Source organism: Tetrao urogallus, assembly GCF_951394365.1.
Source record: "Tetrao urogallus genome assembly, chromosome: 2".
NCBI classification, from domain to species: Eukaryota; Metazoa; Chordata; class Aves; order Galliformes; family Phasianidae; genus Tetrao; species Tetrao urogallus.
The window spans coordinates 23,111,972-23,239,808 of record NC_136814.1 but is presented as its reverse complement, the minus strand read 5'-3'; the positions used below and the strand labels follow the sequence as shown (position 1 = coordinate 23,239,808).

Sequence of the window (127,837 nt, the reverse complement as noted above, 5' to 3'; positions counted from 1 at the left end):
CAGAGGTGATCTCTTTAGAGGAAGCAAAAGCATCATGACTGGCACCACAAGTGACTGCCTCACACCTGCTGAGCTCACAAGGTCTCAAATGTTGAAGCAATAAACTGCCAAACAGCATAAAAGAACCCCAAATGTTTACTCATGCAGGAAAAGATAGACAAACAGCAACTAATTAATGACTCATTCTCATTTATATATTTGTTTCTGCAGACTCCTTAAAGCCTATCAACTGTAGGTTGTGTATAGGAGTATACTAAACTTTACACAAAGTACAAGCAAATCACAGTGTAATCCATCATTTTCACTATGTTGGCAACAACTTTATTAACCCAGCGAAACAGATTGCTCATGGCATCATTTCTTTTCTTTTTTCCTTCTTTTTTTTTTAAAGTACAAGACATGTTTACACTGCTGTTTTGTACTGAGGTACAAGTTCCAAGCTGTCAGCTTTTAGGCTTCATATTAAAATAATATATATGACTGACTCAGGCTTACTTAATAAATCTTTCTATCTCAGAATAAGTTTTCTTTAGTATTCTGATTCAACTCAAGATTTCACCTGCTGGTTGAAGGATCTTGTATCATTATCCCGTGGGAGGAAGGAGATTAACAGCTGATATTCTGGAGGAGGAAAGGGAAAATGATCATGATTCATTTTGTACCCTTTTTTAAAATGGCTTGGTGTTAGTTACTATTTTCAAGTGCTTCATTACAGCAACAAGGGAGCTTCCATCTATTTGTGCTTGATGGCTTATTGGCTTCATGCATAAAATCAAAGCCAAAAGTAAAAGGAAGAGGGAATAGAGCTGTCCTAGTACAGAACCCAGACTCCCCTCTTCCTGGATGACGAAGTCCCCATGTCACAGACTACAGTGTAATGATTTGGAGGGTAGATCTTGAGCTGTAGAAAACTGTCTAGAGGAGATGAAAATGCAACAAAGCACAACAAATTCTAATTGCAAAGGCTTCAGCTTTTTGGATTTTTTCCCAACCGGGCAATATTTTAACACTCACAATCCATTATCATTAAGTGATTGAGTGAATAGTGTTCTCCATATAAGCCCTCACACTTTATTTTTTTGCCCCACTGACATGATGCTTCCTAAAAGCCAGAGAAAAGTTATGTCCTAGCTCATTTAAAACTACAGTCAAAGAACAAAACAGCTAGCTATTTAGCTATGGGATCATAGATAATTCTGAATATTTATGTGTGTAACTTTGGTTGGAGAATGATTGGAGATGGCATCAGACCTACTTCATAGGAGAGTTTCACTAAACTTGCCACCACATTGTCATCACAGTTAACTGCACAATCTCTAGCAGAGCTGGAAAATTTGATTTGGATTAGAAAAAACAGTGGCAGCTGTGGAAGAGCACTGTATAGAGGATGTATTTTATTCATCAATTTCATCACAACACACAGCACATAAGGAAAGCAAATGCTAGGGAAGACTGAAGATGAATTCCACACCTAAGCTGCCAGCAAAGAGGAAGTGCCCCTAAACACAAATTCAGGGTTCTCCTCAAATGTCCAAACATCATCCCCTTTTCTCCTTGCACTCAGCAATACACCATCCCCTATGCTGCATCCTTTGACCATGAATGATAATTTCTCCTTCCCTGAGCCTCCAACAACTTGTAATATATATTTCCAGTGTATTAAAAATATCTAATCTAGGAACTGCTGTGCTTAGTAATGCTTAGTGAAGTTTTTTTTATAGTCCATAGTGCAAAGTGTACTTACAACCAGTGGATATGCATTGTCTTCTTCCAAAAAGCTCAGAAGATTCAACTGACTGTGATTCTCTCTATTTCAAGTGAGTGCTTTTCTCTACCATTTTACCAGTGGACTAAAGCCCAGATTCACACATCTCACAGAAAGCATTCTGGTTCTTGTACTGAATTACCATCTTGTAATAAAGAATCCCATTTTGAAAACGTATCTCTGCTGCTAACTGAGGCATCTGCTGAAATTCGGTTCCACATCAAGATTACTTTTGGTTACTGCAGAAAGTGGCTAAACAAATCTAGAATCAATTTTAATGCTAATTTATTTAAATTAATTGGATAGCCATGCATACTAATTGTGTTTTCATTTTTCTCTCAGATATTTTTGGTGAATGGTGAAAGGAGGGAAAACATCTGTTCCAGGTGAATGACATATATAAAAACCATCAACAGGAGTATTATACAAAGGCTGTCTGAGCCACTAATATTACTCTGCAAGTGGTGTCTCATCCATGTTAATAGACTAAGCTTAAAAACAGTAAGAAAGCCTTTGTTTTTCAATAGTTATGCTAATCAAGGTTAGATATACATAATTGGATACAGAAAATAAGCTGAGAGCATAGATTCTGAATGTGTCTAGAGGAGGGACACAAAAACGATACAAGTGGTGGAATACTTCTCCTATGAGGACAGGCTGAGAGAGCTGGGGCGGTTCAGCCTGGAGAAGAGAGAGCTGTGAGGTGATCTGATAGTGGTCTTCCAATATCTAAATGGCAGCTACAGGAAAGAAAGGACAGACTCTTTAGCAGGGTCTGTTGTGATAGAACAAGGGGAAGTGTCTTCCAGATTAAGGAGTGGAGATTTAGGTTAGATACAAGGAAAAAGTCTTTTACACTGAGGATGATGAGGTACTGGAACAGGTTGCCCAGAGAGGATGTGGATGCCCTGTCCCTGGAGACTTTCAAGGTGAGGCTGGATTAGGCTCTGAGCAACCTGATGGAGCTGTGCATAGCAGGGGAGCTGAACTAGATGACTTTCCTTTCGATCCTATGATTATATGAAAACCAAATGGATTAAAGATAGGAAATTCTAAAGTGTCACTTTATAAGATAAAGGCCAACCTGCACATTCAGCTCTCTTGGTGCACTGGTTTCAGTGTAATTAGAGATTTCTACAGCATAGCTGTGATCAGAACCTGGTCCATTCTGGTCAAGAATTAACTTATATCCTCTGATATATCTCAGCTTTAAAAGAAGTTTTATCTTTCTTCAGTATCTGAAATTATCCAAGAACTGGGTGTATTAAGTGACACAGACTCAATGAATATTTTCCAGAAGCGAACATTATAGTAAAAAAGAGACCAAAGGATATAAGGCATAATATTTGGAAAAGAGCTATTTTTAAAAACTGTGCAAGCTAGTCAGGATGATTAAGTATTTAAATGATTTATAAAGTGAAATGTTTTGTTTTCTAAGCAAAAGTTCATTAAGCCCACTCACTAGAGATGTATGTTTACCACCATCCTTTAAAAAAATTAAGGGTGCCCAACCATTTGGGTTTTTCTTGCATACTTTAGGTAGGAGTCATAGTTTAGGAGGGCTGCTTTATACTTGCTGCTATTTCCTACAACTGCTATACTGTTAAAAGGAGAGAGTATGCACAGCAAACAAGACTAATCAGCAAGCAAAGCACTTTCATTAGACAAGCACTCTTTTATATCAATCTAATTACTCTCACAAAGCTTTGCTTTTTATTCTGGCTTCCACTGCTGCTACTAGATCAGATCTGAAGCTGGCACAATGGATACAGGAATATATGTAGAGTTAATTACAAGCACTGGAGAGCAGCCAAGAAGATAGACTGCTATGAAACATTTACTTACATTCCGGAGGTCATACAAACAACGTTAATGGGATTCCCAGCATCAAGACCGCGTGAAAATGAAAAGGGGGAACCTCCCTTAGGAATATAGAAATGTAAGCTAAAAATGGAAAGTCAGACAAAAGAGAAAGAAGATTTAAGACTTATTAATGCAAGGAACTGAGCTGTAATGAAATCTTTTTTTACTGATATGCAAAGAGTAGATTTTTAAGGTCTAGCTTGCCAGTTTGCAATGTTAAAACACAGGAAAAGTGTGCTGCCAACAGGTGAGCCTCCTTCCTCCAGTTTTCTGGCTTTGTGACAAGTGTTTGGGCAGCAAATAGTGAACATCAGGCAGAGTCATTCCAGTCTTCCTTCCTTACTCCTTTCACATTGGTTTGATGTTTTAAAAAGTGCAGTCAGGATCCAAAAATGGATAGTTTTGGATTGCCTTTAAAGGAACTTGTCTGTTAAATCCCTCATTTTGCTACAGTTAAGCTGCTGGCAACTGAGATGCTGGCTGTATTTCCCCAAGTCATGGGAGACTACATGTCCCCCAGAATGATGGACTGACTGCCGCAGACGTGAAGAGGGTTAAGATTCCCAGGTGCTGTTCTCTCAAAAGGGAGGACAGCATAAATTCCTGTCCCCATCTCCAGAGGCTAGGAGAACAATTTTGAAGTGAATCTCTTTGCTAATCCCACTTACACTGCATTTTTGTTTGTATCCCAAGAATATCTCGGAGTGCAAAGTTCTGTTAGCATTCAACTCAACTGTACAATGCACGTCAGGAGTGCACATACTGTACTAATGGGCAGCATGTCCTCAGGATCAGACTACAGCAATTCAAAAATAAATTCCCCCAAAACGCATGCTGCAGAAATCAAATACTCTAGTAATAATGGCTTTATGTTAGAGATCATCATGCAGTATTTTTTAATGTCAACAAAACCTGAGAAGATTAATTAGCTCATTTGAGCCACTCTAAAAAGGACTCAATTGGAACCTAAAAATGTTGTGTTGTATCTTCGTAACTTTTTCCACTTTTTTTTTTGACAGTTTCTCCACCATCAACATCTCATCTGCAAATAAATATTTCTTTCATAACCTCTCAATACTCATCATGTTGCTTCTGCAGTGCTATGAGAAGAGATGGATCTGTCAGCCTCAGTCAGTGTTCAAATCTAATCTCAGCCAGTGTTTTCTAGTCCATCTTTTCATAAAGGTGCTGTCAAAGGCATGTTTGTTCTGTAGAAATCGCCACCACAGCTTCTAAAAATCAAATCATTTATCCATAGATTCACTTTTGCACTTTTAGAAGTGTAACTTTTACACTTCTGAATTCCTTTGCCATACCCTGGTCAACAAGTATCCAACAAAGATTATTCAAATGAGTAGAGAATAGTGGAACGTTACATTAAAAAAAAGGGACATGTCTATAGCACAAATCAATGTCTGATTCCATAATTCTGTATGGAGAATTTAGAAAAATATGTTTAAGTACTACAGAACATGAAATTACTCTCAAAGTTCCTTTTTGAAGAATAAGTGTGGATAATCTGTTTTGTACAGGTAGAGAGAAAGAGGTCACACTTTGGGGAATATGACCACTGAGGATAAGGAAAAGGCTGAGGTCCTCAATGCCTTCTTTACATCTGTCTTTAATAGTCCGGTCAGTTATCTTCAGGGCTCTTTACGCCCTGATCTGGAAGTCTGGAGCAGTATGCAGAACACACCCCAGTGATTCAGGTGGAGGCAGTTAGAGAGTTGCTCCTCCATCTGGACTGTCACAAGTCCATGGGAGCAGATGGGCTCTACCCTAGGATACTGAGGGAACTGGCAGAGGTGACTGCCAAGCCGCTTTCCACCATCTATCAGTGCTCCTGGTTATCTGGAGATGTCCCAGTGGGTTGGAGATTTGCCAACGTAACTTCCATCTACAAGAAGGGCTGTAAGGAGGATCTGGGGAACTACAGGCCTGTCAGCCTGACCTCGGTACCAGTGAAAGTTACGGGGCAAATCATCTTGGGTGAGATCACACGGCATGTGTGTGGCATCTGGCGGATCAGGCCCAGCCAGTATGGGTTCACAAAAGGCAGGTCATGCTTGGCCAACCTCATCTCCTACAGCTGAGTGACCAGACTGGTAGAAGAGAAAAAGGCTGTTGATGTATTCTATCTAGACTTCAAGAAAGCCTTTGACATGGTCTCTCACAGGTTTCTTCTGGGGAAACTGGTTGCCCGTGTCCTGGACAGGTATACCCTTCCTTTGATAAGGAACTGGCTACAGGGCTGTGCCCAGTGGATAGTAGTTAATGGAGTTAAGTCCAGGTGACAACTTGTTACAAGTGGTGTCCCCAAGGTGCTGGGGCCTATCTTGTTTAACATCTTTATTGATAACCTAGACAAGGGGATTGAGTGTACCCTCAGTAAGTTTGCAGATGACACCAAGTTGAAAGGTAGTGTCAATCTGCCTGAATGTAGGGAAGTCCTGCAGAGGGATCTGGATAAACTGGATTGGGCTGAGGTGAATGGGATGAGGTTCAACAAGGCCAATTGCAAGGTCCTGCACTTTGGCCACAATAACCTCATGGAATACTACAGGCTTGGGGCTATGTAGCTGGATGACTGTGAAGAGGAAAGGGACCTGGCAGCGTTGATCGATGCTCATGAGCTGACAGTGTGCCCAGGTGGCCAAGAAGGCACCATTTGATTCTTCAAAGTAAAAGCATGCATCACAAAACAACATATCCACTTGTACTCCAGGTGGAATATATTTCCTCATGTTCAGTAAAATATTGATGAGGAGATGATAGTTTGCACTTTCCCTTTTCAGGTGTGTTTGCTTTATCGCTCTTTTCCATGAAATCATAATTTCTGCTTAGGATGCAATTACCATTCGGCTAATTCTGTCTGTGCTTTAGTTTCAATTAAACTAAAGTTAAGAAGATTACTTCAGTGTTGCTCTGGATATTGGAGCTCTTCTTGTTGCTGTTTTTTCCCTCAAGTCTCCACGAGGAATCAACAACTTCTGGGAAGATCTTTGCTTTCAATTCTCACTTATGTTTTCTAAATTTTTAAATTCATTAAAAAAAAAAAAAAATCTAGTCCTGTTAGCTGTAAAGAAAAGCTTTATAGTGCAATCCAAGAGTGTTGGTTCAGTTCGTGAGCCAGAAAATAAAATATAAAAAGAAGCCAAATATTCAATAAGAAAATAAATTCTCCTTATTGAAATTTAATTGGGAAATGGGGCAAAGAAGAAAGAGAAGGGACCAAAAGTTAAGCTGTGAATTCTTGTGGTTGACAGCTCGATTTTATCCAACCCACACGCTGACACAGCCCGGATAGAGCATTTGCAAACAGTGCTTGCAAAGCAAGCTCCGTACATTTTATGTGCAACCCACAGTGCTCTCTCTACCTGCACAAAACTCAGAAGATGGCCAGATGCCCTTTCAACAAAACCAAGCACCCGAGTGGAAATATACAGAAACCATACCTTCTTCCGATACCAAAGTAAAGTAGCAAAGATTTTTGCTGTTTCCAAACTGCTGCATGAATTTGAGATGAGCTAAATTCTCTTGTGTGAAAGCTAGCAGCAGCTGGCAATTGTGGTGGCTTCTTAGGAGCTTCACAGCTCCGCATCCAATATCCCAAAGTGACATAAAAGCATGGTTGTGCTTCGGTTCAAATAATTAAGCATTCAGAAGCTGTTCATGTGCTCTGCAACACATTAACACCATTGACTTCAATAAAGTTGCTGCTGCTTTCATATGTGAAGGATCTAAATCTGGCACATAACCTTAAAAACTCTGAATCTTTCATATTTCAGCCAGTGTTACTTTAAGCCTGTCTTGCTCACGTCCTGTAGCCACAAAGTATATCCATCCTGTACTATGCTTTCCAATCAGACTTACATATGAGTGGGATGCAACTGTATCCTGAATGCAGGCCTCCAACAGAAATGTACAGACTATTAAAAGCATTCCTTCCAATTTTAAACAGGATTCTGCCAAAACACTCAAATAGAGACGGTCAGCAGACTGCACAGTGGTTGCCATGATGAAGTGAGACACCAGCTTAAGCTCTGTCTGCACCACAAATTTAACCACACTGGTAGCTGCTTGGTGGTATAGCCTATTAATCTGGGCTCATCTCTGTATAATTCATCCTAAAACATATTTGCTCCCATCAACAGAGAATCTCAATGTGGCTCTAAGGAAGCACGTGAGTGGGTGTGTGCTGTTCACAGATGTGATGCTATAGGGCTTCAGGAATGTGACTGAAGAGCTTGCTGATGGTTGTTTATCTACTAATTTAACACCAGTTTTTTAAAAGTGAAAAAAATGGAAAGACTGGCTCTCAGCACTGCTCTGCAAACTGAGGCAAGATGGGTTTGTCTTCAAATACCTGGATGATTTACTTTTGGAATTACATCCCTGGATACTACCCTCTCCTTTCTCTTGCAACTCTGACACAAAATCAGTAAAACAACATGAAAGCCCAATGGTAATTAAAACTTTCCATCACACTGCACTGACACTATCAAGACGTGGGTGGATTTACTGACACAGTAGTGGAAGTCTGAAATCAGCATTGGTTCCATTCTTTAGAGATGCAGTGCTTCTGGCACTCGGACAGAAACACCCACAAGTCTTGAGAGAATATGATAGTTGACCTAAAATATTTATATACACTAGGTTATTCAAACAGTTTTAAAGATATTTCTGAGAGAGCGCCTTATTTCAGTTTGATCTCTGGCTCTGTGCTCAAGAAACATCTTGCACTTCACTGAGAATTTTTTGGGAATCTAGATTATATCCCAGTTCTGAATGCTTGGCCAAGGAGATGTAAGTCTCTGCCAGCAGAAATATACACTGCAAGACAGGCTGCCTCAGTGTATTTTACCAGTATTCCACCACATATTGGACTGATTTGAAACAACAAATTGCAACTGCATTCTTCTACAAAGTAAACTCAGATCAGACACATTTCACAATGAACTGCTTCAGATAGATTTGAATATATATGGAAATTTTTGTAATGCAATCTTTGCAAGGAGGGAAGCAATAATGCACCCAAATATTAAAGAATAAATAATCTTTACATATCAAGCATTGCACAGATTGTCATTCATTCCCAAGTGGATTTATCTTTCTTTGCAAGAATTTCTCTAGATAGAAGCACAGAAGTTTTGAGTTTTCTCAAACCTCAAAAAAAAAACAAAACAAAACAAAAAAAAATCTACAAAATACACTGATCTTTTCGGCATTAGAAATGAACCAAATTTCTGCCATGAAATAGAAATGGAAGCTAACAGTTTTTAAGTATTTAAAGGGAAGAAAATAATAAAGGGAACATAGGATATCAGAGCAGTCTTAATAGCATTAAGCAAGCCTTAAAATTAAGGGACAAAAAAAAAGCTGTTAATTGACTATTGAGAAAAAGTAGCTAAGCAAATTACATGTGGAGGTAGCCAAGGAAAATGGCACCAGTCATCTAGGGTTGTTAGAACTGACTGATGTGGAGCAGAAGAAAAGCTTTTTCAGGATGGAGCCTTCAATGTTAGAAACAGAAAACAAATCGAAATGGTTGCAGACCTACATTAAAAATTCAGCATTCACTATCACAATAACTGTAGACACATGGCCAGTCTATACTAAATACATTTGTTCTGCAGAGGCATCTGCTGTAGGCCCTTTCTCTCCTGGTCTGAGTGAAGAAATTCTCCAGCTTACATCTCAATTCCCCATCTCATGTTTTAGCTTTCATCATGTATTTGTTGCAGAGTCTCAGCTCCTACGGTAAGTGGGCTAGGGGATGAGTTAGGTTAAAGCAGCTGAATTCAGCCCTGGTGCTCATGGTCACGCAGGAAGACTGGATCATCTGGCTTCAACATCAAAGCAGTAATCCCAGGGCTGGGTTTGTGTCCTGAGCAATGGGTCACCCTTCCTCTGAGGCCGTCCAAAAATAGCAGTGATGTCAGATCAATAGTTGACTGTCGTTTTCCAAGTAACATGGGTTTTTTTAAACAGCATTTTCGAGTTTTTCTAAAGACTATTCATTTCTTCTTGACAAGCAGCAAACACACAAACTATCTCATCCATAAGTAAAAAGGTTTTGCAGAGGAAGGCTCAGTTTCTAGATGCCAGCTGCCCTTATGGCACAATCTCACTGCTTCCAGACCCAGCCGCACAAGACAATCTTTCAGTGTTTGTTCCCAGGTGTGTGGTAACTGAGACACTCCTCTTCCATTTGCCACACTGCTGATGTCATTAAAGCAGAACTTGAACGCTATTCCCAGACAACACCTCCTCTTGGAATTAGGGCTTGGATGGATCACAATGCCTCACTCTGAAGTGAGGAAGCATGCAAACAAGAGGAGTAACGGTTGTTTATGTGGGTGGATAGTGATAGGACAAGGGGGAATGGTTTTAAACTGAAACAGGTGAGGTTTTGATTAGATATTAGGAGGAAACTTTTCACACAGAGGGTGGTGATGCACTGGAACAGGTTGCCCAAGGAGGTTGTGGATGCCCCATCCCTGGAGGCATTCAAGGAGGCCAGGCTGGATGTGGCTCTGGGCAGCCTGGTCTGGTGGTTGGTAACTCTGCACACAGCAGAGGGGTTGAAACTGGATGATTGTTGTGGTCCTTTTCAACCCAGGCCATTCTATGATTCTAGGAAAGTCTCACCAGAAAATCAGTTCCAGTGCTCAAGCCCTGCAGCCATCACTTCCAATCACTTCTCTAATGATTCACTCTGCAAACATCTCCAACCTTGCTAGCCATTACTATGACCTTTTCCCCCCATGTAATTGATCTTACATCCATCCAGGCAATATCTATCCCAGAAATACACTTCTTGATAAAATCTTCTCATGCACCATACATCCAGTCCACTAAAAACAATAATTAAAAAAGGCAATGCAAAAATATGAAAATTATAAATACTGTAACTTCCTGTCTCCTAGTACTAAAATAAGCTATGAACAAACAGCGCAGAATGTTTTGTTTTTTTTTTCCCCAAGCGTTCCCAGAATGCCTGTCATATTCTCTGGTGATGTGGTCTTGAATTATTTTAGACTATAAAACTTCCCTACTGTTTACCCCCACTGCTTTCTCAGCACTAAGTACAATCAAAGGTACGATGAGAATACACACATGCATACTTTCCTTCCTGCTCCCTCATCCAGGGACAGTTCTACAATCTGGTAAAAATTCCCCCCCATCTCACAGCATGAGTATCTCTCCTGGTAACTTAGCAATTAATGTAATCTCTTTGTTGTTCCTATTGCTAAAATGTTTACCAAACTTCAAAACTAAGACTAACTAATTTAGATTATAGCAGAGTGCCACCTAGTGCCAAGCAGGTTTGAAGTCAAAAAGCACGCTCTTATCTGATAAATTCTTGAACAAAAATTGATTCTTCAGATACATTTGCATTATATTATATGTCTCTGAGTGGGTGCAAGGAAAGTATATAAAATAACAGAGGGGAAAATTATAAAACAGCCTGAACTAATTGCATTATTTGTAAAGCTGGCAAAACTCTGCCATTACCTAAGCCTTGCAGTTCTAGGTGAGTCCCTAAAGAGGTCATTACATGTGCTCAGGACTTCAGCACAGAACAAGATAGACACAAATGGAAGAAAATACTCTCAAATTACTCAAGAAATGCCCAAGGATAGAAGAGAAAGAATAGCCATGTTTACTTCAACTTTTGTTTTACATGACTTTTCTTTTTCTTCCACCAGGAAGAAAATCCAAATTCCTTACTGAAATGGTCATGTCACATACGGCAAAGAATATCTTTTTTATTTCAGGTGAAAGGCATATATCAAGCCCAGAAAACACAAACTGAAAACCTTACATGCCCCACAGCTCCCTAAAAAGAAATATGAAGTGGAAACTCTGTTTCTGGGCTCTGAAAAGGGCCTTGGGCATGAACACAGGTTACCGACAGAAAAGTTCACACTTTTTTACTGATTTTACTGATGCTGTGAGGAAGATTTTGGGCTGGCAGAGGATGAGATTATTCCTTGACAGTGCAAACAGAGATTAATCATTTCCTACTATAAAGGAATGATGTTTCCCATGCTGTAGACGTTCTTCTCTGAGACCAACAAAGGATATCAACACACCAAAGAAGGGTGTTTTGTAAAAGATTGTTAAGAAAATGATACCCAGCCTATAGAAATCTCACTCTTGTCTCTCAGTGAGAGCTATGAGTAGTTACTAACAACTGGCTCACACAGATCGTCAGGGTGGAGCACAGATATTCCCAGCAAAACATGATCTGAGACTAAGTCTACTTGCAGCTTGGTGCCGTTCTCTTCCTTGGGTGTGTTTCAGAGAAAGCTGAGATTAATTGCCATTTATTATGAAAAACACAACTTATCTTTTTGCCAGTATTACTGGGCAGAGTGAATCAAGAAATGATTCAATGAATATAGTTTTTGATTTCCTTCTCATCCTCTTCAGTGCTTGCAGACTGCAGCAAAGCCACAAAACACTACTTTCACTATTTGTATTTGGAACCTGGTATTATTATTCAGAAGCACAGACTGAAGCATAGAAGTTATCAAATTCTTCCATATTGGAAGAAAAATAATGCTTCTTAACAGCTTCATAACTGTTTCAAATTATGGCAAACACATCTTTGCCATGGGAGAACTTTGCACAATTCACTGGTTTCTTTTTCTTTACTTGTTTTGGTAACAGCAGGGTTAGAGAGACATGAAACCTTTGTAGGTGCAGCAGTTTGAAAGCTCTGCCTGACATGCAGCTACTACATTAGCAAAAGTAATCTGAACAACTTCCTCCATGTTACAACAACAAGTCATCAGCTCTGACTCAAAAGTCTCATCTTTAGGGATGAGAGCTGTCACTCTGCTGAGGCTGTGCTTATTCACAACCATGGGTGCCACAACAGAAGAATTTGCTGTAGCCCATGAGGGCAACAGCAGATAGGGTGTGGAGATGCTTCTGTAGGATTGGCCCCTCAGGAAGACCACTCTGAAGTATAAAGTTGCTCCCACCAAGCACGTTCTCTCTCTGCAAAGTGTGGGATGGGTGGCTCTGGGTAATATGAATGCTGCACAGCTTTCCCCAGCTGCATACTGTATGCTGCCCAAATACTGCCAGTAAGAGAGAATGCCCTGGGTTTCAAACCTCAATAAAGCCTAAAATAATTAAGTGTGGGATGGGTGGCTCTGGGTAATATGAATGCTGCACACCTTTCCCCAGCTGCATACTGTATGCTGCCCAAATACTGCCAGTAAGAGAGAGTGCCCTGGGTTTCAAACCTCAATAAAGCCTAAAATAATTAACAAGAAAAAATTGAAGCTCTCTCCCCACTTACAAAACTCCCAGACAGAGGCAAGGGAAAATGCTACTGTCCCTCAGAGTTGACATTTTACTGAGAAGGTTTTCTCATGCTATGTAGAATTGAACCTACTTTAGCTCAAGCATGATGTACTCTATGCAATCTTTAATCAATCAAGTTCCTGCCTACATGTTGTTTTTCATGGAGAAATTTCTTGATTTAATCAAATAAGTAATAACACCACATCACACATTTCCATATGTAATAAATGCACATTATTAAATCTTCACTTCTATACAAAATTCTGGCAGGGCAGCCCACCTCAGTTTTTCAGAAGCAAAATTTCCTCATTCTATGCACAGGAAAACTGAGACATGGGGGTAGAGCCTTTTGGCAACAGCTTCCCCACTGAATTAGTACAAGATCAACCCCCTGCCCAGGACTTGGGTTTAGAAGTCAGATCACCATCGGGAAACTACTGTATCAAGCCCCAGAGACCTCCAAACCAAATCCAACAAACGATAGGATCTGTCTTACAAAACCACTCAGACAAAATAAAGGGGCTGATTCTGAATGATCCTCGTGATTCCTAGCTCTGGAATCCTCTTTTGGTTACTGCATTTGAACTGTTCAGACTGAAACACAATGCTCAGCTGCAAAATATTTTCTTTTTTGGCAGCTCACAATCTTGTTCCAAAGGCACATGTGAAATACATTCCTGGGTAATCTTGGAGTGAAGTGGGCCAGATGGTAGCAGTCAGATGTGACCCAGTTCTTCTTAAGCTCTCATATTTTCAAAGATGCGTTCTGAAAAAATTCATGCATCTCTCCCACAGCAGATACGTTTCATACAGCTTTTGAGGCAGCTCAAGCACACACAGACCCTCACCAGCTGCCTGTGTCCTGGAGATAAAGGAGCTGTGCACGTGTGTAAATTAACAAGTTATCCCATTGCGATTTTTATTCTGCTTCCTGAAGGAGAGCAAATCGCGAGGATATCAGGCAGCCTCCTGGTTTAAGGAGGGTAAGGGAGTGGAAATACTTTCTTGAGGCTTCACTGAAAGGAAACAGATAAAAGAAGAAAGGGAGTGGAAATGGGTTCTAGTTGTTGTATCCGCTGGAGTGGAAGGAATGGCTTTCAAAATGGCCATAGAATATTTCCATTTAAGATTTAGTCGTCTTCTTCTGAGAAAGACTTCAAAACACAGAATTCCTGTTCAAAAATACATGAACAAAGCACTTCTTCCAGAAGGTTCATTTTTGGTTCTTATTTTTTTCTCATGTATTTGGCACTGACATCAGAATAACATCCCTAGTGTGTCAACGTTTCAACATTCAGTATCATGGTGCTCAGAGTCATGCCACGTATCTAACTAATGCTGCAAAGCCTATCAAAGTACGAAGCATAGCAAAGAAAAGCCCCACCAGGCTGGGTGGCCACTGAAGCCAACCAGCTGGATGGCTCCTGATCCTCCACTTTTTGGCACTCCCCACCCACCTCACAATAGTCAGGTTTTGTACTTAATAGGGAACAAAGCGTCACAGAGAAAAAGGATGGATAGCCCATACAAACCAGCTCCAGTACCCTGCAGAAGCACAAACCTCCCTACATGAAGAGAAGCATGACCTGTGGAGTGGAAGCTGGCACAAACAGCCATCGCTTTGTAAAGATGCATAATATACAAAGAAAGATTCAGACTAATACAAATGCTTGGTTCAACATTGTGGCTTATCAGATTGACTAGTAAGAGACCTTTGGGACCAGGGGGTATACGTGCTGGTTGTTCTATTGCTCCTGATGTTGGCAGTTTCTAACATCATAGGTACTTACTGTCATATGGTTGTCAAAGTTTGTTAAGAACACAAAAGAAAACCATTTGCAGGATTTCAGGATAAAGCTTTTCTTATTTTCACTGTCACAAAATAAAGGACAGGACCCAAACTATTTTGTGAATGTCATCTGTCCTTCAGTTTCTCAGAGCAGATGCTTGCAACACAGAGGTTGAGCTGGAGAGAAGTGATTGTTCACCAGCCAATGAGGCGATAATACCCATCCCAGTGCTGTAGGCTGCCTATGGAGATCCTTCCAAGAAAGTGAATTTCTTAAAATCTGAGCCTTATAGACCAACTCCATAAAAATACAACTTGCTAATTAAGAAAAAGTAATTAAATGTTCTTCAAAGACAAAATCCTATTTCCACAAGCTCACAGTCTACTCTGGAGAAAACAAGAAAGATGTATCTTTTTTGGCCTATGCCCAGACTAGATTATCCTGATGATTGATACCGTTCACTTTGTGTCCAAAGTTTTGGCAGAGAGATTAAATAATCTGTTTCTACCTGCAGCAAATGCAAATACCAGATGTTCTGTAAGTGAACGGGGGAAGTAAAAATAAACAACATGAAAAATGCATCCAGGGAGGGATATATTTTTGGAAAACTTATTCTATGTTGAGAAGCGACTGTGCAGCACTGTTTAATTTCATTCTTAACAGAAACCTACATGGAGCCAACTTAGATAATCACAGCTGTTACAAAGGCATTGTAAATTAATAGAAATATTTTGTGAAAAAGAAAAGGGAGTAATCTACAAAAAATACTCAAAATGTCTTCATAAGAATTCATGCAAAGCAATAGGATTTCCCCAAGCTACAGTCCATTTCCAACATGAGAAATAAACCAGTCTCACTGCACATCATCCTGTCCTCACTGGGTCTACAACTTCACAGATCAAAGTTGGGAGACAGGAGCATATTTCCACCCAGGAAAATTTTTAGCCATCAGTGAGAAAGGTAAAAACTCTGACATCCAGCTCCAGTTTATTTTGAAAGGGGGTTCAGAGATGAGTAAGGGAAACTATAGCAGAGCTAGAAAAACAGGACATACATTGCCACAAAACAAAATATTCCAGGGTCTTGCATGGAGATCTCCACACTTTCAGATTAGCGACCAAATATTTTACTTCTTCAGCAGGGAAAGAAGGTATAGCCTTTATAACAGAGGCTCTCCTGAGTCAAGTTGGAGGACAAACTCAAAAACTTGAATATGCAATTACTCAATGCAATTCCTTAGTGGCAATGTGTTTCCTTTAAGGACATAAGTTAACTAAATCAATTTCTCTCTGCTAAGGAAAGTGCTTATACAGAGGCACAGAATATTGGATGGGATGGAGATATTTAGAATTGCTTTGACTGAAAAGCAAAATAATAATATCCAAGTCTTCTCTCATCACAGTGGATGAAGATGGCATGATTTCTGATGAGAGCTTGTTTTAATGGAACAGCATCCTCAGATGAATACAAGTATTAGAAAACAAGACTTATAAACAAATCCTATGAGCACTATCAAGAGTAAGCTTAAGTCTGACATAGAAGAGGAACACGGAAAAAGACTGGTTGAGAAAATCAGTGAAGAAAAAGCTTCAGAAACATTTTGTAACCGGGTTTGACAATCATTGTGCAACATAATTCCCATTCCATTTTCTCTACTAGAATATCAAAGATTCCTACAAAACGGCAAATTCTTGCAGCTTACAGAATGAGAAATGCTAAACTACCATTTAGTCCACAAAATGCTATAGTGGTGACTGCATCCCTTTACTTAGCAAAGTTGGGTGGTCCGTCCATATGAAATTGCCTCTCTACGGCTTTCTCCCTCATTTCAGCTTGCAAGCTATGAAGAAAAATATCGTCATTTCCTTGAATACATTCATTCCTGAACAAACTCAGATATCTGAACAATTATTTGGAGACCATTTATCTGTCATAGTCAAGAAAATTCAATGACACAATCCCATACTTCTGTTATTTGTGCCTGTCATATGAGAACATATTTCCTTTCCATAAATAACTTCCAGAATCACCATTCCATTTCAAATCTTAACTTTGTATCCCTGAGATTTCTTACATGAATGTCGGCTAATGTTTCCTTAAAATTTGCTTCTTCTGAAATTGCTTTCATACAGTAAATTTTGCCAGGCTCTCCACAGAAAGAAACACAAGGTGAAAGTATGTGTGAACACATATGCCTGAATAAACTCTAATGAATATTTACTTGGAAATCTCTGTTAAGGCAACGTAGGGCAGACATTTATCTATTCATTCATTTAAACTGCAGCAGGAAGACCAGACACCAAATATTTCATAAGAAATATTCAACATGCTCATGATAAGGAGATTAGTGATTTGGGGATTTTCGGTGGTGGTTTTTTGGCCTTTTTCCACCATCCCTCAAATCAATGCAAACAAACAAACAAACGAATAAATAAAAATAACAAGTTTCCATGGAGCATTACAGATCAAGAAGCAAAAAAATTACCATTATCTTCATATACGGACATGGTTTAGCACATGAGAGGTAAGGAAAAACAAGTATTGGTATTGTTCAGCCAAAGGAAGTGCTGCAGACAACTCTATCATGTCTACACACTTATGTGCCTGTATTACATTTGTCTTATTTGTGGTTACTGTTTAGAATTGGCTTCTTCTCACCACTGTGGATCGGTAACTGCGCAACCTCACTACTTCAGTGTTTCAGCAAACCTTTATCAATCAGAGGAGAAAATAATGGTGAAGCTTATTTTAATTTTAATTTTTTCAAATTGAACTCTGCCCTCAAAATGAATACAAAGTGAAATTTCTTGAGAACTTCCCAGAATAAACTTTGCGGAGGGCCTTTGAAAATTTAAAGGAACAATGGAAACCAAACAAATCAGGTTAAGGATAACAAAATAGTTTCATGCTGGGCTGATCAAAAACTTGCCTGTTCTTTTGCACATGTGATTTTAATTCCCTCAATTTCTTGCAGATTTCATTAAATACGTATTTTACAGAGATACAGCATAATGGATGTGCAAAAACTTGTGTGCAGAGAACCCCCACACCAAGCTCCCAACTTCTTACAGATGTACCTACTCAAAAACTTAGGAGTCAATCCCCATGATTTTCAGTTAGACAAGTCTCTAGAAACATTGTGAATTCTGCAAGAAGTTGGACTGCAAAGTAAACCATTTATGGCAGTTCTCCCCATCTACAGCCCTCCCCCTTCCATGCACAAATTCTTCCTGCTCTCCGTTGTAGGGTTATGATTTATTCCCACAGGATGATCCTCAGGAGATAGCACATGCAAGAAAGAAATATTATAGTTGGCAATAATTCAGAGCCCAAAACGGGATACAACCCACAGTTTCCCTAAGTCTTTCCTTACAACAGAGCTAAAACAGAATGTCTTTCATACTATCTGTGACATTAAAATCTGTGACCTTGGTCAAACTCCAGAGAGAACTGGAGAGACACAGGAACTTGCTCTGCAGTCAAACCTGTGGCAGACCTTGTGGCAATGCTTTCTTTTGCCCATTTCCAGCCAGTTTTGCTCAAAATTGTGACAAATTAGGGGAAAAAAAAAAAAAAAAAAAAAAGGAAAAATTAATGCAGTAAATGAGAGTAAGAGTAAATTCCGAGTACAAAAATTTCTTCCCCTGTCCTCTTTGAAATTCACGGATCTTGATATCTGTGTGCTGCTGCTAAGATGAAAACACTCTGGGAGGAAATAATCCAAGTCAGTGAAACTGTTCCAAGAACATCACCAGCACTGACAATGATGATGTAGTGCTCTCATTAACCAGAAACTTTGACAGACCTCCATAACCTACTGTGGGGCAGAATGCAGCCCACAGCAACCTTTGGCCGGTTTGCTAAGTATATGGACTTACATCCATACACAAGCAATATCATTTAATCCTTGAATCTATCAAAATTCTCCAATATAAGCTGAGGTTAACGTGGGTGTACACATAGTCCTGACTAAGTGTGGGATGGACACCTACCCCGACAACTCTGTCCTAGGTAGGTTTTTCAGCAGTTTAAAATGTCTCACATTTTCCACCCAGGTGGCAGAAACACCACAAGACTACTTACCCTTCACAATTTAGGATATAAGCAATGTTAATGCATGACAGCTTTTGATGCAAGAGACTCAGCTTCACACAATACACTCCAACCAGCACTTAAGTTTTCGTTTGCTAAACTTGGGGCAAATAGGAGTTCTGTTTATGCTACAGATGCTTCACATTAAACATTCACAACAAAGATCCCATTAGCATTAACAGTATTGGGTATATGCATGTGCACAAGATTTTGATTGTTCTCTCTAGTCTTAATTCTGCAGTGCCCAAGCCTTCAAGGAAAAGTCCAACTAATGCAAAGTGGAAAACAACATTTTCCATTGAAACTCTACCTGCAGGGGAGTAATTTAAAACAGTGAGCCCAGCAGGGATGCAGCTCGCAATCACCCTGGTGCCAGAAGAAACAATGGGAGCTTAGCATACACTTACCTTCTCTGCATGCTACATAGCTCAGTTTTCTTCTTTTCTCACTGTCATATAGAAAACTGTTTGTGTGCTCAGTTCTACTTTTCCTGAGCTCAGGGTCAGTCTCCAGGCCTCCTTAATGCAACAATAACACTATGTTTTCTCATCTCTTTTTATCTCGGTCTCAAAGTTCCCAACTCTACTTCATCATCCACACAGTACCAGACAAAGGCTTTTGCTTAAAACACTAGGAATTAATTCCATACCACTTCCATAGTAGTTGGCCTTTGAAGTAGCACCCTCATCAGATGTAGACAGCTTAGGACATCCCCTCCTCTATAATTTTACTGAATATAGTTAAAGGCATATGAATGGACATAAGAGAGGCTAAAGGAAAAAACTTATTCCCAGAACAAGGATTTGATGGACATGTACTGGGGGAGTAGGGGGGAAGGCGGGAATGTTTGAACACTGACTAGAATAACAAGATGGCCTATTTAAAGGGGAATTAAGTTCTGAAACACCATCATAAGCAAATGTTCGCTCTTGCTTTCAGACTGGAAGTCCAATGATGTGTGTCGGATGAGAGCAGGCTGTGTGATGGGAGATTCAGAGCATGTTTGATAAACTAGCAGTGCACAACAGAAGCATCAGATTGATGAAACATTTCTCAATGTGGAATTCGATATCTCAAGAGCTATCTCGAGCACCTCATAAAAAGTATGTTCTAGAAAGAGTAACTTTAATGCACTTCATAAAAAAAAAAGTAGGGATAACGACTATAATCCAGACAGCCTTTACTAAGTTAAATAATAGTGTTTTAGGCAGCAATCCCAATGAACAAACAAAGCACACTGCTTGTCAGAAAGCAAACTCTGAGGGGGTTTTTTGCTTACCTGGTAAAATGCCTCGAGATTGCGAGTTACCTCTTCTGAAGCATTAACCTCTAGAAGATATGTCAGGAACTTCACCTCATCCATCCCAATGACGGTGTGCATCCAGACCCACAGGGAGCCATGGGGCCTGTCCTGCAGCACTGAGATGGGAAATGCTGTTCCACCATTTCAATTCCTCCCCATCCCTCTCACCTCACATCCTGCTGGGAATGCTTCCCCTTCCCTACACTCCTAAACCTCCTTAAGAGCTCATGCTTCCCTGCAGCATAAAGGCAGTAACCTATCCTTCTCTTTCAAGCATTAAAAAAATGTCCCTGGGAAGTCTTCTCTGTTTGATGCTTGTATATACACACAAATACATCACTGTATACATTAAACAGTTTACAATGCGTATGCTGCTCCGATTCCTGATTGTACAATCCCACTGTAGGCAGGTTTTCATTCTCAGTTGATTAAAGTATTAGTACATAGACCATCTGTGAGAAATAAGGATTAGGCAATGGGCTTGGACTTGTTCAGAAGGAAAGCAAACAAGCAGCACAAGTCTCACACAAGTAAAATCCATCTCGTGTAATATTAATCCTTTTGTTGCCAGGAATCAACAATTCATTGGCAGCAGAAAGGAGAACTTTTTTCTTTGGCTCAGTTTAGCTTAAATTTCACGAGGGCTTACTACTTTTTTTTGGTCCCAATTCAGCTAAAATACCGCACTGAACTGAAGGAACTATAAAGGAGTATAACTTACAGAGTCTACACTTCAGATAGGGTCTTGTTATCAGTGTCATAAAACGTAATTTTTGCTCCACATTTTCAAAGAAAACTAAAGCCACAATCTATGCATTCTAGAGATGATTAAATAAAGCCAAGAGGCTGGAACTTAACACACATCATATACAAGAACTTGTTATTTATAATGAGAATTATAGGAAGATCAAATGTAAGAAATGCTTGGTTCCCCATCACCCATCTACACCTGTAGTCTATTCCTTACCTACTCTGGAGCTTTCATGGAAGGAAAACAAAAAGCCCCATAATATATCATCATATTGTATCGCTTTATATGCAAAACTCTGTTAATATCACCTCACATGAGATACATCTGAATATGGATGCATATCATAAAGATGCATATGCTGGACATTTCCTAACATTCTGTTATTTAATTATGCAACCTAAACAAACATTTTAATGTAGAGTTCAAAGTTTCAGTCATGCTCAACGACAACAGTTTTAATGTCTTAAGTGCAGCCTCCACTCTGAAGTCTAGCTTCACGTGACAAAGACCATCACCATTACAAGTTGCCTGAGCTGGCAGCAGAAGATGCTGTCCCACAGCAGCAGGCACCTGAAGCCATATCCTGCTTCCATCGTGCGAAAGGCTGCTTCCCACCTAACTGAGCAGCCCAGGAAAAGCAGCAAAACCTTGTGCTGAATTTGGACAGAAAGGGAGTAGAGCCAGGAAGAGCATGCTATTGCACAGCTGCCCATACTCCAGTGGTACGTGATGTTGTGGGTGTGCTGGAAACAGCATAACATGATCTTAAGGCACCTGCTTGTTCAGTTTAGAACAGCTACGTAATCTGATGGAAAAGAAGAGTCACTGAGATTTCCAGTCAAACTCAAGATGTGGCACTGATGTTTTTTAGTTAGTTTGTTTGCTTTTAAGCAAGGATAAACATAATGTATTTGGCTATCTTGGAGGTTTCTTTCTCTTCTCCACTTCATCCTCCTTTTGCAAATGACAGGAACCAGCTGCAAGCAATACGATTCAAAGCCTTATAAAAGACAAAGAATCATTCACAAGGAATATATTAAGAAACTGAAGCATATTGTGACCCTTGATAGGACAAGGGGAAAATGGTTTAAACTAAACTGAAAGAGGGGACATTCAGATTGGATATAATGAAACAGGCTTTTTTTACAGTAAGGGTGGTGAGGCAATGGCACTGGTTGCTCAGGAAGGATCTGGATGCTCCATCCCTGGAGACATTCGATTGAGTTGTAGGTGCACCTGTTCACTGCAAAGGAGTTGGATCAGGTGGCCTTTAAGGGCCCCTTCCAAATGATTCTATGACCTTCTTCATCTGCAACTGGATGGAGACCATCAGCAATGTGGAAGCATCATGATATTTAACGCATTATTTCACAAATAGCCCTGTACTTTTCACATGACTTGCAGAAGCACGTAGAACCCAGGAAGGTAAGCCTGCAATACATACCAGGACTGATACTTACTTACCTGTAATCCCACAGTGCCTATCAAAACATTTGAAAAGTAAGAATGAGCAATATTTAGTAGTGTCAGCCGATGCTCCTGATGCTTATTTTTAGAAAGTCATCAAGAAAGCACAAAATAAATGAGGTCCTTTTCCTTGTCTTCTAAAACAATACACACAGACATCACAAATGTGACCACAACATGCACACTGCATACAGAAGGAGCCAGGACAGATATGAAAAATACACTGCAATATATTCTTTTGATTGCTTTATTTTTTTTTAATCTTCAAAATTTTCTGCCTTCAGACAGGAATGCATGATAGATAGAAATGGCTCAAACATCTTCACATGAAACACTCTTAATTCATTCACAATTATTTTTCTAAAACATCTACTGTTACATAATCCCACCCATTTCCATCCATTATCACAGATTTAATTATTTGTTAAACAGTAGTTGCCAGCAATTGAAAGCTGTAAGGCTTTTTGCATATTAGTAGAGTCTTCTGAACTACAAACACAAGAATATCACAACTATATAACTCTCATTTTACATGGCAACCCCAGGTGACAGATGTTCCAAATGAAATGTCTTGCTTACATGGAGTTCATAAAAATGACAGAGAGCTCTGTGCCTCATTAGCTCTAAAATCCTTTTTCCTTTACTAGGATAATTTTCTAAACCTATGCCATACTCCTCCTTTGGAACCATACAGTCTGATAAGCTGATCTTTATCTTCCATTGCTGCTTTTTGGCAAATCTGCAAGTCAGGCAAACTAGAGCTCTCCAGTAAAACACTATGTACAGAGCACAGTTTAAACAGATGGGTTGCTTGGAATCCATTTGTCCCTCCATCCGAAGGGAACTACTTTGAGGTTTTCTGGAACTGTTGTAAACAAGAGGATATATTTTTTAATATATATATATGTGTGTATATATATATTTATATATTTTATATATAAATGTTCTAAATGTCCTTTGGGAGTCCATTTATTTTTTATCTTTCCAAATGATGACTAAATACCTGATCTGTAGCATTTCTCCTGAGAAGATACTAGTAAGGGAATGACAGTTTTGATGCACTTTGGAATGGCACAATCACGTAAACGCTTGCACAATTAAGACTTATGAACTCATCCAAAGTATCTAAACATGATATTCTAACTAAGAACTAAAATACCAGCACAATGCAGCAAGTTAAAAAAGAAAATTCTATGTAATCAAAATATAAACAAGTACATAGGAAATGGATATCTGTCAGTAAAACTATATCTTTTTAAAGTAGGAAACGTATGCACTTAAGAAAAAATTGTAGCTATCTGACAAACTTCATTAAAAAAAAAAAAAAGTTACTTTCCAAATGCATAACAAATGCCAAGATATCCCGTAACTGGCCAGGTATAGCCACATGAGAGCTGCATGGCTTAGAGCAACCTGGGGATAGAGAGGTGGTGGGGAAGTAGGGGTGGGAAAAAACAAAGTCACAAAATATATCAGCAAGTCTGAAAACAAAAACAAAAAAAATATCACATCATCTAAATTGCTGTATGCTTCTATCACCATTGCTAAAGGAACAGGAGAAGAGAAGAGAAGAGAAGAGAAGAGAAGAGAAGAGAAGAGAAGAGAAGAGAAGAGAAGAGAAGAGAAGAGAAGAGAAGAGAAGAGAAGAGAAGAGAAGAGAAGAGAAGAGAAGAGAAGAGAAGAGAAGAGAAGAGAAGAGAAGAGAAGAGAAGAGAAGAGAAGAGAAGAGAAGAGAAGAGAAAAAAGAAGAAAGAAGAAAGAAGAAAGAAGAAAGAAGAAAGAAGAAAGAAGAAAGAAGAAAGAAGAAAGAAGAAAGAAAAAAGAAAAAGATTGCAGTTTAATGATTCCTAGAGTTACCTCTAAAAATTAAGAAAAAAATTACCGACTTAATATACTAATCCCAAGCACCAATTTAATAATTTAAGTTAACTGTATTTTTCTCCTACTACGGATGGAGCAAGTTCTGCTTGAAGGCTTAAAGCTTAACTCTGGAGCCCATCTGACTTGTGTTCTTGTTGCACATTCTCTGCCATTCACATCGAAGTCACTGTAAAGACTCTCTAGGCAATTCTTTGAAGAGACAATTGGATCCTACTGTTTAAATCAACTTTCAGATCATGAAAAGTGAAACACACCAGTATTTGGTTAGTCTGTTATTAAGTAGCCTAAAAAAATGGAACAGCTGACACCATTCCTCAATAGGATTTGCCTTAGAACTAGCAGCACCCAGGGCAGACCAACTGTGAGCATGTCCAGACTCCACTAGGAATTAGTAGTGTTAGAAAATTGCATATGTGTTAGATCAAGAAGGCATTGCCATACACATGGCATCATTACATTGTTTTTCCTCTATTTTTCTCACTAAGAAAAAACAAAGGAAAACAGCCCTACCAAGAGATTTTTGGTTTTTGTTTGTCTTCGCACCTAGAAAAAGCAGCACAGTAACTCCTCAGCTGGAATTGCTCAGTGCTTCCCATCAGCTTAGCTCTTTCAGAAAGCCCTTTCACATAGGTAAGGTGGTCTATCTCAGCTAATTCTTAGAGCTAACCTTTTTTTCCAGTATATATTTCATGCCACTTCCTAACAGCAATTTCAGAACTACAATGGATCTATGATAATGTCCACTACTAACTTTGACCAGATCTTGATACAAACCATCGAAGCCAGGCCCTTGGGATGGTTCCACATATTGAACTGAAGCTCAGACTAAAAATCTCACCAAAACTCAAAAAGCTGGAGTGGTCATGAATCTCAGCTACTTTTGCCTATTTGAACCCTCATCCTGTAATGAAAGCACGCACACCAAGGGACAATAACAACCGTCTGAGCTGGGAGCATTATGACTCTGGCGAGTTCTCCTGCTGCTCCTCAGTGACCGTGGACTCACTGTGCTCCTCACTCGTCTCATTGGAGGGCTCCTCGTAGCCTGGCTCGGCGGGGTCCAGGCTGCTCCCATCACTTTGCTCCTCGCTCTGTTCCTCACTGGCCTCTGCAGACTGCTCCAAGTTGCTCTCCAGGGAGGCCGGAGAGCTGCCAGTTACATTTTCAATTTGGTTCATTTCGTTAAAAGGCTGCGGGAGGGGAGCAGGAGACTGTACAGCATTCTCACTGGCAGAAATGGGCACTTTGGTTGCACCGATGTCTACAACAATGTCATTTTGTGGTAGAGTTACCTTCTCCACAAGTTTCCATTGGATAATACTCATGTCTTTCCCTCCAGTTGAGATCAAGTGACTATCGCTATGGGTAAAGCTGACATTTGTCACATGACTACTGTGAGCACTGTATTTGTGACTCGGAGCCTATTAAAATAAGCAGGAAAGAAGAATCACACATTTCATTACAAGAACACAGGATACTGAAATCTAAAGTTAATATTGTTCAGATATTCTGAACAATCTATTGCTTAGATTTCCCATACAATAAATCTTCTCTTCTTAATGTTTACAACTCAGGAAAAATTTAGAACATCATTTGAAAGGTAATGTACACCAAACTAGGATACTAGGAAAAACTTCTCTGAAAGAGTGGTCAGGCACTAACACAGGCTGCCCAGGGAGGTAGTGGAGTCACCCTCCCTGGAAATGTTCGAGAAACATGTAGATGAGGCACCTAGAGACAAGGTTTAGTGGACATATTGGTGATAGGTTGATGATTGGATTAGATGACCTTAGAGGTCTTCTCCAACCATAATGTTTCTATGAATTAAGGCCTTTGAACAGAATGAATCAAGCTTCTGCTCCAGAACTTAAGGATAACTATGGCTACTTCAGTATATATATATAAATAAATTCACGTTATAAAAATCTTAATCTTATGAACCAACTGTTACATTAATGGATAAAAGTATGCTTTCATCTCTAGTGCTGTTCTCACAGATTTGGTTGCCAGTTTCCAAAACACTCAGACTAAAAGCAGGTGTCTGGCAAGGAAATCATCATGTAGTGCAAACATACACATAAGATCAGACTGGTCTAGACTTACCTTTGGCTTGGAACAGGGATACTGAAAGAGATGGACCTTACAAAAATCATCAGCAACTGCTATCACTTTTCGATTATGGGATCTGACAAGAGCATTTATGTCTGTCCCATCTGATCCTTCAGGCCATACTCCTAGGAGAAAGGAGTGCAGATATTTGGATAGCAGATATTTATCAAACAAAATCTATACAGCTGTGACAGACAAGCATAACAAAAGAAAAACAAGAAATTCAATTGGAAAATGGAGCAGGTGTTGAATTAAATGTTGTAGTCATTGTCAGCCTAATGCTGTTCTCCCACAGTCCCTTCTACCCTCAGGCCCTCAGCCCTGGCCCAGATAGTCTCTTGGGCTTGATATATTTCCTGGTGAAAAGCTGTCTTCCCTAACGCTGATTTTAAGATTAAGTTTGTTGCTTAGACTAGCAACTCTTAAATTATCACAGACTTACACACAAGCATTTAAAAAGCAAGACTGCTGCTGAAGTATGGAACAAGGCAAAGTACTGTACATTATTCAGAGGTTTTTTGTGTTGTTGTTGCAATTTTTAATGTTTGCATGATTCAACAGAGACGACTGATGATACTTTATACAGAAACCCAGACTGCAAATTTCATAGATGAAAGTGCTGTCAACTGCTTAAGTACAATTCAATATGCTTTTAAGTAAAAAAATAAGACATTGATATGTCTAGACAAAAGAATAACAACACTGCTTGGATGAAAAGCAGTTGGATGAACAATTTGGGAAGGGGAGAGTCTGTAGTTTGAACAAAAACGAAGACCTCAGAGATTATCATAAGAAAACTGGTGATTGACACCTGTGAGAAAAACTGAAAGAAAATTAAGCAAGGTGTTGTAAAATAGAAATTTATGCCAATGGTGGCAGATTTTGTAGGTGAGAGTAATTTTTTTTGATTAACCTGAGAGTTACGAAGATTTTTTCCCTTCAATTTTTTTCCACCTCAAGAAGGATTTTGTGTCTGATTTACTGAAAGAGATATCCGCTCTAAGATTTGAAAAAACCTTCCTTATAATCACTGGCTTTGGTGGAATAAAAAGCACATGCTGCTAACTACCTTATACAGCAAAAACCTCAGACATAGCACTACCTTATCTTTTCAAACTCCTACATTTTCTTCTTTTTAAGAAAAATGGCAAAAAAACATCTAACTTTAAAGCTGTTTTCCCCCTCCCAGTTCTTCAGTGGGTTGAGTGAGAACTTCATTTTCTCTGACCAATAACAAAGGCAGCTTATCATATTCAATGCAGTGCCAATAAACTACATGGCATATTATTCACTAAAGGCATGAAATGGTGCAGAAGGTATTCAGAAATATTTTAATACTCTTGCACCAATGAATTAAATCTGAAAAATATATTAAACAATTTCCAAGTAGCTCAAAATGAATTAATTTTAACTTTTTCCTGCATTCCTTATATAAAATACTGTCATCAGATGGGAGGAATAAATGAACTTAAAGCCATTTTCCTGAAGTTTCAGCTAGCACCTAAGGCAGGCAGTGCTAAATAGCTACGCTATTTCCTCTTCTTTTTAATTTAAGATTAAAAAGACTAATATTCAAGATTGCGTCTCTTATTAAAGATTTTTTTTTGTGTTCAAAAATTCCTTCAGCATTTATAAACGCCAGACAATCTTTTAATATAATAAAGTACGGTTCACTTTCAGTGCAGCTGGAAAGCATGGAAAGCTAAGGCATTAAAGTGACCAAGTTCTGAGTTTCTGAGAGCTTTAAAATAAGAAAAAAAAACAATACTGAAATAATAGGACTTCAACAGCTGTACTTCAACTTTAATAAATTCTGCTGGTCAGGAGTAAGCCTCTCAGAAGAATCTGCTCAGAGGGAAGTGTGGAAAATGTGCAGTAAACAAGGAAGCAACTTCAAGTGCTCAGGGTGCAGACTGAGGATACCACTAAGCCACTACAGTAGCATTGAGAGCCAAAAGGGAGCGATGCTATTCTCATCCCCACTGTGTGCTTCCATCTTCTTTAGTCTGCCAACAACAGTGCAATGCCTGTGCCTACAGACACCATCCACAGAGCTGAATCTGTAAAACACATGCTCCTGAAAGCCTAAATCCCATAAACTCAGCCCTCTCTTCTGAACATCAAAGTGAGCAGCGCCCAGGTTTTTTTGGATCCCTGAGCCAGCTCACTCTGGTGTCAAAGCCAACAGCAAATATCTGCACTGTCTGATTTAATGGGAAAATTATTGCCTTTGTCTGGGACCAAGCCACAATTATATGATTCTGAAAGTGGTGTCAAACCACCAGACAATACAAAATTAAAGCATGATGAATCCTGTCTAGCAAGTTTAAATACGTAGGTTGCTCTGAAAGTAATACCTCCTACTTATCTCCATGGAAATTACAACAGATACAAAGAGCATAATAACACTATTTGATAGAGCAAATTCTTGGCTATAAAACACTCATTTTTAATACAGTCACTGCCATGAGCTATGTATTTTTACCAGTGATGAACAAGAACCTGCATGATCCAATGTTGCTGTCATCACTGATGAAAAGCACCACCCATTGCCTCACTGTGCTCATTTATATCCAGTGTTTGGTCTCCATAAATGTTCAGCAAGCATTGATAAATGTCGGTGAGTACCATTTACTCTGCATGGAAGGATTCAATTCCAAACCTTTGCTTCATACGCACTTCCATGTCAGACTCTTTTGGGAAAATGCTTAGATCAGCTGCTCCCTTTATTTTTTCTCTCTTATACCACCAAGTGACATAACTCTATCACTAGCAACGAAGCCATCTTCTTCTGCCCCTGAATTTTTGCTAGATAAAAGTACTCCAAATAAAACAAAAAGTGGCTTCAGATCTCAGGCTATGCCAGCAAGAGCAGTCAGTTCATTTGCGTTACAAAGTGCTTTCACTGCTCCTGGAGAAAGGTCATATTAGCACAGAACAGAGAGCTTTGATTTTGACATTATTGTTTTCTGAATCTTCTGATATTCCACTTCAAAAATGCATTTGTGTTATGTTATTATTTCAGTTGTAGCTCCACAGCAGCAAAATAAGGAAATGACTACTATGAACTGATAGCTTTAATCAGCTTGGGCTTACATGTACAGAGCATCAAGAGGAAACAGCCATCCAATCTAAATTTCACAGACAAAATGAATAAAAACATGCACATAGACAATCTGGTACACATTTATCTGGATAATGGAAGCCAATATTTTTTATTAAAACTGCATTAAGCAACTGCATTCAGCTCCAGAAAGAGCAAATGCCTGTTTATCTTTGATACCTACTCTCAAGTTCTGAATATCTAAAAAATACTTGTGCAGTTTATCTACCAGTCAGAATCCTTCCCTGATCCCTTTATTCACTTTGCTCTGCCTCAGATCTTTGGAACTCAGAGACATGAGGCTGGTTATAAAGCCTCCAGATTCCTTCCATCTAATATCTACACCGTGCAACAGCATTAGTGTTAGCCCCCCAAAAACCTGAAAACTTTTGATTAGTTGCTAACTAATCTTTTGACTAGCTGCTCACTAAGCAACTGACAATCTAAAAATATAAATGATAGCTATCAGAAGCTAAAACAAAGCACTTAAGTTACGTGATTTTTTTTCTACCCTGTATAAACTGATATTCAGAAATGAACTCCTAGCAGTTGAGAAGAAAAGATCTGTAAACCTAACCTTCCCTTCTAAAGAAACTGCTGATTTGCCTGCTTTTGGTGTTTCCTACAATGTGAGCAACTGAGGGAGGTATCTGATTAGTGGTAGAAGCAAAACATTCAGCATCCTGCTCACACAAATTGGATCGAGTAGTACTTTCCAACCTGACACAGAGGAGCAACTTGTTTAAGGTCAACAGAGATGCCATCAGCAGGAGCTGCTTGGACTAGTTGCATACAGTCCCAAACTAGATTATTAACGTATCTGTCAGCTGTGAAATTATTATTTTTTACATTTTAGAAATAAATCATTAGCTGTACAATCTTTTACTTTCTAAGCAGTATTACTCTTAAAAACCAGTGTCTATTATTCATTTTTTACAACAGCTATCAAGGTGCTGTCATGACTGTAAGTCATGAACTATCTTACACTTGCATAGTCTCCTATCCCAAATCAACATATGAAAAGAGCAATCTACCTGTACCATAAGAACACTTAAAAATACCAGCTTTTTAGTTCAAACTTCCCAAAGATGGTAGTCTAAAATGACAGCAGAAAAATCAAATACTACGCTTCAAGATTTAATAGATATCAATTACAATTACACTGTGCAGTATCCAGTGGTCTGTATCACAGACTAGTGCAATAGTCAGTCTCTTTGGGCTGTCCTCTCCATCCCAGAAAGAAATCACAAAAGCATCAAGTAGCTTAAAAGCAAATTAAATGGTGCTTACCAAACACTTGAAAGCCTAGCACACAAGTGTATGTCGTCCAATCTATATCCTTACAGTCAGAACGATTCCTGATTAACTTGCAGCCACTTGGAATGTCCCCTGTAATAAAAGTGAAATAAGAGTTACAGCATATACCCTCACATTTATACAGGTGCTCTTTAAAGATGCTAAAATTAATAGAAACAGTAACAAAACAAATCTTAAGACCAACTTGGAATTGCACTGTAGAGGCAAAGATACACCAGTACCTTCTAGACCTGATGCTTTGCCCAGTATCTAAGAGCTACATTTAATTTTCATTTTCATTTTCAGATTAGCATACCTCAAATGCACTTGTAGTTTGAGTCCACTGCTACTGTAGAATAGCCTACAAAATGTTTTGATGCAATAAATGCTTTCATGTAATAGCTGAATGACTCCTTCCTACCAGCTTGATGAGCATACTAAAAATCAGTCAACCATTCAGGAAACTCTGCTTTTAAAGCAGTGAGAAACTACTGCCAGAGACTACTTGGACTTGCAACTACTTGGACAGCTTTTCAACTAGATATAGAAAGGAAAGATTGCTTCCCAACAAAATGTCTCTTTCAATAAGCCAGCCCAAAGTCAATGGGTCACAGCTCTTTGCTTTCCTGTGCAGGCAGTTACAACCACCAACACTTCCTTTTGCTACAGTCAGGCACTGTGCTATCCAGATTTGAAGCTTAAGCAGTGACAAGCAAAAGGAACATGTCAACATATCAGATATTTAAACTTCTGGCTCTTCTTGTCTATGCAGCAACAGAACTGTAGTCCTTTTTTTCCTTGCTAAAACTATATGAACATTACAAAAAAATAGTGTAGGCTGATATACACTAAACATGTTGAACTTGTGGCCTAAAAACTATATATTAAATTCATATTTTCACATATAAAAATGACAAATGCAAAAACAAGATAATCATTAATTCATTAACGTAGTATTATTGCTGTTCTCAGTTCTCAGCATCACCAGTCAAAGTTAACAAACAAACAACTCAACAGAGGCACAGACCTGCTGATTTTATCCCTCCAAAATAACCAGTACTGTTGACACAAATTAGACAACTATATATATTATTTTCAATCTATGGAGATTTGAGCCAACATCAAAACGTAGCGCCACTTGTTCTGTAAATTCTAAGCTGTTAACTTGATTTATGACCTTGTAAAGAAGTAAGCTATATTTGGCATTGCCATTAGGTAACACACAGCTCTGAATAACATCAAGATATCAGGTTACAAGAGTTCAAATTAGTCAGCGAGCATTTTGCAAAGACTCAAACACATTCTTCTAAATATTGTGATAGTTAATGCATGTTTTTGTTTCCAGAACATTTCACGTCATACTTACAGTATAGTATTTCATAGTCTCCTGAGTTTGACATTATATGCTTGTTGTCTGGGGACCAATCAAGGTGTGTAATATAGCTGGAATGTCCCTAAGGAAGAATGCATTAACATAACATGAAGCACACATTTTAAATAAAATAGCAGCAGAAGTTGCAACCACGGATGGGACAGCTAGCAGGAAAAAAGCACCTCCCCACCCACATCCAGCTACTTGCACTCCTTTAAAGGCTGCTTACTGCCCAGAGCCACACTCACTAGGAGCCAAACACACACAGTTGGGCACCCTGCCTCCCCACGGCATGGCGGATTCCTCACGGGTAAACACTGTCGTCCCGCCCGGACCACAGCATGATTTACTCCGAGAAGGTACACTGCTAAAATACTGATGAGCTCACATTTGTACTTTGTACTGCATTAAGAAAGTATAGACCGTGACTAATTCAGAAAGACAAGTTAACTTGCAAGGGATCACTTTTGGATCTCATCAGAACACTTCATTTCATTATCCATTCAAAATAATTTCAAATACATGCATCCATATTGAGAGCATTTCACTCTTTACTTATCTTAAAAACTTAGGACACTTTGATCAATAACCACCACGTTAAACTGCAAGATAAGGAAGCATTACAAGAAAACCCCTACAATCTTTATGAAAGCTTCTGCAATGTCTTACACGGCACATATACTAATTAATACCAACTTCAAATGGAATCCTCCTATGCTACATAGGTCACCCTGCCTAATAAAAACACCTTTGCCTGATTGCAGTTACCAATAAGACATCAAGCACTAAATACCCACCTTTGGTGCTGCAGGAGAAACTGAATGTGTCTGGGTAGAATATTTTACTTAAGCATTAGGTATTTTTGCTGACAGTAGTAATACTAAGAATAAAGATAAGAGAGTCTCCAGAGAAGCTGCATATTTGCAAAGGGTAAATTTTTTGTTGTTGTTGTTGTAGAAAAGACATTCCTGTCACTCTTCTTGTACTTTCCTATTTCTTCTTTCTGGTCTTCTCTCCAAGGCAAGACTGCTTATTTTCCCTTCCCCAACCACCTGCTAGACAACAGCATGCCACCTCCATGACAGACAGCTGCCCATTCTCCTTCCTTACTCCTCAGGAAGACATTGGCCCTCAGCTTCCTCAAGGTCCCATGGCACTGCAGCACTGCCTGTTCCTGAGCATCCCACAGGGCCACACTGGAGCATGGACTGGTCCAGCTGCCATGTCAACCTCTTTTTCAGCATGGCATAAGAGATACTGAGCGCTTCAAGGGTTATGTGTGAAAATATAACCTGATCTGTCTGTCACTAGGTCTTCTGTGAGAGGGTCTAAAAACACTTAGGAGAAAAGCTATCCTGAAAGATTTATTTCAGAATCACAGAATCACAGAATCACCCGCGTTGGAAGGGACCTCAAGGATCATGTAGCTCCAACCCCCCTGCCTAGCAGGGCCACCAAACATACACATTTAGACCAGGTTGCCCAGGACCCCGTCCAACCTGGCCTTGAACACGTCCAAGGACGGGGCATCCACAACCTCCCTGGGCAACCCGTTCCAGGGCCTAACCACTCTCCTTGTAAAGAACTTCCCCCTAACGTCCAACCTAAATCTTCCCTCCTTCAACTTGGATCCATTTCCCCTAGTCCTGCTATTGTCAGCCCTTTTGAAGAGTTTACTCCCCTCCTGGGTGTAGGTTCCCTTCAGGTATTGATAGGCTGCAATGAGGTTGCCCCGCAGCCTTCTCTTCTCCAGGCTGAACAAGCCCAACTCCCTCAGCCTGTCCTCATAGGGGAGGTGCTCCAGCCCCCTGATCATCTTAGTCGCCCTCCTCTGGACCCTTTCCAAAATCTCCATGTCTTTCTTGTACTGAGGGCTCCACACCTGGACACAGTACTCCAGATGGGGCCTCACAAGAGCTGAGTAGAGAGGGACAATCACCTCCCTGTCCCTGCTGACCACCCCTCTCCTGATGGAGCCCAGGATCCCATTTGCCTTTCGAGCTGCCAGAGCGCATTGCTGGCTCATGTTAAGTCTCTCATCCATCAGGACCCCTAGGTCCTTCTCTGCCGAGCTGCTCTCAAGGACCACTCCTCCCAGCCTGTACAGGTGCCTGGGGTTCTTCCGGCCCAAATGCAAAACCTTGCACTTTGCCGTGTTGAACCTCATTAGGTTCACCCGAGCCCAGCTTTCCAGCCTGTCGAGGTCCCTCTGAATGGCATCCCTTCCTTCCACTGTATCAACCGCACCACTCAGCTTGGTGTCGTCAGCAAACTTGCTGAGGGTGCACTCAATTCTCTCATCGATGTCATTAATAAAGATGTTAAAGAGCACCATTTATGAACTAATTTTCATGTATTGACATAACTACATTGCAGTCATGGGTAGGATATATTGTATCAACAGGCAAACTTGGCATTTTGACAAAAAAATGAATGCAGTACTGGCTAGGATTCCTTTCCCCCCCTCTTATTTTCCAAGCCTTCAAATTTGCAAGCTAACTCCAAGATGGAAAAGAATTGGTCAGTCATTTACTAAATCCTGCCAGACATTTGGCAGCTGTTAAAATTCCTAGGGGTGGTGGGAAGAGAACAATGTAATTGGCTAGGGGGCTCCATGATGGAAAATCCCTTTGAGCAAGCGATCCCCGCATGATAACTATTTTTTAAGAAGAATAATCCAAATTTTTATTAAAAACCTTCTTCAGTAGCTGCTACCAATAAAGTAATGCTTTACTCTCTTCTGTACCTTTACATATGATGACCATAATCACTCACATTATCTCTGGCTAGCAAAGTAACTTGACCACATGGAAAATCAATCCTTCATTGGAAATGTTTGTCTGTTTCAGACTTCAGTGGTTTAAGAGTCAAAATGCCCACAGCCTACAGGATGGGCATTTATTCAGGCTAAGCTTAGTGCATCAGACACATGGCTGCTCGCACAGCTTTCAGCTCACAGCCCTCTTGGTAAACGCAGAGTACTTTCTCCTCCTTTGCTAACAGATAGCTCTGCTGTAAGGCAAACAGAAACGGCTGTGGCTAGCCTTGAGCTGCTGAGACATAGGAAATTCATAACTTAGCCCATACTTCCACATTGCTGTCTGCATAGCTGGAGCCCTTGAAAAACAGCTGCACAAGCCAAAGCGGTCATTTCAGCTAATCTGGAATTCCTTCTGATCACAGCCATGGCCACGGCTCACTGCAGAGGCACACTACAGGCCACAGCCATGCCTCTGCAGGAGCCCCAGAAAGCCTCACTGTGACTGAAAGGGGATTTAAACATAACACTGGGAGTATAGCCCTTATACACAAACTGATGCTGGTTCAGTAGATAAAATCCTTCTGAAAGTATTCAAACTATGTTTTCAAGTTGGAAGAAACAACCAGAAATTGCCTAGCAGGAGGACTGAGTCATACTACTTGGAGGTCACTCGGTGAGGCTACTGGATGACAGAGGAATGCCAGAAGGATGCAGTGCCAGTACCCAAGCCCTTGCCAGGACTGCCCCAGGTCCCAAGCACTCCTGGGTGCCACCCTGCTTCACAACAATCTGGTTTTGGCCCTCTGGCACAGGGGTGGATGAAACCCAACCGGTATCCCTACAATACAGTTGGTCAGCTTGCAGGCTGCTGCTATCTGCTTGGGCTGGAAGGGTCAGAGCAGCTCAGCCCCAACAGAAAGCAGGCTGCTAATTTTGGCCTCTACGTGCAGTTGCTCAGGCTGAAAAAGAACAGTTAACAGAAATCAGCACTGAAACATGAATTCTTGATCATGCCTAAGTATAACAATGCTTGTTTTTCCCACCTCAGTTTTTACAGCCCACATTATGTGCCCTCAGCCAAGGCACACAGATGTATGAAAAGAAGGTGCATATCTGAAAAAGTCTTGGGGTGCATGAGGACGAAAAGGATAGGGAAGGAGAGAAACACTTTCCAGCGGGGTGTTACTTTGGCACAGCTTCAACATCCTCAGTCACTGAAAACTGGTAGTTGATCAATATTCCTAGCTGATTTTGAATTATAAGGCCACTTATTAACACATTTGTTGCTGAAATAAAGCGGCATTATCAGCAAACTAATTGTTCTCTGAAATATTCTCCTACAACAAAAGGACAAGGAGCCTGAACACCAGTTGATACTGGTTTAAATTACAATATGCTCTCTGGAAAGCAACACATAAGATATAAAGAAATAAATGATTTCATATTTCTTCAAAGAACTTGGACAACTTGATGGACATTTTGCAAGCTAAGTATGTATTTTAAGATTAGAGGTCCTTGAGTGATTTTATCTTTTGTACCTAAAAAATAGGTGATGAACTGAAATGCTGTGTTGGGGTAGAGCTGGCTGTCACTACCCTGGCTCATCCCACATCACTCCCAAGGAGTCCCCAGCATGCCCAGTCCTCAAACAGTGTGGACTGGGTGGTGTGAGTTGTCCTCAGAAGAATGGCCTGAAAACTGGAAATCTCTCAAAGATACCACATGTGGTACTAAAGGACTCGCCAACAATCAGCCGTTTCCCACCCACAATAGGTTTCACTGTGAATGTTGTATCAAAGATCACCAGCATAACATATTACAAAGCATAGTTTAGGCTTATGGTCCTCTCACCCCCACTTTCAAATTAAGTAAACAGCTTGAGAAGGTCCTTTATTTTTAAAACTAGAGAAATCCAGCTGATTATAAACACATGAGAAGTGTTTTGAGCAGGGGATGCATTCTTTAAAAAACAAAAGCCACATTTGATATGTGAACCTAGTTTTATGATATCATTTACAAGTTCCACTGAGGATCAGATGCTCATTATGTAAATATTCCCAATAAACTAGAGAGAGGGCTGAACTAAAACCATGGTGTTAGACATCTTAAAAAGAAAAGGAAAAATGTCTTTTTTGAAACCAATCTTTTTAGCACTGGGACATCACGTAAACACAAGAACTAAAATAAACTTCATTACTTGCACAACATTTGCAATTATTTATCCTGGGCCAGAAATTTATTGGTATTATTCCAAATGTTAAAATAAAAAATTCAGCTGAAAATAGTGCTTATATGCAGTCTCCAAAATTATATATTCTAATGAAATTGCATCATCTAACACTACGTTGGTCCAAGAAGTACTTTATCAGTAGGAATATGCAAGAACCATGACATCAAGCAGTGTGGTGTGCTTGACATACTGGAGGGACCAAGGCTCAAGAGGTGGGCCATGCAATCAGCTTGTCTTTGTGGCCCTGCTTTGGTCCCGCTCCAACAGCCCCACATCCTTGTGCTGGGGGCCCCAGACACAGGATGTAGTACTACAGGCAAGGTCTCACAAAGGCAGAATAGAGGGCGTACAAACACCTCCCTGACTTGCTGGGCATACAGCTTTTGATACAGCCCAGAGCATGGCTGGCTTTCTGGGCTGAAAATGCTCTGTTCATATTGAGTTTTTCATCAACTGACACTCCCAAGTCCTTCTCCTCAGGGCTGCCCTCAACACATTCTCTGTCCAGCCTATACTGGTGCTTGGGATTGCCCCAATCTAGGTGTGAGACCTTGCACGTGGCCCTGTTGAACCAACACAATCCACGTTGACAGAGCTGGGGTTGTTCAGCCTGGAGAAGAGAAGACTCTAGAGAGACCTTCCAGTACCTAAAGTGGGCCTAAAGGAAAGCTAAGGGGGGACTTTTTACCAGGGAGTGCAGTTACAGGACAAAGAGTAATAGCCGTAAACTAAAAGAGGGTAGGATTACAATGGGTAATGGCAGTAAACTAAAATAGGGAAGGTTTAGATTAGATATTAGAAAGAAATGTTTACTCAGAGGGTAGTGAGGCACTGGAACAGATTACCCAGAGAAGCTGTGGATGTCCCATCTCTGACCCCACAAAGGTCACATTGCAGGGGGCTTTGAGCAATCTGATCTAGTGGGAAGTGTCTCTACCCGGGGCACATGGGTTGGAACTAGATGGTCTTTAAAGTCCCTTCCAACCCAAGTCATTCTATGATTCTTTGAAAAAATAACTCCAAAGTGCAATGTTTTCCCAGCATCTAAATAAAAGACATTTCTGCATCTTACTGTTATTTTCCTATTTCAAAGAACAGTTAATAGCTGAAAAACTGTTCATATTTGATGCAAAGGTGTTCACCTGAAAACTAACAGTTGCAGTACATATTAAATGAAGTTTAAAATTAACTAAGTGCTAAAAAAGACATAAAAATGATAATCAAAATTAAAAGTAGAAAAACATCAATCTAGAGATTTACTTTCTGTTCCACTGCTTAACAACTACTATCACATCAAAATACAAAAAGAACTGATTATATTTGCCCCAAAACTTACAGTGCATTTTCCATGTCTGCTATACTTTCTTCCATTTTCTGTTACTATGTAGAGGTAAATAAAGTTGTCATGGGACCCAACTGCAAGTAAGGTGCCATCTACAACAGAAAATTAAAATATTTAATAGAAACTAACAGAACTTTTGTTTTTCAAATTTTAATGATTTCAGATTTATCACTAAGACAATTGTCTCAATTAAGCTATTCCTTGGTATTTAAGGTTACTTAACTGTTTTCTTTATACTGGTTTTCAGTCAGTATGCTTTTATTTTGAGAGTATGTTTTTTGTGCAAAGTCTTTCACCTCTGCTCTTTTAAATTAAAGTCCAATGGATAAAGTACAAATAAGTACAAATCCTCAGATTGCACTACATTTATGGAAATTGTTGACAGCAGGTCAGTTTTCTGTATTACTAAAAGTGCAGAACAGTATTTATTCCAAATTTATAGGATTTTTTTTTTGTGGGAGGGGGGAGCGGATTGCACATAAATCAGCACTAAATAAGATCTAAATAGCAAGCGGATCATTCAGTCATTGTAAGTAGTTTTTTAACCAGTGTTATCTCCATTTGAAAAAAAAAAAAAAAGGTTAATGTGGTCAAGATTGCTTTGAGTCACAATTAAATACCTCTGTAGTGTCGATGAACAACAGTGATTTGAAATAAATTACTGTGCTTGGCAGAAGTGGCAGCAGCAAAGGAGCATTTTACTCACTGACACTGCATATTATCCAAAAGCAAACAAGAAGCAGATTTATGAGATTCTTCTTCTACTCAGTTTTAACAGAGAATTCCTCTGCTGATCTGTCATGCCACCTCCAAGGGAAGAGTACTGTTTTGGAGTACGTGTAATCACGTAGTACATATTTAACAAACAGCTCTGAGTTTCAGACAGACCTAAACGTAGTTTTATGGCTTTGTATTACTAAACTTGAAAAATTAACTAAGAAGGTTATTAAAATATTATTTAAATCCCAAGCTATTTACAGCCTGAGTAGACTGTGGAATAGTAGAATGCTGATATGTAGCTTTTTCTCTTCTGTTAACATGCCAACAATTTTAAATGAAAATTCTTAATTTCTCTGGGAACAAAGCTGACAGAACAGATGAACGTGAAAGAAAGGCTGGGAAAGGAGACTGCAATGTCTGCAGGTGCAAAGCTCTGAGATTTAGTATACAAAAAACAAATACAAAATCAAATATACAGATATTATTAGTCATGTATTATTGTGATTATTATTCAGATATTAAGCATCCTAATGCAGGTTTTTTTTTTTCAAAGCTCTGTTTTTTTCAGTGACTGGAGAGTAGTTGAACACAGCTTAAGAGAACAAACATCCCATTTATCAGAAACTAATCACACAATTATTCTGAATGCACAAGTCTCCCTACCTACTGAATAGCGCATCACTGAGAGCTGCTCATTGCCATCAGTGTGTATTGAGACCAGATCCCTTGTTTCTGCATCCAGAACAAACCACCTAGAGAGAGAAGGAATCCAGTGAGTATCATGTCCACTAAAAAAAAAAGAACAACAACAAAAAAAGCAGCAAGCAAAAGAACAATAACATTGCCTTTCTTCATCTTGTCATGCTAGCCCTCAAGGGCAGCACAGCAAACATCTGTTTTTAATAGAATGCTTTTCTGGTTCACAGAACAATTTTCACTGAAAAATATATAACATTTTAAATGCAGCTGAATTTCTTTTTCCCTCCCTTAAACATTGCAGTAATCACCAAAATGTCTCGTGGCCAATAAACATGCCACCGTATAGAAAATGTGTTGGCACCTTAACACCTTGAAGCTACAGCTGAATTTTGAATCTACCACTAATACTCCATTTTGAAGAATGGCTTGGATATAAAATCTGATCCTTCAATTTGTATGAAGCAAAGGTGAAAAACAACAACAAACATAGTAGAATGAGGAGAGACTGGAAAACACTTCCACTTTCATCCCGTACATGACACCTATTCTTATTGTTATTGTTTGTTATTTAACAGTAACTTCTATATGCAGTATTAGTTGTATGGAACATCGAAAAAGTTCATAGATGCCCAAAAACCACTGACAGCGAAATGAATACGATCAGCAGAACCAGAGCCTTTCACGACATTATCTAGCTCCTAATAACAGCAGCAAATTTTTGCTAGAGAAAGACAACAAAAGTTAAATATACTTATATACACATGCACACATGCATGTCATGAAAACAGAAGATGACAACATCGTTAAATAGATAAAAGATGTTAACACAATATAATTTCTGTGTTTAGAAAATCTCAGCACTGTTCACACGATGGCTAAGTTTATGTAACCAGCATCAAACAGCAAGCTCAGAGTGTGGGTATGACAGCAAACTCAAGGGAACAAGCATACTGCAAAAACTAGGACTGTCTACTTGAAAACCAACATATACAGCCTAAAATAAGCCCTGACTAACAGATGCACACATGGCTGCTTTCTATGGATGGAGGTGAGGTTCCAGCTCATGCTGATCCAGAGTCCAGCTGCTTGGCATCTGGAAAGCTGCCTGGTTCTGATGGTTTAAAAACAGCTTGTGGTTAGAGAACCACGTGACAGAAAGAAATTGAACAACATGTACATGAAAAAAAGCCCCACATGGCACAGACTGCTGAGCAGTCTGTGTGCAAGGCAGATGGAACCAGTAGAAAACAGCTCATATGTTCTCAATGGACAGCAGCAGAAACCACACTCAGCGCTTCTCAGTACTGCAAGCCAAAATGCAGTCTCTTGATTTCTTCCAATCTATATACTGAAGCTTTCCAAGTTATCTAAATGCAACAGAAGTATCAAGTTGCTATTCAGTTCAAACACTGCCCCTTTGTCCTTGTCAAATATTTCAGTAAAATGTTATTTTTTTTTTTATACCTGACTGATAACTGAGATAGGGTACAGATAATGAAAAACAAATTTAATAAACAATAAAAACAAATAAACAAATCCGGTATGGGGAAAAAGAGAACAAGAGAGTGTGCTTATACCATATAGATTACTTTGATTAAAAAATTACAACAAAAATTTTGCTGCGATAGCAAAACTACTTTACAATTACACAGGATCACAGAACAGAGAAAAACACACATGGCGACATCACTGACTTGCCAGCATCTGTTTTTCAAGCAACACCAGAAGCTGGTCTGAAGCCACTGCACCACTGCCCCATTCTGGCTTCTTTTTTTCCCTGCACTCAGCACAGTGTCCAGGCTCCTTACTGCTCTACATCTTTTGTGTATGGGCAGGAAAACAGGAGGCAGGAAGACCTCTTCCTCTACCAGAAAACTTTGGTGCTATATGATAAAAATCTGTCTATCTGGCAAGATGCCAGAAAATGATGTCTATTTATTTCTTCCGAGCAGCAGTTATGGTGTCTGGTATTAAAACCTAATTATGAACCCAACAATAAGCAAAAGCTTCCTTCTTTCATACAACAGCTGGGTGCCCCTTCCCATGCCATGCTGTGCAGTGCTTCTGCTGGCCAGCTGCATCCCAAAATATCCAATGAAGACAGTAGTGCTCCTGCATTAGGGACATGGCTCATTCTGACACTGAGGCTGGCTCTTTAGGGAGCTCCTCTGAGGTTCTTACCTGAAGTTGGTAACCTTCCTGTCAATGTTTCTTCTGGAACATGAAATATTTTCAAAGGTTGGAAAAACATGCAACATACAGAAAGCACAGAAGTTGTATTGGGTAGTATGAAACACAAGACAAAACTTCTGCAGGTCTTAAGAGTGCATACTGAGTTTCACTGCACATTAAAATATAGCATTTTGAGACACTAGTCTTTCTCTAAAGTTTTTCCTGAACAAAAGATGTTAATAGCAGACCATGGAAACAGTCAGCCATGGAAACAGCACCATGACATTCTGATGTTAATGTAGGAAAGTAAGTGCTGGTCACATCTATTTCAGCTGTTTCTTTCTACCTCTGCAATCTGGAATCAAACGTGTTCCCTTCAATCACACAAGCTCTCCCAAAGCCGTGGCAAGCCTAGCAATAAGCCAGCAAGAAAACATGTTTCCATGAAAAGTAGTTTAGCAGCTACAATATTTTATTGGCATGCCTCATACATGCCACATATCATCCACAGCTCTGTCCACCTTCAGACTGCATTTTGAGAGAAGATCTTCCTCCCAACACAGAGGTATACAACATGCAAATGGTAGCAGACCCTGGAAATGCTGCATCCAGCTGCCAAGTGAACTCTCCTGACTTTAGATACACAGATCAGATGAAATAATGCTGCAAGATAGTAGTTCTCCTTCTGATTTGTATCCATTTTTGTTCCATTGTTATTGCAAGCAACATGCTTAACTTGTGAATTAACATAAACAAGACTGAGTTATCATTATTTTCATCTGTTTTTTTTGTCACCCTATTCCTTTCTTTGCCTTCTTATTTTAATAGACAACCTTTCTGAAAAATAGATTATTTATTTAGAAACAAAATCCCTATAGACAACTCTTTTGGGAAGTGACTTTTAATGACTCACTAACATTTACCAGTGGCAATTTTCATCTGTGAACACACAATTTTTCTGATAAAATCACCAGGGAAACAGTATTCCAAAGTTATATTTTTGCACTAGTGCTTGAAATTGCCACAAAAATAAAAATGAATGTTAAACTGAAAAGTGTTCAGCGTGTTGACTGTAAAAATCAACAAACCAATCTCATGACTATGTTCACAGGGACATCTGGGCTTCATTCCACAACAAATGCTGAACTGGTCTGTGTTTGACTGATCTACCTCTTTGGAGCTCTGGCTTGTTCCGGCCTTGACCTCCAGCCTTCAGTTTTCTTAATAATGTTAGTAATTTTTACATTAATCTTGCTAGTCTATTTCTTCTGTAGTGCTTTTGAGTAGTTGTATCAATAGCCCTCAAAATATTCTACATTATTAGTCACAGGAAGGTCTGCTTTCCTGAAAATGGTACCACTGACAGCATGGCAAAATTATCTGTATGGTGCTTTGGAGAAAACTCACTTTTCTGGAAAGATTTTCCATTGCCAGACCTTTTGGCTTCTTCAGGTCTGTACTTCCAGCAAACAGCGGCATCAACAAAATGATATTAGTTCTCTCCAAACCAGGCTTAGTCACTGACAACTGAAGACCAAACATTCAGCAGGTATTTAAAGAAGGGAACAAAACCTGCAGCAGATCATTTGCAGATAGTCCCAACAGGGAAAATGATACTGAAATACTCATCATGAGAAGTGGTATGTGAAAGCTACTCCAGAAACATGATGTGTTCATCTGATAACAATGTCGTGAAACTACAGACAAGAATGGGAAGAGACAGAAAATTCAGTTTTCTTCAGGTATCACAAGTTCAGCCATAAAATTCAACCTTGTCAGTGCTCCATTCCTAATCCTTGCCTCACTGACCTCTGTACTAGAAACAAAGCAGAACTAGAGCTGCAATAATACACCAAAGTTTGGGTTTATTGAATCGTAAACAAATTAGACTCATTTAACATTTGCTTTATGCCTTTTGGGTTGCAAATTGAGTAAGTTATTAAATGACTAGTTATAGGCCTGACTCTCCTCTTTTACAAATCAAAATTTATCATGCAACCCCATTCCTCTGGGAAATGACTCCCCTAGACTGCATTATCTGGCACAGAAAGCACCGTGTGATGCCACGGTTAGTCTGTAAATCTTAAGCTGTTTTGTTTATCTTGATTCACAACTCCCTCTATTTCTCATCCACTTGTACACTTACCAGGCCCCCACTTCAATTCAGTTCAATTTGTGTTTCTAACCTATCCCTAATCATGTAATTTCAGAACAAAAGAAATAGAAAAGCAAAAATGTAACTGCTTAATTGTAAGAACTTAGTAAACAAAGTTGTTTACTTAGTTGATGGAACTTAGTAAAAAAAACAAAAATGAAAACACTAACAACCAACCAATCAAAAAACTCCCCCCAAAAAACCAAACCCGTCTGCATAAACTTAACCAATACAGTATAAGTGGGTTGTCTCCAGTAATTTAAATAACATGAATTTAAACTGAAAAGCGCTGAATTGAAAAGGTGATGTTAAATGCTGCAGGGAAAAAAAAAACAAACACAAAACACAACAAAAGCAGCCAAGAGCAAAAACACCAGACTGAATGCTCTGAACTGCTCAATCTGCCTTGACTGGGCTTTGATGTAATTTCTAAAATGCCTGGTAGCTACCAAGCAATGTGGCTTGATTTTCTTTTTCCTTATCTTAAGTTTTATTATTCCAATACCTTCTGCTCTGTTTAATGAAAGTTGAAACACTTAATCAGTTTAATGCTATAATTAGAAAGAGATGAAAACATTGAAAGGCACAGCATGGAAATCAAATGTACAAGAACTAAATAAGATTTTTCTTAGGAAGGTACACTAGATTTCCTAGTCTGATTTTGTACCTAATGCATTTACTGCAGATTGTATCATCAACTTGGATAAGGACCACACTGAAAAATATTTAACATGCAGATTTTCCCAGGAAAGTTAAAGGTTGTTGCATATGCTCAGCAGTTTTTCAAACCAAATTTTGAATGGCTTTTAGGCATGTTGTTAGGTATAAAAAAAAATTACAGGAGGCAGATTAAACAAAAAATAATTTTCTTACATTTGTTGCTTTACTAACATATGAGTAAGAAATAGAACAAAAATGTCAGTAGATTTCCTAGCTGCTCCTCTAACCTTTCTAATGCTATGAATATCCTGTTTTTTTCTCTTGGTTGATACTTGTTAGAACTCCACCACATTGGACTCCTTTCAAGGGAGATGATACTGAGCCAAAGAGAATTTGGATATGAACTGAGACAATTTTTTTCCACCACAAAAAGATGCCTGAGTTAAAGGTCCTGGCTTGTGTTTTGACAGTTTTGAAATAAGCAACGGTTTTGGGATGAATACGAACAGCTCAACAGCACTTCACTGCAGAAATGTGCAATGCTAACATTTGCCTTACACAAAAAAAAAAAAATCAGAATACAAGCCTGATCATTTGACACTCCAGGTCAATCTAAGAGGTTGCAAGTGTGTTTGATTTGGAAAGGAGAAATGATCTGTACTTACCAACTGATGTTACATATACAATTAAAATATATATGGTGTTTCATGAAGTCAGAATGCTCATGAAACCTCCCAGCACCAAAAAAAAGCCCAAAAAAAACCCCAACCAAAACAATAAAACCAAACAAGAGCTGGTTCTTTCATGGAAAAGTAGTTCAAAAAAATAGAAAAGAAACAACTGCCTAACAGTCAAATAATCCTTCTTTCTCACCTGCATCCTGTACAAAAGATCTGCCTCATCTCCCATCTTTTTAGAGTAGTTAAATCCATGCAGAAGAATAAAAATCAAAAAATACATATATTCTGATGGTTTGATACTACAACTCTCGTAAATCTCCTTTAAACTTCTGATCATCACAACTCAGCCAATGCCTGCTTACCGTCCTGAGTGCGTTCCTATTGCAACCACCGCTCCGCTGGGATGGAAGTCGGCACAGTGGCCCGGTTCCTAAGTAGGGAGGCACAGACATGTAATTTGCCCACCTGCTCTGTACTCCCAAAAAGCCTTGAAAATCAAAGATGATCTGACAGAGTGAAAAACTACTTGACAGACAGACTTTCTTTTAATGGATCATTGATATACTACGTGACCTTCTCACAAGTAAAAAGCTAAACTTCTTCATAAAAAGATGCTTTCACCTAGATAGTAGGACAGAATTAATCAAAATATGATCTGAACAATGACTGTAAGGATGAACTTCTAAAGCCAAACCTTTTACATCTGCACTGTAGTCTTTATAGATGGTTTGAATAATTGGGAAGAAAACTTCCCAATTGAACTGCAACAAGCAGAAAGCACTTGGAGTTTCATTCTGATCTGGAATGAAATTACTAGAATGGCTTTGGACAACACTAACCAAATTACAGCATATACAACATCTGAAGAACCTTGTCAAGCTTATCAAAAGCTTCTGAATGGCTCTCCAGTGCCTCAGTTACAAGATTTTTGCTTCTTTCAATCACATGGGACAAGATGTTTCAGAAAATGAATGCCTTTTGTTTTTTTTCCAGCTTTATATTTAGTGTTGAAGGGTTGACATACATCTAGCAGCCTGGTCCATTCCAGTGTGTGGTCCACAGAGTTCCACATACAAACTTGCCTATCTTGAGCACAGGTTAAAAATAAGTCTTTGAAAGGATGTGATGCCAGTCCCCAGAGTTCATCTGTATGTCCCTAGAAAGAACACATTTGATTTGATAAAGTATAAAATAAAAAGTCTCAGATCAACGTACAATCAGGGAAACTTCTACAGTTTTAGGGTAATAATTCAAGAAATCATTTTGCTCACCTGTACTTCTACTAGGAAACCATCATTAAATGTTCCACGTAAAACAAAGTTTCGTGAAGTACCCACTAAAAATTGATCTGCTTTTCCTTCTGCTACTGCTCTTATTGTTCCATACTGATCAGGAACCTAGGAAGAGAAACATTTGTAAAGCCACATCACATATCTTAATGCGCACTTACTTCTGAAGGCCATAAATAATGCACAATGGTACCGGAACAGCAATTCTCCTAGTAAGAAGGAAAAATCTAATCACATATGCACTAGGCAAGGACTTGACCTCAAACTTACCTCATTTATCTGTTCATTAGATACAACAGGACCTCAATCCAAAACAACTGGAATTATTCCAATTTAATAGGTCTCAGTAGAAAAAAAAAACACTGAAGTTGCACTGATTTTTAAGCATCAGATGCAGCAAATAAATGCACTCTACATTCTTACAACTCATAAGGATGGGAACAATATTTATAGTCACTGTCTTCTTTTCAAAAACACATTTTGAAAATTAAGAAGAATCTTGTAGCCCACAGTAAATGTTTCCTGATTCTTAACGCTTCCTGATTAACCTTACGTAAACATTCATATGCCATACGTCAGCAATGACTCCATGTTTTACTGAGCTTGTTTATTGCAACCTTGAACTCTCAGTGCTTTATTTTACAGTGGGCATTTGTGGGTTGTTTTTTGTGCGCTTTTTTCTTCCTAAATGTGTTTGCTTTAGAAAACATGCTTACTTTAATATTAGCCTCATAGGATAGAAAATAATTACAATTGTTCAGAAAGCTGTGTGATAGGGTTCTGGTTATATTTGTCCAAATAAATAAATAAATAAATAAATAAAATAAAAAGCTTTAACTTAATATATTAACAAAAAGAAAACAAAGATTGATATGAATAGTGCTTTGTTTAAGTCTAAGGGTTGTACAGGATAACTCAACAATTACACTCAGACATGTTTTCAAACGGTCAGTAGTGGACTTGGGACAGTAACAAACTCTTTTCCTTAACATTCATGTGTAGTTCCATCAGAATCTTGCTATAAATAGACACTAGTAATGTTGAGTAAACCACTGCTAGAAAAACTGAGAATAAACTACTTCAAGAGGTCATCTATTGTAAGGAAAAAACCCCACTATTTTTGAATCCGTGATGTACATTTTTTTCCAGTTTATCCTTATCACTGCCATACAGACAAATCACAGACAGACATTTTCAATAAATATCTGTTTTTTAGATGAAGTCAAGAGAAGTACCTCAACACAACTAATTTCTGCAGAGTATCCATACTTATCCTACTCATTATTCTTCTAATGTAAAAAGCTCAACAAAGAACTCAAATCCTGATAACACTGCCTTTATCCAGACAGGCAAACTTTAGAAAAACACAGGCAATACTAAAGCAAATACTCAAAAATAGGATGAACAAAAGAAACAATGGAAGAGCTGAAGATATAGCTCTCGTGGGCTAATTTCTAGGCTGAAAATTGATATGCTTTTTATTACAAAACATAATCTTCCACTTAAAAAGATAGCAACCAGAAGGTATGCTGTCATCCTAACTGTGGATACTCTAAGGAATAGGGGAATGCTCAGGATTGCTGATCATACCTTGTTAATACAACTTCCTTGTCACTCTTGCCTTCTTACCTCAATTTCCCTTTCGGGATTCAAGTCATGATCCCACAGAATGATCTTTCGGTCTTTCCCACCTCCTGTTAGCAGCATCCCATTCCTCATTTGACAGAGGGTAAATACACTGCCATCGTGAGCTTTGATTTGTCTGCTTATCTGATATACTCCTACATGCACAAAAAGAAAATAATACAAAACACCACTCGTTTTGTCAACTGAGGATTACAAGAAACTGCATTTTGGCTTAAGAGTAAAGAAACAGTGCGCAATCAATAATTGCATTTGGATTGTCAGGCTATTAGCACTGCATCGTACTGCAAACACAAGGTGGTAGTGTTTTCTTACAGGATAAGAAGATGAAATAAAAGCGTGTCTTCCTGAATAGAAATGTTTTGTAATTGCTCTAAAACTTGTGAAGACAAGCATAATTATTTGCTAAATACTCTAAATTTCCCGCTATCCTAGGGAACGCAGTTTTTCCTGATGCAAGAAAAACTCCCAAAGTATTGAAAAATATTTGCAGTGCAATTATTAGCAAAGAATTATTTTATTAAAAGAAACTCAAAGACTTGTCTACAGTCTTGTGGGAATGAAAATGAGGAAAAAAAGCAAATTATTTATAGCAAAGTTTCCAGGATGTGTGATCCTAATATCTGATGCTTGATGTTGCCTTACTTAAAAATAGTAAACTAGCATTTGGCAACTATCAATATAATAGTCTACTCAGAGTAAAACACTAGAAAGAACAAGAGGAATGGAAAAATTAAATGAAAAACAGCATTAAAGGAAATCTCTTGCATTCTAATTGGGTGTTTATTTGAAAAGAACTGCTGTAGGAAAGTATATCTTAACAAGGGAAGATTTTGGGGCTTTGAAGATTTGCACATATGCAAGTAGTAAACACAGAAACCCTGAAACATCACCCACATAAATGCCAACATAATTCATCTGACTCTGGCTACAGCTGAAGTCTGTTCAAGTCAGCATGCTCTTATGCTGTGAAAAAGCGTTTGAGATCAAGTCTGGTTACCAATTTGATGTGATGAACTAACTAAAATATCTCATACTCGATTAAACTGATGTAAATAAATGTTGTATTTGATAACTTTTCGGATTATATATGGAAAATGTTATTTTGCACAAAATGAACCTCAAAATTAAACATCAGATAACTTGTTAAATTACTTTTTCATTGCATTTTTTTTGAAAGACAAGAAAAGGTCTACCTACAGAAGCAGACTTACCTTTAAATATTTGCTTTTTACATGAATGTTTTCCTGGCATACCAATTTAAATCAGAGTGTTTGAAATAGCTGCCAAGTAAAATGAATTATCCTTGAATTTATAAGTTACCTTAGGGCTCAACTGTTCCAGGTCTGCATATGTTGGATAACAAATACTTTTTCTTTCGTTTCTAAAAACCTTTTGTCTTAAAGAGTAACTTTAACCCATGTTTCAAATAAAATGGGTTTAAAACTATCCTTTACAGCCAAGACTTGAGTGCTGTCTTAATCAGACACTCCTATTTGCATAACTGCTGGATTACATTTTCCCTTCATACACAAGTCCTCTTAACAGTATCCCCTGGACTAAGTATGATATAACATAAGTCTTAGGAAACAAATGCAGCCTGCAGAATCCTCAAACCGAATCCATGGCCTCATTCAGACCACAGGATGAAAGGAAATATGATTAACTGCACAGTTGTAAAATGGAAAACATTTAGATAAAGTTTAGTTTTCTTTCACTTTGGGCAAAGAGAAACTCCAGATTGTTATTAAGTCATCAAATTCATGAGACGTGGAGTTCAGCATGACTTGTTACTAATAGCCAGGTTTTTCTTCCTATTTTGTTTCTAATGCAATTCTTTATATTTGTCTTCTACAGACTGTCTAATCTGTGATTAACTGTGAACGTATCCTACCTTTAGGTCCTTTTCCTGGAGTAGATTCTACAGTAGTTTTGCCCCATATAAGTATTATCCCACCTGAGTCTCCAGTGAGCACATCACCATTTCCCAAAAAAGCCAAACACTGAACAAATTTGGGCTTTTCATATTTCTGAAACAAAATAAGCAAGAGAAAGGGATAATTGCTTGTACTCTACATACTTAGAATAATGTATCCACACCCATACAATCCTGAATATACATAAATAGAATTTAACCTTTTTGTTGTTTGTTTACCACTCTGCTCAATCTATATGAGGTGACAACAAAACAAATTTGAAGAAAGCATGAGCAGACGATTCTATTGATTTTAAACTGACCTGATATCAAGACATTCTTACCCCAAATATCCCTTGCTTCCTTGATAACGAATTGCCACTCCAAGTCCAAAAAAATATATGAGATTTGCCACACGTTATTATGGTATTTGCATCAGTTGGATGGAATTCTACAGCGAGCACAACTTCATTTGTAGTCTGAAATAAACCAAATAATATTTATTCAGATGTTCTATTCTACTTTTACTAGAAACTCATGTAAAATCCCAGGTTTCAGAACAAAGATAGGAGGAGCTACACAGGTTGTTCTATATATGAAAGAATCTGTAAATTCCCTCTTAAACTGGTTGGCTGAATGACTGCACAAATCCTTTTCGTATCATCTATTCATACTTGTTTTTTAGCTTGTTGTTTTTTAAAATCAAATCTCAGTAAAAAAGTCTGTGCTTTATATTCACTTTCCAAATCACAAGAACTTTGCTTTTTAGCATAGCTAAGAATTTTGCCATGGGAACTGAGTGAAATACAAAAACACGTTTTTGTATTGAACACTGTTTAGTTTCTGCACAGACTTTTCTGAGTAACAAAACTATGATAGAAATAACTCAGGTAACCGTAGCATACCAGGATTATATACATTATTCTCTTTCTGAAATTCTATAAAAATTCCTTTGCATTCTTTCTCTCTCCATAAAAGAGAGTCAAAAAGAAGCCTGCTCAATTCAAAGCTCTGAAACATGCTGTACATCCTTTGTAGTTTTACTGGTCGCATATACTTCTACTGAATAATTAACACCTCAGCGAATATTATATCCCTACCAATGAATTTTACAAACAAACTGACTGGTCATTTTTCTGACTTATAAAGTAAACTCTACAAACCTTAACTTGAGGTAATTTTCTGGAGGTAATTGTTCTGCATAACACTTATATAAATTCATTTATGCCCTTTTACTTCTATGGTATTTAAGCACGTGCCTTAAAAGAGTATACTTAAGTGTTGCTGAATCAGCACCCAGGCAAGAACTGTAGCTTGGCCTCATCCCACTCCAATATTTTTGGCTCACTTGAGGAGAACAATCTTCTTAAATTTAATTTGTTGTTTATGAATGCATTTAGCTCAAGGGAGGAAACTCTCTGCTCACACTGAACCCAGCTGTTGGTGAGGTGCTCAAGACATTCTAAGATAAAGTCCTAAACATGAATAACTGAAGCTGTCACGGCTGATTTGTTTGCTAGCCAGTTCTGAAGCACTAAGGACTGAAGGGTAAAGGTAAAAGTAGTCAGAACGCAATATCAATAAAACGGGAAAGGAAATCTACAGAATGTGCCGAATAGCTTGATATTAAATATCTGCAAGGAATTAAAATAAAAACAAAGGCTGACGTTTAATTACATTAACTCTTATAGAACAGTGCATAGTTACTATCGGTACACATGATTTAGGGAAAATGGGCCCCCAAGTCCTGATTTTTGAATTTGCAGGTTTGTAATCACATAGAAATGTTTGCTTATAGAGTATTTCACACACTGATTCATGACTAAAATAAATTTAAAAAAAAAACAAACCAAAACTCAGTTCCACATCTATATTTATCTGTTTGCTTGTTGCAAGCAAGATGTCTTAAAACAGGGAGTTCAGCAAGTTGTTATTGGATTGGGTGTTGCCAGTGGAATCAGCTTTACACCAAAACTTCTCATCAACCAGAAATTCAGCAGCTCACAAGGGAATCAGGAAAGCAGAACAAATGGCAATCTACAGAAGTGTATCTACCCAACAAATCTATGTCTGCAACCTAATTCAGAGAAAAATGAAAATAAAACATACATATATTTTAATATAAAGAATTATACACTGAATCATCACTTCAGGTCCTTCAAAGTTCCCAGGAACTATTATTACTTTTTAATTAAGAAAAGACTAGAGGAGTGCTTTATTTAGATTAGCCCTTGGATAAGAGTAAAATTTAATTATGTGTTCCAATATTCAAAACTCTTCCCATGTACAAGTTAAGAACACATTTCTTTTGTGCCCTTATAAAACCCAGCAGTATTCTAATTAAGATCAAATTTGTGTCTCACAAAATTATTGTATTTTTGAGAATAAAAGCATTTGTACTTTAGAATAGGCATCTGTGTTATATTTACCTTTATTTCTGCTACTTTTGATTTTTTCTGCCAATCCCATACAGTGAGCATATGTTCATTAGAGTCATCAATTACACACAAATGAGTACCAGAATCCTAAAAGAAAACAGCAAAGAATTATCAAACCATATTCAGAAACAAGGCACAGCAGTTACATTTAAAAAACACAGGAGTAGAAATATAAATAAAGCAAGTCCTTTGTAAGGAATTATATGATAGTATATCTGGTATCTCCTTTTTGCTTACAGGTAAGAAATATTTTTCCATAATCTCACAACAAATCATCATGTTTCAAAATATATTCTAGGAAAGCTTTAGAGTATCTTGCCAAATCTTTCCCTCCCCGTTCTTCTTTTTTTAAATTTTCTAAATAAATATATATAATTATCATTCTAGTAGCATAAATGTTTCTCCCTTTTTCTACTATGCAAACACATTGTTTTTCCTCAAGTCTCAGAAAAACACACAGTTCCAATGTGGTTTTCTTTCTTAACGGTGACCATCACACACACAACTTTGCAGTATGCACCTCATCTTTTTCCTCACAGAGCATTAAGTACTGACCAGCTTCGTTATGTAGTTGGTAAAACTGAATGAAGCAAAGTAACACTTTCAAAACAAAATGGTGATTACAGAAGCAGAAAAATGTCACATCTACAGTGTTAAATAACTGAAGCGGCTCATACTTGCACTAGCCAGCTGCTTCAAGCACATGTGTAGAAAGATTTGGAGGATGCCTTGTTTATTTTAAAGTTGATTAGTGCAGTTCAGACCACGTTCTCTAACAAATTATAAAACAAAGGTGGCTGAAATTTTTATTCCCCAATACTAATGCTATCATGAGCAGTACTACGCAAACACATTCCAATTAAGTGGAAAAAACCCTTGAGAGAGCATTGGCAACACAGACTGCTTTTGTGTGGGTTAGTGGGATTATGTGATAAAAACGGTGCTCTAGGTACTTCACATTCACTTTTTCAGTTTAATAAAAGCTAACATTCCAAATTCCTTAGATTATTGGGTTTTTATTTTTTATTTTTCTTCTTCTTTTAATTGAATGGTGGCACATGCATTTATTTGCCTTAAAGTTAAAAGGTTCCTGGTTTGTTACAGTGATAGGAATTAGAAATTACAGTTTTCTTCTTACATAATTTTATGTTATACCTTACTTATAAAATAGGCTGGGTTTTTTTTTATATTTCATAACAGACAAAGACATAACTAACTGAGCAATGTTTTGATGTTTGGTGAAATAGCAGCAAGAGAGCATAAGCATTTATTTTTCAACAGGTGTCTGAAGATGCTCAAAACTCAACCGGTCCTCCACAGTCCTACACAGCCTGCCTTGGATGAGGCAATCACGAGAGGTCTCTTACCACCTACTCTGTTCTGTAATTCTGTGTAAGCAAAATACAGCTGGGTTTGGGTTTTTTTGTGTTGGTGATTTTTTTTTTTTTTTTTTTGTCTTTTTTTTTTTTGTGTGTGTGTTTGTTTGTTTTGTTTTTAAACAACAATTCTCTGCTGCTGCAAGAATAGCAGTGTGGATTTTCAGGAGGTTGATACCTCCTAGTGATTTGGTAAAAACGCGAAGGCAGCTTAAGGATTAAAATACATGTATTGTACACAAAAAAAAAACCTCAGCAGCAAATTGGAAATGAGAATTTTATCAGTGACAAACAACACAACACATTTTCATTTCTTACTATTCTGATAAATTTTGTGGGCACAGTAACAACACTTATAAGATTTGTATTATTCTATGTAAAATTACGAAGCACAAATTGATTTTTTTTTTTTTTTTTTTAATTTCCTGTTCATGGATAAAATCCTATTACAGCAGTGCAAGCAGCCAAGCTACCCTTTCCATCAGAGCCCACTAAAACATGTCCATGAAGCTCAGTAACATGCTTGTTTTTAACATCCAAACAAATAAAAGCTCCGTCTTGTCCCACCCCAACCACCAAGCCCAGTGCAGGTTTCAATTTCCAGCCAAGGTATTTCTGTGCCTCCTATTTATTCACAGAGCTTGTTTGTTGCCACAACTCTACAACTGCAATTTCTGTTTTTCACCTCGCTCGTCAGCTGTTTTTATAGAGTACACTGAGACTTTACTAACACGCTTTTAATACCAAAGCAGGTCAGCAAGGCAATCACATTCAGAAGGGTCAGACAAATCAGTTATATACCCCAATAGCAGCATCTGTCTTACCGCTTTTGAAAAATCCAAGCACCCAACTCCACGCTCGAAAGTCCCCAGGCCGATAACCTGCAGTGTCACCAGGCTCACTGAGTCCCACACTCTAACATGGGGCTGCAAGGGCTGTGCAAAAGCAATGGGACAAACAGTGTCATCGACAGCAAAAGCATCCAATGAAGCCATCAGGTTATGACATGCTATCCAAGCAGCAAACTGGGGTGAAATGCAGATGAGTTGTGTCATTGCTGCTGTTGGACTGTGTCTTGAACCTCAAGAGGCAAGAATTGAGACAGCTTCTGCCCACTGCGTGGGAGCTACAGATATCATGTGGGCATTTGGTACTTGTGAACATAAATCTGCAGTTTAAACCATTGAACAAATAATGGAAGAGCCATCTTGAATTTCAAACCCCAGACTTAAACACCTTGCACAACTGAAAACATATTTTTTATAACATATTTTTTAAAATATAAAAGTATGCAGAAAATAATATTAAAAAACACAACCCTAGTTGTACTGAGTCACCTAATTATAACCAATCACTCAAGGAAAACCTCCAAAGGTATATTTCATCTAACTACTACCCCAAAACAGGTTAGCTTCATAAATGCAAAACAATTACAAATTAAGTAGGAATTGGCTTAGGGACAGCATTCACCATAAAAAAAAACAAACCAAAACAGAAAAAACCACATAGTTAAGCAAAAGTTCAGTGGAAATTACAACAAATTACAACAATATCTATACAATGCCCACAGAGATTTCTAAAAAAAAAAAAAAAAAGAAAAAAGATGTTGAACATTTGAGTAAGGGATGTACTTAATGTGTTTCTATGTTTCAAGGCATCTGTGTTATTTTCTTTATAACCTTTGTGAAGATAATCTCATTATTCAACTTAGCTCACCACGGACAAGAACTTTTAACTATGCTTGTCCTTCACTGAGCAAGCTTTCTAGCAAAGCTTGACGCACTTTCAACAGATTCCCAAAGTTGGTTTCCCTTCCCATGAAGCCTTATGAGCACATGGACCCACCGAACCGGGGTTTATTTTCCTCTGGGAGAAGAGTCACTGAAAGAGATGTAACAAGTGATGTAGCCTTACAAATCAATTACAAGGCTCACAGTTGCTTGCAGGATTAAATATGAATTTTCCATGTCACAGATTGAAGACTATGAGCCTCTACTCTTTTTGATGTATGGCTGAGTGCCTATGTGGTAATACCTATCACTAGAAATATATACTGTTAACCTTGGAAATAGCAAAATATCTCACTAAATGCAGTGCATAAGAAAAACTGCAAACAGAAGGTGATCATGAAATTAAAAAGAAAAACAAAACAATTTTCCCTGATTTTCAAAACAAGACACTACTGCTCAACAGCTCTATTACTTACCCTTCCATCTTTATCCACTCCAGCTAACTGTCCTGTTGCAATTCTAATTTTGTCTGGATGAACTGCAAGACTAAGACAGACAGAAATATGACTTGCTTTTGCTGTCATCAGCCTTCAGAACTGAGAGGTTTTTTTCTTTTTTTCTCTTTTTTTTTTTAATTTTTACTTTTCAACAGAAGCCCATGAAGTCATTTGTGATCCTAGATCCCACTTTTAATGAGACAGCTTGAAAATTTTCTTTGTCAGACTATTTTGTCACATATAATACTGCAAAATCCTGTGTTAATCAGGCTTTTGTAATGGCTGCTGGCATACAACCAGGAGTGCCACAAGAGCCACCTCCACATGTGCTCAGAGAAATAAATCTCAGGTTTGCACTATACTGGGAGTCTACTGTAACAAAATACACATTGTCTCATGTTGAACTTCCTAGATATAGTTACTTGCCATTTTTATAAGCACTACAGCATACTTCATATGCCCAAAGCTTTGGATAGCACAGGTTTGTGCTATCCAAAAAACAGCTAGGAGGATGGTCAAGGGTACGTGCACCCAGGAGTTAAGGACTACTGTCTCTAACGAAAATCTCCAATGTGGTACACTCTCAGCGTAAGTCAAAATCTGCTTTTGCTTTGAAGGTAATGTAAAAAAAAACAACAAAAACAAACAGATACAATAATTTCCAAGTCCACATCCTCTTACTCCTGCTTATTTTTTTACTAGCCTTGTCATTTGCTTCCTCTGTAAAATTACGAAGGTGAGGAAACTAAGACAACAGGCAAGATGGAACAGTAGGTAGGGGAATTAATAAGTCAGGACGATAGACACCAAAATGTTTAAAATTCAGTCTAAGTTTCTGAAAGAATGTAAATAACACAAGTCTGGTGGCATTCTTCCCACAGGAAGCAATTACAGTTATGAAAGCAGGCTAGAAGAAAAGAGGTTTAGACAGCAACTCCTTTCTTCCACTCAGGTATAGTAAGGATATACCATTCAAATCAAAGCTCTCTACTACTTTTCAGACTAATGTTGTGAAGTGACCAACTAACTACATTTGCATCAACAACGACATTGGCTTCAATTTTCCTGCTTTTATGTTTTGTTTGCAAGTGTCTTTCTCTTACCTCAGATGGTCTAAATACTTGGATGGGGCACTATTCAAAAATGAGAAAATTATCATCTGTCTTCCATTTGATTTTCTAATTCTCCCTAAGTCTACAAATTGCCATATTGCCTTTAGCTGCTTGATCTAAAAATTTGGTTGATGTCAGTTTATAATTCTTGGAGTATGTATTTAGAACAACTTATTCAGATACTCCATCTCTAATCTGGCACTTCTAGAGTGTCTGCATATCTGGTTTTAAATTTAAGCCAGAAACACTAAGCTAGTGTGGAGTACTCTAGCTCTGTTCATTTGTATGGTGTTCACTACAGTGAAATCTACTGAGACAAATGAAACAAAAGAATAACTACAATTGCGATGATATTAATGAGATCACAGATACAGTAAAAGAATTAAAATAACGCCTTACTGAATTATGACACACATACACACAAATGTTTTATACTAACCATTTAACGCAGTCTGTATGACCCAGGTAGTGTCGTTGAGTTCTCTCTTCATAATTAAATAGTACCACAACTGATGCTATGAAATATACAATTTCTCCGGTAGGAAGGAGGTAAACATTGGCTCTACAATCTCTTCCACGGTACCCATATCTATATGCATATTTTTTAAGTCAAGGTTTTATAATCATTGTATATCACATTAAAATAAGAAACAACAACCGTAGAAAGGATGTTTCCTGGGGATCTCTCATGTCACAAAGTGCCATTTTTGTTTTCCTCTGAAACTACAGCACAATTTTAGTAACAGTTTAAAAATATATTAAAATAAAAAAATAATATTAAAATAAAAAAATATATTAAAAAGAATCAAGACTTCAGAAAAGCGATCACTGTTAAAAAGTGATAATCATTGCTGTGAAAATGTAAGGCACTGGGGTAAAACAAATGTAACTGTGTCACCTTACAGAAATTCTCAATGTGAATTTTCATGAAGTAGCAGCAGGATGTCACCATCCAGGCTTAACACCTTTAACAGCAGTAGAGTTGGGCACCTCCATGCTGGGGACCAGTGTGTTGGCTCTGTTTGGCTTTTCAAAACAAGCATGTGAAAATTCCTTCAGAAAAATGCAAACTTTGGCACAGCAGCTGCCAAGTTCAGGAAATAGTGTTTTAGAATGCTTTAGAGTATTTTTAAAGCAAATAAATCTTAAAAGGAACTGATAGTGAAAAAAAAATAGTCTACCCAAAACAACCCAATATACATAAAACGGATGATTTTTCTAAAAAGCCTGAATTACTTCCCTGCCCCTACAACATTCAGTTTTTAAGCTCTACAATCCAGACTTGGTTAGCCACGATCAAATTTTACTACAACTTGTTATTACTTTGAAACTGGTGCAACTTTCTCCATTTAGACTATTAATGTGGTGGTCTACTTGTTTTTCAAGTCCCACAGTCATTAAGCACTATTAAAATCATCACTCAGACTGCAGTAGTAGCTCTGAGATCTTAATTGTAAAAAACAAACAAACAAAAAACCATCAAACTTTCCTGTTATGTCCTGCACAACACACAAGACAGAGGTTCCCAATTCAGCACCAATACATCTGCAACAAGAAAGAAAAAACATGCAACTTTAGCTGAAGGATACCAAGCTCTTGGATAATCAGAAAGAAAGGACAAAGTCAAAGACCAACATGGAGAAATTTGAATGGCTCAAGCTAGCCGTCTCTTATTAAAAGCAGGCATAGTAGGCCAAATTTTGGAGCATCTAAACTAGTATCTCCCCACTTGACAGCCTGGCCTCTGTTATTCTCGGACAAGGGCTACCTTTCTACCAAAAATACCACCACACCCCTCTTGATGTCACCCTCCACTCCCAAAAAAACCCCTGCATGCTACCAGTAAATGAAGTTATTTCCTCTTATGTAGTCTCATTAAACTACAGTAATACTATGCCACTAGAACACTAGCAAAATTAAACAAAATCATTAAATACTGTAACTAAACCATGGTTTGAAGAGGGATAATGCGTTCAGTCTTCAATTAAGTGCCTTAAGATCAAGGAAACGGAAACAGATTCCCATATTGTAGAATAATACAGTGACTTTGAAGATGAAATTATTCACTGTTTTCTTTAACAAATGATATCAGGAGAAATACTGATGTAACAGAATGGTGAGATGAGAAGAAAGGATGCTTCTAATTCTTCTTTATCACCATTTAACTTCTCACCAATTTTTCCACCTTTAAATATCAGTGGAACAAAAAGAAACTCTAGAATGGCCCTTTACAAAAGCAAAACAAAACAAAGTGAACTTTCAGAAATGATGGGCTATAAGCCAATGAAAATATTATTTCTATACAGAAACACAGAGAACACTAGTCTAAATGCCATCTCAAAGAAGAAAGGCAGATTGTGTTCATCTCCTGAATATAGCAAGGACTGCAATGGCAAGGATTTATTGAGACTGACATCTTTGAACATTCATCCTTTTGTAGCAGTTTAACATGCAAAGCTATGGCTAAATATTTTGGCATCCACTACTGAGCTTCAGTATTCACCAATGCTGCAAAAATAAAAAAATTGTTTTCTCAGCCCATTCCTTTCCTTCAATCCCTGTACAAATTACAGTACCAAACAGTGGCAGCATTTTTAAGGGCATGCAAAGCCATAACCTGTTTTGCGAGACAAATTTTTACTTTCCTCAAAACAAGAAGTGTTGCTGCTCCACAGAACGTTTTCCCGTCACCAAACTCTCAGAACAAAGTAGCAGAGATGCATTAATATAATAATTGCCCTTTCTCTACAGAAAAACAAACAAACAAACAAACAAAAATAACAAAAAAAGCCACAAATTTGATGCTTAACTTATACTAAATTTCAATGTTTATCTTTCAGTGAGGCTGATGTTCCAACCAGGGAAATTCAGAGGTAACCATCTTAATATTGTGAAGGCTTCTCACCAATCACAAGAACTGTTTTGCCATAAAAAATGACGTACTACACAGATTTTATTGTTTTTTTGTTTGTTTGTTTTGAAGTGGATAAGAACAGTCATGGCCCCATGAAGTGATCTCATTGAACAATAGAATTTAATAGCATTGTTACTGCTGACTTGAATTATTCTTACAAAGAAAAGCACCAGTGCTAAAAATAAGCTTACAAAAAAGAGTCAGAAATTCCCTCCAGGAACTGAGTAACTTTACACTGGGAGAAGGAAGTTGAAAAGTCACTGTCACTCATTAGTAACACTAATGGTGATCTCAGCAGCTACTATAGCAGCCCATTCTCCTATTATTAGGAATTCCAGAGGTTCCTTAAACAATTCTGAATTGAAGCAAGACTGTATCATAAAGCAGGGATGTCCAAACTAAATTAAAATGAAATCACTCAAGAAGCAGACACACTCAAGAGCTCAGATTTCCCCATGAACTACTTTATCCTGCCAAGTCACTTAGTTCTTTTCCAAGTGACAGGGCAGGGCAAAGAACAGCAGGGTGTTTTCTACTGAACCTATAGTTCTGGCAATCATTTGTTGAAAATATTCCTACTCCCCAAAACAACAACAAGCAAACACCAAAAGCCCTACCCTACCTCAAAACTTTTTCCCTCTCTTCTTGCCTGGAAGATGTTTATTCCCACAGTTCATCATTTAGCCTGTAAATGGCATGCTGCAGAAAGGTAATATCAAAGGCAAGCCTGATTGTAAACAACCATCCAGAAGGTAATTGCTAGAGAAATAAAAGGTGTTCAAAACAAAGCATACAGATTGAACTACCGAACACTTGATTGCAAATCAAATGTTTCAGTTGCAAAAAATTGGCATCACTAAAATACCCGGTGAATCACTGTCCCATGTATTGTTCATAAAGTTCACAGGCTTCAGTCTGCAATTATATTTGGATTTTATGGCTGGCTTGCAGACTTATCAGCCTTTGCATGACTACAAGATTTGCAGCTATAACTTTGTGCCTCAAGAACCGAATGCCAATTTTGTTCAACGTCATACAAATCAATATTATTGCTTCAAAAACTTCCCAGCTTTCTCCTCATTGTTTTCTTCAGCATCATATCTAAAAGATATTCTACAAACAGAAACATACCAGTCTCATTTAGGACTATATTTTCTTAAACAGATTATAAAAACATGTGGGCATTTTGTTTACACAAGATATATTTCACTTTAATTAGCCCTCAGCACAGAACTGGTTTAACCTGAAATTGAGGTCCTTGGACACTGAATAAGCATTTCCACACTGGGATTTGCACATACTTAGCTGATGGTATGATTTCATGATCAGCTTTCACCAGTCCAAACTTCTTGCTGCTGCTGAAAAAGTACGTCGGACCTTCCTCCAGTGTGCTGGTTGTGCTCCTTGTGTGTTTATGGAACAAATCAAATTAATGAGTTGATCCAGCTGAAAGTTAACTCCACAAAAAAGATTGCATTTCAGCCAGATCAGCAACTGACTCAATTCATTCCATGGTCATATTAGTGCCAGCATCAGCACTGAGGAGCGGTGACACTAGGAAAGGCAGGGCACCACAGCTTCGTAAAGACTGAGTAAGAGCTCAGTTTTCTTTATGATCAGACTAGTAAACCCAAATTCCTCCTTTATTTTCTAAGCTTTTACAATCTTTCTGCAAAGTTGAATGGACTCTAGCTCCACAATTTCTCTTCATAACTGAGTATCCAGTATCATTAGCTTCCCCCAATAAAAGCAGGAAAATAATAGGGAAATCATCTTTCCTAAAATGACTAAGAAAGGATAGTTAAAAAAGATACATGTCTTAGTTGCTATGGGATATGCTGAGAGAGCTTCTCTCTGTACGCATCTCCTGATATATGACAGTGCGTCATCAATATTTCTAAAAAACTTATTGCTTTCAGCAAGATCAGAAGGATCAAGCTTCAGATTATTACATCAACTGAAGTGCTGTCTAGACATGTTCTTTTACAGAAGGACTAAAAAGCTTAATTATACAATCAAAACTTGTTAGAAGATTCTGTAGAGATGGGAAGGCATGAAAGAAGGCCCAAATGTGTGCAGAAGCATTTGCTATGAGCTCCAGATTTACTAAGCCTGAAGAATTGTTGTCAGCCACATAGCTACTCATCTCCTCAGAAAAAAATTATTTACATAAAGTACACCGCTCTCCCCAATAAATGAATCCCTTCAATTCAGAGTTGAAACAAAATTAGTGCAAAAAACTTTGGGCAGATGGTTACTGCAATCGTTTCCCATAGATAGAAGCTATGAGAAATCTTGGATCTTATTCAAGAGCTTCTGTTGATCTAAAATCTCCAGTTACGTACACAAAATAAAAAATAACTGTGTTCCTGATTACAGTCTATCTTATAGAGAATATAGGGGAGGAATTTTGAAACTCTCCAAAGGCAATATTCTTCCTAAAAATAAACTGCACTTGGTTTCAACAGTAAAAAAAAGTAAAGGTTTTCTGTTTCTGCAACTTAAAAATGTATTATAAACTACTGACAAACTGCTTTAACTGTTTTGCTATTGCTTTTTTGTTTGCTTGTTTTTAAATATCTTCCTCCCTTGAAGACAAGGCTACATAATGAAGAAGAAAGACAAGGCAAGACAAGAAAATCAAACAAGCTACCAAGAAATAGCTACTGATATCAAGGATACACCCACTCCAGTTTTAACTTTTCAGGAGGCAGCTCAGTCCTAATATCATCATAGTTTTCTACATCAGAAGGAATGAACATTGTGATTGGTCGACCCCGCATGAACATCTTGATATATTCTCCCTCTGTGGAAACAAACAAACAAAATCATATTAATCACATGGCAAGTTTACACATGAAAGGAGCACAAATGAAAGTAGTAGTAAGCAGAGGGATGCAAAAACGATTCTGATACAACTATTTTTGAGAAGTGAGCTTGGTAAAGGCTTGGAACAACAAACACACACAACACAGGCACAGTAAGTGCTAGTTGAATTTACATAACTTTCTGAACGGACAGCATGTAACATTTTAGACATGCAAATTAAAGAGCTAAGATAAATTTTATATCTAAATCAAGATGCAAAATTTAATAAATAAATAATCATGGAATCACTGAAGGATATGATCCTTCGGGCTGAAGTAGACCTCAGAAGGTCTTTAAGTCTGTCTTCTGGCTCAAAGCTGGATCTCCCAGAGCAGAGAAGGCACAGCCCTGCTGGGCACCTGGCTGCCTTCTCACACTCCCAGGGCCTTTTCTGCAGAGCTGCTCTTTCAGCCTCTTCATCCCCAGCCTGCATCCCTGCTGTAGTTATTCCTTTACATGAGCAGGACTTGGCATTTGTTCTTGCAGTTCCATGAGCTGCTTGCAGGCCTACCACCCCTCCAGACTACCTAGTAGTAAATGAGATTAGATCCAACGAGGGTTTTCCTTCTACTATTAATAAAATAGCAATTTTCTAACTTTAAAAAAAAATTAAAAAATTCCTACAAATAAAACTTTCAAAGACTTATTAAGGTCTTTACACTCTACATGTGCAGCAAAAACAGCAGTGTAACAATTAAATCAGGCCTCAAACTCACAAGAATAACTGCCAATACCTCCAACTCCGCTGACACAGGAATTGCATTTCAAAATATACTGATTAAGGGGGACTCAAGTATTTCACAACTTTTGCATCAATTGAATGCTTTTTAAAAATCACACTTCCTTCGATCGCTTCTTTGGTGATTAGTATCCACTGTTAATGTTAATTTCACAAACCTAAAGTAATATAATACTTTGTTAAGAAGTTTTTTTGTTTTTTGTTTTTGTTTTTTTGTTTTTTTTAAGTAAAATTTGAAAACCATAGCAGAGAGAACTCAAGAGTTCCCCAAGTGTAGATGGCTGATTAAGACTGAATTAGAATAGCTATGGATTTGTAATATAATCCGAAGAACCCTCCAATCACATTTGATGTGACTAATATCAAGTTATAAAAGTAAAAATCTCAGGACAATTGCTTTTATATTACTTTCAAAAAATAAAGATGAGACAAACTTTCTATAAATGCCCTGGTAATGCTTACCAGTATTTCCTGAATTAAGTTGCAAGATTATTATCCAGATTGCATAAATGTGAAATCTGTGTTTTGCACCTAAAACATATCTATATCTAAACATATCTACAAATCAAAATTATGAGAAACTGAGCTTTATTCCCACTGAATTATATTTTAATAGCTCACTCCAAACTTGGAGATCTATAAAAGCAAGAGAAAGCAGATGCAAAGACTGACAAACAGTTGTGAGCCACATCAGAAACATATTCACCAACCTCAAAGCCAGTGTCCTCGTCCTCTCTGAATTTGAATTATCTACACCATTTAGATTACAGAGACATGATCTATCTGATAAGAAACAACTCACTTCTATCTTACAGCCAGAATAAAATGACAGGGAAAAATTTGCTACTATTTTAATCCACTAAGTACGCAAAGCAGTCTTGGACAGAAAAATACACTCCAAGTATTTCTTTCATTCTAACTGAAAACTCTTAACTAGGTCAATGAATCTATGCATCTCAACACTTTCTCTCACATGCAATATTCACCCTGAAGATTTCACAATACTGAAGGCTTAATTTGTCAGAAAGATGTTTTGTTTTTTTTTTTTTTGTTCTTGGCAGTTGACTGATCAAACAGCAGTTTGATTTCCTGATGTTTTTACAGTTTTAAAAAAGTTTTTTTTCTTATTTTTCTAAGTCAACTGTCTGAGGAAGCAGATCCCAATTTATCAAATATACTGAGTTCTCAGCCTTACAAGATACGATTAATGTGACTCATTTTCTACTTCTAGTGTGCTGAAAACAACCTTTTGAGACCATAACTGATTTTACTTGAGTCTTGAGTCTCTCTTAATCCTGTTAGTATTTATGTTTGCTCTGCCCTGGAGGCAAGAGATGAGAATTTTCCTGTTATAGTCCAAATACGACTGAAAGCCAGCACACAAGCTGAGAAAATTCTTCCTGCACAAAAACTGCTAATAACGGAGTAGTGTAAAATTAGCATATGCATAAAGGTTTTTCCTTACTTTGGATATTAATACAATGAAAGTAGAGCCATTTAAGTATCAAAGGAATCAATACAAAGAAGATGAAAAACATTTGTCCCACTTCTTTCCAAGAACAAATACAAATTCTTTGAACAAGACCTCTGTGAGTCTGTCCATTGACAACAGTAGAAAAATTGCCTCAGATCAAATAACAAAGAACAAAGGAAATCACTTCCCAGTAGCTAGACTAAAAACAATAGTTATTTTGAATGTACACTGCTCAAGTACATTGCTGAGAAAAGCAAAAGATCTGTGTTATCACTGGTTTGACACAAATGTTTAGATAATTATTCTAAGTACGCCTCATTTTTCCACCAAAGTATTTTTACAGTATATACTTTGTAAAAAAAGCAGTACTGATCAACACAGAGAATAAGTTATCAATAACGGTCTACCTATTGAAGTCTGGTGCTTGTGCTCTTAAATGGCAACACTGTGTTTTAAGAAAGATCGTTCATTTCACAAGTCAAATCATTAATTTAATGCCAGGTTTGGCACTCCTGGTTCCATACAGTCAGTGCAAAATCATTCCACAAATTCAGCTTTCAATTTCCCATTACTGCTTAGAATGGCAGAGACAAGTTGCAACGGAGATGCATATGGATGGAGGTAGCTGCACCTGTTGGACCCTACAGACAAGGAACTTCAAGTGGAATTTAGTCAAGTCTTTGGCCTCTGAAGTCTGGGGAAAAGCCTGTCTGCAGGGCTGTCAGATACAAGCTAGCTCTCTGAACTGCCCTATAAAAGAAAGAACATTTTTGGCTCTTATTAGCTAGCTGTGTGTATTCAAGATCATCTTTGAACATACACATTTAACACACTTGTCAGAGAGACACAAAATGGGTATGACTTGATTAAGCCTCTCTCCACAGAAGGGGGGGGGCGCGTAAGAAAAGCAGGCAGACAAAACCCATTGAAAGGTTTTTGTCCAAAGCTGTAAATTTCCTTTCCTCAGAATAACCTGTGGGGCAGATATAATATTAATGTAAAAATCTTTTGAAATACTAGAGAGGAACGGCAGCATATCAACAAAACCATTCTTCAGAGAAACTAATTGCCTAAGGCCAAATTTTTGTAAATGCAAGTTAAGAAAACCAGGAATTTAACTCTTTCTTATCACACTGGCTCAAGTGCATATTCAAGAGCGCCAGACAATCTGCTTATTTTCTGCTTTCTCAGTTTCCAGTTACAAAGCAGTATGTAACTTTTTTTTTTCCTTCACTTTTTGGAACTAAAGATTCTTTCCTATTTATCTCATAACAGAAATATGGATAAATGGGTATTAGGAGGAAAGAAAGAAATTTTAAAGAACTTGGAGGCGAAAAAAAAAAACAAAAAACCAGAAATCCTTGTCAATTCTGTGTCTAGTAGTATGCAAACAGCAGATATCAAAGAAAAAAATCTCTGCTCCTCATGAAGAGATGTTCAGACTCCAACATCCGCTGCACAGAAGCATTTTGAGGGCAAGGGGAGCAGGAGGGGAGACTTCTAAAATCCTCTGCACTCAAAAAATGATTCTCCGGCATTTGCTGTCCTAGCAGTGCTTCCAAATATGGGTCACATCCACCAAAGAGCACAGCTCCAAACCTGCAGTCAGCACACCCAGGTGCTGTGTAACTGAAGAGCTCAAGCTCAGAGCTGCTGCAGAAGGCAGCGTCACGCAGCCGTATTGCTGCGGCTCTGAAGGCCAGCTCTTGTCTGGGAACAGCTGGAGCTGCTTTTGTGCGGCTTTGAGCTTCAATCCACAGCCCTTGCCAGACTTGCTTGGCTGTGCAATAATTCACCTCTAGAGCCTCAGCTATGTCTTTGCACAAGTGCCAGGGGACATCGGACCAATACTCCCAGTTTTGTGCGCAGGATCAGCTCAGGCTTATGAACCTCACATGGGAGCCCTCCAGCTGTGCTGAACCATGCAATCTCCACGCAGAGCTCTGCAGGATCCCCAGAGGTCTCTGGCTGAGTTAATAATTTCCCCAGAGATGCAAAAATACATGATCCAACACACATCCTGCTATTTGACTGTCCTCTTGCATGATAAAATTTCAGTCTGGCTCCACACAGCCATAAAATTTGCCTTTTATGAACACTGGTGTCTATAACTGCCTGACATACTACAGAGGAGAGCCTACCAGAGTTTTGAGGCATTATTTCAACCCCCCCCCCCCCCCCCCAAGGTTGTGTATGTCTGTTAGAATTACTTCCAACACACAATGGGATTGCATTTATGTTTTCATAATAAGAGGTTCAACCTTTGTGTGATGAAGTAGCATGTTAGAGTCCTTTTAGTTACCATCTCATTTTGGCAAACAACCTTACAGGCTTTTATAGCTAAAACATCGCTAACAACTCCTGCACATATGATCTTGCACTTTGAATAATTTAATTTTATCTCCTCCTGCTCCAGACTTCAGGAACATCTAGGTCTTCCTGTATTAAATCTCCAGCTTCCACTCTATCGGTTTGGTCACTCAGCTTCACGTCATCAGTGAAATTTCCTGTGCTAAGTTCATTAGTGTAAACACTAAGCCAAATAGGTCCCAGCAGACTGAAAGCAGACATTAGCAAGCAGAGTATCTGCTCTCCTGAGGGTTCTCTGAAAGTTTACGGCCTGCTAAAAAGAGAAGAATAAGTCTGTTGGTGAAACAAGGTGCTGCTATAGAGAGGGACCCAGGAAGCCTGCCTGATCTGCAAGCAAACAAATGCATCTTGCTGACTGCCAAGGAACTACTGGTTCATGCTGCTCCAAGAATCTAGGACGAAACTTAACTAGAGAACTGTGGACAAACAGAATGCAAGGACCAAGGAAATTCTGCAAAATCTCCTTATATCAAAACAAGATTCCCATTAATACAGACAAACTTTTAATCAGGTCTTGTGGAAAATGAGAACGCTGCACAAAGGAAACAGTAAAATTCCACTTCATACAAAGCTGATTAATTCACTCTTGGAAGACAGTTTAAAACCCAGGAATTCATGGAAAAAGCTGGAAGGTAACAAGTGAAAAATATTGCAGGTGAAAACACATCAGAAATATATGGCAATACAACCCTCTGAAGGGCTGAAATCAGTGCTTACACGAAACTAGCACAGGAAGCCTCATGCGGTCACACTTAAGCAATTCATTACTTTGTGAATCATATTCTCAGGGGAATACGGATGGTTTCCAGGCAAAAATGAGGAAAACAAGTAGGAACTGAAAACAGCAGAAAAAAAGATCAAAGAAATATTTATAGAGAAGAGAGGTTCAGGAGACATGAAAGCTACTGCTTATATCCTTCTGAAATTTGAAGACAGTGATGTAGCTAAACCAAGATCCTGACTTCCAAAAAAAACAAGCCTCCATATGAAATTGTCCAGGAGCACACAGTGGTTTCCTAGAAGCACGTGAGAAGACCTAATTGTCTCTTACTGATTTCTACAAGACCACAGGAAATGTTAAAATGCATTTTGTATCACTATTCATCACACCTTAGGCAGACTCTGGGGAAGCTCCCTAAGTCTGAACTGTAATTAAGTGCTTTCCAGCTAGAAAATGTATGCATAATTGGAAGTCTAACATGCATACACAGTTGATGTTTATTTATATATGTGTGTGCATAGAAATAAATAGTGGATAAATGACAATTGTTCATCTAAGTAATTCTTAAGAAACCATTAGCACAATTGGACCTTGGAAACTATTAATGACTATTTGAGGTCTGGGAGAGCAAGGGAGAGGTCTGGGACTGGCACATCAAAATATGTACCTCAAAAACTGCATCTCAGTTCTATTTGCATTTATCATCTTAATCTCATCCTTGGAGCAAATTACTTGCAACCAAAAACCCCATGTGTCTCCAGCTAGCTTGGCCAAGCAGAACTCTCTAATAACATACAATAAACTACCACATCCAGAGTACATTTATTAATCTGTCTTCACGTTCTAGCTGCTTGACCAGTGAAGTTATGCTTTTTAATACTACAAATAGCTTCTTTCCCACAGGCTTTCTGCCTTCAGGCCTGTGTCCAAGAACTCCATAGGACCACTAACCTGAGGGACAAAGGCTTAACAATCCTGTTTCTAATTTAAACCAATGCTAACTGCACAGAGAAAAAATAAAACTGCATTCAGTCAGCATGCCCAGATCACTGCATTTTGTGTTACAGGGGTCCCAAACAAGGTGGCTGGTCTGCCTGCTCCATCCCAACCCAAGTATCAGAAGCAGAACCAGAGAAGCAGGCAGGCACTGTCACTGCTAAGTGCTGCTGCAAGGCAAACAGTCTGAAAAAGCAGCTAGAACAAAGACCTGACTGGGTTTAGAATCATTTAATGGTTTTGTCTTGCAATTTCTTAACAGATCTTTGGTTAATAATTTTACATAATGTGATATGAAAATCATATGTGGAAACTCTAGCTATCTAGATAGTAATAAGTTATCATTCACATTGAAGTAATTCAGGTGTAATAGTAACTAGCTTTTTCTGTAAAAAAAAAAAAAAATAGACTTGCAAAAAACAATACTGCACACAAGTAATTCAGTAGGAATAAACTCAGTATCTAAAACCTTCCTGCTTAAAGAATTAAGTCCTGACTTCTTCAGAAATCAGTGATAAAACTCACAAATACATCAGAGCAAATTTATTTTTCTGACAGTACTGATGTTTTTTAATAACATGCACTGTGCCCATACAAGGGCCAGAAGCCCAAAGAAATATGAGAGACCAGGTCACTATTTGCCTTCAGATACGTGAACACCTTCAATAAGCATCTCTCTGTCTGATAACAAAACCGTTCTGAAATAGTTACTGGATTTTGTGCTCTCGGTGGACAGGACACACTGTCAGCAGGGTAAATATTTCCACTGTGAGTTTCATTGCCCTTTTCTGTGAAGCTAGAACTACAGCGCAGTTAAAACTAACAGAAGAAAAAGTACTGGAAACTAATATAGCACAATCTAAAAAGAAACAAACTTAGGAATGCAGTGAATGTTTTTCATTAATTCTTTCACATATGGTTTTTATTGCCATCCAAAAATGTCTAAATGTCTCTTATTACATTATAATAAATGAACAAGGGATTCGTGTACAGAGCTGCTATCACTGAAATTCAAACTCAAGTTTAGAATCTCAGTGAAAAAATTACCTTTTATCTGAAAAAAACCCCACCAACAATACAAACAAACCAAAACCCCCAAACCAACAGGTTCTTTAACTCTTGCAAATAAAATATGAATTCTTTATGATTAATACTTTAAAAAATATCTCCTGAAGTAAAAATCAAGATAGCCTTTATAGGCAATTATAAGCACCTGCTGGTAAAGAATTTAGAAAAAGTTCAGTGTCCTTTTAAGATTGTAGCAAGCATCTGCTTGTTCCATCCATAACTTTATTGGATTTTCAGAGAATTTTAATACTTCTTAGTATTTGACTTTATTGGAAAAAAAAATTGTCCTGGTTTGCAAGGAGAAACAAAGAACCTAACCCCAAAACCTCTCCAGCATACATATGGAAGCGTGTCTAATACTTCCCTCATTGGATTGGCATTACAAAAGCATTCCTGCATTGCATCTGCTTCAGCATATGCCCAGATGCACGGAGCTCAGGACTAACCTCAATGTGCAGCAGGTGCAGCTCAATCCATGCGAGAGAGAGGCACCGAGGGAGCAGTATCAGGTGCTGCAAGAGAAGGTATGACCAAAACTGCTCACATGCATGGCCTCAGTGCTATGAGAGGAAATTCGAGAGATTGCCCAGGAGGCAGATACAGGCTGTGGCTGCTGGTAGGAGAGGGGCGCCCAGGTCTTGGGGATGTTCACATGCAGCACCCACCGCGTGCTCTCTGGGGGCTCCGTGCCGAATCAGATAAAGCTAATGCCTTTCATCTACTGAAACTCATCTAAGATTAATTCTCAGGTATTCCTCAAACCTTTCCTTTTCACAGATAATACTTTAACAGAAATCACAATGAACATACACGGGTGGTCACAAGACAGGTAATACTGCTGCTAGATAAATAAGATTCCAAGAACTAAGTATGCAAAACCACATTTCTCTACATTTTGTGGCATTCTAATACAGTGACAAATTTCAAAGTGTCTTCTTAAATAATCTGAATCAATAAAAGAAAGCAAAACCGATTCCACAAATGGTCTCAGCTATGCAGGACGGTCATCTTCCATCCCATTACTGCCTGCAATTATCTTCTGCTACCATAATTTGCTATGTTACTGTTTCCAAGTGCATAAAGGCAGAAAAAGGACTTCCTTGTAGATCTGTTTTGAAGCCGGATGGTTTGCACACCAGCAGCATCCTACAGCCCCTGCACACCAAAGTTAAGAAGTGTAATCATTAGCGTAGGAGGTGTGTGCTGGGGTACACAGTGAGGCACATGCAGCCCAGCAAAAGGAGCAGCTCAGGCAAGCTGCAGGAACCTAATTAACAGCACACTACAGACTTGTTTTTAGAGGTAAAAGCTGACAAGCCACAAAAGAGCGTCTGAGCTGCTTGTCTCCTCTTTGGTTTGCAAAACAGGGAGGTCTCGCAGAAAAGCAGCAGCTGCAGCTACCCTCCATCCTATCCTGCTCAAGCCAAATCTGTCCAGTTGCAAGGATCTGCCTTCTGAAATCACGTTAACCACTGAACGCTGAACGTTCTGACACTTGGGTCAAGATGTCCATTGTTAATTGGATATTAAATAGCAACTATCTTGTAGAGAACTGGTTTAAAGTCACCTGCCCCAAACATGTTGTTGCACTGCAGAGAACTGGCTGAGCACTAGCTGAGCATTTCTAAGCTGATACTGGGAAGGGGTGGGGGGTGAAATCCCTCTGCAACTACCATAGCTTACAAGTGGTTACTTCTGTGATAGTAAACCCAAAACAAAGTCTAACACATAACCCAACACAGGCATGCACAGAAAGCTGATATAAAATACACATACAACTGTCATAAAATACATCCATTGGTCCATACAAAAAAAAAAAAAAGTCTTTGTAGGTAGAACCCTTCTAATTGCAAATTTGTTAGTGTTAAAGGTAGAGTGATGTTTTGACACTATTTTACACTTTAAAAACATGAGTAAATGCATTTTCTGTGGTGAGACTTTCCAGCTTCACATGGGGTCACTAATCCACATCGTATTTCTCTTTCATTCAGCCAGGCTCAGAGCAAACTAAGGCATGACACGCACAGAAAGGTACCCATTCATCATTCAGTGAAAGTTCACATCATCTGCAGTAACATAATAAATAGCAGAGAAACATCAAGGCCACGTACGTTATAGCTACCAAGATGAGAGAACTGAGAGACAGCCCATCTTTGGCAGGACGTGTAGAATTGTAGATGCATATTTTCAGGAAAGATTAGTATTCAAGGTATTTTAGCTGTATGCAACTCGGTATTGCAAAGCTGTGTATTTTAGCAGGTATTTTTAGTGTGACTGGTTTTTTATTTTTATTTTTTTTTTTTAATTCTTGCAAAGCTAAATTGCAGCTGGTCTGGAGAGTACAGATTAGTTTTCTTTTTATAGTAACCATTGCTACACGTGGTTCTACAGCTGGTGGGTGTTAGGAGCCCTGGCATTAAGCAGCATGCCTGCCGCTTACGCATCCCTTTTTACTCCTATTGTCTTCAAATGATGCTTTTGATATGAATCAATTTAGAATATTTTATATCTGTAATTTCTCTGTAAATTAGAAAAAAAAGTAAAGTTACTGGATTCGAATTAATTTTCTGCACATTAAAAGAATTTATGCTAGCTTCCAAAAATCCTGACTGTTTTGTTTGAAAGAAAATTCAAAGGAGATTGAAAGTAATCAAACTGTTTATAATGTAGTTTTGCTTGCAGCACACAATTTTGAGACTACAGATTTGTTAATTAGCAGCAAAAAAAAGCATGAAACAAAACCTCTGTGCATAGATTGATGTTGTGTACAGCATGCACTTAGGTAACATGCTTCAGTTTTGAAACTGCATGCTTCAGTACAGTTTGCAGGACATCAAAGCAGAGTAGTTTGGCGACACGAGAAAAGGATTTCTTTTATTGTCACATTCCATCATGATCAGAGGGATGGCTCCTTTTCCTGACTGAGCAAGCCAGCAGCAGCAGGTAGCCACAGAATGCAAGATTGATCGATATAACAGCATACACTTTAGGAGAGACTCATTTCTCATGTTAGGAAACTATATGAGAACCTTCAGGTTCTGTTCTTGTCTCATCAGCATGTGTATGTTTTAATATTGGCAAGACAGAAAGCTGAGAAAAGAAATCTTTTAGTTGGCAGTTCTTAATAATCTGATATCTTAGGCAACAATGCAAGACTTGAAGAGCCTTATTTAAACACATTCCTCTCTAAGAAAATTATGCATGTAGTAATTTATTTTAGTCTACTCCAATAATCCACCTTGTATATATTAATATGCATACTGTAATCTATTTAAATAAGAAAGTTGAACTATTTCATTTAGGTGCTCAGAGTTTTTAAGAGATCATGCATTGATGCTCTTTGTTTGTGAAAAGCCAAGTAAAAGATTCACAACAGAGGTAAATTAGAAAGTGACCAACGGGCATAGCTTAATTCTTACCTTGGCTGTTTTTTTCACGAGTTGACATTTTTGCTGGTTATGGGACAGAAACAAAATATCTTAAAACTATTTCTAAATTCTCACTCTCACCTGTGCTTGGATGAAGACTGGCACACAGTTTAAAAGCTTAATTTTTTTTTTTGCTTTCTTAACCTCTCTCCATTTGCAAATATACATAGACGGAAAAATAGAGCATAACCCAGAGAAGTAAAATGAATCTTCCCACCACCCACCAAAATTCTCTGTCCTATCTAAAGATCCAGTTTGATGAGGCATTATCCATAATTTCAAAGACCTTTACAGAGGCCTTGAGTAAGGGATGGCAAGATCAGTCTTTGAAGTAAGCAGTAACTCAATTTTAGCTCTGCATCCCTGTTTCAAAACCACAATTCCTAATGCATTTATTTACAAGAAATACTATTCAGTTAAAAATAATTTTTTTCATATTTATTTAAAAATAAAGTTTTTTATTTACCTTGGCTGATGATGACATCTTTGTGCCTAGGGAAAAATTCAAAGTTTTTGTTAGGACTTCATGAAACCCATATAATCTACTTTTATATTTTAATCCATTTGGTACTATACAAAGACTCTCAGAGTCTGTGTGTAATGTAACTGTACCACAGGATGCTATATAATTAACTTTGGTCAACGTAGTAAGCATTTACACACATTTTTCACTCAGGTCTCTATATTTTTATTTTCAAGTTAAAGCATTTGACAGCATGGCACGGGTTTCTAAGAACTACTTTGACAGCAAGAGGTAAAATGATGTTTAAAATAAATTATCAAGGTTATAATTTTTGTGGACTGAAAATTCCATTTTAAGAGAGCAAATGTGTAACAACAAAATGTTTTAAGCTGCCAAACACCCTCAGGTCTGCATGTGAAGAATTTATCACCTGTCAAAACAAGTTGTCTGCACAGAACAACATGAAATTCTCTAGGAATTAACCCTGTTAGACACGTGGGTTAAATGTAAGCAAGTCACAGTTTCATTTAAAATGGATCCACACAGCACTGCTGGATACACACAAGGTCTTCTCAAGGAATGCGGTTTGGATATCTTTCCTTGCCAGAACCAAGAATGAACTTTCACAAAAATTACTGTCTTTTTTTTTTTTTTTTGGGGGGGGGGGGGGGGGGGGGGAAGAAATACTGATTTCTAGCATCAGAGTTCTTCTTGTCAGAATAACACGTCTTGATGGGAGAACTTATTGCATTATTAAAAAAAATAAAATAAAATTCCACCCTTGAATACATTTGAAATTCAGCAGCAAGGTATGAGAGGCAGCCAATGGATAGAGGTCGAGTTTTTGCAACAGTGACTAAGGGTCAAGCATATGCATGAGGAAATGAGGAAAGTCGTCTCTGGCTATTGGTACAGTCACCCTTCACCGTGCTACCAAAAGATAAATTAAAGACGAATTCACAGTTTTGCCTAAAAAACATTGAATGATTGGCTGCTGTGAGAATGCTGTCACTTCTTGTGACATTAGACTGATTTACGTTCACGCAGGTTCAGCGCTGGCTTAAAGATTGAGCTTACTAAACAAAGTCCATATTCCGGGCTGGCAGCACAAAGCACATGTAAAAAATTTCTGTCCTGAGGCCTACAGTAGGGGCTGAATTCTATTCCCTTGCACAAGACTGGCAATTTTAGGTTGATTAGGTCAACTTCTATAATTGGGAACTTTAAACACAGTCTTTGCACAATACAACTGATTCTACTAGAAATCAAGCATGCAGGACCTAAGAAATGAGCTTTAATGTGTGCTCTTGAATGCAAATACTCTTTTTACTATAAATCTGAAAGTAAGAACAAAAGACTCAATACATTGTAATATCCATTCCTCAATCAGACAATAGTTTACAATCCACACTGTTAGAAGTTTCATTTTTTGCCCAATGCTTTAAGATACGTGAGCTTCAAGCTGTGGACAAATAACTTTTTCTGATAGTAATTAATCCTAATCTTTCGTCAACCACTCTTATCTTAGACATCTGATTTGCTCTACAGTAGAGACGATAGAAGGGTGGCATTTAATGTCTTCCAGAGAAAAAGCAGGAAAATGAAACAAGGCACTCACTTTGACCTTTCCTGAATCAATACACAGAAAGGAAATAAAATTAAAATATATTTTTCAATATTAAATAAAGGAAAACCTTAACACTTTTGGAAAAATATTTTATTAGGATAATAGAAATCGGGAAATAAATTTGATTAAGAAGAGGGCTGTTCATTCCTAAACATTATCTATAAGTACTCTGCTACAACTGAGAAAACAGGGCATTTAAGTTCTGACAGTCAAAAACAGTACTAAAAGGAAACAAAAGTACTTGCAAAATATGCAAGCCATAATCTCTCTCACACAGCACTTCACTGAGCCACAGCACTCTCCAGGCTAAACATAAAGCTTTTAGTAAATGTGCCGATACCTATGCCCCACAAATTAATTTATGATGTTTTTGTTCTTTCTGTTCATAGGGAAGATGGTATGCACTTACACCAATCTTATTAAATATGTGTTTGCAAGTCTCACATGGAAACTCAGGACACCATCATGGAAATTACTCTGAAAGGCCTGAGGAGTTCTGCCTGTTGTAGCAGGAGTGGTTTTCAGGTAGCCCTGCCTTGAGTCAGTTAATGATTATTTGAATGAAGATTAATGAGTAGATGTATGAGATCGGGAAGGTAGATAAGCTGGCAGTACTTTTGGGGCAAGCTCAGAACTCAGAGGGATCTCAGAAAACAGCAGAGGGCTCAACCCAAAAGTCAGCACAATGATTTCAACAAAGTGAGCACAATTCCAAAAGATAAAAATGAAACCAAACATACAAGTATGAAGCTGGAAGCCCAAGTGGCAAAGAGGACAAAAAGTGGGTCAAGCAAGGGGGTCAGCAATGCAGAGTTAGAGCAAAACACAAACTCGTGTCTGTGCTAACAGAAGCGGGTAAGTAACTACTCAGTGCTGTTCTTTCCCAGTGCCTTCCCTGTGGAGAGACTAACTGAGAAAAATAATACTGAAGAAGAGCACAAGGGGAACAGTGGTTTAGAGCGCATAACCCACACGTAAGGACAGAGGAGACAGGGCTTCCACCATGTGGTCGGGAGAACATAGCAGCTACAAAGCAACAAACCATTGTCACCATTCACTATTGACAAAAAGGTAACTTAATTTATAGGTGCAGTGGTTTATCTTGGATATCCAGAAATGTTTTTGCTGAGTGTGGCATCCCACTGCATTCTGGCAGCCTGATGTACAGAGCAAAGCAGGGAAGGCTTCAGCCTCGCCTCAGCACCCAGCAGCCTACCAGCCACTTTGAGCACCGTTAGGCTCGCTCCTCCAGAACTAATCCTTCTTGTTAAGAAGGTGGAGAAGTGGTGTTCTATGCCTTGTCAAGACCTTAATGAAATAAGAAAACACCATTCAATTCTTCAGGCCTTCTTTGATGTCTTGGGACTCTTGGGTTTTTTAGGGCACTGCAGGAAAGCAAGTACATGCACAGTTGCTGTGTCAAAGTTGGCTGCCATGCACAAAGTATTAAGAAAAGCTGTAAAGCAGGCCTAGAAAAACACTGCAACACTTTACTGTTTAAATAGAACTTTCTGAAGGACAGAAGTAACAGAAAATAAACCCTGGCATACTAAAGGTCAAACTGAAAAGAAAATCTCTGCCTATTATCTAGAAACAGTATGCAGAAATTTGTTAACCAGTGACCTACCTGAAATCATATATGTTTATTTTTGTAACTACAATCTACTTTAGAAACACACACGTCAAATCCAGTGAATTAACAGCAAGGAAATATAATGGCATTTTCAAATAATTATCAATCATTAAAATGACTGGTTAGAAACTTCACTACAGTAGTATTAAGCTATAAATCATAACTCATAGCACATAATTCTGCTAATCCAAACAGACTATTAAAATATATTTACACTCACTTCACGCTTTCACATTTTATAACTATTTTCAGATTCCACTGATATCTGGAGTGTCACATTTCCAAATTGTGCAAGTAATTATTTGCAGTGAAAACAAAAGTGCAAATTTTTTTTTTTTTGCATATATTTCAGTTCACTAAATTATGCAATTTCTTAATATTTTGATTTTTAAGTTCACTCACTTTTATGCACCAACTATACGTACTTGTCTGCATTCTTTGCCACTTTCGATATTAATTTAGATGTTGATGCTACTCTCAGTAGCTTGTTACGACTGTCATCTGAGCTCTCCCAAGCACTGTGAGGTTTTTCAGCAGTCAACGATCTCTTTATGCTAGAAGAAAAAAATATATATATTTTAGAATGACAAGAAGATAAGAGTAACTGGAATGGGTTTGCAACCGACAGATCAAGCAGCAGTAGACAAAAGCAGAGCTAGATCTTCCTTCAAGCTGAAGCATGAAACAGGAAAAAAAGATTAGTCAAAAAGTTCTAACTGGATGAACAAAAACAACTGAGCAAGACAGATGCCAAATGTTTTATCCATTCTTTTGCATTTTCTTACAACTCTTACATAAAGACTTGAACAAAAAAGATCTCTATACTTCGTTACTACTTTGCTAAGAAATTAGAAAAAAAAGGGAAAAAGCAGCTACAACATATTAGACTTAAGGAACAAATTTTTAAAAAATCACTCAGAAAAGTTGATTTTTTATTGACTGATACACTATTCGTCAGATTTAAACCAACAATCCATGGAGGAAAAACTCTGCCAGACTATGATTGAATAAGATTGCTTTGGAGGTAGCCCATTTTAAACAACTTTAATAGCTTCAATCATTTTGAAAAATGTCTGCAAACTTCTTACACGAAGGCAAGCTAGGGTTAGCTTGTTATTAGCTCAGTGTTATAGACAAATCTCTGAATTCTGATGTACTTTTTCAGCAATCTTATTGTAGCCAATTTACAATAATAGTAAGCTGAAAAGTTTTGCAGTCATTAGTTCGTTTCATACACAAATCAGGGAAAATATGTTCAAAAGTGATATAGGCCATATTACTCTCATCCAACTGTCTTTGTCTGCATCTGTTCAGCTAGCAGTGTTACATGTCATCCCATCAGAAATGCTTTTTGCAGGCGTAAGTTCTGAACTGCAGCCTCAGAACTGGCAAGCTCACCTTCACAGCACCTCAGGAAGCTAGAAAAGGTCCTGAGACAAACGCGTTAACCAAATCATGTTACACCACAACGAGACCACAAAAGGCGTTTATTTTTTTCCCCACATTGCAGAAGATTAGTATGCAAGACTTCAGGCAAACACCTTTACAGTGAGATACCAAGGCAAAAGGACAACAGGCTGCAAGTTCAGCTTCAGATAACGTAGAGTTTGTACAAGACATGAAGACAGCCTTTATGCAGTGTTATGACATGCATCAGTCAAGTGGAAATTTAAATATTTATTAGAATTCAAGCAATGCAAGACAACAATCTTGTGAACTACAGTAAATTTCAGAGAAATAAATTTAAAGGTTTGCCTCCCAAACAAAAAACTTAAGAGAAAAAGATGTCATAGTTTCCAAAACAATAAGATAATGAACCAAAAAAAAAGAAAAAAAAAAAAATGCACAAAAGGGAAAAAAAAACCCGAAAGCTCAACACAGTAAGTGATCTGAATAGTCTTTAAATTCAGAATTAAAACCAAATCATAAAATTCACTTCCTTAACTTTCCAGTCCATTAATTTTTTATTTTCTATTTTTTGTTCCTCCAAAAAGAGGAACAGAGGCACATCTAGAACTCCTACCTTCAGTCAAGTCAAGTAGTTCTGTGATTTGGGTGTCAAAATGCAACTTCACTCGAGTAAAGAATCAGAATAAAAGTGAATTCTCCTGCAAACTAGCAGGAATTAAAAGAGATAAAAGGCAAAAATCTAAATAAAGAAAAAAATCTGAACTGTGGTTTTTCTGAATAGAAAAACGTCCAAAAAAATAGAATTGCAATAACACTAGCCTTTCAGAAATGTAACAGCAAGTAGTAAATGTCTATGCACGAAATGCACTCAATTCAACTATTTAGACAAAACCTATAATGTATTTTTAGAGAAAGATCAAGTCAAAATAATTGTTATGTACTTTAAGATAATGAATGATTAGAGGTAAATTTACTATATTAGAATTTCAATCACTGAGCAAAAATATTTTGCAATCTCAAATTTGCTCAAAATTTTTCAAGAGATTTGCTCTGTTGCAATGTATATTGAATGCATATTCTTTCACAAAAAAAAAAAAATTAAACATTAACTTGATCAGGAAATTGGAGCTATTTCACATGACTTGTTGTCAGATATGAACTCAGTGTCATTACAATCATTTTCTAGCTCTGTACTGTGAAAACCTTTTAGTTGGAGCAGAACTCTTGCTTTCTGGTGTTTGCCTGTGTGTTTGGAGAGTCTGTGAGGGCGGCTGGGGAGAAGGTGATGCTTGAGTTTGTGGACTTTGATCATTAGAATGAGATTCCTCTTTTTTTTCTTTCTGTCCAGGAGGTTTTTCCTTCTTTTTTTCTGTACCGCTGTAAAATAAAGTATAATACAGGGGAGGAAAAAAAAAAAAAAAGAAAGAAAGAAAGAAAGAAAGAAAGAAAGAAAGAAAGAAAGAAAGAAAGAAGAGAACAAGCAAATAAATTAAAAAGGTGGGAGAAAATGCCCTCTATGAAAAGATGGGCAAAGCATGTCACAGCATTATGTATCTATCATCACTTAAGGAAACTTCTGATTATCTACTCACACTGTTCAGGAGAGAATTTTGCTAAAACAAGATTTATTTACAAGCTCCAAAAATAAAAATGGTGACAGAATTATGGATGTTTATTTACTTATCCTGGATAGTTATACTAAATTTACTCTGATTTAAATTGAAATACAACTTTGATTTGAGCATGCTTGGGTGCTGCTACAGCACTTGAAGCTGACAGAAGTGAATGCAGCAGAGTTCAAAGGAAATCATCCCTCAAAACACATCACTGTTTTGAACTGCAGCTGGATAATGTCAGGCTATCTTGCCACTTCTTCAGTTAATATAGAAGAACCAAGAATTCATCTTTATTTTCACATTGCTGTATTTATCAGGCTAACATTTGAAACAGCTTTAAGTATAAGTCATTAGCAACCTTAAATTCATTAACGATCTAACTAAAGGTCACTTGCATAGAACAGCACAATTTGCAGTATATGGAATGACATAACGAGTAACAGGACTTGAAAGAGAAGAGCATTCCACAGTATATGGCATATTTTTTATGTGATAAAAGAACCGCTTCCAAAATAAATGCATCAGCCGAACAAAGCAGCAGCTAAAATGGGGATAAAAGGATTTTCCTCTTACATTCAAAGTGAAACAGAAATTGCACCCTTCTGAAGAACAGTATTTAGAGTTCTCTTTCTTCACATCACTTCTCCCCTCAACTCTTGTGTAATCTTCACTGTTTTTCCATTTACTATTTTTCCACAAAACACTATCCGTGAAAAGGAGTTAAGTAAATACTCAAATTAATAAAAATGGAGTCCTGTTTTTGATACAAGATTCATAGGATCTTCTTGGCTCAAATTGTTATTTCAAAGTGTATCATCTATCACTGAAACAAAACCTTCAAAACATTTCATTTTAATATTTCTACACACTCTGATGAAGCACTGAGGATTTGGTAAAATACTAGAAAATAACATAACCCTCCCAAAATTTATAAGGCTCGATTGGAATTTCTACACTAAACCATATCAACTAGTTAAACACATCAATATAGTACCTCTAAGTTACATTTTCTTTTCAGTAAGAAGAAAACAAAACAGAATGGACATTAAGAAAAATTTCTTTACCTTGAAGGTGGTCAAACACTGAAATAGGCTTCCTAGAGAGGTGGTTTATGCCCCGTGCCCGTCAGTGTTCAAGAGGCATTTGGAAAACGCCATCAGGGTCAACATTTCGTTAAACCTGACATGGTCAGTTGGACTTGATGATCACTGAAAGTCCTTTCCCACTCTGTTTTATTACTCTACAATGATGTGGCAGCAATCCTAAAATTCATCTCTTCATTCTTCCAGCATGCTTGTACAATTACCATTTGCTGACAGCAGTGCATTACCTAACTTTTCAGTCTCATATTTTCTGTGTTCTTATCTGAACTCATTCAGCTCATCTGATCCACCTCCTAGAAGCCATAGGTTCAGTATAGGAATATTTTAATTTATTCACTGAACTTCTCAGCTGTAGACTCTCCACTTCCCACCTTTGACATGACTTTCACTACTTAGCTTCTCTGTTAATGTCTGAGAGTCACTCAACCACTGCTAGCAGTTGCAGCACAAGGTATACTTGGTGTTCCAATACAATGTTTTTTATCTGGCACCAGGCTGCAAGTAAACTTTTCTTTTTTTCTTTTATTTTTTTGTGTGTGTGTGGGGGGGATGGGATGGCTATTTTAATTTGAAAGTTAAAATATTTTCACTGTAAAACATATTCGTTATTGTCATTCGTCATATTTGTTCCCCTATATTCAGCACTCGTCAGGCCGCACCTCGAGTACTGTGTCCAGTTTTGGGCCCCTCACTGCAAGAAAGATATTGAGGCCCTGGAGCGTGTTCAAAGAAGGGCAACGAAGCTGGTGAGGGGTCTGGAACACAGGCCATATGAGGAGAGGCTGAAGGAGCTGGGAATGTTCAGCCTGGAGAAGAGGAGGCTCAGGGGAGACCTTATTGCTCTCTATAACTTCCTGAAGGGAGGTTGTAGTGAGCTGGGGGTCGGCCTCTTCTCTCGTGTCATTAGTGATAGGACCAGGGGGAATGGTTTCAAGCTACGCCAGGGGAAATTCAGGCTGGACATGAGGAAGTATTACTTTTCAGAAAGGGTGGTCAGGCACTGGAATGGACTGCCCAGGGAGGTGGTGGAATCACCGACCCTGGGGGTGTTCAAGGAAAGACTGGATGTTGCGTTGAGGGACATGGTTTAGTAGGAGCTATTGGGAATAGGTGAATGGTTGGACTGGGTGATCTTTTAGGTCTTTTCCAACCTTAGTGATTCTATGATTCTATGATTCTATGATTCTATGATTCTATATTCACTGCAAGTGCTGAATGTATTTACTGCTAAAAGCTTAGTTGAATTATGGCTGCTATTGTAGAGTGGCTCTCCCACTAATATCTCTGGAACGCCTAGCACCTCTTGTGCAACAACTGAAACCAAATCAAAGAGAGTACCTTTTTTTCTTGTGGGTTTCTAAAGATTAGTTCTTCTGGGAAGCAGTCACTTAATGCATCCAAAAATTTTTTCCAAATCCCAACCTGATGAAGTATTTCTTCAGTCCACATTCAAGTATTTGAGATCTATCACTACCTGTGCTAATTTTCCAGATTCTCCATTTTCACTTAACCCAATGTTTCATCCCTTGGATCACAACACTCTGGCAGCTGCAGTGGAGGGTGGTCAGTCTGAAATTACACAGCTCCTTACCAGAAACTGTTTTTAGAAAAAATGTTTAGTCTTAAGGAAAATGATCACAGGTCTCTGTGAGCACAGCACAAAGTACAAATGTGTTTCTCTGGTGATATAGAAAGCATGCAGCATGTTCTCTGTTGAAAAGCATTTCGGCATCTCTGTCACACATCAGCTCCAGACAGCTAGGATGAATTTTTCCTCATACATATTACTTCGCTTCTCAGAATCAGACATCATCTATCTATTTTTTCACAATGTTTCTGAGCTCTGTTTTTAGTGCTTCTGAAGCAACAGCTGAAATTGCAGCACGCTTGTTGAAATGAGACACAGTGCTGTTGTGCAGATCACTCCCATGATCTCACGATGTTCAAGGTTGGTAGAGTGAGGATTAAGGAGTCCAGGTATGAAACTGTTTATCTGTAGAAGTGCTCAAAGATGCCAGCTCTACAGAGGCCAAAGGCCAATAAACATGCAATATTAAGACTGCACAGCACACAGAAACTAAACTTCCAGTAGATGATTAGATGCGTGGCTACAAATATTCAGAACATGAAAAGCTAAGACAGACTTTGGAGCTGTTTGGTAACTACATAAACTTCCATCAGAAGAGGGGTGGCCAGCAGGGATAGGGAGGTGATTGTCCCCCTCTACTCTGCTCTTGCGAGGCCCCATCTGGAGTACTGTGTCCAGGTCTGGAGCCCCCAGTACAAGAAAGACAGGGAGCTGTTGTAGAGAATCCAGGGGAGAGCCACAAAGATGATCAGGGGACTGGAGCATCTCCCCTATGAAGACAGGCTGAGGGAGCTGGGCTTTTTCAGTGTGGAGAAAAGAAGGCTGCAGGGTGACCTCATTGCAGCCTTTCAGTACCTAAAGGGAGCCTACAAACAGGAGGGGAGTCAACTCTTTGGAAGTGTTGATAACTGCAGGACAAGGGGAAATGGTTTTCAGTTGAAGGAGGAGAGATTTAGGTTGGATATCGGGGGAAGTTCTTTACATAGAGAGTGGTGAGGTGCTGGAACAGGCTGCCCAGAGAGGTTGTGGATGCCCTGTCCCTGTTCACGGCCAGACTGGTTGGGGCCCTGGGCAGCCTGATCTAGTATTGAACGTGGAGGTTGGTGGCCCTGCATGTGGCAGGGAGGTTGGAGATTCATGATCCTTGAGGTCCCTTCCAACGCTAGCCATTCTGTGATTCTGTGATAAACAGATAACCATTTCCACCTACTGCAACAGTTGAATCTCTAGCCTGAAAAGAAAGCCTGGAAAAGTAAAAGTGAAATGTTCTACAATCTGCTGATACTATTCTTTAGCCTGCCTCCTACTCATCATAAAGAAAAAAGGTGTCTATTTCCAACATGATTATCCTAACTTTGCTAAGAAGGTGGGACTATTGAAATTCACTTATGATTCCCAGCACGAACACTGTACAGAACAGTTTTGCTATTGTTACAAAAAAGAAAAAAATTTACCAGACTTCACATCCACAAAGAGAGAATTGACGTTTGCTTTCATCTTTCTTAAAACAGTACTGTTACAAAAGGACAAACCTGTTTTCTTCCAAATACCAAACAAATTTTATGGGAGACTGTGGAAAGGCATTAGAACTGCTGAGAAGATAACTGAAAATTGGAGGTCTTAAAACATTCCTGAAATAGGCCTCCCCACCTGCATACTTGGTTTCAGAGCCTGGGCAAAGCTACCCTCCACACATTAGGGTTTTCCTCTTGTGACCCATCCAGGAATCATTTTAAAGATGTTAACTCGGATGAAAGGGATGCCACTCACACCACTCTGCTCCTCTTCTGTAGTCAAGTGCACGGCAGCCAATTAATCAGGAAAGCAAATGCAAACTGAGTACTGCTGGAAACGGACTGGCTCTCATCAACATTCTAAGAGCCACATGGGTAAGATTAATGGAAAAGTGCTTACTAACAAATACTTTCCTTCAGCAGTGTCTTTTGTCCCAGTGCCTGTTGTGCTAGCAGATAGAGACATACCATGATCAGTTTCTAATTTATTGCTGAAAAAATAAACAAGAAGACATGTAATGCTCTTTGAGGGAGAAGAGTGAAGTCCAGGGTATTACCCTTCCTTTCCACATTCCAAATGGCACTAAAGGTTTTTTTTTAATTTGTTCTTATACAGTTTATATATTTGCATTCAGCATTTTTATTCCCTGAAATATATCATTTTCCTGTCTTCTTGTATAGCACAGTATTTACATCCACAGCAGAAGATGAAACAGCTACTGGAGTTACCAGAGAACTCTGCAGAGGCCAAGAAGTTGTTCACATAATTTACCACAGTTATACATTAAGAGTATTCTCTGTCCTGTGGCTATATCAGGCAACTTGTTCTTCCTAATGAACCATTGTAAAGTATTGATTAAATAAGCCAAGCAATCATTATTTAAACATCCCACAGAAGAAAGTAATCATAGAAACACTTTGCTTACGGTATTCAGCAGGAACCATTACACTAGAGGGGAAAAAAAAAGCCATTGCTTTGTGTACAGCTCATTTAAATTTCAAATACTTAAGCTTAAAAGCGCTATTTTACATATTTGAGAACTGATACATACTTTGCAAAGATGAAGACATTTTGATTTAAGATTTCATGTACAAAAAAAAGTAAACTTCTGTCTTAAAATTCACTATTGTTTCATCACTACTTTACTATTGCCTGCTATTTACACTCAAGACAATTAACTCAGTTTCATCTTTAGTCTCCTTGGGGGGGCGGAAAGAAAAAGATCTGGATGAATACCAGAAGGAAAGTTTTCCATTCATACTTAAGTATATTTGCCCCTTCTGTCTCTTGCTGAGAATGCATTTTGGCCAATATACACTATAGAGATACTCTCTATTTACGAATTCTTTTTAGAACCTTGCTGTAAGCTGGCGAACAACACGGCACGTTTCCAAAGCTTATTTTTGCATTATTACACGTCACATTCCCATTTCACTTTACAAAATGTGATCTCAATTTTAGTAACCAGTTGGTACCTTTTTGCAGCAGATGAAAAAGTTTCTTTTCTGGCAACAGATACAGAGGAACTGTGGCTTGCTTTCCTGCTTCCTGTACTCCCATTGGTTATACAGGACATCGAGATAGCTTCTCGGAGGCTTGGCTGACCTAGGAAATGAAAATGAAGAGCAGAAGGTTTTAGGTTTTACATCCCTGTCTCAAAGATCTATCAGAGAAACCATAAATTTTCAGAGGGGGACCTGGTAATTCCACAGCAGCAGTCCCAGCACCAACCAACCAGCTGATATCCACTGGCATACATTCATGACAGCCTTAATCTAGATAGCTGGAGAAGGGAGACCCAAGACACATAGAGAAAGGCAAGGATTCACTATGACAGGAGACACCCTCTACTGCCACAATGACAGCATATAGCTTCATTCAGTGACATGTCACATCTCTTTCTAGTTGTGATCCACAGAGAGAATTATAGATAGATTATGGCTAGCCTTGGTAAATTGTACAGCTGCAGTAGAGCAGATCAGATAACCCCAACTTTTTTTCAAAACCATCATAGTTCACAGATAATACCACACGAGGTCTGTTGCTTTCAACCTGTTGGTTTTTCTATTTTTTTTTTGTTGTTGTTGTTTTATTTTGTTTCCCCACTTAAGCCCAAAGAAGTTGCAGACAGAAGCCCTTTCTATACTACACGATTCAAGTTATCCCCTAAATGATATCCCTTAAAGTAACCCCTCAGGGTTGTGATAGTAAGGATTCAAATATTAAAGTTTTCTGTTTATTTTCAGCTGCCCATTTTCATCTTAAAAAGGTCTACCTTTTAGCATATGTGTTATTAAATTTCATTATTTTAATAAGTTATTAAATTTCTGATATGGTTTACTCCATTGAATATCTGCCCCACCCAGTGAGCACTCTGCAAAGCATACTGCAGATTCTCTGTTGATTGAATCAAGGTGTATGTGAGGAAGGCTGTCCATCAGATGCCCACTTCTCTCAATGAGAAGTTTGAAAATATGCAGTGAATGTGGGAGGAGACTACAAAAAAGAGGGGAGGGAGCTCTTCTATCTAAAGGGGTGAATGCTAGCTGACAATCAGCACCTTGACCTGCCTCTGCCACCACAGCCAGGGAAATACATGGTATTTTACTGGAACCTAACATTTCACCATCTCCCACTAATCCTCCTTTTTTGGGTTCCTGTCTTATTTTTAACATCATGTTCAGAAAAGAGTTTTGTGCTCCTTTCCCTGTAGTTCCAAATTTGTGCTTTTCCCTTCTGGAGCATCCCATGCACAGGAGGAAAAAAAGAAAAAAAAAAGAAAAAGCACTCAATAATTAGTAGCCATTTCTGTCCACATCTCTGTGCCACATCCCCACTGCATAAACAGCAAATTGTAACTGATCCTCATGGGGTCATGATGTCCAGTCACTCAGGCATCAGCAGCAAGCACAAAGGACACGACTGACAGGAAAATCATACATCTGTGTTCATGGCAGGCATGGAATAGTGCAAAATAAATAAGGCATGAAGCCACATATCAAAGCAGTCAGGAAGAATCAACAGCTCTGTACGTGGAAGGCAAACTCACGTGGACATATCATTAAAACAATACCAGCTTTGGTCAATTTATCTAACTGTGGTTCTGTCAAGTAGGTTCAGGGACAAACTAATGCTTAAACAAGTGCGTTACATATGAGGGAGATGTGCCAAGGGAATATTAGGTTTCAGAACTACTTGACTGGAAGCAGAAATGGGCAGACATGAGCTGACTGCATCCTGATTCAATTGCACTAAGCAACACAAAAGGGACACCATCTAAAATTCACATTGCAAAAGACCAACAGAGCACACAGAATATCCCAGAAACAAGATTGAAGGAAACCTGAAGAAAGTAACGATACTTAAGTGCAGAAACACTGCAGAGATCACTACTATTCTTAAATTCTTCACAAATCAGCTCTACTTAGTTTCTTCCAACTCTGCACTTCTTAGAGACCATTTTATTGGACATATTTGCAATATAGATTTCAAAGGTTAATAAACCATACAAAACCAACAAAACTCAACAGATTTTTGCTCCCTTCTTAAGTTTGAATTGCAAGAACAAGAGCATACAAGCTGAAAAGGCACTTTTAGCATTAGAAACCTATAAATTAGATTCTTTTATTTTCGCTGACAAAGTAAATCATCTTCTTTGTGGAGATGTATAATATCAGGGCCTATGATTCACTTGTGAACTGCACATGACCTTAACATCTCTGTCTCCTCATCATAATAGATCAGTGCCTCCCCAAACAGCACTAGTGCAGCCTTCCAGAAATGGAAATCTGGAGGCATAATAGTGGCAATTCTCAATTCTGCCAGCAAAGCATTCACTGAAAAGCATAAAGAATAGCAGTCCTTCAAGCAAGGTACAGAATCTCACCATTCATTTCTTTAAAACATTTTAATTCAGACCAAAACAACAAAAATCTTGGGAATTGCAGTGGTCAAATTTTATATATATATATATATATATATATATATATATATATATATATATATATATATATATTATGTGTCAAAATAAATCAGGCTCTCTTTTACAATCAAAAATAAAGCTTTGTTCAGTGGCAGTTTGATGCCATACAACAAAATGTAAAAATCTGCACACAAACACAGAAAACACAAACACCCTCAAATACTAACACATTTAAGAAATAAGCCTCTCCCAAACTCTACAAAATACATTATAATTCTGCTAAGTATTCTAAAAATTACCATCAGAAAACTTGTTTTTAAAGGGAAAAAAATCAAGTATGTATCTAATTGTATGCAAACAAAAAACATTTTGATTTTCAATTGTTACAACAAAAGAAGACCAGTTTAAGCCCTGTACAAGTCCCAGGCAGCAGAGCATTAAATTCTGGCTCTCCATCGGGACAGATAACACAGACTCTTCTCAGCCAGAGTGAGAGCCCAAGCTGGCCCAAGGCAGTCAACTTCATGACTTTTAATCAGAGGACCTCTGTAGTTAGATGGTTTCAAAAATTAGTAATGTCACAATCTTCCTCTTCACTGTATTTTACTGCAGGTAAAGTTGCTTCAGAGACCTATGTAATAACAAAGAAACTCAGGAAAATACAATTTCCATATCAATGGACTGATATGGACAACTGAGTCGTCCCAGCATTCAGATTGCATATCTCCCCAGTATCGCGTTGGATGTCTCCTTCTAGAATAAACAGTCTGAAAATTTTCAGAACAGTACTCCACTTTATCTGTAGCTTTGGAACAAAAGCCAGACATAAACTGAATGTACAATGAAATCCAGCACAGGGTGACCAGGATTAAAGCCAAATTGTCAGAGATCAAAGTGGTAAAAATATATTTTATGGAGAGTAGGTTCATCTCAGTTCTGATAGTTTTCATTAACTAATATCTGTTGAGTTCAAAGAAGTATTTCATTAACATCTGTCAAGTATACATGTGTGAGAAAGAAAGATAAGTAGGATCAGGAAAAAACACAGGACACAACAAACTGATAGTATATTTCCACTCCTTTATCAGCCTTGATTAGCTAACTGTGGGAAAACCGAGGCATAGCCGTAAGAGACAGCGATAAGTTTTGAAAACACACATCTCATGATAACACAATAGCTTTTCTTTCCAACATACTAAAGCTGAAGCTAGTAATTCATTTCTCTTCTCCGAACTGGTTATAGTTTATTATTACCTTCTCTTGTGTTATCCATACTAATTAGTTGAGTATCCTCATCTGATCCTGACAGGTAAACTGCCTTCCAAAGAAAAGCCAAAACCTTCTTTCTCTTCTTAGGATAATTTCATTTAACTGATGTAGCCCTGTTAAAGTACCTTCTCTGTACATGCCATCCAAGGGGATTTAAAAAAAAAAGAAACCTCAAATGAGTTATTTCTAAGAAAAACAAAGCAAAAAAGATTTGCTTATATCATTTTTAAGCCTTTTTTTTTTTTTAATATAGCAATAAAGCATATGGTATCAAAACCATATACTTAAATACTTTATTTTTACCAAAAATTAGAAAATATACCTATGTATTTAAAAATATATTGATGCATAGGTGTTTTGTGCAAATAAACTGAAAGCTTGAAAAACAGAAACCCACTTTGTTATTCATACCAAATGCATGTACCATCTATACTTAATCCCACTATTAGTCACTAGACAACCCACAGAGGTGAGCCTTTAATAGGGTAGCAGAACATAAGGCTTTATCAGTTCTTCCCAAAATAAAGCCATCAAAAACTTGAAAGCAAGATGAATTTAGACTTCAAGATCTTATTAATAAATTATATTAAAGCTGCTGTCATTGCTTCTTTGTTTCCAAGCTTTCAAAGGACAAGAAGACACTCAGCTGATTGAAGACTGGCAAAGACTTGGGAGCACTAAACCTCCACTTGAAAAGAGGAAGCAGGAAAAAATTCCTTCAGTACTTTGGTGCATTCAACTGTTTCATCACATAAGTTAAATCCTAAATGAAGATATTCTAGGCAAAAAAAAAGTTCTGTTCTTCTATCCCATGAGCACAAGTCCCAGGTCAGAATGAGGTACCAATTCTCCAATAATGAACAATATAAATCAGGAAAGACAAGTCAACTTCTTTTCCTGCTAATTGATTATATTTAAACTCACATAATAATTCAACATAAAGTCAAAATTAAGTTTTGAAAGTCTTCTTAAATCAACTACTTCTACTTGAAAAAGTTTCAGATTTTTAATTTTTTTTTTAAATAAACCCAGTTTGTCTTTTCCAATTAAAAAGAGCAATTTAAATAGAGGTTTTTAAAATGAACTGGTTTGAAAAAAATATATAAAGCCTAAGTACCTTTCAGTGCATGCAAAATTGTCTCAGTAGTTACATTAATTACAAAGCTAAGAAATAAATTAATATTTACAGATTTCTTACATATTTTTGTACCTATCAATGTATATACATCAACATATATATTTCTTACTATAACTACTCCTTCAACAGACAAAACTAGTTTTTCAGGTGTTACGTTCCCAAAAGTCTAGGAGAGCCACACTCCTACTAGTAGAATTAAAATCTATTCCTGAGGGAAACTGAAGACTTCCTTGGTGTGAGAGAACCAACAGCTTATTCAAACCACATAGCACTTTTTCTCCCACCTTCCTAACATCCTATCACTTTGGTATACTTTTGTCTTTGAACAATTCCAAATGAACTGTATTCAAGCGAGGAAAAAGAGGAAATTTTAAAAAGAAAAAAAAAAAAAAAAAAAGTATCCATGGTATTTTGAAACAATTTCATAAATTCAGGCAAAGAGTCTTGAAAAAAGCTACTGAAGTGTTATAAAAAACAAGACAGTTTTTGCTTTGGAAAAGCTAACTGCACTGTTTAGCTATTCAAAGTTGCAATTCATAGCTTGAGAAGCATCATAGAGAATAGTAGAGCAGTATCTCAGAAGTATTAGTCCACACTTCTAAAATAAAAACAAAAAAACAACAACAACAAAAAAAAAAAAAAAAAAAAAAAAAAAAAAAAAAAAAAAAACCAAACCCACACAAATAACTGAAGGCATGTCCAAAACTGGAAGAAGCATATGGAAAAAGACTAAGGGTACTTATCACCACAACTGAAAAACAATCCACTGAACAGGATTAGTATGTTGCAGAAGTTAAATAAAAGAAAATCTACTTTCCTCTTCACTTTTCTTTCCTTCAACTTAGTTTAGCTGCTAAATGATCTTGAGTTAATTAACACGCTCTAGATTCAACTACTTTGAATAGATGAAGAACATCAAGAAAAGTACAGCAGAGGCAAGAGATTAAAGAAGGCAGAAGAAAAGCAGAAGACAGGAAAAAATGGGGGAGTAGAAAAAAAAAATGAATTCCAGAAAGAAGAGATGGCACTAAGACCAGTACCTGGGAAACCCATTAAGACCTCAGGAGTGTCATTACTGGTTATGTGAGCATACTTTAGTTGGACTATTCCCACGAGTAAAAGACACACGTACAAGCATGCCAGGTAAGTATTAATGCCATGGATAAGTGCCTATAATCTGTCTTTACGATGAACATTTTCCAATCTGCATTTTCATTTTCAGTACTGCTAGCATTTAATAATTAGATAATATGAACACGTACCCTGTTAAAAGAACAACTATGCAATTACAATGTTTTAAAACTAAAACCACTAATAAAAACCTATCTTATGCTTTCACTAGTTAAGCTTACTGAACACTGGAAGCCATTTTTTAAATATAAATTAAAATGACGGCACGTTATGAAAGTGAAACCATTGTTGATAGGAGGTAGAAAACATAACTGAAGCATTTTGCTTATATTAGAGAACTGAGATGGAATATAACACAAGATAGTACTTCAGAATTTTTCTCATTGTGGAGATGTTGAATAGACATTTTGCACCAGAGAAGATTGCAGAAAAGCACAGAAAACTCTCAGGTTCCTATTAGAAAAACTCATTGAACAAATTTTAAAAAATTGCATTTCCAATTGCAGTTGCTAATGCAGATCCCCAAGACCTCTACCATAAATAAAATAAATGCCTCTTGGTTTCTACTCCTCACTGTCATGGGAGAACCTCTCTTCAAAATGCCACCATTGCTTCAATTTTACTTTGTGACTTAAATTTGCTTGCAAGTTATTTGACTATTTTACATCAGTTCTCATTCAAAAAGTGGAAATGTTCCTCCAGGGGGCTAGTCTGTGACAAGCCTCCTCCTTACTTCCAAGTCTAGAGAAAGTACATGTACTCTATGGACAGAGATGAGGGTGTACTTTCTCATTGTCAGCCACTCTTTCAGGCAACAGCTCCTACCCCAGCAACGTGATGAGCCTGAACAATTTGAACAATGGTGCCATTGTGAGACACACCAAGACTTTGAGGGATGAATTCTTCTGTTACATACATTGTGACATCCTCAAAGATTTTAATAGGTTTACCAGACACCAGCTGTGAGACAACCTATATTGCTGGCAGCCACAGGCACCAGGCTGCCTTACATTTTCCTTTTCTTCAATGTCCAGGTAAGCTTTGTTTTGAGAATTTTAACAGCACCAATCATACATCAACATCAGATAGATGTGGCAATGAGAGCACAGAGCTGCTAAAAACAAAGAACTTACAAAGAAAAACTCTTTGCTCAGTCTTTTATTAAATTAATTAAAAAGAAAAAGAAAGAAAGAAAAAAAAAGACTACAAACCCAAACTCACCCATACAACACAATCTCCCTCCCCCAAACCCTGTAGCTGCTGAGGACTTATTCCCTAACCAACACCTTCCATATTTCTAAGAACCTTCAACACTATCTTCAGACGTGGCTATTTTGCTAGTCTGTAGAAATTTGTAGCTATTTGCAGAGATGCAAATGTATTATCATAGCCTTTTCATTTTGAAAAGATTTTCTGTTTGGAATGATTTTATACTGAGAAAAACTAAAGAGGAAGACAAGCCACACCAACACTGTGTGCTGTCCACCGTGCAATAGCAGAACACATGCTAATTCTGCTGCAACTAGGTACTTCCCTTATCTAGTGCCTGCACTTCATGCTTGACTAGGAGACACTAAAGCAGCGTAAAAACTCTCTGCCTTATCTCGACCAGTTTGCAGATCACCTAGCATCACATGAACAGCAGCTTGCTTCTGAGTTGCAGATGGACAGCCTAAATTGTGGGCAGTAACCAGCTAAATGATAGACCATGGAGCATAAATAGAAATCTACCCTTGCCTCCATCAGATTTTTCACTGAAGACTGGACTGCATTCAAAATAAGTATGCAACAAAAACTATGTAGAAAAAAAGAAAAACAAAGACTACAAGGATAATGCAAGAAATTCTAGCCTCTGCTGTGGTTGACTCAATCACTCAATGTAAAATAAAGGGTACAAAAAGCAAGAGAAGAATTAGCTTTCCAGATATGCATTGCAGGCATAATAACCATAAAGGATGAAGAGATCTCTTCTTGCACCAAGTTAGCATATCGACTTCAGGATGAGAAATATCAGTTTAAAAGTGATCTGTATTTGGTCTTTTCAGCATGGTCTCTTCACAGGTCTCTTCACAGCACTTATTTTGAGCTTATGAAAAATCTCTCTTCAAAGACACTGCTGAACTGGTTATAGAAAAAACACTGAGGCTTTAGAAAACATTTCAGCAGCAAGTAGGAGAGACTCTTTCAAAGCAGGCTTGATATCGCCTACTTGTCAGATTAAAACTTGATGGAAAGATTCAGGATGCCTTTTTTTTTTTTCTAGTCCCATTACTTCTCAGTTTATTTCAGAATAATATATCTCACTTTCTTGCCACGCTTCAAATTAAACACATCTCTCAATGTATTCAGAAAAACATACACATCTTTTCTTGTTACTCATTAATAATGACAGCATGTATAAAGCAAGTACTGCTTTGGAGACATACTTCTGTGAAGTATGAAAATTAAATGAAATTGGAAAAAAACCAACATACTGTATTATTTGATATAAAACTAATTGCTGAAATGCAGAAACCTATACTCTTGACAGAATCACGAACACCAGAAAGAGTTTTGGAGAATTACAATAACCTTTGTAACAACCATGACTTAACAAGTAAAAGCCTGTGATACACCCATGAAATACTTCAAAGAAAAATTAAAATCAATGCTTATATTATTTTTGTATGACAATTCAGATCTTCTGCCAATCCTGTTCATTCAGGAATACAATACTTTTCCCTTTGTAAAAATGTTTCAAGGGTTCCCCACCAACTGAATGCAGTTAAAATACAGAAAGCAAAATAACCACCCACAGCATCACAAAAAGCTACGTGTGAATTTATTTTGAAATATTTAATAAAATACTGACATTTAAGTCCAAAACAATATTAATATCTAGTTCATTCTCCACCTCCCACAGCTGTATACAGTCTTTTCCTTTCATGATACCTTTATGTCGTCAATACGCAGCTGATTTTATGGTAAACAGTGAAGCTAAGCGTTGCATGGTTACGTTAGGCAACTGAAGACGAGTTCACATCACAGGCAACTTAAATGCAGTGTCAATTTAGTCGTGATTCAATTATGTTCAATGTATAAGCTTTTATGCATTCATCTCACCCTTCCTCCCTCCCATCCGCTTTTTTTTCCTCAGTTACTGCCGCTATCATTAATTATTAGAAACTTCATGAAGTTGAAGATATTTATAATCTTCCCTCTTCCTCTCTAGGAAAAAAAATATATTTATTTGTCACTAAAGAAATTGATCTGCAGAACCTCTTATGGCCCCAAGACCTCCTGTATCCCCAGAAGGAGACGGCTACAAGTCATTCTGCAGAACAAGGCACGTGCATCACGTTTTCTGGATATCAAACACTTCCAAGACAAAAGTCTTTATCCGTACTTGTGCACATCTCAGTTCCACTGCACATAAACAGGAAGAAGGTTCTGTGTTGCATTCCTTTTGCTCACGGTTTCCCACTTAGACATTTTCTTTTTGTCCTAATAGATAGCAGACAGCAAAGACTGATTTAGCTGAAATACTTGCTTCAGCTTAATTTAAAGAGTTAGACAAGGATGTCTCAATCTTGATGAGACCAGAGATGCGTATCATACAGATAAAGCTGCATTTATAAGCAGTGATGACAACAGTCTACCATTTAGCGAGTAAGAGAGAATGGCATGATTCACAACCCAAGCCAATTAAGCACCATCACCTCCTTCCATCTGGCAGAGAGACTGCAGAAACACTTAATTAAGCAATTTGATCTCTCTGCCATAGCTAAAACAATTCAAACTTTCAGCATTTTCAGCTTTCGCATTTTCAGCCTGTACAACACAGCTGCTTTAACAAACACAGGGTATGGTGTGTCAGTTCAGCGTTACACCAGCATTGGCGTAATAGCTGAACTTGAAAGCTGACATACAGAGAAAGAGTCCAGCAAATTCTGGACTGCATGATTTCATGGAGATAAATGCATTTATGATGAACTAGAACTGTAAATTATCTGAAATATGACTAACCTTTTATTTAGTTGTAGGTCTAACATATATCACCAACATACATAGCTGTAGTTCTCCCTCTCTAGTTTAAAGTCAGAGTAAATTCCAATAACAATGCAAATAGTTATCCAAAACGGAAAACGAAATGTTCATGGGAAAAAAAAAATAAAAAAAAATCACAAAATATTCATGCAAACATAGACAAATTAGTGCAAATAGGGTTTTTCTTGTTTTGCTTTTGTTGTTGCTGTTGTTGAACGTGTTTTAAAATTTTTAAATAATCCTTGACAAAAAAAGAGCACTGTTTCACACAAAATATACCTGCTTGTCCAAACAAAAAGGGGAAAGAAAAAGTTACCAATGGAAAACATATTAAATGATAACTTTCAGACTGAAATAATTTACTAAACATGAGCTTACCTTTACTTGGAGCTGATTTTCTCACAGAAGCTACATGGTCTTCAGAGATAGCAAGGCGCCTTAGCACATCAGCCAATGCTGCTTTTAGGACAGTGATTTCATCTTCTTGTTGTTGTACTCTCAGCTCTAAGGCTGAAAGTCGGTCTTGGACATCAGATGTGCTTGCAGCTGAGATGCTGTCATCTGTATGGAGTCAAAACAGTAGAAAGAGAGATTTAATTGTTTTATTCTAAACCAAAAGCCATGGAAAAAGATGTACAGCATGAATAAGTCTGTCCTATCCTTTTGAAGTACTCAAGATGTTCAAACAAATGTGTTCAGGCAAAGGAGGAGGAGATATTATATTAAATAAATCAAATTAATGCTTTAAGATAGAAGTATTTCTAGTCATCAGCTAAGAAGGCTTAAATAGCACGGCTCCACTATAAGCAAAAGAGGAAATCACTTTCTGTTAGATGTGTAGAAGGAATAATATGCTTTTATCAGTTTAATAAAGCCTGAAATTAAGTTTTTTTACAAAGCCAGCTAAACTGTGGTCGAATTTTGTAATGCATTCTTTTGGTACCGTTGGAGAATTTTAAATGATATAAAAATTTAAAATGATATAAAGTTACAAAAAATACAGTTGGAACAAACAAGTATCCGAGTTTTTTTTTGTGTTTTGTTTTGTTTTTTTAAACATCACCACCTTACACAGGCTCAAAAAAAAAAAAAAAAAAAAAAAAAAAAAAGCCAACATTATTTTAACATTTGGCTTGAAGTGAAAAGAAAGTAAATATACTAAAAAAAGGTTCCAAAAATCTGTTTGGCCACACAGAGATAGATTAGCATTAAAGGCATACTCTGGCCAAATCTATTCTTCAGTGGTAAAAAGGAAATTACAGCTTCTGCATATTCTTTGCTTTTGACAGTTCTTTGCATTATTTCTGCCAAGCCAAAATAACACATAACAGATTTTCATATTTGGCTGTTCCAATAAGTCACAGTCTAACCACTAAAAAAGATCCATAAAAGAATACATTGCTCAATCACAAGGTACTGAATTCCTTATCCATCCTGTTTTAATCTTATTAAAACTCAGGAAGGAATGGTTTACAAAATGTAACCTTTATTCTACAACAGACAGTATGAAATATTTTACGAAATAATTCCAAACAGAAAATTCACACATTAGGGGAAGGCACTGGATCTTACTACTGTGATTATATACAACCCAAACTTTAGCTCACTAATCTGATAAATAACAAGGAAAAACGTTGATATAAGGACAACTACAAATTTGTCACTAAATAGCTTAGCCTTTGAAGAATTTGTATAAGTGAAACACAAGTCAAACTGCTCCAATTAATTAAAAATGAAAGTGATTTGAGTGCCAACTTCCATGCTTTTAAAATACAAAGCCTACATGTATGATAGCCATTACTGAAGGAGTAAGAATTTAATTGACTGAAAAGAAAACCATGATAATCTTACGAAGTGAAAAAATTCCTGCAAGGAATTAGCAAAACAAAATAATAACCATAGTGAAATGTTAATTTTTATTAAACTGAAAGGAATAGTTAAGATCAGACTGATAGGACAACTCCCAAAAGAAAACAGTTTTGCGTAATAACTTAATTCACTATTTTGTCAAACCAAGAACAGAAATATATCATTTCATGTTTAATACTAGTGCTAATAATAATACATATTAATAAATAAGAAGAACTGTAGAGGAATTCATAAGATATGCAATCAGACTGAGTCCCAGAGACAATGGATCAGAAGAACTCTGAACAAAATGCCTTCAGTATCACCAGCCATAATAGTAAACCATCTACACAAAAAAGGTTATTTTTTAAAGAGATATTTTAATAATTCTATAACTTAGCTTGTTCTCTGATTCTCACTGGTATCTTAGAAATCCACACCATGACTGCTACTCCAGTTAGAAAGAACTGTAGGTTCATCTATTGAAAACTCTATTTTCAAAGAATAAAAACCCATCTGCTGTAAGGAGCTACAGGATATTCCTACAAGCATACATGTATATCTACATGGCACATAAAAAGGAACTGAGGTCAATTTACATCAATTAAGTCATGAAGAGTTTTGGCTTTAGCAAAGTGGATTGAAAGAAGAACCACATAATTCATACTGCTGCTGTAATTACAGTATTAGCCTTCAAAGAAATGCACAGGACCAGACAAAATGAACACTGTAAATAAACAATGGCAATTATTTTAAAAGTAATTATCACAATCTTCATATCTCATCTCTTTATACTAGAAGTCTAAGCAAACACAAAAGTGTGACATTTCTTTTAACTTTTATTTTTCACGTCTTATTTTTACTTGTCTGTTAAAGTCTTCAATTAATCAAATATTAATATGTCTGATAGTGGTTAAATGTCCAGGTACTTCAAACAGGCAGCACATTACTATAAAAGATTTGTAAAAGAACTAAGTAGTTCTCTCTTAGCTATGGCAAACCATCATTTTAGAAGCCAGACATAGCTCTGTTCTTTGTGTGAAGTCCAAAAAACAGTAATTACCAAGCCAGTAAATGCTCCAATGTCGGTCTCTCTTTGATGAGCACAGCCAGAAGTGCACTACAAGGGCTTTTTTTTTTTTTTTTTTTCAACCTCCACTGTCTACCAGTATTGACAAGACTGCCTGTGCCAAGCTCAAGCACCTCAGAAAAGAGGCTCATCAGATTGCTCCTGCCAGCCTCAAAGTCAGAGTTTTGCCACTCATTACAAATCTCCAAGGGCCAATAGAGAGGCAAGGCTTTCTGCATGTAAGAGGAAGCTGCAATTTTGCAATCTCCTCAACATAAACTAAGATGGTGAAGAAGTTGAGCAATGTTGGTCTCTACTTGTGCTATGGAGGTTCAGCCCCTAAACAAAGCCCAGTGAGTTGATGCAGAAGCACTCGCAACCCCAACAACCTGTCAGAGATGGCAGGTGTACAAATGGAACATAAAAAGGAAATCAAGAAGATTTAGACATTTAGCTGACTCAGAAATAGGTAAAGCGATGGGCTGTGTGCTTAGTGGGAAAAAACAACCAGCAGCTGCTTTGCACTGCAAGGGCAGCACATGAAACACAATGACTGAAAGAAGCTTAACATCAAGATCACCTGGAAATTAAGAATATTTTGTTTGACCAAGAATCACAGTCACACACTGTGAAGACGTTTTGGTATTCTCTATCACTCTACAGAAGCAGGCTATGTTCTAAGCGATGACAACTAAACATCATGTAGGAGAACTGAAAATGAATGATTCCCAACCCAAACACCTCACCCAGGAAAGCAAATACTCAGCTGAACTCCAACATGCCCTTCTTGACAGCGCCTTGAAAGTAAATCAGCTAGGAATTAGTTTAAAAGAAGATGCCTTGAAAGTAAATACCACTGCAATCCTTGAGATTAGTTTAACGAATCCGCGAGGTATGTTTTCAAAATATCTGGCTCTGGGGGATTTCTTGCTTTAAAAACACATACTTTTAATCCAGAGAACTTTTTCAGAGGAAATTTAAACAAAAAACTTCCTTCAAGAGCATGCCATTCTCTTTATTAATGCAAGTTCAAAGTCAGTCACAAGCGAAACTTAAATTTATTGTTCCTTTCTCTTCTCCCACTCCTAAACATCTGGCCATTCCCTCATGCCACATGGGGCATATCCAGGCCTTCCATGAGCCACTCAGCTTAATAAACCGGACGGAGCTTCTTTTACTCAAAAAGAGAAATAAGGTCAGAAAATCAAGCCGGAGACTTCAGTGAAATTCACTATTTATTTGAATTAATTGACTTCATTTTCAATGGGACTTTCATCTGGTTATTTTTTGTTATAACAAAATGGTACAATTTCTGATGCTCTGGTCATTTTTCCCAAGATGCCCATAAACTGTACTCTCAAGAGGGACTTTGCAACAAGATCCATTGTGAAGAAAGCACCATCTGCACTGCTGACTGGTGAAACAAAGGAATCTCCATGTAAATGGGGGCCTGAGGTTTTTCCGCTTTTGAAAAGCAATGTAAGGTAAGAGTATTACAATGCAAAAAAAAGGCAAATATACGCTAGGTGTAAACATATGGCACACTGTAACTTCCAAAATGAGATTTGCTATTTCATCATTCTTCACCAGTTTGATTCTTAATTTTAGCCATTAAAATATTAACTCTCCTCCCACTTTTGAACTAAGCAGGGATGTGCTTTGTTGGTAGCCAAGTGACACTTAAACAGATGCATTATGCTCCATGGAACTTCTCACAGTCATGAATGAAACCTCTCCCAGCAGTCTGAACAAACCTGCAGCTCAAAAGTTCCCTTAGGTTTTGTCAAGGAGCTCTGCCAGTGGGATTCAACGCACAATGAAGGTACTAAGTACTCTCAACACACCTTTCACTCTCCTTCTCATGTATCACTGAGCAGGTACATGAGGATAACAGTATTTGAAAGATATCACCCTTAATCACTGTCTGAGAAAAAACTGAGCACTGTACATCTAAAACGTTTGTATTTATATATATATCTTACATATATATTATATATATGTGTATATCTTACAACTGAACTGGGGCCCCTAAACAATTCCAAAGTATCTATTATCCCTTCTCAGAGCCAACTCCTGCCAGCTCTGACTAAATGTAAGTAAGGACTTGCTTTTAGACACAAGGAACGTTTCAGAAAAACAAATTCTACAAGCTCCAGCACTTGGAAATTTAAACCACAGGATGGAAAATCCTACATTTTGTCCAATAAAACCACACAGACCACAGATATTTTTAAACCACTGTCTGCCAAGGCACCCACACAGTTTTCTGTTTTCCCCAGAGCACTAAGAGTCTTTTATTACAGAAATGCAACAGAAATTACTTGGACTGGTATAAAGATCTGGCTTACAATTTCAGAAGACAACTGACCCAAAAGAATCCCTGCTCACTAGAACTACAATGTGCCCATGTGCACAGGAAGGCAAGTATTGGCACAGCCTGAAACTTTTGTTCTGAAGACCACTGAATAATTTGACTCTGGCTGAGGGTTTTAGCTCCAGAGAGATAACAGACAAATTTTTCCTACCAAGTTAAGTGAAGGAAAAATTCGCTGTAGTTTTCTGTTGCTTACATGTCTTTGGACTAGTTTATCAAAGGTGCAAATATTCTGTTTTGCACTCATAATACAAAATTCACTTTAAAAAAAAAAAAAAAAAAAAAAAAAGATAGCATTAGATGCCAAAGTCTTTTGCTAATAGTATCTTCACTTACACCTCCTCCAAATGCCAGCATGCTATCCTGGATTTGTAAAGGACATATGTCATGTAAGAAGCATGGGAACAACTGGAATTAAAACAAATTAAAACACACAACATGAACACTAAAGATTAAGAAAGCCTGATTTTCCCAACAGATACCTTATCAACTCTTAATGCGTCCCTGGAGGCTAAAGCCACTGACATGAAAGCTGAGTGGGAAGTTCTCTCCAACTTTTCCTGTTGCAAATGCAAGACTCAGGCTTTTAACACACTTGATTACCCCATCTATTATTCATTTGCTTTCCTACTTTTTCCCTCACTTTGCCTCATTCCCCAGTTCTTCCATTCAGAATTTAGAACAATGCACTGCTTGATCTCATTTACAGCTGCAAAGGTGTAAAAGGTATCTTTACACTATTGCAGATGTTTTGAAACTAATGTAGGTAGATGATTGTAGACTGGTCCCCTCTCACAGCTCACCTGTGGTATGTTGGTACTTTGAACACCAGCTAAACTTTCTATTTTCTTTTCACACAAACGTTTCTTCAGGTTTTCAGAAAGAACTTATGTCATCATTCCTCACTCAAGCAGTGCATGAGTACCGTCGTGCTGGGAAAATCATCTTCCCTGAACAATTCAATGGACTGATTTACATTTTACTATTCAATCTTATTTTAGCTCCTTCTGTGATAGTGAAAAAACAAACAAAAAAGAACGTATTACTCTCCATTAGCCTTGCACAGATGCTACCACAGAATCAGACCATAAAATGCAAGTGCAATGTCTGATGGACAGTAAGCACCTAAAACATTAGAAGCAGTTATCTTAAAGGGTAATCTACATTTGTAACCACAGACCATGTAATAAGATTGCTCATTTTTCACTTTAAAATACATCAGTGCAGTCCACCATGTTAAGTATACAGAACTGAGCCATAAAACTAAACAAAAGAAAAAAACCTCTTGCTCAAGGCTAAAAATTTAGTGTGCATAAATACCTCAGTAAAAACCCTGACAGGAATATGGTTTATACTGTCAAGAATTTATGCATGACTTTGATAAATGAAAACCAGCCCATCTGGAACAGATCTGCACAGATCTGTGTATATCTTTATGGACAATTATAGAACCCAAAATTCAAATATAAAAAACAATAAAATAACATGCCATATACTATAAAATTAAATCACCATAGTACTGCATTAAGATAAGAACAAAGACATAACTATGGTGGAACAAAGTTTCCTTTGGACTTTTCAATTAAGCATACTGCACATCCATAATATAAGCATCCTGTTCCGTCTGTCGATGATTCACAAGATTTTCTCACAGCACATGAATATTCTGAAATGCAACAGCTGCTACTGATCTTGGTAAATTTTGATTGTTTAATGATTGATTTGAAATGAGTTCACATCTGTGAACCTGCACTACCGCAACACTGCATTACAGAGAACATCACACATGTTTTGAGGCAATCTCATTTTAAAGAGTTAGTCTGACGTGTGTGATGATCTATATCTTCATCTCTAATAATTAGTTTTGCTTGTGGATGCTGAACATATCTGTGCACACAGGCTTTCATATTTATTTATTTATATATTTGCTGGCACAAAAAAGCAAGAGAGAAAGATAATACATAAAACATAATACAAAAAATATCATGGAAATATTAACTTAGCAATTACCACACTTACAGCACTTTGATAAATAATATTTTTGTAATAATCCAGTGCATCTGCTGCTGTAAATACCTATTTTAATACTGATAATCTAGAAATTTATCAGCACAAAATTCACAGTGTGCAGCTCCACCCTGTATTTAATTAACTGGATCGTTTAGCTTGCCCAAGTTTCCAGTAACCATATTATCTACTGGGCACCCAAGTTTAACAAGAAACAGAACAGACTTCACACATGGCCAATACTAGATTTGATAAGCAGACTGAGGACAAAAAAAACCAAACAAACACTCCTGCACATTTCTCCTGTTTGACATAGGAATCCACATAATTACTTGAAGAAGCAGGTAATTATGCTGGCCCTCACTGAAATATCCTTTCTCCAGTTGGATACTTCTTATCAACTCCACCTCCATTAAGATGCATCTAAGCACTAAAACCATTCACTGTATTTTCACCACCCACTAATTAAAATGCCTTGTGGTTTGTTAAGAATTTTCTTTTTCCAGCATTGGTTAGCACCTGATCCCTCAGATAGTCTTCTGAAGCTTGAGCATTTCAATGCTCGGCCTTCAACCAGCAAGACATGCCCTTATCTTCCAAAACAGTGCTTCTGAACAGCACATATAGAATTCATGATGACTACAGGGACCTGTGTGGGATGCTCTGCATAACTTGTTCAGCAACAGTCCCAGTCATACCAGATTCTTTTTAATATCAGATGACACCCTGTTTTCATGTCACAGCAATAGAAAGTGAGGCACAGCATCTCTTACTGTTATATAACATACATGCTTGGCAGTTCACAAAGGAACTAAATAGATTGCAGCAGTCACTGTGAACAACTGCTCTACCATAAACTGCACATGCATTAAAAATAACACTGTGTCTTAAAATCTTCTAGATTGGAAAAAGCCTTCAAGATCAGTAGTATACAAAGTTGAAAATATATCATATTGTGCTAGAAATGTATATATATAATATATATATGTTATATATAAAATTATATATATAATATTATTATATACATTGTAATTATGCTAGAATTGTCAGCATTATTTACAACAGACCTGGATAGACTGGATTGATGGGCCAAGGTTAACTGCATGAGTTTCAGTAGGGCCAAGTGCCGGGTCCTGCATTTTGGTCACAACAACCCCAGGCAACCCTAGAGGCTTGGGGAGGAGTGACTGGAAAGCTGCCTGACGGAAAGGGACCTTGGTGTACTGATGGACAGTCAGCTAAATACGAGCCAGCAGTGTGGCCAGGTGGCCAAGAAGGCCAATGGCATCCTCTCTTGTATCAGTGTCACGGAGTTAACTAGACCAATCTATGCTCGTGACAGGGGGGCAGTAGCCCCCTGCCCTCCCTCCCCCCACTCTGGCTCCTCAAAATGGGAGGGAGGGAGGAAAAACAGCGGCAACAATCTATGGAGGAAAACTTGTTTTACTATGATATCAGAATGCAAGATAACACAATATAATACAATCTAATTGAAATTGAGACGAATCAATAAGATAGGAGAGAGAAAGTTTCTGAGACCAAGTCAAACCTGAAAAGCTTGGAACAGCTAGGAAAGCACGCTCCAGCACCCACTGCCAGGCAGTAAGAGATCGCCCAACCCAGAAGGGCCAGATCCCGTGACTTCTGTAATGTATAGGGATAGGTACCTGGAATTGGAGCATTAACACTTCAATGCCCAGTACACTACATGATGTTTTGATGCGGAATACTGAAAACAAACAAACAAAAAAAAAACAACAAAAAGCCAACATAAAACCATGACAATGCTATGGTGAACAGGACTAGGGAAGTCATCCTGCCTCTGTACTCAGCATTGGTGAGGCCTCACCTTGAGTACTGTGTTCAGTTTTGGGCACCTCAGTACAGAAAGGCCACTGAGTTGCTGGAGAGGTCCAAAGAAGGGCATCAAGGCTTGGAGAATATGCCCTATGAGGAGAGACTGAAGGAACTGGAGATGTTCAGTATGGGGAAAAGGAGGCTGAATGGAGACCTTATTGCTCTCTTCCAATACCTGAAAGGTGCTTACAGCAAGAGAAGAGTCGGTCTCTTCTTACTGGTGACAGGACAAGGGGAAATGGCCTTAAGTTTAGGATAAGTTTAGGTTGGATGTTAGGAAACGCTTCTTTACAAAAGGGGTTGTTAAGCACTGGAATAGGCTCCCCAGGGAGGTGGTTGAGTCACCATCCCTGGATGTGTTTAAAAACCGTTTGGATGGGGTGCTCAGGGATTTAGCAAAGGGTTGTTAAAGTAGCATGGTTAGGTCATGGCTGGACTCAAAGATCTTGAAGGTGTTTTTCAACCTGAGTGATTCTATGATTCTAACTTTTCCAACCAAACAGAGCAGGCTAATAATGACAGTGCCAGGAGCTCTCTCTCCCGAGCCCAGTGAGCTCTCCCATGTATCTCATGTCCACAGCAATCAGGCTTCTGACAGGCATGGGGCTGTCCTGCCTATTAGGCAATAACTTAATTAGAAAATTGGGTGATTAGCAGATGCTTTTGACCTTAATCTTTTTAACTATGCTCTTCATCTGTTAAATGCAAGTATTATCCCACACTTAACCCATAAAGGTTAATTAACACTGGTAGACTACTGAGACACTACCATAAGTTCTGTAGCAAAGTCGGTGTTGAAATTCATATCCTTGAAAAATGAGGGCTTTTAGTCCTGCCATAAAAATAACATAGGTAGCCAAGCAAAGAAAACTTAAAGCAACTCAATACCGAGCAACAGCTTTTTAGTTAGACTTGTCGTTTCTGAGCACTGACTGATTCAGAAGAGACAACGATCAAGTAATTAAAGGCTGCACCTTAACACCTACACAGTCCAGAAGTCTAAATACAGGTTTGAAGGACTATTCCCATTATGTCTTCTGTGTTCAGTCTTCAACTTCACATGCACAACCATTTTCATTAAAGAGATTTCATTACCACATAAATCTACAGAAGACAGTAGTGCTGCTTGTCACTGATCTGCTCAGCACCATTTAAGATGACATTGGCACTATCCAGGCTTGGACAAAAATACCAAAGCATCACACAGCAGATCCAGCAAATGCTGTGCAGAGTGCACCAAGAAATCTTTCTTTCCAGGAGTATTTTGTCAACTCATTTACACAAAGCGGTACCCACCAGTTATGACTGCAGGGCAAGGAAGTTGGTATAAAGGTTTTTAAGCAGAGGAGAAAAAAATTAGGAGCATTCATAATCATGTCAGAATCTTTAACTCCTTCCCCAGGCATTTTATTTACCTATTTAACTGTTCTTGTCAGAGAGATTATATTAATTCCTATTTAGAGCATTGTCTGTATATTTAGGACTATTTTTGTAAAATGTAAACTCCAATTCATACAGGTTACTGCCAATTTCCCAAGACAATTTATTTCACTAATGTGCAAATAAAATCCAGTTTGCAAAGCATTCAATCTTCAGCTTGCAACAACTCAGGACAAACTCAACATTCACCATCTCTGCAGCAAATCTCCTCTGTATTCAGTAGTACCAACATAGTTATAATCTGAAACTTATGGACACCCTCCAAAATCTTAAACATTTATTGTTCATTCAGTCAACAAACCAACCTAAGTTTTTGTTTGAGTTTCTAAAAAGAACATATTTGCCCTGGAGGAAAGCTTTTTCTACCCACTACATTCATAGTATTCTCATCAGCTGTGGTGTCTAATTTCAAAAGCAAAACAGAAGAGCACTGAAATCGTGAAGTGAGATAACATAAGTCAAAGCAACGCACTCTCTTCTATTGATTCAATTTTTTTTTGTGCCATGCAGTGTTTATTTGCAAAATTTTACTCATCTCAAATCATAACATACAAATGAATGATCTCCAGCTTCTATTATCTAGGAATGCAGTTAGGCATTGAGTGTCTAAATGGAAATGTTGGAACGCTTCTGAAATTAATTGTGCTGTATGCTACATTGTGCTGCTCTTTTTTCCTTCCCTCAAGAATCATAAATAGTTATCTAATTGGTAACATAAAAAACACCACTGTACAAAGTTCATTTGATCTCACTCTGCGCTATTCTAACCCACTCTATCATAAATGCAGTTGTCCATAAAGAAAAACGGAGAGCCATGGTCTATTTTATTAATTTCCCTTCCCAAATAAATATGCTTCTACTCAAACTGCCTCTGTATGAATCTGCGTTGCATGGGTTGTGCCTCTCCTTGAATGATGGGCACACAAAAACGTGTGTATTAGAGTACTGACTAGCTAAAGAGATTCATTAACTGATATTGATATTAAACACAGCATAGTGCATGCTGTTCTCGCTTACTGTTATCTTCCTTAAAGCTTAAGGGAAAACTGGCCCAGCCCATCCTTTGTGGTACAGTTTCAAGGTCAAAATTCAGCCTTGCAGTGCAGACTGTTCTTCATCCCTCCTAAAATCTACAGTGACCCTCTTGTGGATGCCATACTCCTCACCACCAGCCCATTGAGACTCATTTTTGTGCTGCTGGCATCCCTTGAGGTCCCCATCCTGAAACACCCCTTGCTCCTGAAGAGAATGTAGTCCCTCTCAGTCTGCTGTGAAGGACAAGGTCCTGTGGGCTCCAGTGCTCATTAGGCATGTGCTTACACCAGGCCAGTATGCACATGAGGGTACTCTCTGGCTCTTATATGTCTGAGTTAGATGACACAGCCATTTCAGATCAATGAAAAGATCTGCTTGGGAAGAGGGTTATCAACATGTATTATCTTAGTTTTCTGGTATTTCAGGTATATGAGTTCTTTCCACTTACAGTGCCATGCAATCTCCCACTTTTCGCTGACAAGCTAAAGTGACCTTGCAAAGTCATTGTTCTTCCTTATATTTTCTTATCTGCAAGCAAAAAATGATAATACATTCCCTTCCTGTGAATTTTAAGCTGTACCAAGAGACAAGCACTTCTGGATGAAGTGTTCTATTTAGTGCAGAGCAGGTTACATTTAGTGCTGCAACCAGAAGATGCAACCTTATGAATGTTGCAATATCTCATAGAAGGGCTTGGAACAGACCTCAAAGATCATCCAGCCCACCCCCTCTGCCATGACTCACAAAGTCAAGAACTATCTCAGGTTGCCCAGGGCCCCAGCCATCCTCTCCGTGTAGGCAAGAATAGACAGAAAGCTTCCTTTTGCTATCTTTTACTAAGGCCCATCGGTTTGTGGGAACACGAGACCAGACCTCTCTAATCATGACCCAGATGCAGCAGGACGCTGACAGCAGCAGGCCAAAATCCCATTTCAGTTTTCCTCCTCTAAGATGCCTCCCTGACTTTTATAACTGCTCACAGCTTTGGCACAAGAGGGACACCCATATCACATCTAGTGCTGACTGCAGGTGTACCCATTGTTTTTTTTTAAAACAGAAAAGAGGTAAATCTCCTCTGTTCGAAGCAGTGCTGGTATGAACACAACTGGGCTATCTGCCCCAGTCTTGAGGACAAAGCACAAGCTCTGCATCTCCCACACAGCTAGGCTGTGAGCTGCTATCTGCAGCCATTCACTGCACATTAATAGTCAGCTTCATTTCAGTTGCCACAGAAGAGCAAATATTGAGAAATGAAGAAAGTATTTCCATTCTACATGTCACAGAAAACACTTCAAAGCAGACAGGAAGCAGAAATACCTACACTGGTACAAGTTGATAGCCACCCTCAAAAAGGGGAACCGATCATAAACACAATTAAAAACCTAACTAGTTCTTTAGACGCAGTCTTTTGTTTTATTACATCAGTGACTAAATAGTCCCAGTGAAGCCCTGAAGTTAGCACTTCCTATAAACAAGGTGTGGGTGGAAAGCATTGCTCACAGCAATCTTGCTGCTGTGGCTGCTACTGTTTGACAGAAGCCTTACCGCACAGCCACCAAGCCTGTCATTCTGGAGCATGCAGATCTCAGCTACTTGGATGTATTTCACAGCAGCATTTCATATTTGACAAAGAAAGGTACTCTGCTGAACAACTCAGTCCGCAGCTCCGCCACCAGGTGCTGCCATGTTTTCTTTAATAAGGACACCACTAAAAACTTTCTGCAAAGGCTCTAATCCTACAAACAAACAACGTTACAGTGAAATTAAGCTAATTTCATTCATTCATGACAAGGAAGAATTCTAGAACAGCAGAACAGCTTTAATGAATAGTATCAGTTGCTAATCCTGACACTATTATGCCTGAGCACAGCTGAAAAAGGGTGTATTAAGCTAAAAAAAACAAGCAAAAAAAGAAACAGATAAAGCCTTCTCTATTCTAGAATGATGGAAAAATAAACATAATTTAAAAAAAAAAATCCTGGGTGTCAACTGGGATGCATGAGATTACTACACCACACTGTTTAAAAGCAAAAACACAGCACCAACTACTACTCAGAGAGATTTGCTTTCCCACTTAAGAAAGGAAAATTCCAGTTGAAGAGGAAGAAGTATGTTTCATCTTCATTCAGGTTAAGAAATAAGGCAAATTTCTAAACCTGCAAGGAAGGAAAGAGACATGTAAATAGAATTCTGTGATGCTACAGAATCTTGAGGAAAAAATAAAATAGATCACTGAACCAGATTACCTAGGTTAAGAACGTTTATGTTAAGAGCTTCCAAAATTTCACAGAGTGCCATAATTTCACAATTGATAGTGATTACCATGGATGTGTCCATGGAAGTTGTCTGCAAGGGAATAATATGCATTTTCACAGGAATGCCTTATCCTTCCCTTCTCAAAGAATGCTTTAGGAAAACACATTCCTGATTTTGAATACTTGTCAAAATTTGCAAACCTAAAGGTACCTTATTTGTATGAAAATTATTTAAATCCATCATATTTCATATCATTTATTTTTTACATGGATGAAATCTCTGAAGTGGGAAGAATTCTTCAGGCTTATTTTTCTACTATTTGTTATAAAGCAACAGTTTTTAGGTTAAAAAAAAAGAAGAAGAAATCCCTATAAATATCAAGGGAGGTAGGACTGATTATATACATGTCTGGTATTAGAAGTAATCAAGTTGTACAGACATTTCACAGATAACCAAGAATTAAATCCGGTTGTGAGTAAATAACAGCAGCATCAAGAATCATGAAAATGCTGCCTCAAGCTCTGCACGTTTCCCTTCTTATTATTTCAAATCAAGTAACTAAGTTACAAATTGACACCAAAGTCTTGCTAGAACGAAGGATCTTTCTGTGCTTAAAACAGCTTCACAAAAAGCAGAAACACTGAGCTGCAACTCAGTGAACACTGAACTGGGAAGTTGATAAGCTTTATGATAACTCTTCTAAAAAAGTGAAAAGTACTGGAAAATGAGCTATATACTCTAGGTGACTGTTGCTTCTCTTCCCCTTTTTAAAATCTGAGGATTTCTCCAACTTTCTCATACCTAGGAGGAATAATCTTAAACCTAAAAAAAACTAAGTTATTTTGAAGGCAGCTATTCTCTTAAGCCACATAATTATCCAGTATTCCTTTGACTCTTGCAAATTAAGGTTAATTTCACATATACTAAGTATTAACTATAATAAGTACTTAAATATGTAAAATGCATAGACAGTATCTACTTAAATATATAAAACAGCTATCCAAGAACCTGCTATTTATTCACAAACCCTTGGTCAAAATAACGCGCTCCTTCATACACTGAAAGGATCCCGGCTGCTCTGACAGAATACATCAGTGAGAAAAACAAATTGCTTTGTACTTTTTCAACACCTTGTAATCATTCTGAGCATCTTATTTTCCAAGTACTTTTATTATTTTTTTTAAATGTTACCAGGAAAGGAACTAACTTGGTATGAGTGCAGGATGGGTGCGTTTACAGCCAAAAATCTACAGAGTAGGGTATGGCCACATAAACCACCAGCAAGAGAGCAGAAGAGGGAGTCAACAGCACTGCAGCTTCCCTGTAGGAACAACTCAAGCATACACTCTTACTCAAGAAGGAAAGCCAGTCTATCAACCCACATTTACTAATCAGCTGTGTCAACACGCTGTGAGTTTCTACCTTCACACAGCCCTCCACAACTGGTGCTCAAAGCCCACAATCCAACTGGGTAGGACCAGCCCTTGTGAGTGCAAATCCAAAAGTCGCTGCAGGCAGGCAAAATGCAAAATTCAGCCCCTACCTCTCAGAGCTGGAAAGAACTCACTGTTAACCCATGAACAGAGAAGAAAACCTCATTCAGCTTCTCCTGGAAGGAAAAGCTGAATATGTTTCACAGATACAAGAAATCTGGCTATTATCATGGATTTTAAGTACTTCTGAATAGCACCACAGGCAAACAAGGGAAAAGAAAAACAAACTCATGTGCCATTTTAGAATGTAAAAAGAACAAAAGAGAGAAGTCAAGAAAAACAAAGGGAGAAGATACGGCATCTGAACTCTACCTATAGATAACCTATACTGTTATAATGCATCAAAGTGTCTTCTCATCACACAGTAAGTCTGACTAATGACTGTAACTTCCATCCCTTCTCCTCCTCATGGAGTAAGATCTGCATGTTCAGCAGTTTTGCTGAGTTTATATGCACATTCTGCTCTCACAGCTGCTCCATTCTGTCTGCAGAAGAAGCAGGTTAAAGAAGCATGCCTGAAGGGAGGTCTGAATTGCTACTGCCATCCTGATCAATTTACTCTTCCATGTAAAGCAGAAGCATGATGCAAAGTTCACAAAAGTAACTTTTTAGGTCTACTAATCTGGGCATGATTCAAAATTTGAGAGCAAAATTTTAAACCAGAGAATATGAATACACATCTGAATCTTTGTCTGACCTTGAATAACAGTTTATCACATCAGCTGCACCTTTGACACTTCTGCAAGATCAAAAAACAAACAAACAAAAAACAACTAACCACTACCCTGTGCCAGTCATTATCATTTCAACCTCCCTGTGATGACTAATATATATTCCTAGAACTGCTAGAAGTGAGAGAGCAGAACAGGCAAAGCAGAAGAAACTTTGCATAAAACCATAACCACACATTTGAAAATTAACTATCATGTTAAAAGAAGTGAGACTATTCCACCAAGTAGATATAGCCTTTTTAAAAGTGTAAGATGAAACCCCTTAACCACCTTTAAACTTGTAATTTTATTTTCTGTGTTAATAGCAGTAGTGTTATTGGTGTTAAAGTAGATATTTACTGTAGATATGTAGCAAAGTATGCACACCAGGGATAATTTTTTTTGTCTCTTAGTAGAGGTAAGCATTGGAAGGTTTTTTTTTGTTTGCTTGCTTTTTAAAGTTTTATTTAATTAGTTTAAGATGCATGTGTGCAAAAGCTTTCACAGACTGGTCAATGTCAGCAGAGACCTCTGGAGCTCAGCTGGTTCAGCCCCTACTTAAGCAGGGACACCCAGATCCGGTTGCCCAGAACCATGCCCAAGTCTACAGTCAATTATATGCATCGGAGACCAGTATGTTTCTTGACACCATGCTGCCCTGCTGGCCCTGCCTGAACCCAGCAAGACAAGTCCCTTGCCCTTGGCTACCTGGAAAGTGAGTGGCATATAACAAGTAAATAGCACTTGGATGATACATCCAGTGAAGCCTGGAACCAGAACAAGCTGGTCTAGCTTACAGCTCACCTCATTAAGCACAGGCTCAGCTAATGCATGAAGCAAGTAAATATTGCTCATTCCAATAGCCCTTATAATTACTTCATATAAAAGATGAATAAAAGGTTCATTTAACTCTGCCAAATTGGTAGGAGAAAGGAAATAGAGTTCTAGTAACCTGCTAAGGAAGTAGAATTAGAAACAAGCATACATTATTTTTCCATCTCTGGTAGAGTTATGGGTCCATGCTATTTTCATATCCTATAATGAGACAGGATTTCACCTCTAGACCTATCAGCAGGCTCCTTATTGCAGGAGAAGGACACCAGTAAGAATGGCAGATGTCAGCATTTCCTTCCATAAAACACAGTATAAAAAATAAAGAAACGTATAGGAGAAAAGTGAATTCCACTCATCACTACTTTTAGAAAATCCAATTTCCAAGCACTTGGAGAGTTCAGTTATAGGCAGGAATGGCCAAGTCACAAATAATGCAAACCTTTGCATCTTCAACTCTTGGTGAGTGCTGATCCTCTTGGTAGGGAACAGTCTGACCTTCTAGCAGGGCATTGATCTGTACCCTGACCTGTATAACCTAAACTAAGTTGCAGCCCAGATCTAATTTGATAGCCAAGATCTCTCTGAAGAGATGTGTCATAACATAAGCCTGGACTGTATTTTAATTGCAAAAGACTAATTAAATAAAGTATATAAAAAAAGAGTCATCAATAATAACACCAAACTAGCTTTCTTAAAAATGTGAATAAGCTTCCTATCAGCACTGACATCCCATTTATTAAAAGGAAGTTCTAGTTCTTCCCTGCTGAAAAAAAAAAATATATTTTTAGCTTTGCCAAGAAATGAGTGAGTAGATGTATGTACATACAATGATACTCAGAAATTAAAAAACAAAAAGCACACAAATACCAAAAGAGACAGATTTGAGTTTTGTTGGTATTTTTCTTCGATTTTGTGTTTGTCAAGCACAAACTAATTCACTGTTACAGGTAAGAGAGTAGCAACAGCTCTCATAAGAAACTGTATCTCCTTAGGATCCTCAATAAATAAATAAATGTAAGAAGTTATTGCCAAAACTTTACCTAAAATGCCATATAATTTCTGCAAGGTCTTAATCTCCTTCACACATAAACAGCGAGAACACATATTGCCAAAAAACCACCACCAACAACAAAAAAAATCTACAACTTAATCTGAAGCTTTTTCCTATTTCTTGTTACTAGATACCATCTTGTGAAGTTACTAAAAGCCCTGGAGGCAAGGAACTCTTGAGAACGTGGTTAGAATTTTCATACGAACAAAGCTCTATGTAGATTCTCCATGATAGCACTTTTTCATTTCTGTAAGTTTACTTGACAGCCAGGGCACATTCCACAAAAATTTTATACAAGGGTACATTAGGTCTTATGACGTAAGTAGGAATGAAATTTTAAATCAGCAGAATATATTGCACTGCTAAAAATATCCAAAGTCACATTTTCTTTCAATTACAAATGCTGACTTGAACTTTCATTCAACAATATCTTCAGTTTTGTACCCAAATTTACTTTTTTTCCTAGAAAATTTTGATTCAAGTATAACGTATGCTTTGAGAAAAGAATATACTTCTTGCATCTTACTCTGCTAGATTTCTAGACAAATCTGAGGCCAGTCCATCATGTCACGCTTTCTTCCAAAACTCCGTGTATGCCTCAAACTCAAGCCTGAGACTGTGCTACAGTGATCGGATGATCCCCAAAAAAACCCTCTAAAAGCCATTAAAGTCAATGAAAATGTCTCTACATAATCCTAAACTCATCAGTAACGATGCTGGCCAATTACAGCCATTAAGAATTTCTCTTCTGCTGAATTTGATTCTGAAGATAAACCGTTAAATGTTTGCCCCTTTTTACTCTGGCACCATAAAAAAAAATCATATAAGGCTGTATGAAACACTTGTAATTTTAAGATTTCCAATTCACCCTCCCTCTTTTTCCCTAGGGTTGCAACATCTTAAATTCTAAACTGAATGCTTTGAATTCTGAAGCAGATAAAGCTCAGTGCATTGCTCACTTTAAGAAAGCACACTGTGGCAAGGTCATTTCTCTCTCTCCCATTAAATACACATACAGATTTATGCACCGAGTACCTGCCCATACTTATTTTTTTAAGGAAGTTTTCCTGTCGATAGATGTATTTTAGACAAAACATGTCTTACATCAAAACTGCACTAAAAGAACTGCTCAGAGAAGCGTGTTTCACTGGGAATAACACTTCTCTACTATAGACAACAACAATACACATGGTTACTAATTAATTTGGTTGTCTTTAATTTTTCTTTCCTAATAACTGAACTCATACTTTTGATAATAGCAAGAATGCTTTAATTAATCATCTGGTTTACACTGAACAGAGGTCAGCTTGATAGCAAGTGCTGAAAGAAAGGAAGTCTGTATTGAAAGATTTTAGATTTATGAGGACAGTGACAAAAATAAAAGTGGGAAAAAAAAAGATCTTACCTCTGAAGGGCAAATAAACATTTTACACACACAGAAATACAGTAACTTTAAACTGCAGCAGATAGAGTTATTTTCACCACCTATCTTGAATGAATCTTTGCTGCCTCCTGCCTGAGAGGCCCTTGAGAAGCCAATGCTTCCCTGCAGGGACTTCATCAAGCTCTCCTATATGCAACATAAAATCGAAGTTTGGACCAAAGGGAGCACGCAGCAGCGGCTCTCCCCATGTGTGGAAGGGGTGCTTGGAGCACTCCTCTCTGGCAGCGCACGACCCACTCTGGGATGTGCTGCCAAAGGCCACGCACACCGCCAAAGCCACTGCATCAGAAACATTCTACCCTGCCAATTATTTACCTCCCAGTCACCTTCCTGCTATTTCCTCTGCTATCCACAGATAGCAAATTTATTGGTTTCTCATAAAGTTTGCTCAAGGACACCACGCTGCAGCAAGCTATCTCAGCCTCTCCATAAGCACACCTTGCCAGCTGCTAGCAAGGCTGCAGTCAACTCCACCACCCGGATAAATCTTCCCCCTTCAATGCAAGCTTTCCCTCTCCCCTGCCCAGAGGTGACCATACTTTACCCGTGCAGAAGCTCCCCAGTGCCGCAGGATCGCAGCCGACTGCCAGGCAGGGCAAGCTGCCCTCCATTGCTGGCCCCCAGCTTGGCCCCTCTGCCTGCAACCCTGGCCAGAGGCTGGAGGGGGTGGGATGGGGACAAAAATCCCAGGCTGCTGCAGGGAGTGGCTTGCCCTCCGACGTCAGAAACACACCAATAAAGGCACTTACGAGTGCATGCAGCGCAGAAATACTTCACCGTGCGCTAGCTATCCATCAGCGATCCCAACATTACGACTTTCTTGCCCTTCCCCCTCCCCCCTTAGGGGAAGCAGAATTTACCAGCTGTTCTTCAACCTGCTTGAAAGTCAGAAAATGGTCATTGTTTACATACATACACAGGGTCTTGTAGCGCTCTCCATTTAAAACTAAAACAATTAGGCTGTCGCACAGATATACCCTGCCATGTCCCTTCCAGAGAGACAACACTGCAACATATTCACAGAGAACATTAAGCACAGCTTTAATATTGTGATGGTAGCTACAAAAAGACAACAGCAATCTATTTGCAATAAGTCCAAACAATAAGAAGCACCGCAGATAGCTAATGATGAGGATTTTTATATTTGGTCAATCCAAAGAAACGATTATTGTTCCAAAGAATGTCTATTTGTGTCAAAGAAAACCAATCTTAAAGCAGTAAAAGCACAATATGAAATGAAAAGTTCACACAGAGGGGAGGGCAACAGGGTGGCTATTTGTTTAATATTATATTGGAATATTTTTCCTATGACATCTTTCAAGGCAAAAAAGCAATGACGTCACTGGCAGTATACTTGCATTCATTTCATTAAAATAAAGCAAAGTACCAGGGGTTTAAGAGCAGGAGCTTTGCAACGCTATCATTCTGTTAAGTGGAAGAGACCTCGTATTACAAATGCATTACAATCTATTTAGTGCGATCGTGATTTTGTCTGCCTTGCAAGATGAAGCACAGCCAGATGAGAACTAATGAATGCAACATGTGTTCATTCTTTTGGTAGCCATGCCTGCAGCCAGTTGGCAGAATGAATGCAGTAAGATAAATGTCAAAACAAAGCTATTTGTGAATTTGTATTGCATATATTTTGCCTCATCTCTCTATCATTCTTTGAATAGTTCGTTTTCAAACGCTGTAAGCACATTAAATACTGCCTGATTTAAGCTTTTATTTCCAACAAGATAATGAAAAATACATAGGGGAAGTTCATGGTTCATGACTCCATTCAAAAACAAGACAGGCAGAATTTTTTTTTATGCTCACAAACAGTTGATAAGAAGGTTCATAAAAACACATAGTTAAGAGAGAGCACCAAGAGTTTGGAATTTCTTACCCTGGAATTATCCATCTGCATAATTCTAATAGTACCTTCATTTTCTGCAGTTCCTAGAGGAACTATAGGAACCACACTGGAGGAACTGACCTCTGCAGTGGTTTGAAAAGCCAAAGCCAAACAAAAATATCAGGAAAAAGCCCAGACAGTCAGCTGAACACAACTCTCCTATATTAAGCAAGACAGACAATGACTGCGATTAATAATTGTAATAAAAAGAGCCTAAGAAACTGAATGATGGAAAGTGATAAAGGGCAAAAGGCAAGGGAACAATTAAGTAAACAGCCCTAAGCCAAGATACTCAACACACAGCTGCAGCACTGGGATTGACCAAGACCCCCTGCTTTCCACTTATCCTAACCAACATGTTGCATCACATTATTAGAGGAAAAAATCCTCATTGCAAGATGAAACACTGAGTGTTATCTTGGGTGGGCTGGATGCACATATACATTTTAGATTTTAGTATCCCTTAATACTTAGCACAATTACAAAATATGGGAAAAATCCATCATCAGGCTGTTTCCATCTCAACAAAAGAAAAAAAAAACTGCAGTAGGGCAGTAAGCTTCTTGAAGAAGTCTCATCAGAAGGCTAGTGTTTGAAGATAGTTTTCAGACACCCCAAGTATCCTTGCTTACCCTGAAAACTCTCATCCCACCTGCCATATACTGCCCACTAATTTGAGGACCTGGGTCACAATTCCTTCATTTACCTTTAAATCTTTCATGAAAACCTTGACCTCTCATTTGAACTTTTCCTTGCCCATCTCCAGCCAGTACCTTCCTTCCTAAGCCATCTCCCTCTTGCAAAACAGGTGTCTACCTCTAACAGACCTAAGCAACATCTCAGGCTTCCCTTCTCTTGCAGTATTTTAGCACAACTCACATTTAAATAAAACACACACAACGTAGCCAAGTAACCTTTGCCGAGGAAAAAACTCCGTGTTTTAACAGTGCAAAGCACATGTTATACCCACGAAAAAGAAAAATAAAAACCAACAACCTTTTCAATCTAACATAATAAAGCACATCAAAGATTAGGAATAGAGCAAGCATGTTGAAGAAACATGGTTTGGTTTTGTTTGATGAGTGGGTGGGGTTCTTTTTTGGTGTTGTTTCTTTGGTTTTGCTTTGTCTTTTTTTTTTTTTTTCCCCTGGGTTTCTGTCACCAATATGGGAATTTTCTAGAACATTACACATCTGGTAAGAACAGTGGATGTCTCAAATACTGCAGAAGCATCAGTCAGATGATGAGCCTAAGGAAAGAGTCCTTTGAGACACTTCAGCTTTTTAAGCACCAAAACCCTCTCCAAACCACACAGTCTTCAGAGGTGGGGGCACACGGTTCCTCTGACTTTTGAGGAAAGCCACAGTAAGACCCAGACTCTTTTGAGTCATCTCTCATGCAAAGAAGAGGAAGCAGGTTCCCTGCCACTCTGCCATTGTTTTTCAGTGTCCCAAATCCAGCCGAGTGAGCTGGGGTACCCCCCAAAAGCTACTGTCCCTCAAGCCACACAGGCCGAGGAATGGACATGGTCTTCCTGGGTTATCATTTGTAACTGAAAATCAAAAGAAGATGGTTGAGTTTCCTTGGTAATGATCCTGCTACACAGAAGGTATCTGCAGTTGTATGAAGGTTGGAAAAGGTCTACCCATGTTTTCATGGAACAGGATCTCTACCTCCCTGCACAGCAGGTTGTAGAAACCACAGATGACATGTGAGGTAGATATGTTGCTTACGCCACTATAATAACCCCTCCATAACAATAATAATCCCTCCAGAATAATGCTCCCACCTATCTTTCTTTAAAGATAAAAGGTGTTTTTTTTTGTTTTTTTACACCTGTTGCCACTAATATCTCTAATCAATATAAAATAATCAAGTATACAGAGATGAATTTAATGACTCTTTGAATTGCAAGAAGGAACGTGAGTCAACAGTATTTCTTCACATATAAGAAACTGATTGTGTTTCTGCTGGAAAACAATCCTGCAATTATTTTGCTTTCCTCTTTCTGAAAAGGAACTGCAACCACATTTCAGTTGACAATTACCTTCCGGACCAAAGGTATCGCATTCCAGCAGCTGCTGAGTCACTGCTGCACCCTACCTCCAACCCATGAAAGAGAGAACAGTAATTTCTTCAGTAATTTCGTGATTACCCAAATTCTTTAGAGAAATGAAGTCATCCAAGCCAGAGCATAAAGCCTCATCAGTTAATAGCAGCTCTGCTTCAGGTAATGGAAGGCAATTGTGAAACAGCTAGACTTGTAAATAGCACCTCATTGCCACTTCACTGCCAGAAAACAAGAGCAAGAACTGATACAGAAGACTGGAATACCAGAACTTTACAGTGCCAGGGAAGGCAGTGCACACCCTCAGCATCCACAAGCCACTGGACCTATGCTGAACTCCTCCATCCTAAACTACAGCTAACAAGCAGAAAATGCAAGAAACAAGACACCTGTATCCAACCTGTAAAAGCCATCCTGAGGCTGCCTTCCAAAACTAAACCATAGTGGTGGCTGTGCAATCGGCCACCCTCAAAATCTGGAGAAGAATTATTTGTTTTTTTCCTTTTTCCCCCCCTCTAGAACATTATATAATCAGTGGGAGGAGGGGGCGGGAAGAAAGCAATAAAAAGCAAACGCACATGTATTTTAAGAGTAACCACCTGACAGTTCTTGCTACATGGTTATTCAGCTGCATCAGCTGCCCACTCAGAGCCCTGTCCAGGTGGCAGCACACTGATGGGCAGAGCAGGAGGGGTGATAGCGCTAGAGGCTGGTGTTTCACCAACCATAACATGAGACAACAGCTGTAGCACGCCTTCCGCTGCCTGCTAGCAGCAGTTGCAAAGCAGACTGCTTGCAGCTGCTTTCCTGCCTACCCATCAAACACAATAAGGAAATGGCCAACAAACAAGATGAAAACGTATTAAATCTAAAACACAGCCAGGAAAAGTGAATTTTTCTTTGGGCATATGTTCCAGAACACAGCTGTTGCATATTCTACATAGAGGCCAGTGAAAATGTGCAACCCTGCCCCCTGAGAAAGAGAAGAGCATGAGCACAGCATCCCCTCCAGGAGTAGCCTGTATTTTTGGAGATCATTGTAGTTTCATCCTTGGTCCAAAACCCACTTAGATTTGAATACACAAATGGTATTTCCAAAGCTACTGGTAAACCATGCTACGTTGTTAAACACATTGCATTCTCCTTCTCTGAAAGTAATCAGCAAAATTATGATTGTTCATGTAGACAAGTAATTGGCAGTCTTAGTCACACAAAGCCCTGGTATGGACTAGCCATGGTGAAATGTCCAGGTGTCAAAACACTCAGCTCACTTCTGCAAAAAGTGGGGGGGAGGGGGATGGGGAGGATGAACCAACTGCAAAAGACGTTTTTTGACAAAGCACTTTCAAAATAAAGTATTTAATTCTAGAAACATTACAGTGTTTAAGAGTTGTATATTCTTTCAAAATGAGTAAATATCTTTCTTGCCTATCAAAACATCTCCTAATGTTGGCTGTTGCTGTATGTTGATTATTATTGCTACTTTTAGTCACTCTAAACTAAATTTAGCATGGAAAGAAATACAACAATAAAATTTGAAACTAGTCCACTATTCATGACAGAAAGTTTCTCATTTACTATCCACTTTAAAATGCTGAGGAACTGGAAAAACTGTTATGAAAACAACACTAATAAAAAAAAAAGAGAGATCTTGGCCTCAAAACTAATGATCATGGAGGATGACAAGCAAGAGATTTGCTGATGCACCTAGTGCTCAGTGCACCAGAGCGATGCAGTCCCTATCATGCACAGAAAGGTGCTGTGTGGGCAGCAAGGACTGGAAATACAACCCACAGGTTGGCTCTGATGTAACCACTCATCAAGTGACAAGTCAATGAGGGAGAAAAGACACAGGTACTATTCTGGCTTTGCCCAGATAGCTTTCATCGTCTAGACTCCCACATACACTGTCAGAACTCACATACCCACCTGAGCAGTGGGGTGATTGCCCACATTTGGGACCTCACTGTGTAAACATCGTATCTCCTATTTAAATATTACCTAGTACACGCAAATGTGATGTAGGTGTCAGACCTTCAACTATTACAACACCTCAGAGTTTGACCTTATCAGGATATCATTTACAGCCACAGTTTTGACATATTACATTTAACAGGTGTACAGTCCATAAATTAATTACCCTACTGATGGCACAGGCTATCAAACGAAGTGGTTCAAAGGGAATCTGAAAGGACACTTTTATATCTGTCATTCCTTCAAATGTATACCAGTCAGCATATTTTGTACTCAGTAAACTGGGTCATAATAATAAACATCATAGCCTGTTTACAAATAAAAGCACTGAGATATTGTGAAATCCTAAGGTAGGGCTTATGACCTATATTGTAGAATATAACAGATATCATACCTATATTAAAAAAAAAAAAAGGTTGGAAGCTTCCCGTGCACGTCTCATTTTTCAGTTGTGTTCTCAGTATTATATTTCACCTTCACTTTAAAACTTGGTGAATGTAACACAGGAGACTGACTGAAGCAGATCACTGGGGAAAAAAAGGACCATTAAGAACAAGTCACACTATTTTCAAAACTGTCATTAAAAGGAACTAGCTTGGTTCACCACACATCCAAAGTCAAGAGACCTTTCAACCAAGTTAAAAAACTATATGCCACGCTAGAAGTCATGTTTATTTCTAAGTTGGAATAACATTACCAAGATGAAATTAGAGATTGATTGCTGATTTATTCCTCCCGCATGAAAAATTAATGTTACAAAAAAACTGGCACAACTGATACTTTGGGCAGCGTCTCTGGAGGAAAAAAAAAAACAAGGGATAACGAGAAACACCATACAGCCTATGCCACTGTAACTGATAGGTCTTTTACATGTCAAGACTGAGGTCAGCCTTTGAATACAGATATGCATATGTGGATATTGCCATAAAATATTCTATTGGTCAGGACAAATTATTTCTTCCTTTGGATCATCAATTCTGTTATGACAGTTAAAGGTCAAAGCAAGAACAAAATGAACAAAACAAAAAAAAAAAAGAGAAAAAGAACATGCTTCGGTGTGCAGTGGTAAAGGTCTTGCTTTGCCACTGTGATGTAGACAACAATGTATCATGTCAGGGAAAAAGCCAACAGCAAAATAGAGAAGGTTTTTGGTGGCATTAAGAAATAGTAGAATTGTATTTTCCAAGAATCCAACTTACTACTGAAGCTTCAGAGACCTACCAAAGGTCAGACGTGACAGGAATTAAACAGTATTGTATTACATGAGGGACATTTTCATACTCGGCAAAACCATCATCCAGGAGGCGGTGCCGGTGGCCGCAGCATGTGACTGAGCTCACTGTGCCCTTTATTCTCTGTAAGTTTCATACTATGTTCTATCTAGCCATCTTTGAATATCAAGGGCAAGAAAACAAGAAAGCAATCCAAAACATACTGATGTCAATGGGAACATACACACTTTAGCAGAAATTTAAGCCATCTTTAGACATGAAGTTAATCCATCTGTTCTTTGACAAGGATGAAAATCCACATTCCAAATGAATAAAATACCAGACATGATGGGACCAAAATGAAATTCTTCACTAACACAAGAAACAACAACACTGACTGATGCAAGCTCCAAACGGCAGAGGATAAGCAATGTAATCTGCTCTAGCATTAACAATGCATAGAAACTAAACTACTATTTTCTAAAATTAAAATATTTTCTAAATACAAGGAGTATTCTTAAACCATTAAGTTACTACATTTCATTTAACTAGCTTCATAACTACATATGTGCAAGTTTACATGATCAAGATTGATGGAATCACAATTCCACCACAAGATTTTTAGATTGAAGCTTGACAAATAACTTGAACATAGTGCTTAGATTTCAACTGTGTATTCTCTATAGAACATACTATAAACTCTTATCAATGATTAAAGATGATTAAAGCACTCAAAAAAGCCAAGCTGAGGATCAAAGAACTGGACTTGGTTGTAGAGCTTTTAAATTACATTTTTAAATTATAAAGCGTTCTTTATATTTACAGGGTATGTTTTCCTTAGTATTCCAACCTTAGTACAGTGCTCTGAATTACTTAGTAAAGTGCTCTGAATTACTTATCAAAAGTGATTTTTTTGTTTTATAGCACAAGTTACACATAACCATCAGAATACTCACTCCAGAATACAAGGCACTCTAAAATCCACACATTCTTCCTTCTTCTAATCCCAAGCCAGAAGAATATTTTTTTTCTAAAAACAGTCAAATCATCTCCACAGCTTCCAAAGTTTGCCAAAATAAAACTTCAGAAGACAAACTATAACGGTGATTTATTTGTCAGTGAGCTTGTAGTCAACACAGTAGCCTAAAGTACACTGAGCAACTGACAATATTACATCTTCAGCACAAGTTTTACTTGGTAGAAATATTTTGCCTAGTATTTTTATAAACAGGAAGACTCAGCTATTTCCTTCAGCTAAGTGCTGGAGAGTTACTAAAATAAGACAGCCTTCAGCAAAATCAACTTGAAAGTAACAAACCTGAAAAGCAGGACATTTTAACACCAGCGTAAGAATAGTTCTCCATTGGCTGTATTTACAGCTCAAAAACTTTTTTTTTTTCTTCCTACTTTCAACATAAACGAAAACTTCTACAGGAAAACACACAAATTACATTGTAGGATACCAGAATGAAAGCAGTATTAGGTAGCAGTGAAAAGAGACTGAAATATCAAGGAAAATAGAAATTTAGTTCCTTTTTCAGAAGTCTTCTCTAGAAGTTCTTCAGACACCGTTTGAGGATGCTTTCAGCTTACAAGGCAATAGATTTGAAGAAAGCCAAAAAGACATCATCCACTCAAAAAATAAAATCTTCCACTTCAGTTCAGTTACCCTAAATTCCACCGCCCAATACAAAAATATAATTGCACAATGTTAAACAGCAATTAATTGTTGCCAATCACGAGTAGCACTTGAATAACTAAGACATATCTGAAAAAAAAAAAAGTAGATCTCTGTATCTAAAAAGTAATCCTTAAAATAACTGCTTTGTGTCATTTTTTCTTCTCTATCACTCTACAACTCTTTGTTGTAGTTTGCAGCCCCACAAGGAGGCTCCCAGTGAAGCCCAGCCCCACTAAAACAAAGACAAAATACAGTAGTTGTGGATTGCAAATGATGACACGTAATATCTGCCAAGATTTTCTGAACTGAGGAACTCCATACATATCAGAACTTTTGACAGAATTCAAGTCCTTTCTCTCCCTCCCACCAAAGAAGGATCACTTGATTTAACCCACTTGACATGTAATCAGGCAATAGAATTCACCTGCTTTGTCAGTTACAAGTGCCCAGGGTTAGGTTCCATTAAAGCAAATTGCAGGTTTTAAAGCATACCTGCATACCATCAATTGGATAAAATCAGTATCATCTCACAGCATCCTCAAGAGCCACAGAGGATACTAGCATTGGAAGGAGGTGGGGGAATTTCAGAGAAGATTGAATTAAACAGCAATTTGAAGGAAGCATCTTGTTAATTTCTGTCTTCATTAATTAAATTAGATCTATGGTATTGAAATGAATGTGAGAAAACAAAACACTGCTAATTTGCATCGTCTCCTTCCTTTTCTCATTTAAAAATCAATTGCTATATCCTTCAGCAGGACATACATTACAAAGAATGAACTAGCCAAACAAGGGGCTGAATTTGCAGCCTGATGCTTACCACTAGCTCGAAGAGCCACACAAGCTGGCCCGGGCTCAGACTGCACCTCTGAGACTACTGAGCACCGGCATCACAACAACACGTGATGAGTATTTGCTTTGCAGAAAACTCAGATCCTAACTTCTTTAAAAATAACAGATGCCTGAATCTATACTGGCAATACATTTTCAAGGTTAATAAGATGTTTATTTTGGTGAATCTTTCCACTCTACCAGAAGAGACCTTTAAACCCAAACAGAACCTGGCACTGCACACACTACACATGAACACATATGGTGTGGAGCCAGTTGATGTAGCCATATCAGAGCACAGTGGCATGGCAGCACAGCTCTGCTGACCTCCAGACAGTTAGGAACTGTGCACCTATGTGGGACGAGCCCAGCCATCCCCAAAATGTGCCTGGTAAGGCCTGCATAGAACTGCTTTCAAGGCGTCCCCCTTTAATAAACGGGTTTGAGTAGAAATAACCCATACATGGCATGAAGCCCTACAGTTGGGGTATGGCTTAGGTCATGAGGGAGTTAGCAGTTCAAACTAGATTCACTGTTGGCAGATTTGATTTTGTAGCAAATGTTTAGGTCCTGCTGCCCCGTTGTGCAGGAAGGGCTCAGCCTGGGTGGAGGGAACGCGGCACTCCTGGCAGGGCCTATTGCCATCTCCTGAGCTGTAGTTTAATACCACATGGCAACTTCTGTAAGTTCCTAAGCCAAGGCCCCCTCACAAAAACTTCTGAACAAATATTTCAGTAAAATTATAGCTAAGAAGCAGTTGAACATCTCATGCTACCATAAACATGTGACTCTATTATTCCTTCTTCATCATGTTCCCACCAATTGAGTCTGAGATCTACATTTGTGAAATGAACGGCTAATATTATTCCATCAGAGTTCAAACAAATTCTGTTTTGCAAATTATTCAAGCAATCTATTTTTCTCACATTTGTTTTGCCAGAAAGAAAATTAAGTTATAAATTCATAAAAATGACAAAATTAAAATTATGCTGGCTTAATCAAGGTCCTTAAGGGGGAAAAAAAAAAAAAAAAAAAAAGTTTCATGGTACCATATGAAAAAGGCTCAAAACAGGTTTTACTGATGTGCTACTTTCTCAGATGAATTTCACTAATGGGCATTAAAATAGAAGGCAAGCCTACATGTGAAATTACTTTGTATTAAAGAGTAACACATTGAGATCAGTCTGCTTTTCCCCATAGGTAAATATAAACTTGAAAATTGATCCACTGTAGTTAATTCATCACTAAAATGGTATTTACAATCAGGGATGTTTTCCTCAGAGCAAAAAAGTCACTGATTTGTCATTTATGTATTAGCTCTACCTTAAATAGGAAAGGTGAGAAGGTATAACTGAAGTCTAAAAAATAAATAACGTTGCAGTTAATAATAGCATCACCTTTTCCCAGATAGGCTGTGGCTCCAGTACTGTTATAGATACCATCCACTCATGTTATGGAATGAAGTAAACTAATTCCCTAAGCGAGGCATTCCTTTTTTCTATTTATTATTATTACTTTTAATTCCATCTCTAAAGGCTCCCTGATGTTCTCACTTAAGAAGCACAATCACCTGCACAGGGTAAAAAAAAATTCTTCTACAATTGCAAGTATTTTCCAAGATACAGGGGAGTCCAGAATGAAGCTCCACATAGGTCAGCTGGATACAGGCACTAGATAACAGGCTTTGTTCAGTGAGATAGCAGCTTCAACTGAACAACTATAAACAGTATCAGTTTCAATTAAATACGTTTGTTTAAACTATATATCATGTGACAGGCATCCTCTGCACGCAAGAATGTAAAACTTATTAAGCAGATCTTAAGTATAAGGCCAGCCTAAAAACATTATTAGGAATTATTAGGACGGGGTACATGTGTTTTGATAATCTTGTGTTTGTTATATCAGATTCTTCTTAGCCTGTGTGCCCTGGTTAACGCTGCACCCTACAGCTGTGCTATCTACATGCTTTCTCCTTTTGCAACTTCGAAAGCTGCAGACTTCCTGCTTTTATTGAATGCACACAGAGATCCTCTTCACCATGATTCACAGCTTCACAAAGAGTGACTTTAGGAAAAACCAAACTCTTGAAACATTTGCCATAAAGTTATGCCCCTCAGCAATGCAGCTGATGATGATGCACAAAATAATACTACAGAGCTACTCGAGGTCTCCTCCTCTAGCAGGATTGTTGGACTTCAG

At 38.1% G+C, this 127,837-nt stretch overlaps 1 protein-coding gene across 1 annotated transcript; it reads right to left on the bottom strand.

The window, feature by feature from the left end:
- Window positions 1–25,192: 25,192 nt before the first annotated feature.
- EML4 (EMAP like 4) lies at window positions 25,193–116,584 on the bottom strand (the record flags this gene model as incomplete). Its single annotated transcript, XM_079549900.1, has 24 exons — window positions 25,193–25,657; window positions 26,340–26,470; window positions 30,739–30,837; window positions 32,111–32,198; window positions 38,444–38,541; window positions 39,833–39,921; window positions 45,898–45,965; window positions 46,560–46,691; window positions 46,807–46,932; window positions 48,454–48,605; window positions 50,363–50,498; window positions 50,728–50,862; window positions 52,813–52,908; window positions 55,022–55,132; window positions 56,404–56,473; window positions 57,976–58,125; window positions 63,133–63,256; window positions 74,106–74,138; window positions 74,581–74,606; window positions 78,263–78,391; window positions 80,451–80,624; window positions 86,545–86,674; window positions 96,934–97,116; window positions 116,518–116,584. 24 exons carry the CDS (start codon window positions 116,582–116,584, stop codon window positions 25,193–25,195), a joined length of 3,012 nt encoding a protein of 1,003 aa, XP_079406026.1.
- Between the last annotated feature and the right edge of the window lie 11,253 nt (window positions 116,585–127,837).